The sequence below is a fragment of the Pinus tabuliformis genome, chromosome 3_1 (genome assembly GCF_031772625.1).
Source record: "Pinus tabuliformis cultivar Carrire ecotype Pingquan chromosome 3_1, CPIR1, whole genome shotgun sequence".
NCBI lineage: Eukaryota > Viridiplantae > Streptophyta > Pinopsida > Pinales > Pinaceae > Pinus > Pinus tabuliformis.
Genome location: NC_142301.1, coordinates 508,241,551 through 508,385,729, shown reverse-complemented (window position 1 = coordinate 508,385,729; position 144,179 = coordinate 508,241,551).

Sequence of the window (144,179 nt, the reverse complement as noted above, 5' to 3'; positions counted from 1 at the left end):
ATCAGATATTCAAAAGCTTGTGGCAGAATGTTTGGTGTGCCAACAAAATAAAGTTGAAACAATTAAGACACCAGGTCTGTTACAACCTTTATCCATTCCAAGCCAACGTTGGGAGGAGGTTTCAATGGATTTTATCACAGGTTTACCCAAGTCTGAGGGAAAGAGTGTCATCATGGTGGTAGTTGATAGACGTACCAAGTATGCACACTTTTGTGCATTATCACATCCATTTAGAGCCAGTACAGTTTCTACTGCGTTTATGGAAACAACTCAAAAACTACATGGAAACCCAAAGATTATTGTAAGTGACAGGGATCCCATTTTCACTGGAAATTTTTGGACAGAATTATTTTCTTATCCTGGTACTCAGTTAGCTCATAGCTCATCTTATCATCCTCAATCTGATGGGCAAACTGAGATAGTAAACAAATGTTTGGAAGGATATCTTTGTTGCTTTGTATCTGACAAACAGACACAATGGGTCAAATGGTTGCCTCTTGTTGAATGGTGGTATAACACTTCCTTCCATACAGCAACAAAAATGACCCCATTTATGGCACTTTATGGGTATCAACCACCATCCATCACATCATATTTAAGAGAAAATTCTAAGGTTCAGGCAGTGGAATATCACATCGAACATCAACAACAATTCCTCCAACTCTTAAAGGATAACCTCATGTTGGCACATAATAGAATGAAACAACAGGCAGATCAACATCGCAGGGAAAGAAGTTTTGATGTAGGTGATTGGGTATTCGTACGGCTACAACCATATAAGCAAATGTCCCTCAAGCAAGATAAGAAGGATAATAAACTATCACCAAAGTATTATGGTCTGTACAAGGTGTTGCAAAAGATTGGTACTATGGCATACAAATTGGAGCTTCCTGTAGCTTCTCGATTGCACACAGTTTTCCATGTTTCATGTTTAAAAAAGGTTATAGGCGACAAGGTCCTAGTTCAAACAATATTGCCAGAACTTGACGAGGAAGGAAAAATTATATTGGAACCGGAAGTAATCACGGAAACAAGAACTTGACAGCTACGAAATCGATCAATTTCAGAGTATCTTATCAAATGGAAGAACTTATCCACTGAAGATTCCACATGGGAGGATGAGAATTTTATGTAGAAGTATCCAGAACTACAAAAGCATTGAGGAAAACACTTTTTTGAAGGACGGGGGCATGTTGGGTCCCTATAACACTAGTGATTACCCCATTACTATTGTAGTTATACCCCTTATTAATATTGTTGTGCCACTATTGCCCCCATATTGTTATTACTGTGCCCCATAGAACCCCTCTATTGTTATTTTTGTGGCTTTATATTATTATTGTTAGGTTGGCTAGATTATATTGTGACTCCTTAGACTCCTATATATAGAAATGAGGTTTTGTCATTTGAATCATCCAGGAATTGTTCATTTATGTAATGTAAAAGAGGTTTCCCCCTCGAAGAGGCTGAATTCTAAGGCATTGATCTATCTTTTCTATCCTTCCTTGAGCTGGTTTCATAACATTACTACTCCTAAGTCAAGTAGGGTATTTGGAGGAGTTCTTCATCCAATATGAAAAGCTATTGTTGGGTTCCCAATATCTTCATATTTAGTAGGTATGTTATCCCCTATCATTAGTTATGATAATTTTCCAATCACATGTACCTTAGGGGGATCCTAGGGTTTTGTACATAGATTTTTAGCACATAAATCCTTAACTATTTTAGCATAAATTGGAACATTTCGGATTGCTTGAAGTAATGGAATATGGAAACATAATTTTTTTAACTCCTTTAAGAAATTAGATTCAAGTAGAGAAGTATTCTTAACAATCATTTAATATTTCAAGGTAAGGAGGGTGTAAAGAAGTCTCATTACCATATGTTGTTATACACCTCATAGTCGGAGTGGCATCAACTATTAGAATGACATCAAAGGTGTTATTAGATGTTAGAGTGGTATTAAAGGTAGCACAAACTATTATAGTAGTGTGAGTATTACCAGTTGTCACAATGGTGTTGATAACAACACCAACTGGTACAACTTCATGAGTATTATCAACTATTTCAGCACTAGTGTTGTTGGGAAAAGTATCTACTCAGAACGCCCCTATCCCACTCTAAGGTGTGACAGTGCCTTAGCAACAAACAAGGAAAACTACTTTCATATTCTTCTTTATGAAATGTAAACGAAGAGGAATAGGATGAACTAACCTGTGTCTTGCGCTAGTTCGTTGATCCAATCACTCTCCTTTTCGACAGCTTCCAGCTACCTGCTCCCTTAATTTCCCAGCTTCACCAAGTTCCTGCAAGATCACAGAAGAGGATAACTACAAGAAGACATAGATTTACATTCATAACTAGCTTAGGATCAGATTTAAGCTAAACATGCAAATATAACAAAACATCATTGATACACAAGCATGTAGGAGAAACTCAAATAGTTTTATTGATATAACAAGAAGATCCAGGAGGAGATACAACCAAGTGAGTCCCGATCCAGCATCAACCTCCCAGCAAAGGAATCCCTTCCTCACCTCCAACAAAGCATAAATCACCCAATGCACTAATCTCAATCTCAAAACCAACAACAATTCTCTGCAAAGTACAAAATTCCAGCCTATGGATCTCTGGGATGAGGGATCCGTATATAGATGTAAGCAGAGAGGATGAGTTAGCTTATGTTTTGACTTGTGGCTTCTCTCTGTCAGTTCTTGCTTCCACTTGGAGGCTGAGAGCCTCTTACTCATCCTTGGTCGAACTCAGTGAGGCAAGTGTCATTGAGGAAGATTCTGGAAGCTTCCATTGTCTGTCCACCTCGCGGAATGACACTGCCATTTGGCATTTCCCGCTCAGCGCACCCTGGTAGTGCATTTAGGTGTGTTGAAACGCACCTAGCTAGTGTACTTGGGTGCTATGCAACGCAGTTAGCTAGTGGAGCAGCTGAAATGATCCTGATTTGACTGATTCTAAGCAGTTTTTGGTGGAGAACTTCTGGAAGAAGCTGTAATTGGTTGACCTTGTTCCTCTAGGGGTAGGAACAACACTTTTAGGGACTTTGGATCCCTTGGATTATGGACATTTCATGCTTAGAGCTGTAAGGCACAAAAATGTCTATAACAGTTGCCCCCTAAAGTATGAGGCCGTTTATCGGGTGAAATGCTTTATTAGGAGGATCCAAAGTTCTTTCAATGCTGGGAGGAGACCTGTAATAAGATACAATACAATACATTATTTTTCATACTGTTTTCATGATCTAGCTGAGGCGGGCATTCCCATGCTCAGCTTTATAAATTCATTTTTATGTACACAGGACAGACAATCGTCTGATGGTAGACTGATGATTTTGATGAAGTCATCATCCTTTTGGTAGGATGATTATCTGTGCTGCAATGTTGTACATGTCAATGTCTTTATTTTTCCTGAATATATATCGCAGCTCGGATGGATGAAACTAGATCCGGGGTCTTCAATCTCGTCTGATCTTCACTCGAAGTACAAGTCGATCCATGTGAAAAATGTTTTGAAGTCGAACATGGAAAGACATCGCTTGATTACCAGTCAATGATGTAAACTGTTAACAAGCGCGAGAGGAATCACCGATAAGGATGATGACCCTCAAGGTACTGCAGTACAATTCACGTGGTGTGAATAAAGGACTTGTCGTCGAACACCACGCAAAATCTTTCGGTCGAATGTCATTGATGTATACCTGTCGCCGGAAGCGAGAAACTTGCCATTGAGGCATGCAAGCTTCAAAGTACCGAATGGGGTGTTCCTAGATCAACTTCTTGGATAATGAGCTGATGTCGACAAGAAGCGATCTGTCGAAGGAGGGCCTTGATGAATCCCACATCAATGACACGGAACGGAGCAAATGATTTTGATGGAGGTGAAAACAATCTGATGATATATGGTTCAGGGTGGTGGTCATGAAAGAATGAAGTATAATGTATGGTAGTGGATGGGACACGGGTGACTTTTCTGGATGACTTCTCTTGAACATGTCGGCGACACTTATGTGATGGATTGGTAGCATTTTCCCCAAATGTGGATGGTATGGCGAGGCCATGGTGATGTGACCGGTGAATGAAACAACCCAACCCGACTCAGGCACGGAGTGGAAGTGTCATGTTCAAGAGCGACTTGCTACCAATAAAGATTCTTTGAGTTTTCCCCAATTTTTCCCCAGTCATTGCTGACCAGTACCTCTTTATTTTTGTCAAGCTTGAGGAGGATAACATATGCATTTTCTATAATTTTCCCTTCGGGCAAACCCATTGCTATGTTTTAACGAGCCTAGCGATAGTGAAACTCGTTCTCGTCTAAAGACATGTTTGTCGCTATTAATGTTTTTAACAAGTTTAACGACAAAGATAAATCGGTCCTTTTCATTTTTAGAGAGTCTGAAAAGGTACGTAAAGTTAACTCCGGAATTCCTTTTTCATCATCTAATCCCTTAAGTCCGAAAAAGTATAAAACAATACAGAAGGGATGAATTTTCGATAGTTTTAACGAGCCAAACAACACAAGCGCTCGATCTTTTTGTGCAATAATCCCTCAGGTCCAAAAAGATTAAAATCTAGAGGAGGGATAGCACTTCCGGTCGCTTTAACAAGCTGGAAGGCCAAAAATCGGCAATCTTTTCATGTTTTACGAGTCAGATGAAAAGAGCTTAAAGAAGACTCGTCTTTTGAGGAACGAGTGATAAAATGGGTAGCAGCTGATTCTAGGTAAGGGTTGGAATTTTCCAAGCACGGCAGGGTCACAAGGATGGCTAGTGAAATCACTCTTCGCAGCTGTTCCTCAAAATGGATAAACAATCAAATGGAGGTGAATGATCGGCCAATGGAAAAGTGGAGGTGACGGTGCAAACACGACCAAGGCTTTAATGGCTGATAATGTTACATTCACGGTGGTTATTTACCGGAGGATAGTTCATTTTTTAACGAGCTTAAACGCGGATTGAAACACTTGCTCGGTCTTATGTTTATTTTTTAACGAGCATGAACTATGTGCTAAAACTGCTCGATAATCCAGTCATATGATAAGAATGTCTCATATAAAACGACAACATTTAGATTTTGCCCCACATCCTTTCTTTATGCAAGTTAGGAAACGACTAATCCTACGAGTTTAAAGGGTTAGCCTACGAGTTTAAAGGGAGGACCTAAAAATTTTAAAAATAAATAGCCGCCCCTTGCTTACACTCCAAAAGGTTTGCATGCCCCCAGGTATAAAATACGATTTCAAGGTTACCCCTCAATTTGCAGACAAAACATTTGTTCTATCAGGAAAGGCCTACCTCTTTCAAGTTACCAAAGATTATCTCATTCGCGTTACAAATGAGACACTTCCTCGGCGATGTCTACCGAAATAAACAAAGGTGAGCAGAGACGAGTGCCACTCACATAACTTTGACAAGAGAATCTTATTCTAGAATAACCCCTCTTCCACTGATGGACGGGGTACAGACTAGTCATATTCTCCCGCGGAAAGCTACCCTATACCCGAAATTTTCCTGCCGAAGTAGACCAGGACGCATGCCCCCTGGGTTCCAGTCATATCCCTCCGAATTACTCGTGCTCATCGGGAGGACAGACCGTGGGTTGAGACTATTTGCGATGCATGATCCGGGAAATGAAAGTTGGTCCACGAGCTTGACCACTCTTCCTTCGTGTGGAAAACACATTACTCTAAAGAGTGAGGAGATGATGGCTCCCATGCAATAAATATAATCTCGTCCAAGGAGTAGGTTATAATCCAAGGGTCCTTGAACGACCATTACGTTCATTTGAACTGTCTTCCCTTTCAATGTTATGGGCACATTGGGGAGGATCCCTAAAGGTCGACTGGTTCCTTTATCAAAGCCTGTCAGATTTCTCATCTCAGTTAAAAGCGATGGCGAACCACGCGCTTTCCAAGCAATAGAGGAAAGGATACTCATAGAAGCCCCCTCATCTATGATGGCACCAGCCATGACCATTCTATATATTTGGACGATAATTCTGAATGGTATGCTTGCTGGTAAACGGGGTCTGCCTAGTTGATTCCAGTCGAAGGAGACAACTAGGTTGCTTGGAGGTGGGACCGAGTAGACGGCCAGGTACGGCTCTGACGAACTTCCTTCCTGCGGTAAAGGAATGGGTAGGTTGCCCCCATGTTCGTCGGAGTCTGTGTTGATGAAGAGAATTTGGAAGGTGCCATCCTTGTTCTCTCCAGTGACTGTGTCATTCGAAGATAAAACCTCTGAAGGCAAGACCGAGTCAACTGCCGCCTCGACCTTTTGACTTTCGTCGGGTATGGATTCAGCTGGTTCATTTTCAATGACAGGCGCTTCAGCTGACCACTTGAGCGGGCTAGCTGGATTCTCAACTAACGAAGGACTCGGCAAGAGTTTTTTATATCCAGGAGGAAGTCGTAATGGTGAAACCGGACGATCATCCAAAACTCTTTTAGCTTCGTCTAAGAAGGGACAACGGTGGATGGCGTGATCGCCTTCGCACAGTTTATAGGGAGATCTAGCTCTCCCTTTTTGTCCTGGGACTTCACTTTCGCTAGTTGACGGTGTGCTTTCAACATGGCCATCAGAGGTTGACAACACCGGATTGTGCAAACGGGGAGACCAGTCCCTTAGTATCTGAGGGATGCAAGGACAATATCTGTGAAAGTGGTCTCCCTTGCAAATGACACATGGCGATTTAGGCCTGGTCGGTGCAGTGTGTGGATTTTCGTTAGACGACACTCGTTTGCCCCCATTCACTTTTGGCTCCTTCTTCTTCTTCTCTTTCTTCTTCCTTTCCTTCTTCTCCTTAGGAACTTGACTTTTGGCTTTGCAAGCCCCATCAAGCGAAGAGGAAGGAGGAGAGGAATAATTAGAGGAAGTAGAAGGTTGGTGGGTAACTCTGGACTGGTCTAACTATTGATTTGATTGTTCAAGAATAGTGGTGTTCTGAACGACATTGGTTGAGAAGAGCCAGACTAGCAAGCCAATTGTCAATCCTGGAAGCAACAATGTGGCCATATGGGGTGCACCAACATCTCCCCAAGAGGAGAAGGGACTAGGGTTTCCACCAAGGGGAATTCCTTGGTTGGTAGACTCCATTTTCTCAACCTAAGACCAACGTAGGAAAAGGGTATGAATATTCCGTTTAAAATAATATTTATGACGCTTGGACACAACTTGTTTTTTCAATTTTAAAGAGTCGAGAAAAAACAAAAGATGACTCTAGTCTCCTTCGATTTTTAATGAGCTTGAAGTGACAAGTGCTCAGATGGACCTTTTCCGTTAAGGAGTCTGAAAAGGAACGAAAGGGACTGCTCTGGAGATCTAGGTAGAGGGTGTGCCAAACCAATCACAAAACTGTAGAATACGTTTTACGGTACGGCAGTCAATCTTCCCGAATGTTGTGTTCGGTGCATTGCGATCAGTAGGGCGGCCGACACGGCTTCCTATGGATAAAAGGTTTTAAGCCTATAGGGGTCTCCCAATATATACTTGACGGTACGTGGGAGCACAATCCGTGCTGGCACTTATCGTCTCACAGTGGAGGAATCACCCAACCATCAGTGAGGACAACAGTTACCAGGCTTTACGACGCCGGAACACGTCTCTAGCCTAGACCTCTATGTTGTGCGTTAAGTTCCAATGCGTTGTTAGATTCATTCAATTTATTTTAATTTGATATTTCTTAGAAGTTTGCCTTTTTGGATCACCACGAGATGTAGATATAATTCCTAAATGCAATCTAAAGATGATAAGCAAGCTTTTATCTCTTTTCAACAATGAAAATCCTAGCTACAAGGGGAAAAGAAAGACACAATGTTTTCTCAAAGAGCAAAGAGCACACTGTAGATGCACTTTTCCTAAATCAAGCCATACAAACTATCAATATGCAAATGCACATATGCATGTATTTGTTTTCACTTTCTTAATATTGATGCCTAAAAAGAAAGTTGATGTACAAATCTGAATTTGCTTTCAAGTGAAAGGCACAAACAAGCTTCTTTTCGAAATCAAAAAGGTAGAGAAGATTACGACACTTTATGATTTTGAAATAAATACTCGTTTCAACACTAGAAAGAGACAAATTCAAACCAAAGGCAAAAGTAAAAAGTATAATCAACTGTCAACAACAAACAAACTTTCTCCTAAGATCAAAATCGACACTTACGACAGATCTAAATCTAAGGACGACAGTATGACTATTCTACTTTTCAATGGAAAACCGTAAATGATGTAACAAACACACAAAGAACATCTACAGTCTTTTTGTACAAAGGAGGCGGAATTAAGGCAAAGAAAAGGGGTTTTCAGACAGGTACACACTCTGATAACATGCTGCAAAAATCAGAGACAAAACTGGACAAAATGAAGCAAAGAACCTCAGCTACATAGGGCAAAGGCTGATCAGTGCACCTGTTGCACAGAGAAACTGAATTGCAGCACAGGTAGCCTTCTCGGGACCTGCATTGAAATGCAGAACCTCTTCACAGAGCCTGCACTGGGGCAGAAACGAGACTTCTATCCGGGTTCTGGGTCACGGTTTGCAGTTTAATCTATGGATTTTGGCCGAGTAAAAGCAATCAGTAAGGTACAATCAGAGGGATGATTTAAAGGAGGACTAAGAGCTATCACAAAGGGTAATTAGAGCATTTGTGGATCAGCTGTTCAAATCATAAACAAATCCAGTGAGTGGATTGAAGTAGCAGCTACTTTGCATTTGATAATGGAAAATGCAGTTCGATTGCTACTTCTGTGTTTATGAAACAAACAACAAGAGAAACACAAATAAACTAACTAGACACGATCCCCAGCGGAGTCGCCATTTTGTTGTTGGGAAAAGTATCTACTCAGAATGCCCCTATCCCACTCTAAGGTGTGACAGTGCCTTAGCAACAAACAAGGAAAACTACTTTCGTATTCTTCTTTATGAAATGTAAACGAAGAGGGATAGGATGAACTAACCTATGTCTTGCGCTAGTTCGTTGATCCAATCGCTCTCCTCTACCTGCTCCCTTACTTGCCCAGCTTCACCAAGTTCCTGCAAGATCACAGAAGAGGAAAACTACAAGAAGACATAGATTTACATTCATAACTAGCTTAGGATCAGATTTAAGCTAAACATGCAAATATAACAAAACATCATTGATACACAAGCATGTAGGAGAAACTCAAATAGTTTTATTGATATAACAAGAAGATCCAGGAGGAGATACAACGAAGTGAGTCCCGATCTAGCATCAACCTCCCAGCAAAGGAATCCCTTCCTCACCTCCAACAAAGCATAAATCACCCAATGCACTAATCTCAATCTCAAAACCAACAGCAATTCTCTGCAAAGTACAAAATTCCAGCCTCTAGATCTATGGGATGAGGGATCCGTATATAGATGTAAGTAGAGAGGATGAGTCAGCTTATGTTTTGACTTGTGGCTTCTCTCTGTCAGTTCTTGCTTCCACTTGGAGGCTGAGAGCCTCTTACTCATCCTTGGTCGAACTCAGTGAGGCAAGTGTCATTGAGGAAGATTCTGGAAGCTTCCATTGTCTGTCCACCTCGCGGAATGACACTGCCATTTGGCATTTCCCGCTCAGCGCACCCTGGTAGTGCATTTAGGTGCGTTGCAACGCACCTAGCTAGTGTACTTGGGTGCTATGCAACGCAGGTAGCTAGTGGAGCAGCTGAAATGATCCTGATTTGACTGATTCTGAGCAGTTTCTGGTGGAGAACTTCTGGGAGAAGCTGTAATTGGTTGACCTTGTTCCTCTATGGGTAGGAACAAAACTTTTAGGGACTTTGGATCCCTTGGATTATGGACATTTCATGCTTAGAGCTGTAAGGCACAAAAATGTCTATAACAACTAGTGGTAACATTAGTTGTACCTACTGACGGTGTAGCCACTTCATGAAGTCAGGACCCCATGACATTGGCTAGCCGCCGCCTCCTCGTAGAATCACATGGGCCCACTGAATTATTTGGGTCTCCCATGGTCCGAGCCACCCCACTCGTATGTCCTATGACTAAAGTATGGTTACCCGCTCCAACATGAACGGTATCAGAATCGAACCGTACCAAACTGCTTCATCTCGCCTCTCTAGCATTTGGTCAACTACCTCTTCATGTTTAGAGAAAGCCTCTGCCCAATCAAACATATTAGGATTGAGGCAATCTAAAGCCAACCGTAGTTGTGTTCTAGTTGCCTCATGTTGTGCCTAAGAGGCAACTGCTCTCATGATCATGAACAACAACACATGCAGTGATAGATTATTCACTGTTGGAATCTGTAACTTACTGCTAGTGGATTATTTTCGTGCCCCTGGGCATGCTCGTGCAATTAGCATATCTAAGGACTCTCTGGTGATTCATACACTACCCATGTGGGGTCTCTCCCCTCGTCGTGGCAAACCAGTCGAAAAATATATACTTGTGGTGTCAAACTAAACCTCCTGCCCTCGAATGATGAATTTGCCCTCTATTGGGTTCCATGATCAAATTAATAATTCTAGGAGGTCTAATTGCACTCTCAATAGTGGCGTTAGGAAGAATTTTAGCAATCCGTAGTTCCAGAGGACATGCAAGCATTGAGGATCAGTTGCCCCTCTCTCGTCATCATCATCATGTGTGTATTCTTTCCAGGAGAATGCCATTTTTCACCTTGCACACACAAACATTCTCTTATTAGAAGTTGTTTGATCCATTTTCATATGCCACAATGGTGTAAAAATTAATTTTTTTGTGTTTTCCATGCTCGTCACAGCTGTTTCTAAAACAGTTATGGCAATTTGATTTGAATAGTTCACAATTTTTCGAATCGTCGCAAGGGTACATCACTTTTCTTCAATGATGTTGATTTTGGCCCGTTTGGAATTTGCGGTCGTCGCAACCTCGAGGGGAAAATCTGCGATGACCGAGGAAAACTTTTGAAACAAAAATTCTTCCCAAACTCAAGCAAAACATTGAAATTACAGTTAAAATGCACTCAAAGCACAAAGGAAAAGGCAGAATACTTACTTGGAGAAGGTTTGGAATGCAATGAACAACCATAACTCTGGAAATCGACAACCCAATTTCGCAAGGTACGTGTTGTTTGGAGTTTTACCACTGTTAAAACTAAAACAAAGTGAATTATGTTTTACCATATGCCTTGTTATAGCCCTTTTTTTGAAATTTAGGGATTAGACTATAATTTTTGGGTTTTTTACTATGGTTTTTAACGGTTTGACTATGGTTTTTAGGGTTTTGATTTAGGTTTTAACATTAATCGTGTATTCTTGTCGAATGGGTCTTATGCTTGGGTTTCTCTGCACAGGAATAGGTGTGTCGGATGTGGGTACTAATAGATACATGGTTGATAAATACCAGAAAAGTTTCTCACGAGTCCCCTTTAATCTCTTTTTTGACTCGTAAGAGATGAAATGATTGCCGAGTATTTTTCCCTTTTTGACTTGTTAAAGAGAATAAAAATGGGGGTCTGATTTCAGCTCTTTTTCCACCGTTTAAAAGCAAAAACATATCTAAGCCCTTGTCATTTCGAGCTCGTTCATGGTTGCGAAACTTCGTGTCTCCAGTAAGTTTTCTACTTTTTCGGACTGGAAACACTATTTACGAAAAGTACTCCTTGACCAAAATGGTCAAGTGGTTCTCTCGAGTATTGTTTTCTACCTTTTCGGGCTTGAGATACACAAACTTACGAAAAGGGCCCACCTAGAGTTTTCTTTTATTTGTCTTTTTCAAACTCTCTAAACATGAAAAAGAATCCGAGTTTTACCTATGCTGGACTCGTTAAACCCTGATGACAATGGACTCATCACCATGATGAGACCCGAGCTTCTCCTCCCTTAGGCTCGTTAAAATTTCACTATGTTGGATTTTTCTGAAGGATGAACTTATATTGCAATCATATGCTATCCCCTTCAAGCTTTTTTTTCAAAAATAATTGGGGTACTCCCAGCAATTGTGGGGGAAAATTTTGGGAATCTTCGATTGGTTACCTACGGCAGCTAGTTGCTATTGAACATCGACACTTTCACTTCTCGCCGGGTTTGGGATATCCTCATATCATCATTGGACTTCTGGGGTTTAGGTTTTTCATTTTGCCTCATTCCATTTGATCCTTGTCATCTCCACCAGACCTTCGATCTCTTGGTACCAATATGTCACATTCCAGAGTCGTGTCTTCGATATGTTCAAGAGTTTAATCCTTCTGCAGTTTGCATCCCTACATCCTCCTCTGAATCTCTACGAAACCAGAGATTCTGGGCTCGATCCCCAGTCAAGTCACCAACTTGTAATGTAGGTAATATTCCCTCTATGAACAGAGGCAACCCTTCTAGCCCTAGAGTGGGCCTAGTCACAGCAAGACAAAAAAAACTAATTTCCTTAAATAGTCATTGTTGAAAGAGCCTACCTCAAACCAGTGTTTGATCGAGCTTTCGTTGCACTGCTTCAGTTATCGTTTCCTTTTCCTCGATGAGCGATTCACCTGAAACAACACAAGAGAATAACAGAACACATAATAGAGTACAACAATGAACTATTCACTTACAGTGTCAAGGAACCATAAGCTATCAAATATATTTTATACATGACATAGGAAATCACCATTGATTGTATTAATATGAGCAAAAGCAAAGCTTACAACCAAGCCTTGACGTCACAAGCTTCCTTGAAGGGTCCAGTCAGCATGTCTCTTCACTCACAAAAGGGTCTCCAGAAAGGCTGATAACTCTCTCTCTCACTCAAAAGAATTAGTACAAGGCTAAGGCAATCCATAACCAATTGCCAGACTACCAATAATTAACACTGCAAACTATCAATCTCACACCAACACTAGCTAATTTGCTCAATACCAAAAGCTAGCTGATCATAGAAATGGGGAATACTTTTATAAGAGGAGGAACCTCCATAATGAGGGAAAGAGAGCTTATCCCCAAGGGAGGTTTCTCAAAAGGTGGAACCACCATCCCATAGGAGTAAAGGCGAACTTCTTTGACCCAAGAACCAGTTCTAGAACCACCCAAAAGCATTATGTTTGAACTAATATGCCATATCTGGGTCATCGCGAGTCAAACACTAGGACTTAGAGATGACGTCATGGGGCATTAGTGTGTTCAGAGCTATCATTGCAAGAAGGATATTGAGGACTTGCAACGATCCCTAAAATCCGACCATCCCAGAGAACAAATGTACCCCTACGATGATGTCGCAACGTTCTAGTTCATTACAGGAAACCGTCATAGGTAGAATGAGGTTTACTTGCGACGATCTTGAAACATGGTTAAAAAGGGTCAATCTTCAAGATTAAAGAGAATTTGTTAATCTTCTTGAATGATTGGGAAGATGTGGACACATTTTTTTGAGGTACACAAGGAAGATGTCGCTCAAGGACTGACATTATCCGAGATTAAGGGATATGGGGTCAGTGACAAATTACTGTGTAACATGGGGATCCTAGGGTTTTGTACCTAGATTTTTAACACATCAATCCTTAACTTTAGCATAAATTGGAACATCTCAGATTGCTTGAAGTAATGGAACACGGAAATACAATTTTTTTAACTCCTTTAAGAAATTACATTCAGGTTGAGAAGTATGCCTGACAATCATTTAATATTTCAAGGTAAGGAGGGTGCAAATAAGTCTCATTACCATATATTGTTATACATCTCACAGCCAGAGTGACATCATCTATTACAATGACATCAAAGGTGTTATTAGATGTTAGAGTGGTATTAGAGGTAGCACCAACTATTATAGCAGTGTGAGTATTACCAGTTGTCACAATGGTGTTGATAATAGCACCACTGGTACAACTTCATGAGTATTATCAACTACTTTAGCACTAGTGGTAACATTGGTTGTTTCAACTTGTTGTTTTCTAAATAACCTTGAATTAAGTTTTCTTCTCCTGGTGAATTTTCTTCCTCATTTTGATAACAAGAGAAACTGTGGGGTTTACTATCCTTCCTCAGAATAATTTTATTTCATTCCATTCCATAGGTGAGATACAATAAGTAGGGATAATTGTCATTTCAACTTGCTACTGCCTTATTATTGGGATTAGGGTTAGTTTGTATAGGTACTTAGGGGTGGAATGGAGGTCCATTCATAGGTATATTGGAGGGAAACTATAAATGATGTTGTTGCATTGGGATATAAAAAGGAATTTGGCTAGGAAACATAGTCCCTCACCATGGCTAATTCCATGAAGGAGAAGTCTAGTTAGGTCAGGGCATTGGATATTGGACCAAAGGGGGATTAGGAGGTTGCGAAGGGGTTACTAGATATTGCATTTACTAGGGAATTGTTTGAGGATCATACATACAAGAACAATAATTGAAAGAAGATAAGGGTTCTTGCATCATACCCGATGGACCAGATTATTAAGGTTCTTAGTGCCAATGAAATATGTTGCTTCAATATCCTCCCTTGTCTCCTTATAGATAGCTTTTAATTCAGGTAATGAGGGTCACTATTCTGTGGAATGGTCATTCTCACACACATTGTAGTTGTTAAGTGGGTATTCCCTAAGAGGATGGTTCTTCATGAACTAAGAGTAGAATATAGGTAGATCTTCCTCTAGTTCCATCAATTTTTTTTTTGTCTGCAACATCTCAAACTGAGAGGAAATCGAAATCATAATATTAGTTTTAAAATTCTCTAGAAGATTTTAAATTTCTACTCATGTTGCCCCATTATTGGTTGACTTTATAATACCATTAGAAGTATCATATGTCATTGTCATGTTTATTGTTGTTCCTTTGAAATTCCTTTGACATAGTTGATGGTTTTGGGCATGATGGTTTTTTCCCATGATGTTTTGTAGATCCAGTCAAGGGATTGTTATGTTCTAATCTTAGGCTAATGGATTGCGGTTTATGAATGCTTCGACATGTATATAATGTATTGTAACATTGAAAGGAATATAATGAAAAATCAATCTGGTTTCCCTGTTTGGGTTCGAGGGAAAATATTTGTTCATATTTTATGTTCTCACCATTATATATTTTTATGTCTTTTAAGAATCTATTTGCAGGTAATTTTTTTTAGGGTTTAAACCTACATCTGGTATCAGAGTTGTTTTAGCTTCAATAGATGCCTTTGTGATTGAGGGGTTTATTTATTAGTCCTATGGTTGACCCCGTTATAGTGGCATATCTGGGGGATCAATTATTATAGTGAAAAGAGATTGTGAACAGTGGAAAGATAAAGATTGAGAAATTTAATGGACAATTTTTTGAGTTGTGGAAGCTCAAGATGGAGGATCATTTGGTGGGCAGATATCAGTGGATTTCTATAGATCGTGATAAGGCACCAACATGAATGTCAACAAAATACTGGGAAAAGTTAGATTGAAATGCAAAGAGAACAATACAATTATGTCTCTTAGATTCAATATTGTTGAATCTATCAAGGGAAGCTATGGCAAAAGCTTTATGCAAAAATTTAGGAACTTTGTATCAATCTAAGTCCTTGGTGAACAATTTTTTCCTACGGAAAAAACTATATAACTTAAGGATGAAGGATGGAGACTAGGTGACAGAGCATCTAAACACCTTGAATATTATGGTAAGTCATTTGTTATCTATTGAAATAAAAATTTTAGACAGAGATAAGTGCATCAAGTTTTTTTGTTCTCTACCAGACTCATGGGATAGTCTGGTTGTTGCTATAGGTAGCAATACAATTACCTTGAAGTTTGATGAAATAATGATCCGGATTTAAGTAGGAACGCAATAGATTACAGAGATAACCATAAATACAGAGATGCGATAACCATAAAAACATAGATGCAACGGAAATAATACTTCATTTCATTAATGGAGAATATTGAAATATGTTTACAAATAGAAATAAACCAGCTAGGGCGATGGTAGCTTATCTCTGAGAAGAGATGTGTCGGCTACATGCCTCTGAACTGTTTCGAACTGTCTTTACAATGAGGCTCGAAGGCCTATTTATTATTGAGAAACAATGGAAAACCCTTCACATTCCAAAACCTAACCCTAGAAGATGAAACGCCAAATTGTGGGCCCCGTTTTGGGGTGAGTTGGACAGCCAACTTCCCAGGGTCGCGAATTGGTCATCCTATCTCCGTTTGACGCGCATGATAGCCCGTTGGAAAGATCTCTCCAAGGAATACGACAAAAAAGACGATTTTTGTCAGAAAAATCGCGGTGGATTTCCCAAAAAACGTCGTTTAGGGCCTCAAACCGGCTCCGGAAGTTTAGGACCCGAAAAACTACTAAAAATAGTAAACTGCACTATAATTAAGGAAAGTGAAAAACTGAAAGAGACAGTTGTGGGGGTCCAAATGGGATAGGTGGGTGGCCACCAACATCCACCTGGATCATTCCTCCCCCCTTAGGAAGCAATGGTCCCCATTGCGTTGAGTTCCTCCCTGAGATGAGGAAGCTTCTGCTGAGCTGGGTCTCTGGTGAGCTGTTCTGTAATCCCTAATGTGTCCAGAAATGGTGGGAAGCATGGTCGACGACGGTCAACATTGAACACTCAGTGCAAGCGAAGGAATGGAGGAATGCTTTGCTTGAAAGCATTGTTGCCCGTAGCCTTGGTACTAGTGTAAGGACCATGTCGGAGGGGCCTGAGCTTCTGATGGGTTCTGGTATGGCGTTCTTTCTATCGATGCAACCAAACTCTGTTCCCCACCTGAAACCTGTGTGGTACCCCCGTGGGTGAGAAGAAGTTGTTCCTGTGTTCTATTCTGACTGTATCCCTCTGTTGCTGCTGCTGCGTGGAGGAACCCTTCGTGGGGGTCATGGATGTAGCAACGATCTTCCCCTTACTTTGGGAGCGAACCAGACAGAAAATAAATTTCCTAGTCTCTGAGATGAGCTTGCAGCCTTTCTTAGCAGTGGTCAAAGAGGTGGCAGTAGGTGGGGCTACGTCTTGTATCCTGTATAATGAATTATCCAAAGAAATAATGACAGCGCGAGGCCTTGACTCATACACAGCATGTCGCCTCCACAAGTATCGCTGGCCTAATAGTACATCACAAACATCCAGAGGTGTAACATCACATAATACCTCATCTGTGAAGGGCTTGATGCTGTAGGGAAGGCGGCACTGCTGGCGAACTTTGAGATCTCGTCCTTCGTGAAGCCACCCGATACTGTACGGCTGCGGGTGTGGTGTAGTCGGTAGACCCAACCGCTTGACGACCTCTGCTGAAATGAGGTTCTTTTGGCTGCCACTGTCGACAATGAATTGCAGTGGCAAACCCTTCACCCACATTTGTGAGTGGAAAAGACGTTCCCCCTCCTCTGGCTCTTCGGGCTCATTCTTCAGGATCTTGGTAGTGGCAACAATGGCACTAGGATCCGCATCAATGATCTGCTTCCCTTTGCCATTCCCCTTGTCTGGTTCTGGCTCAGAGTCGGAACATGCATCTGATTCAGAATCCTTCAACTTGGCCACCAGCGACTGCTTGGTTCGACACTCACTTGTGTTATGAGTGGGACTCTTGTGGAACTCACACCACTTTCCTGTGTCCTTCTTCGGCTTCGTGGTGGTGTTCTTTTCTTGCGGCTTCGAGGGGTTGTCTTGGGTCACCCCGCCTTGGCTTTGTCCTTTAGGCTTCGGATTTGTAGATCCAAAGTCTCGCTTCTTCTGTTTGAACTTTTGCTCGATTTTGACAGCGTATCGGTATGCTGTGCCGAGTGAGGAGATGTTCAAGAACTCCATCTCTTCCTGGATGTATCTGTGTAGGCAGCCACGGTATTTGAGTACTAGATGCAGCTCAGAATCTTTGATACCCAACTGTGTTCGAAGGGTATGAAAAATATTTGTGAACTCTGGCACATCTTGGTCTCGTCCATGCCGCAGTGTGGTCCATTTGATGTATTTTTCCTCATAGCTTTTGACAGGGTAGTACTGCTCCTTGATGGCATCCCGGAAGTCATTCCAAGTGGGGGCGGCTGAAAACAGTGAGCCTGTACTTTCATCCTTCTGCTCGCAGTATGTTTCCCACCAGTCCTTGACGTGGGGGGCTACTTTGAGAAGAGCAAAAATAATCTTTTCCCGACTTGAAAATTCATGAACAGAAAAATACCCATCTAGCAGATTTAACCATTTATCTACGACATCTGCGTCTATTTGACCCTCAAAGATGGGGATTTCAAAATTAACTTGTACCTTAAACGGTGTGGTGTTTCCAGAGTAGCTATTGGAAGCCGATGCGTCGCCTCTGGGTAGCCGTTGAAGGATCTACGCAAAGCTATCCATCATCGCGTTCCTTTGCCGCTCGAGGGCTTCTTCAAGCAAGATTCTGATAGGATCTCCTGCCCCCTCGTCTTTCTTCTCATCCGCCATGGGAGGTCGTCAAGATTTGCGAGACTGGTCTTGCAAATGTTCGACCAATTGAAGCCCTAACTCCTTATATCCTGACCTCGTTGGGGACATGCAAAGAAAAACAGAGAAAAAGCAGACCGCTCTGATACCACTGATCCGGATTTAAATAGGAACGCAATAGATTACAGAGATAACCATAAATACAGAGATGCGATAACCATAAAAACATAGATGTAGCGGAAATAATACTTCATTTCATTAATGGAGAATATTGAAATATGTTTACAAATAGAAATAAACCAGCTAGGGCGATGGTAGCTTATCTCTGAGAAGAGATGTGTCGGCTACATGCCTCTGAACTATTTCGAACTGTCTTTACAATGAGGCTCGAAGGCCTATTTATTATTGAGAAACAATGGAAAACCCTTCACATTCCAAAACCTAACCCTAGAAGATGAAATGCCAAATTGTGGGCCCCGTTTTGGGGTGAGTTGGACAGCCAACTTCCCAGGGTCGCGAATTGGTCGTCCTATCTCCGTTTGATGCGCATGATAGCCCGTTGGAAAGATCTCTCCAAGGACTACGACAGAAAAGACGATTTTTGTCAGAAAGATCGTGTGGTGGATTTCCCAAAAAACGTCGTTTAGGGCCTCAAACCGGCTCCGGAAGTTTAGGACCCGAAAAACTGCTAAAAATAGTAAACTGCACTATAATTAAGGAAAGTGAAAAACTGACAGAGACAGTTGTGGGGGTCCAAATGGGATAGGTGGGTGGCCACCAACATCCACCTGGATCATTCCTCCCCCCTTAGGAAGCAATGGTCCCCATTGCGTTGAGTTCCTCCCTGAGATGAGGAAGCTTCTGGTGAGTTGTTCTGTAATCCCTAATGTGTCCAGAAATGGTGGGAAGCATGGTCGACGACGGTCCACATTGAACACTCGGTGCCAGCGAAGGAATGGAGGAATTCTTTGCTTGAAAGCATTGTTGCCCGTAGCCTTGGTACTAGTGTAAGGACCATGTCGGAGGGGCCTGAGCTTCTGATGGGTTCTGGTACGGCGTTCTTTCTGTCGATGCAACCAAACTCTGTTCCCCACCTGAAACTTGTGTGGTACCCCCGTGGGTGAGAAGAAGTTGTTCCTGTGTTCTATTTCTGACTGTATCCCTCTGTTGCTGCTGCTGCGTGGAGGAACCCTTCGTGGGGGTCATGGATGTAGCAACGATCTTCCCCTTACTTTGGGAGCGAACCAGACAGAAAATAAATTTCCTAGTCTGTGAGATGAGCTTGCAGCCTTTCTTAGCAGTGATCAAAGAGGTGGCAGTAGGTGGGGCTACGTCTGGTATCCTGTATAATGAATTATCCAATGAAATAATGACAGCGCGAGGCCTTGACTCATACACAGCATGTCGCCTCCACAAGTATGGCTAGCCTAATAGTACATCACAAACATACAGAGGTGTAACATGACATAATACCTCATCTGTGAAGGGCTTGATGCTGTAGGGAAGGCGGCACTGCTGGTGAACTTTGAGATCTCGTCCTTCATGAAGCCACCCGATACTGTACAGCTGCGGGTGTGGTGTAGTCGGTAGACCCAACTGCTTCACGACCTCTGCTGAAATGAGGTTCTTTTGGCTGCGACTGTCGACAATGAATTGCAGTGGCGAACCCTTCACCTGCATTTGTGAGTGGAAAAGACGTTCCCCCTCCTCTGGCTCTTCGGGCTCATTCTTCTGGATCTTGGTAGTGGCAACAGTGGCACTAGGATCCGCATCAATGATCTGCTTCCCTTTTCCATTCCCCTTGTCTGGCTCTGGCTCAGAGTCAGAACATGCATCTGATTCAGAAGCCTTCAAATTGGCCACCAGCGACTGCTTGGTCCGACACTCACTTGTGTTATGAGTGGGACTCTTGTGGAACTCACACCACTTTCCTGTGTCCTTCTTCGGCTTCGTGGTGGTGTTCTTTTCTTGCGGCTTCGAGGGGTTGTCTTGGGTCACCCCGCCTTGGCTTTGTCCTTTAGGCTTCGGATTTGTAGATCCATAATCTCGCTTCTTCTGTTTGAACTTTTGCTCGATTTTGACAGCGTATCGGTATGCTGTGCCGAGTGAGGAGATGTTCAAGAACTCCATCTCTTCCTGGATGTATCTGTGTAGGCAGCCATGGTATTTGAGTACCAGATGCAGCTCAGAATCTTTGATACCCAACTGTTTTCGAAGGGTATGAAAAATATTTGTGAACTCTGGCACATCTTGGTCTCGTCCCTGCCGCAGTGTGGTCCATTTGATGTATTTGTCCTCATAGCTTTTGACAGGGTAGTACTGCTCCTTGATGGCATCCCGGAAGTCATTCCAAGTGGGGGCGGCTGAAAACAGTGAGCCTGTACTTTCATCCTTCTGCTCGCAGTATGTTTCCCACCAGTCCTTGACGTGGGGGGCTGCTTTGAGAAGAGCGAAAATAATCTTTTCCCGACTTGAAAATTCATGAACAGAAAAATACCCATCTAGCAGATTTAACCATTTATCTACGGCATCTGCGTCTATTTGACCCTCGAAGATGGGGATTTCAAAATTAACTTGTACCTTAAACGGTGTGGTGTTTCCAGAGTAGCTATTGGAAGCCGATGCGTCACCTCTGGGTAGCCGCTGAAGGATCTACGCAAAGCTATCCATCATCGCGTTCCTTTGCCGCTCGAGGGCTTCTTCAAGCAAGATTCTGATAGGATCTCCTGCCCCCTCGTCTTTCTTCTCATCCGCCATGGGAGGTCGTCAAGATTTGCGAGACTGGTCTGGCAAAGGTTCGACCAATTGAAGCCCTAACTCCTTATATCCTGACCTCGTTGGGGACATGCAAAGAAAAACAGAGAAAAAGCAGACCGCTCTGATACCACTGATCCGGATTTAAATAGGAACGCAATAGATTACAGAGATAACCATAAATACAGAGATGCCATAACCATAAAAACATAGATGCAGCGGAAATAATACTTCATTTCATTAATGGAGAATATTGAAATATGTTTACAAATAGAAATAAACCAGCTAGGGCGATGGTAGCTTATCTCTGAGAAGAGATGTGTCGGCTACATGCCTCTGAACTGTTTCGAACTGTCTTTACAATGAGGCTCGAAGGCCTATTTATTATTGAGAAACAATGGAAAACCCTTCACATTCCAAAACCTAACCCTAGAAGATGAAACGCCAAAATGTGGGCCCCGTTTTGGGGTGAGTTGGACAGCCAACTTCCCAGGGTCGCCAATTGGTCATCCTATCTCCGTTTGACGCGCATGATAGCTCGTTGGAAAGATCTCTCCAAGGACTACGACAGAAAAGATGATTTTTGTCAGAAAGTTCGCGCGGTGGATTTCCCAAAAAACGTCGTTTAGGGCCTCAAACCGACTCCGGAAGTTTAGGACCCGAAAAACTGCTAAAAATAGTAAACTGCACTATAATTAAGGAAAGTGAAAAACTGAAAGAGACAGTTGTGGGGGTCCAAATGGGATAGGTGGGTGGCCACCAACATCCACCTGGATCATTCCTCCCCCCTTAGGAACCAATGGTCCCCATTGCGTTGAGTTCCTCCCTGAGATGAGGAAGCTTCTGGTGAGCTGTTCTGTAATCCCTAATGTGTCCAGAAATGGTGGGAAGCATGGTCGACGACGGTCCACATTGAACACTCGGTGCAAGCGAAGGAATGGAGGAATGCTTTGCTTGAAAGCATTGTTGCCCGTAGCCTTGGTACTAGTGTAAGGACCATGTCAGAGTGGCCTGAGCTTCTGATGGGTTCTGGTATGGCGTTGTTTCTGTCGATGAAACCAAACTCTCTTCCCCACCTGAAACTTGTGTGGTACCCCCGTGGGTGAGAAGAAGTTGTTCCTGTGTTCTATTCTGACTGTATCCCTCTGTTGCTGCTGCTGCGTGGAGGAACCCATCTAGCAGATTTAACCATTTATCTACGGCATCTGCGTCTATTTGACCCTCGAAGATGGGGATTTCAAAATTAACTTGTACCTTAAACGGTGTGGTGTTTCCAGAGTAGCTATTGGAAGCCGATGCGTCGCCTCTGGGTAGCCGTTGAAGGATTTACGCAAAGCTATCCATCATCGCGTTCCTTTGCCGCTCGAGGGCTTCTTCAAGCAAGATTCTGATAGGATCTCCTGCCCCCTCGTCTTTCTTCTCATCCGCCATGGGAGGTCGTCAAGATTTGCGAGACTGGTCTGGCAAAGGTTCGACCAGTTGAAGCCCTAACTCCTTATATCCTGACCTCGTTGGGGACATGCAAAGAAAAACAGAGAAAAAGCAGACCGCTCTGATACCACTGATCCGGATTTAAATAGGAACGCAATAGATTACAGAGATAACCATAAATACATAGATGCCATAACCATAAAAACATAGATGCAGCGGAAATAATACTTCATTTCATTAATGGAGAATATTGAAATATGTTTACAAATAGAAATAAACCAGCTAGGGCGATGGTAGCTTATCTCTGAGAAGAGATGTGTCGGCTACATGCCTCTGAACTGTTTCGAACTGTCTTTACAATGAGGCTCGAAGGCCTATTTATTATTGAGAAACAATGGAAAACCCTTCACATTCCAAAACCTAACCCTAGAAGATGAAACGCCAAATTGTGGGCCCCGTTTTGGGGTGAGTTGGACAGCCAACTTCCCAGGGTCGCGAATTGGTCGTCCTATTTCCGTTTGACGCGCATGATAGTCCGTTGGAAAGATCTCTCCAAGGACTACGACAAAAAAGATGATTTTTGTCAGAAAAATCGCGGTGGATTTCCCAAAAAACGTCGTTTAGGGCCTCAAACCGGCTCCAGAAGTTTAGGACCCGAAAAACTGCTAAAAATAGTAAATTGCACTATAATTAAGGAAAGTGAAAAACTGAAAGAGACAGTTGTGGGGGTCCAAATGGGATAGGTGGGTGGCCACCAACATCCACCTAGATCATTCCTCCCCCCTTAGGAAGCAATGGTCCCCATTGCGTTGAGTTCCTCCCTGAGATGAGGAAGCTTCTGCTGAGCTGGGTCTCTGGTGAGCTGTTCTGTAATCCCTAATGTGTCCAGAAATGGTGGGAAGCATGGTCGACGACGATCCACATTGAACACTCGGTGCAAGCGAAGGAATGGAGGAATGCTTAGCTTGAAAGCATTGTTGCCCGTAGCCTTGGTACTAGTGTAAGGACCATGTCGGAGTGGCCTGAGCTTTTGATGGGTTCTGGTATGGCGTTCTTTCTGTCGATGCAACCAAACTCTGTTCCCCACCTGAAACTTGTGTTGTACCCCCGTGGATGAGAACTGTGTTCTATTCTGATTGTATTCCTCTGTTGCTGCTGCTGCGTGGAGGAACCCTTCGTGGGGGTCATGGATGTAGCAACGATCTTCCCCTTACTTTGGGAGCGAACCAGACAGAAAATAAATTTCCTAGTCTGTGAGATGAGCTTGCTGCCTTTCTTAGCAGTGGCCAAAGAGGTGGCAGTAGGTGGGGCAACGTCTGGTATCCTGTATAATGAATTATCCAAAGAAATAATGACAGCGCGAGGCCTTGACTCATACACAGCATGTCGCCTCCACAAGTATGGCTGGCCTAATAGTACATCACAAACATCCAGAGGTGTAACATCACATAATACCTCATCTGTGAAGGGCTTGATGCTGTAGGGAAGGCGGCACTGCTGGCGAACTTTGAGATCTCGTCCTTCGTGAAGCCACCTGATACTGTACGGCTGCGGGTGTGGTGTAGTCGGTAGACCCAACCGCTTCACGACCTCTGTTGAAATGAGGTTCTTTTGGCTGCCACTGTCGACAATGAATTGCAGTGGTGAACCCTTCACCCACATTTGTGAGCGGAAAAGACGTTCCCCCTCCTCTGGCTCTTCGGGCTCATTCTTCTGGATCTTGGTAGTGGCAACAGTGGCACTAGGATCCGCATCAATGATCTGCTTCCCTTTGCCATTCCCCTTATCTGGTTCTGGCTCAGAGTCGGAACATGCATCTGATTCAGAAGCCTTCAACTTGGCCACCAGCGACTGCTTGGTCCGACACTCACTTGTGTTAAGAGTGGGACTCTTGTGGAACTCACAGCACTTTCCTGTTTCCTTCTTCGGCTTCGTGGTGGTGTTCTTTTCTTGCGGTTTCGAGGGGTTGTCTTGGGTCACCCCACCTTGGCTTTTTCCTTTAGGCTTCAGATTTGTAGATCCAAAGTCTCGCTTCTTCTTTTTGAACTTTTGCTCGATTTTGACAGCGTATCGGTATGCTGTGCCGAGTGAGGAGATGTTCAAGAACTCCATCTCTTCCTGGATGTATCTATGTAGGTAGCCACGGTATTTGAGTACCAGATGCAGGTCAGAATCTTTGATACCCAACTGTGTTCGAAGGGTATGAAAAATATTTGTGAACTCTGGCACATCTTGGTCTCGTCCCTGCCGCAGTGTGGTCCATTTGATGTATTTGTCCTCATAGCTTTTGACAAGGTAGTACTGCTCCTTGATGGCATCCCGGAAGTCATTCCAAGTGGGGGCGGCTGAAAACAGTGAGCATGTACTTTCATCCTTCTGCTTGCAGTATGTTTCCCACCAGTCCTTGACGTGGGGGGCTGCTTTGAGAAGAGCGAAAATAATCTTTTCCCGACTTGAAAATTCATGAACAGAAAATACCCATCTAGCAGATTTAACCATTTATCTACGGCATCTGCGTCTATTTGACCCTCGAAGATGGGGATTTCAAAATTAACTTGTACCTTAAACGGTGTGGTGTTTCCAGAGTAGCTATTGGAAGCCGATGCGTCACCTCTGGGTAGCCGCTGAAGGATCTACGCAAAGCTATCCATCATCGCGTTCCTTTGCCGCTCGAGGGCTTCTTCAAGCAAGATTCTGATAGGATCTCCTGCCCCCTCGTCTTTCTTCTCATCCGCCATGGGAGGTCGTCAAGATTTGTGAGACTGGTCTTGCAAAGGTTCGACCAATTGAAGCCCTAACTCCTTATATCCTGACCTCGTTGGGGACATGCAAAGAAAAACAGAGAAAAAGCAAACCGCTCTGATACCACTGATCCGGATTTAAATAGGAACGCAATAGATTACAGAGATAACCATAAATACAGAGATGCGATAACCATAAAAACATAGATGCAGCGGAAATAATACTTCATTTCATTAATGGAGAATATTGAAATATGTTTACAAATAGAAATAAACTAGCTAGGGCGATGGTAGCTTATCTCTGAGAAGAGATGTGTCGGCTACATGCCTCTGAACTGTTTCGAACTGTCTTTACAATGAGGCTCGAAGGCCTATTTATTATTGAGAAACAATGGAAAACCCTTCACATTCCAAAACCTAACCCTAGAAGATGAAACGCCAAATTGTGGGCCCCGTTTTGGGGTGAGTTGGACAGCCAACTTCCCAGGGTCGCGAATTGGTCGTCCTATCTCCGTTTGACGCGCATGATAGCCCGTTGGAAAGATCTCTCCAAGGACTACGACAGAAAAGACGATTTTTGTCAAAAAATTCGCGCGGTGGATTTCCCAAAAAACGTCGTTTAGGGCCTCAAACCGACTCCGGAAGTTTAGGACCCGAAAAACTGCTAAAAATAGTAAACTGCACTATAATTAAGGAAAGTGAAAAACTGAAAGAGACAGTTGGGGGGGTCCAAATGGGATAGGTGGGTGGCCACCAAAATCCACCTGGATCATTCCTCCCCCCTTAGGAACCAATGGTCCCCATTGCGTTGGGTTCCTCCCTGAGATGAGGAAGCTTCTGCTGAGCTGGGTCTCTGGTGAGCTGTTCTGTAATCCCTAATGTGTCCAGAAATGGTGGGAAGCATGGTCGACGACGGTCCACATTGAACACTCGATGCAAGCGAAGGAATGGAGGAATGCTTTGCTTGAAAGCATTGTTGCCCGTAGCCTTGGTACTGGTGTAAGGACCATGTCGGAGTGGCCCGAGCTTCTGATGGGTTCTGGTATGGCGTTCTTTCTGTCGATGCAACCAAACTCTATTCCCCACCTGAAACTTGTGTGGTACCCCCGTGGGTGAGAAGAAGTTGTTCCTATGTTCTATTCTGACTGTATCCCTCTGTTGCTGCTGCTGCGTGGAGGAACCCATCTAGCAGATTTAACCATTTATCTATGGCATCTGCGTCTATTTGACCCTCGAAGATGGGGATTTCAAAATTAACTTGTACCTTAAACGGTGTGGTGTTTCCAGAGTAGCTATTGGAAGCCGATGCGTCACCTCTGGGTAGCCGCTGAAGGATCTACGCAAAGCTATCCATCATCGCGTTCCTTTGCCGCTCGAGGGCTTCTTCAAGCAAGATTCTGATAGGATCTCCTGCCCCCTCGTCTTTCTTCTCATCCGCCATGGGAGGTCGTCAAGATTTGCGAGACTGGTCTTGCAAAGGTTCGACCAATTGAAGCCCTAACTCCTTATATCCTGACCTCGTTGGGGACATGCAAAGAAAAACAGAGAAAAAGCAGACCGCTCTGATACCACTGATCCGGATTTAAATAGGAACGCAATAGATTACAGAGATAACCATAAATACAGAGATGCGATAACCATAAAAACATAGATGCAGCGGAAATAATACTTCATTTCATTAATGGAGAATATTGAAATATGTTTACAAATAGAAATAAACCAGCTAGGGCGATGGTAGCTTATCTCTGAGAAGAGATGTGTCGGCTACATGCCTCTGAACTATTTTGAACTGTCTTTACAATGAGGCTCGAAGGCCTATTTATTATTGAGAAACAATGGAAAACCCTTCACATTCCAAAACCTAACCCTAGAAGATGAAACGCCAAATTGTGGGCCCCGTTTTGGGGTGAGTTGGACAGCCAACTTCCCAGGGTCACGAATTGGTCGTCCTATCTCCGTTTGACGCGCATGATAGCCCGTTGGAAAGATCTCTCCAAGGACTACGATAGAAAAGAAGATTTTTGTCAGAAACATCGCTGGCGGTGGATTTCCCAAAAAACGTCGTTTAGGGCCTCAAACCGGCTCTGGAAGTTTAGGACCCGAAAAACTGCTAAAAATAGTAAACTGCACTATAATTAAGGAAAGTGAAAAACTGAAAGAGACAGTTGTGGGGGTCCAAATGGGATAGGTGGGTGGCCACCAACATCCACCTGGATCAAATAACCTCATCCTTTTCAGAAGGGATGAGGAAAAAAAATATGGAGAGATAGAATGGAGATGCCTTTTCTATAAGAAGATGGTCCTAGAATAGAAATATAAATAATTCCTTGAGTAGGAGATATAAATCTCCAGGAAAACCTGTAAAGGTATGCTTGAAATCTGGAAAAGAAGGGTACTACAAAAAGGATTGTAAATTTAAAAATTCTAAGAAAAGAAAGGGATTTGATAATGCTCCTTCCACAAAGGTGAAAACCACCTCATATGAAGGTGGTTATGTGTTTTTGGCTTCTTCTTCAAGTACACATGTACATCATTAGGCATGGTTGATTGACTTAGGTACATCCTTTCATATAACCCCCCATAAGGGGTGGTTCAGTAAGTATGAGAAATATGATGGTGGTAATGTATTGCTAGGAGATGACATGAAGAGTAGAATCATAGGTTGTAGAAAAGTCAAGTTGGAGTTGCAAGGTGAAAGGATTAGAACACTTCCTGTCCTTTTTCATACTCCTGCATTGGCCGAAAATCTAATTTTTGTAAGCACATTGGATGATGTAGGTTTAAAAATAGTGTTCGAGAAAGGTACCTACAACATGGTTTAGAGAGAACTAGTATTGATGTGGGGTGTCTAAATTGAAACTTTGTACAAGATTATGGGTAACACTTTTATTGATGGGTGCAACAAATCTATGGTTCCTAAAAGTTCCTCTGGAGAAAAAGACTATGCTTTGGCATCAAAGACTTGGACATATTAGAGAGAAGGGCCTCCAAATACTGTATGGTAATGGTATGGTAGAAGGTATGTTTAATTTCTCTCTGGATTTCAATTTCTATGAAAATTGTGTATATGGAAAGAAAAATCGGGTGAGTTTCCCCTCTGGTTCTAAAAGGGTGAAAGGGATATTTGAGCTTGTGCATAGTGATGTGTTTGGACCTGTGTCGGTTCCATCGCTAGGTAAGTTTTTGTACTATGTATCATTTTTAGATTAATTCTCAAGGAATACATGGACATATTTACTCATGAAGAAATATGAAATCTTTGATAGGTTTACAGAATTTAAGGCTCTGGTGGAAAATTAAATAGAGAAGAAGATTAAGGTGTTAAGGATAGATAATGGTGGAGAGTTTTGCAAGAAGGAATTTGAAGGGTTATGTAATAAGTGTGGTATAGCATGGAAGAATATTACTCCATACACACCTCAACAAAATGGAGTTGTAGAAAGAATGAATATCATGTTGATGGAAAAGGAAAGAAGCATGCTCAGTGGTGCTAGTTTAGGACAATAATTTTGGGCGGAGGCAATGGATACTCCATGTTACCTATTTAATAGATCACCTCCATCAACATTCGAGGATAAGAATCAACATGAGATACGGACTAGTAAGAAACCCTCTCTCTCACATCTCAAGGTATTTTCTTGTGATTCATATGTACATGTTCCAAAGGAGAAAATAACCAAGTTAGATAGTAAATCTAAAAGGTGTACCTTTATTAGTTATAACGATGGTTTAAAAGGTTATAATATTTAGAACCTAGAAACAACAAAGGTTGTGTACAACCAATATGTGGTGTTTATATAGGTGAAATATATTATTAAACATGAATTCCTACAAAAGGAACCTGAAAATATAGAGTTTGAACTGAAGGAGGAAGAATCAAACTATACAACAGAATAGGAATGAGAAGAGGAAGATCCACACACTCTAGTTTTGAAGAGATCAGTTCAAGAGACAAGGAAACCATAGAGGTATAGTTTATCTACCTTTTGTTCAAATTTTTCTTTATCTATTGCTGAAAATGATCCCAAAACCGTCAGGGAGCCAGGGGATTCAGAGGATGGAAAACTCTGGAAATGGGCCATGGTTGAAGAAATGGTATCCTTGGATAAAAATGAGGCTTGGGATCTAGTGGAGTTTCTAGTTGGGAGGAAACCAGGCTTGGGATCTAGTGGAGTTTCTAGTTGGGAGGAAACCCATTGGAAGAAAATGGGTGTTTAAGAAGAAGATGAATGAAAAAGGAAAGGTGGAGAAATATAAAGCTTGATTGGTAGAAAAAGGTTATTCCCAGGTGTTAAGAATTGATGTTGGAGATATATTTTTTCCTGCTACTAGGTTAGCTTCTATTAGATTAATTTTATTTTTTGTTGTTATGCTTTATTTTGAGGTAGAACAAATGGATATGAAGATAAAATTTCTTCATGGAGATCTGGAAGAAGAGATGTACATGAAGCAGCCTAAAGGCTTTGCAATGAACTGTAACAAAGAACTGGTATGCAAGTTATAACAGTCTTTGTATGGGTTAAAATAGTTACCAAGGATGTGGTATCAAAAATGTGATCATATATATGGGGACTTTGCTTCACAAGGAGCAAAGAATATCATTATGTGTATTTTAAATTAATTAGTGATTGTGTTATTTATTTGGTCTTATATGTGGATGATATATTGTTGATTGAAAATGAAAAAGAAATTATCCAAGCTTTGAAGACCCAATTGTCCTCTGAATTTGAGATGAAGGATCTTGGTGTTTCAAACTATATTTTGGGCATGGAAATGAAATGAGATCAAGCAAAAGGAAGCTTCGATTAAACTAGAGGAAATATGCTGAGACAATATTAAAAAGGTTTAATATGGAGGATAGTAAACCAATGAAGGTGATTGTTCCTATGGGTGCAAATTTATTTACTAAACAATGTCCCAAGGCATAAGAAGAGGAAGAGGACATGTCTCATGCTCCATATGCAATGTAATTGGTAGCCTAATATATGCAATATTTTGTACCAAACTAGACATTGCACATGCACTGGAGCATTGAGCAGGTTTATGTCAAAACCAGGGAAGAAACATTGGACAATGGTGAAGCATGTTTTCAGTGTTTGTGTGGCACTAGTAATTATGGTTAGTGCTACGAAGGAAGACTGGGATTGGACAAAGTGTTGGAAATATGTGGCATTTTTTATGTAGACTAGGTTGGATATTTAGATCAGAGAAGATATACAAGTGAGTATGTGTTTAACATATTTAGAGGAATGTTGAATTGGATGAGCAAGAGATAGTTTGTAGTGGAACTTTTAACTACAGAGGTTGAATACATGGCATCCACTCATGTAGGAAAGGAAGCAATTTGGTTGCATAGATTGTGTTCAAGTAGGGGCTTGGTACATTGAGCTATAAGGATAAAGTGTGATAGCCAAAGTGCAATTTTGATGCAGGAGCATCGGCAAAATTTTATAAACTTTATAAGATATTATTATTTTTTTGAGTAAGTTGGATTCCACATGTAATGATTTTAATTTGTAATAATTAGTTGGACTCTAGAAGCATTATCATAAAATATTATGGATTAGGCTAGAGAAAAAAGTAAAAAAATAAAAGGGTAGCCTTAGTTTTGATTTTTCCAAATTAGTTTCTAAAAATAATGGGTTTTATCCACTTATTATGCATACGTATCCTATTTTAGATTTAGAATGTTTTTTATAAATTAGTAAGTATGTGGAGAACTAGTGAAGGATTGGAAGTATGAGTGTAAGAGGAGGATAAATCTAATTCTTTCCATTATGAATCCTCTCTTCATTCGTGGAAGGAAAAAATTATCTTGTTATAATATATTTTTCGAGATATGATATTATTTTGGATTTTGTGGAGTATTGCAAATGAATGTACACTCAACTTATTTGTTGATTTGATGCATATTCGAAGCAACCATTTTGATGCTCTATAAAATTTGTGTGAAAGTGTGGGAGAGGTGTAAATGATAATGAGGCCAATATTATATTGTAAATATTTTGATCTTTAATGAATTATATCTGAGTTTTGAGTGCAATTGTTGTGTGGGTTTTTAAATTTGTGGATTAGAATTTGTAGGAAATTGCAGTTTGCATCATTTTTGGTATCATAGCAGCAACAGTAGTTATGGTAGATCAAAGAGGAGTAGCAAGAAGATTAGATCAGGGAGCATGAGTGGGAATGCCTCCAACAAATGTGGCTTTTCAGGTAGAATTGTGGAGACTTCATGAGAGGATGGAAGCCATGGAAAATGCATAAAAAAGAGGAACTGACCTAGTATATGTCAGTGATGTTGAAGACGAGTCTTATAGTGAAGAAGAAGCAGAGGAGGCACCAAAGGAGAAAATGTTGAAGATGTTTGCAAGATGTCTTCCAGGCCAAAAATGGAAGTACAATTATGTGAAGGTAACTTGAATGTTGATGAGTTAATGGATTGGATACATGCATTAGATAAATAATTTGATTATGAGGATTATGGAAAGGATAAGCAAGTCAAATATGTAGCGATTAGACTTAAAGGACATGCATCCCTATGGTGGGATGAGGTACAAGATGAACAAAGGAGGAGAGGAAAATCAAAAATTAAATATTGGGACAAGATGGTGGAAAAACTTAAACGTAAATGTTTACCTAGATATTATTGTATTAACATTTTTAAGAAATTGAAAAACCTTAAACAAAGGAATATGACTGTTAAAGAATACACTAAGGAATTTTACAAATTAAATATTAGGGATGGACATGTATAAGAGAATGATGAAAATGTTGCAAGGTACATTAATGGTTTAAGGTTTGAGATTTGGGATGAAATTAGCTTCTTGTCTTTGAAAATTGTTGAAGATGCATATCAGGTATCTTTGACAACGGAAGAGAAGATTGCCCAGAACCAGAAACCAAGAAGTACAGGAAGAAGTCATGTAAAGGATAAAGGACAACCTAGAAAACAAATATTTCAATCTCCAAAGAAAGAAGTAGGAAGTTCGAGTAATCAAACACCAAGATAAAGTGATTTTAGAGGGGAGAGATCATTTTCGAGAGGCAGAGGTTGAGGAAGAGATTATCAACCTAGATGTTTCAATTGTGGATAATTAGGACACATGTCTTGGGAATGTCCTGAACATATATAAACAATCCAAATTTGGTGCTCATGTGGGAGAAGTAAAGGGGGAGGATGAAGATCTAGTTGCAGTTGTAAATGCTCCCAAGGAAGGTGAATCTTTGCTATTAAAAGGAGTTTTGATCCAAGCTGAAAAAGAGACCAAAGAACCATCTTAAAGGAGGATTTTGTTCAGAACAATGTGTAAGTCCAAACGTAAGTGTTGCAAAATTTTGATTGATAGTGGTAACACAGATAATCTAGTTTCTATTGAAATGGTAGAAAAGTTAAACTTAAAGAAGACACCACACCGTACACCTTTGAAGGTATCTTGGTTACAAAATGGTCATCAAGTTTTCATTGCTGAGCAATGCAAGGTATAATTTCAAATTGGAAGTTATAAAGATAGAATTGTGTGTGATGTCTTACCAATAGATGTCTTCCATATTCTTCTAGGAAGACCTTGGAAATACAACAAGGACATAACACATAATGGGAACCAAAACACTTACGGTTTTTAAAAAAATTGGAAATTACATATACTTCTACCATTAAAGGATGCAAGCACTAATAAAGTGTAAATGTTGGGTAGCAAATAATTTTTGAAAGATGAAGTAGAATGCAAGGAATGTGAACTAGTAATTGAGGTAAATCACTTGTTTCCAAAAAAGAAATATTTGTTCGATGAATATGAGAATATGATAATCAATGAAATGTTTATGGTAGAAAATAGAGATCAACATAGAATATCCATGGAAGAAATGGTTATGAATAAGGATATTTTAATAAATGAACAATAGAAGAATGTCAAGGAGAAGGTTGCTTTGGAAACCAGTGAGAGGTTAATGTGTGAAAATCCCCAAATTCTAGATGAAGAAAACCATAATGCAAAATATTTTGGGCATGAAATGGAAGCGGTTAAAAAAATAAAGTACCTTGAGAACCATAAAGAAAAAAATTCAAATTCATGTTTGTTTCATGCATAGGAAAGGTGGTTTTAATTGTACACGTTTGAGCCCTTCCAAAGAAGTTCCTAGAGGAATTACCCAAAAGAATTGAGAGAGTTAATTTTCCAAGAGTATACCAAAATAAACTTCATTTGTTTAATGGAGAATCCTCGGATGCCAGAGGAAATTTAAGTCATCATGAAAAATTTCAGCCAAAGACAAGTTACAGCAAAGGGTTAAAGATTTCCTAAACATGAGTTCAAGAATATTTTGTTCTTCTGGAGTCTCATGCAGGAGCATCATAAAACTTTTATAAACGTTATTAGAAATTATTAATTTTTTGAGGAAGTTGGATTACTGATGTAATTATTTTAATTTTATAATAATTAGTTGTACTCTAGAAACATTATCATCGATTATTATGGGATAGGCTCAAGAAAAAAAGAAAAGGAAAAAAAAGTAGTCTTAGTTTTGATTTTTCCAAATTAGTTTCTAAAATAATGGGTCTTATCCACTTATTATAGATCTTGATTATATTTTAGATTTAGAATGCTTTTTATAAATTAATAAGTATGTGGAGAACTAGAGAAGGATTGGAAGTATGAGTGTAAGAGGAGGAGAGAGCTAATTCTTTCCATTATGAATCCCCTCTTCATTCATGGAAGGAAAAAACTATCTTTTTGTAATATATTTTTGAAGATATGATATTATTTTGGTTTTTGTGGAGTATTTCAAATGAATGTACACGAAACATACTTGCTGATTTGATGCATATTCTAAGCAACCATTCTGATTCTCTGTAAAATTTGTGTGTGAGTATGGGAGAGGTGTAAATGATAATGAGGCCAGTATTATTTGTAAATATTTCGATCTTTAATGAATTATATCTAATTTTTGAGTGAAATTGTTCTGTGGGTTTTTAATTTTGTGTATTAGATTTTGTAGGCAGTTACAGCTTGCATCAAATTTTCTTGGCAAAGAACCCTACTTATCATTCGAAGAAAAAGCACATTGATGTTCAGTTTCACTTTATGAGGGATATGGTTGAAGAAAAAGAGGTGTTTTTGTAAAGGTCGACACTTTGAAGAATGTTGTAGATGCATTGACAAATTTTGTGAGCACAAAGAAGTTTTCTTGGTGTGGGGAAACAATCAACATTACATCATGGGCCCAATGACTTTGCACTCTTGCGCCCCCCTGTGTGGAAATAAAACAAGTGGTAGAATTTTGATTATGTGTTATATTGTTTCCACAACTATCCCCTAAAGTTGTTATGTTGTGTCGGGTACAACTGGGGGGGGGGGGGTTGTAGGGGTGACGACAACCCCCCTTGCCAAGGGGTTTGGAGGGGGCTAGTAGCCCCGCTACACAGGGTCTGGCACAATGGCCCAAGAAATTTTCTTTCTATGTGGACCCAAGGATGGGGGATGAACCCAAGGATGTTGGGTGGACCTACCCATGGTCTTTGCGCATGGTTTTGGGCATGATTTTTTTCCCTATGGTATTTTGTAGATCTAGTTAAGGAAACTACAATTATGTTTTAATCTACAGCTAATGGATTGGGGTTTATGAATGCTTCAACATGTATATTATTTATTATGACATTGAAAGGAATATAATGAAAAATCAATATAGTTTTCCCGGTTTGGGTTCCAAGAGAAAATATCTGTGCATATTTTATGTTCTCGCCATCGTATGTTTTTTTGTTTTTCCAAGGATATGCTTGTAAGTAATTTTTGTATAGGGTTAAAACCTACAGTCAATGTAGACACTCTGCATTCCTTTGATCAAAATTATTTTAACTATCTCCTTGTCTAGATTACTATCTTGAGGTCTCTATAGATTATACTAAAGGTGCTCAACATACTCATCCAGGTTTTCATCTAGTGTTTGAGTGATCCTAAATAACTCATCTCTCTAATATCTGGTATGACAATAGTCTCGATACTTCTCTAGAAAGGCCTTATTCATCACATCTTATGGGCCCCAAAATTGGACATTTTATAAGGCCCATTTGGTTTTTCCTAGACATCTAAAACATTTATGTAACCCCTTTTCTTGCACATTATAGAGTTAATTCAAAGTATTAATGGGTCCCTAGGAATTCGATTTCCCTTTCCTTATTTTGGGCCTCATATTATTATTATTTTTTTAGAATTTTGAGAGAAAATTGAGTAAATTATGAATGATAGAATATAGGGATTTGTTCCCTACAAATAAATCAAAGGAATAAATTGGACATTTTATAAGGCCCATTTGGTCTTTCCTAGACACCTAAAACATTTATTTAACCCCTTTACTTAGACATTATAGAGTTAATTCATAGCATTAATGGGTCCCTATGAATTTGACTTCTCCTTGCTTATTATGTGCCTAATATTATTTATTTTTATAGAATTTTGAGAGAATATTGATTAAATTCTAAATGAGAGAATCTAGAGAGTTTTTTCCTACCAATAAATGGATGGAACATTGTGAGTTTATTGAGCATATTTTGGATCTCTGCTGATTGAGAAATTGTAGGGATGTTTTCCCTGCCAAAAGAGGATCGTGAGCTTGGTTGGCTTACAGAGGATCTATCCTCCTTGGAATTCAAAATCAATCAGGGAACTAGATCCACAATTTTAGGGAATTGGAGGGAAACAATCCTCCTCTTTACGGACGATGCCCCACAAGTCTTTTTTATAAATAAGAAGGTCTAGCAGCCCACAAGGGATTAAAATATGATATTAGAGTTCTGAATCTAGGAGCAAGTCCTTTGTATTGTTCATTTTTACTGTTGATGTATCGCAATTTCTAGATAATGAAATCTAGCTTCTTTTTAGTTTGATTTGTCTTCATAAGGACTTGAGCTCCCTAGAGTTAGGGCCCAACCTTAGGTACTCAAGTTCCTTTTTATTTTGTTCTTTTCTTTATGCATTCAATCTAGACTAGTTCATTGGTTATTACTTCATTGAAAATAAGTCTTAATAACAAAGTTTTTACCATATTTATAGTTCTAATATTCACAAGGTTCCTTTTTTATAGGCTAGCCAAAAATATTTATGATTATGCATATGTTGTTTAGAGATCAATTTCCATTCATTGTTCTTTTGCATTCCCAATTATAAGTTCTATTTAAATAACTATCTTGCACTCAGTTATGGGTTTTGATTAGACAATGTTAGCATATGCATGCATATCTATTATATATAATTGTCACTTTTTTAACAACATGTTTGAATTATTTATGTGCTCAGAATTACACCTTCTCAACTTTATTTCGATTTTCTACAATATGTCTATAATTACAATTTTTCTACAAGAAGAGGATATCTTGTCTTTTCTTCTATAATATAGAATAGTTGACGCCTATAATGATTGAAGTAGGATCTTTCATACCTTTTTGACCTACCCCAACCTCCAACACTCCTATTTCCACCTTTTTCTATGCTTAAATAACTCTCGGCCTTATCTTGTAGTACTTTCTCTTGATCCTGTAGCACTATGAAAAAACCTCCAAAATGATTTATGATTTGCTCCATAACACTCTTGACGACCCCTAGGAACTTTATAATTTTCATAAGACCATAAAAATGAATAAAATGGATTCATAGAACTGGTAAGAACTTTGCCTTAGTTATAAAGTAGATAGGGAGTCATTCCAAGCAATCATGTAGCAAATCAGTAGTAATTTTATGCTATTTTTTAGCACATGTTAAAGAGGCCCTTTTGAATTTATTGCACTTGTATTGAGTCCTAAAATAATTCTATTTAATAGTAAAATTTACCCCATATCATTTTAACTTTATCAAGTTAGGCATTTGGTAGGTTAATTAACTCACTAGTTTTAGAATTTATGGGTTTTAGAGTAGTAATTTCTGTTATTTTTTAACACATGTCAACAAGGGTATTTTTGAATGATTCCACTTGGATTGGAGTCCTTGGAAATCATACTTAATAAAAAAAATAAATCACCCCATCTCATTTTCATTTGATTTTCTTTGGCATTTGTCAAGTTTACTCAAGCAACATACATCTTGTAGCAATCTTGTAGCAGTTTGTTTTCGAGATTTTCCTTTCCTAGATTCACTCCAAATTCATGGTAGAAGTCAATGTATCCCATATGAATGCTTTGAGACCTTTTTTTTGAGATGAGGCTTGGTTATGTCATCATTTAGCTCTTTCATTGTGTGTTTCTTGAATTTTGATTGCTGCAATTAGTCTATATTTCTTTTCCCTAATTTATTTTATGAAAATTGTGATTTCCTTCTTACAAAAGTAATATAGGAATGTTCTTTTCCTGCAAAATAGAATAGATTTCCTTTAATGTCATTTCCTTTCGAGCAATATAGATTAGATTTTCTCTGTTTTAATTATCCTTTACATTTTTGGAAATAAAATAGATTTCCTTTCCAGCAAAAGTAGAATAGGTGTGCTTATTGTTATTGGCAGCTTACCTATATCTTTTCTCATTTGAAGTTGTTTCATTGCCTTCTTTCATTGGTATCAAAGGGAGTTAGTCTAGGAAGAGGAAGGTGTCTATTGCACATATGGTTTCAACCCCTATTAAGTTTGTACAAACCCTGAGTTGAAAATTTGAGTTGATAACCTCAAGAGTTGTGACATTCTTGTTGCAATACTGCGGTTCATCACCATCCTAGGAGGTGATGGATGCTCCACCAAGTCCCATAAACCATCTAAGTGTATCTCCCTTTCATGTAGCTAGAAAAAAATTTAGTTTGTGTTCATTAGAGGTGTATTAATCATAACTCCTGCAGAGGATGTCAAATTCGAAGAGAAATGTATCCGAATCTTTTTTTATTGTTCCCTGAAAAGTGGGAAGTACAGACAAAGGTATCGTTTTCATTGGGTTCTATCCCTAGAGATTTGAAATTGAGAACTCAAAGGTAGTAACTAAGATTCATTTCATTTTGTTATGTCTAGAAGCTTGAGGATTTTGTAGGGTTGTTATGGGTGGTCGTCCTATTGAAGCAGATTTCTCTCTCTTTGATGGTGGGGATTGCTCAGGTCATTTAGGCTATTCAGGTTTCTCAAAATGTTCAAATTGTCTAAGTGGGCCCCAATGATTTCACAACACCTTCTATAAAAATATGCTCCACAAGTTGTTTCACAACACTACCTAAATCTAAGATGCACTGGTCAAGTGGTCATTCTTTTGGAATTGGTTCGAAATCACATTTTTCTATATCTCCTTTTCCTTCCGTCAAGCTTTGAGATACTTCCCCTACAGATTTAGATGAGCTAGAAACTCTATGGATTGTATGTGATATCGAAGGTTCATATATTTCCACCTCCTTAATATGTGCACCCAAAATAGATGAACCAGGGGGCGTCAGCCTCTATTGAGCAACGTTTCCTAATATTTTCTTCTTAGCTGTTACTCCTTGAGTGGATGATTATGCTTCAAATTTTAAGATGATCTCTTGTATATATGTTACTCTTCTCAAATCTCGATTCTTCGTCTTTGTCCCTTTTCCTCTTCCACATACATGGTTAGTTTCTTTTGGGGCACCAGATTTTTCTGCTTCACTACTCATGGAATGCAATCCTATGTGCCCTGACTCCTCATGAGGCCAAGCACTCTTTTGTTAGGTGTGTGTTATATGTTTTCCACAAAAATCCCCACGTGTTGTACATTATGTTTGCCGTAGCGGGGGTGGAATCCCACCCTGTCAGAGTCTTTTGAGGGGAGTGGTATCCGCTTGCATGAGGTATAGGGTAGCGCCCCCCAAAAAAAAATATGCAGAACCAAGGACGGAGGGAAGACCCAAAGATGGTGGGAGGACCTACCCATGGTTTTTTGCATTGGTTTTGTACATGTTTTTTAGCATGATGGTTTTATGCCCATGGTATTTTGTAGATCCAATCAAGGGAACTATAATTATGTTCTAATATAGGGCTAGTGGATTGGGGTTTATGAATGTGTCGACATGTACATGTATGTATTTCAACATTGAAAGGAATATAATGAAAAAATAATCTCGTAGTTCCATTTTTGGGATCCAGGGGAAAATATTTGTGTATATATTTTTTTTATGTTCTCACCATTGTATATTTTTATGTTTTAAGAATTTGTTTGCAAGTAATTTTGTACAGGGTTAAAAACCTACATCTTCAGTATGTCGAAGCAATGTGTAGTTGTTTACCTCTTCTCTTACCACATGGAAACCTAAGAGTCAGGAACACATCTACCACACTCTCAATCAGTGAATGTAATCAAGCTAGTCACACATATGCACCTCTAATACCCTCCTCAACAATGACGCGAGACTGTTGGGTGGATCAATTGTCCTTTTAACCAGAATAGTGAGTACAACTCTCCTAGATTGTCAAGCTAGGTAGGATTTTTGTTTACATTCTATCATGCCATGTTTATGCAGGAATATATGGTAACTATCACTAATGAAATCAACATTAATAATTGTAATATCACCCTCAACAGTCAAAGCACTCTTTCTATCACATAGTTGTAGAATAAATCTTTCTTTGTCACATGATCACTCTTATTCAAAAGAAACAACACTCTTGGCTATGATGTTACACATTGATAGAGGTTATAATTTTTCAACTAAACAATGCATGAACAAGATCTATAATAGTGATAGTAAATCAAATATAAATCACATCTGAGAGAAAGTAAATACGCAACTACAATACCTCTCTAACTAGTGATCCCTACTAAGAAGGATGAGCCTTCCTCCTTATCAATGATGGTAATTTACACAACATGCAAGCTAATTAAGACAAAGATATGGAGCCACGATGATCCAAATTTATGAAGGAATGAAATAAAATATAGGTTTAAACAAAAACACAAATATATAGTTAAACATAACTTCAATTAATAAATCACAACTTCTAAAGCTATTTACATGTGGAAAAGAAACAAACTAGTTTGGGCAATGATATATTATCGCTAAGAAGAAATGTGATGGATACATGCATTTTGAACTATGTTATAATGAGGCTTAGAGGCCTTTTTATACTAAAGAAACCATGGAAAACCCTAAAAATATAAAAAGCTAACCCTAGGAGTTGAAGTGCCAAAAGCTTGTGGGCCTCGTTGTGGTTAGATGGAATGTTAGCTTACCAATGTCGTATCTTTGGCATATGATCTTTGTTTGGCATGAACAATACCTTGTTAGAAATATCTATCCAAGGACAACAAATTTCGACTACAAACAATAGGTCTTATGGCCTCTCATTTTCCTGTTTCTCAAAAAAGCATTGTTTAGGGCTTCACAATGGCTCTAGAAGTTTTGGACCTGAAAAATTGCCAAAAATAGAAAATTTTCGAAATAGGAAACTATGCTAGAATTAGGAAAATGAAAGGAAACATTGTTGGGGCTCCATGTTAAAAATAAAAGCAATAAAGGTTAAAAATGACATCAAGAAAATACTAATTTAATTTTTTCTTGAATTAAATTAGGAATTAAATCAAAATTCTGTTCTCATAGCAGCGTGTAGTAGTTAACTAATTTAAGTTGAGTTGGTTGGCTCAGTAAATTCGAGTTGGAAGTCTATCTAGAGTCATGTAGAGTGATTCCTAAATTTTTGGGATCCAGGTTGAGTTCTTTTGAGATATAATTAATTCACTCAGTATAACTGAGTTATAGTCAGTTAAACTAGTTCAAACACATGGAGGAACTAGTAGGAGGTCTAATAGTGGGGAGCAGATTCAGTGTAGGTTCATTGTTCCACTAGTTAACTGAAGATTCACTCATAAATAAATCATGCATGTGAGTTCAGAAGAAGAACCAATTGAGATTAGACTTCAGGGATAGTGTATTATCATTTGTATAATTTTCCGAGTTGTACAGATGGTGCATGCAATCAGTAGAACGCCTATGATGGATTTCACAATTATTAGTGGGGAATTTCCCAATTAAATATGGGCTAATTCCCTCAGGAATAGCGCAAGGAAGTAGGGGCTTAGAAGGAAGCATAACTTTCTGAGTGTTAGCTTGAGCTAGTTTTTGAATAGGAGAGAAAGATTGTACCAATGCAGAGATTGTTTGGTTTGAACAAGAATTTTAATTTCTTCTCAAATATTTTGGTTAATGCAATATAGATAGTCGAGGCTTTAAGCAGTTTCTTTCCCTATAAAAAATATTTTGTTATGTGCGATTGAAATTCTTCCTTTTCTGCTTAGTTTTTTCATTGGTGATTTTTTGTTTCCGTTGATGAGTAGAGTATATTCAAGTATTTTTTTTTAGCATATTACATAAGAAGTTTGAATCTACAAGTAAAAATCTACATTGTATTAGAGCTGAAGACATTATAGAAGAGGATAATTTGAGTTTGTTGTGCAGGTGAAACTGAATTTGTAGGTTCATACTTCAGAGTCAATAGTATGTAATTCTACAATTTGATACTTGAGTATGCTCTGGAGGGTAGCTCGAATTACATAGCTAGGAAGGATAGGATGGAGACAGTGTTGGAAGAAAACAGGCAAAAGGAATTCATAGATCATGATATTCTCAAACCTCCAGCATCTAATGCTAAATATCTATCTGAATGGAGAAAGTGTGTGGAAAAGGTGAGAAGGATTATTCTAGAAGGAGTTTAAGATCATATTTTGTCAAATATTCACAATAAGGAAACTCCATTTGCAATTTGGAAGGAATTGATAGACCTATTTCAAAATAAAAGTGACCATAGGAAGCTAGAACTAAAGGAAAAACTCAAAAAGATCAAGACGGAGAAGGGCGACTCTATTCCAAAGTGCTTGACCAAGTTCACCCAATTTCTAGATGAGCTTGGAAATGTCAGGATTGCTCATGTTTCTAAAGATGATCTGGTGAACTAAGCAGTTTTAGGACTTCCCAAGAGCTAGCGCAGTTATGAGGACTCATTTAATGGGAGCGAGAAGCTACAAAAGTGGTACCGATTGTGGTCCGACTTGTTATAGTAAGATATTCAGTGGAACCTGAGAGATAGGACCTCATCCAAAGAAGTGTAAGAGGACTTCACATTGTTGGGTTGTGTTATATTCTTTCTACGACTAACCCTATATTAGGTTGGGTGAATCTACCTATGGTTTTTGGGCCATGGTTTTGGATGCAATAGTTTTCGGTCCATGGTATTGGATGCTTCGGCATGCATAAATATGTATTGTAACATTGAAAGGAATATAATGAAAAATCAATCCGGTAGTCCTGGTTTTGGGATCTAGGGGAAAATCTTTGTGTATATGTGTTTTATGTGTTATGCTCTCGCACTGTCTATTTTTTGTTTTTTAGAATTCGTATGCAGGTAATTTCTGTACGGGGTTAAAACCTACATTTGGTATCAGAGCTATCTGTGGCTTCAAGGGGATGCCCTTGTTGCTAAGGGGTTTTGCTTGGGCTTGTGGTAGACCCTGTTCAGTGGGAGATATGTGAGATCAATTCTGGTGGTGAAAGAATATGGCAAGCAGTGGAAAGATAGAGATCGAGAAATTTAATGGTCAGAGTTTTGAGTTGTTGAAACTCAAGATGGAGGATCTGTTGGTGGATAAAGATCTGTGGATCATGGTAGATCTAGGTACTAAACCAACGGAAGTGTCCAATGAAGAATGGAAGAAATTGGATCGGAAGGAAAAGAGCACAATATGATTGTGTGCCTCAGATTCAATATTGGTAAATGTATCAGGGCAGGCTACGGTGAAGGCTTTGTGGCACAAGTTAGGGACTTTATACCAATCTAAGTCTCTCGTGAATAAATTGTTCTTGTGGAAAAATATGTATAACCTGAGGATGAAAGATGGAGACTCAATGACAGAGCATCTGAACGCATTTAATACTGTGGTAAGTCAGTTAGCATCTGTTGATATTAAAATTTCAGATGAAGATAAGTGCATCAGTTTGTTGTGTTCTCTACCAGATTCATGGGATAGTCTTGTTATTGCAATAGGTAGCAATGCAACTGCCTTGAATTTTGATGAAATAGTCTCATCCTTGCTGATGGAGGAGATGAGACAGAAAAATATGGTGAGCGAGAATGGTGATGCCTTGTCTGTACGAGGACGGTCCAAGAACAGAAACAAAAATAAGTCATCGAGTGGGAGATCTAAATCTTCAGGAAAACTTGTAAAGGTGGTGTGCTGGAAATGTGGAATGGAAGCAGACTACAAAAGGGACTATAAATCTAAATCTCCTGATAAAGGAAAGGGATCTAATGATGCTCCTTCTATAGAGGCAAAAACCACCTCAGATGAAGGTGGGGATGTGTACTTAGCTTCTTCAAGTAGACATGTAGATCATGAGGCATGGTTGATTGACTCAGGTGCATCCTTTCATTTCACTCCCCATAGAGAGTGGTTTTGCGAGTATGAGAAATACGATGGTGGTGATGTCTTCTTATGGGATGATAGGAAGGCTAGAATCATTGGTTTTGGAAAAGTAAAGTTGAAGTTGCAAGGTGGAAGGGTTATAACACTTCCTCATGTTATGCATATTCCTGCATTGGCTAGAAATCTGATTTCTGTAAGCAAGTTCGATGATGCATGTGTAAAAATAGTGTTCGAGAAGGATACCTGCAATATGGTTTGGGGAGCATTGGTATTGATGCGGGGAGTTTGGATTGGAACTCTTTACAAGTTTCAAGGTAGCACTGTTGTTGATGGGTACAATAGTTCTATGGTTCCTAAAAGTGGAGCACAAAATCTAGTGGTCCTTGGAGAGAAGAGCATGTTGTGGCATCAAAGGATTGGACATACTGGAGAGAAGGACCTTTGAATACTTCATGGTAAAGGCATGGTAGAAGGTATGAGTAATAGCTCTCTAGATTTTGATTTCTATGAAAATTATGTATATGGGAAGCAGAATCAGGTGAGTTTCCCCTCTAGTGGCAAGACGGTGAAAAAAATATTAGAGCTTGTGCAGAGTGATGTGTTTGGACCTGTGAACGTTCCATCACTGGGTAAGTCTATGTACCATGTATCATTTATAGATGACTTCTCAAGGAATACATGGATATATTTCCTTAAGAAGAAATCTGAAGTCTTTGACAGGTTTAAAGAATTTAAGGCTCTCGCGGAAAACCAGACAGAGAAGAAGATAAAGGTGTTGAGGTCAGATAATAGTGGATAGTTTTGCAGCAAGGAATTTGGACAATTCTGTAAGAAGTGGGGTATAGCACAACAAAAGACTATTCCATATACACCTCAGCAAGATGGAGTCACATAAAGAATGAAAAAGACGTTGATGGAAAGGGAAAGAAGCATGCTCATTGGTACCGGGTTAGGACAGGAATTCTTGGCAGAGGTGGTGGAGACAACATGTTATCTAGTCAAAAGATCACCTTCATCGGCGCTAGAGGATAAGACTCCACAAGAGGTATGGACTGGTAGGAAACCCTCTCTTTCACATTTGATGGTATTCAGATGTGATGCATATGTACATGTTCCAAAGGAGAAATGAACCAAGTTAGATAGTAAATCTGAAAAGTGCATCTTTATTGGGTATAAAGATGTTTTAAAGGGTTATAAGCTTTGGAAACCAGTAACATGGAAATTTGTGTACAGTCGAGATGTGGTGTTTAGAGAGGTGAAAGATGTTATTAAACATGAAATCCAACTAGATGAACTTGAGAAGATAGATTTTGAGCTAAAGGAGGAAGAATCAGACTCTACAGCATGGGAGGAATCAGAAGATGAAGAGCCACAAACTACAGGTGTGAGAAGATCAGTTCAAGAAAGAAGGCAGCCAGAAAGGTATAGTCCGTTTGCTTTCTGTTTAAATTTTGCTTTATCTATTACTGATGATGATCCCATAACTGTGAAGGAAGCAGTATATTCAGAGGATGGAAAACTCTAGAAAGAGGCCATGGTTGATGAAATGGAATCTTTGTACAAAAGTGAGGCTTGGGATCTAGTGGAGTTTCCGGCTGGAAGGAAGCCCATTGGCAGCAAATGGTTGTTCAAGAAGAAGACAAATGAAAAAGGAAAGGTGGAGAAATACTAAGCTCGGTTGGTAGCAAAAGATTATTTCTAGGTATCAGGAATTAATTTTGGAGGTATTTTTTTCTCTTGTTGCCAAGGTAACTTCTATTAGATTACTTTTATCTGTTGTTGCTACATTTGATTTCAAGGTAGAATAGATGGATGTGAAGACAACATTTCTTCACGAAGAGGAGATCCACATGAAGCAACCTGAAGGCTTTACGGTGAAGGGTAAGAAAGAACTGGTATGCAAGTTAAATAAGTCTTTGTATGGGTTAAAACAGTCACCAAGGATGTGGTATCAGAAATTTGATACATTTATACGGGGGCTTGGCTTCACTAGAAGCAAAGCAGATCATTGTGTGTATTTTAAATTAATTGGTGACCATGTTATTAATCTGGTCTTGTATGTGGATGATATATTGCTTGTTGGAAATGACAAAGAAATTATCTGAAGACCCAATTGTCCTCCAAATTTGACATGAAAGATCTTGGTGCTGCAAACTATATTTTGAGCATGGAAATTAAAAGAGATTAGGAAAAGAGGAATCTCTGGTTAAACCAAAGTAAGTATGTCGAGACAATATTGTAGAGGTTTAATATGCAGGATAGTAAACGAGTGAAGGTTCCTATTCCTGTAGGTGTAAAGTTATATGCTGAACAGTGTCCCAAGACACAAGAAGAGGAAGAGGATATGTCTCATTTTCCATATGAAAGTGCAGTTGGTAGCCTGATGTATGCAATGGTTTGTACTAGACCAGAGATTGCACATGTAGTGGGAGTATTGAGCAATTTTATGTCAAAACCAGGGAAGGAGCATTAGATAGTAGTGAAGCGGGTTTTTGGGTGTTTTTGTGGCACTAGTTGGTTTGTGCTACCAAGGAAGACTAGAATTGGACAAAGTTTTGGATATCCATGGCTTTGTTAATGCAGGCTAGGCTAGAGATTTGGATCAAAGAAGATCTACAAGTGGGTATGTGTTTAAACTATTTGGAGGAGCAATCAGTTGGATGAGTAAGAAACAATATGTAGTGTCACTATCAACTAAAGAGGTAGAATACATGGCAACCACTCATGTAAGCATGGAAGCAGTTTGGTTGCAGAGATTGTGTTCATGTATGGGGTTAGTATAGGGAGGTATAAGAATAGAATGTGACAGCCAAAGTGCAATTTTCTTGGTAAAGAACCATGCTTACCATTCAAAGACAAAGCACATTGATGATTAGTATCACTTTGTGAGGGATATGATAGAAGACAAAAAGGTGTTTCTGGTAATGGTGGACACTTTGAAGAATACTGCAGATGCACTGACAAAATCTGTGAGCTCTGAGAAGTTCTCCTGGTGTAGGGAAACAATGGGTGTTTTAGGGATGAAAAAATGACTAAGCTCTCCTATGGCCCCCTATGGAAAGAAAACAACAAGTGGGAGAATGTTGGGTTGTGTTATATTCTTTCCACGACTAACCCTATATTAGGATGGGTGAACCTACCTATGGTTTTCGGTCCATGGCTTTGGATGTGATGGTTTTCGGTTCATGGTATTAGATGCTTCGGCATGTATAAATATGTATTGTAACATTGAAAGGAATATAATGAAAAATCAAGCTAGTAGTCCCAATTTTGGGATCCAGGGGAAAATATCTGTGTATATGTGTTTTATGTGTTATGCTCTCGCATTTTTTATTTTCTGTGTTTTAGAATTCGTATGCAGGTAATTTCTATACGGGGTTAAAACCTACACATATTAGTCATAAAATAAAGAAAGTCAAGGGAAAGAAGTCCCAAGGCGAGGAGGGCAGCAAGAAGAAGCACTTGTTGAACCTCAATTGTTTTCACTATCACGAGTATGGACACTATGCCATGAATTTCCAACAGAAGAAAGCAAGCAAGAAGGAGCCTGCAGTAGTAGAAACATGTGAAGCTACAACTTCACAATTTGAAATTGATTTCACTCTCATTGCATGCATGGCCAACACTATAATGGGAATCATGTGGTATCTCAACAATGGTGCCTTGTTGCATATGACAGTGAATAGAGATCTCTTCAGTGACTTGCAGGAGAAAGACCTCAAGCAGAATATGGAGTTTGGAGATGATAGGAGCTAAATCGTGATTGATATTGGTATAGTTACCTTTCAGAGCGAGTCTGGATACCCTCTCAAAATAACATATGTATTGTATGTTCCAAGACTAAAGACGAATCTTGTTTTCGTCATGGTATTGGAAAACCATGGCTACGATGTGATTTTTAGCAAAGGAAAGGTTTTCCTTAGTCACATCGCCACGGGACAGATGAAATAGATCGATGTGTGAGTCAATAACTTGTATTCTCTTGAGGTCAAATATGCATGTAAATCTTTGAGGAGAAAGGAAAATTTTAGAGACTTGGTGGTTGAGAGGGAGAATGAATCACCTCTCAACAAGCAACTTTTGAAAGTTGTGGAGATGCCACAATTAGAGAAGCAGAGAGGAGACCAAGTGGAGGAATCCACTTAAGAAGAGACCTCTAGTAGGGGAAAATTTTGAGCCACTTGGGCATAGGGAGCACATGTATCCATACCTCCAGGTGAGAGGTGGGGCGATGTGAAGTGATAGTCCCAAGGGTGCATAAATTTTGGGCAGGTTCCATTCAGATGTTTTGTCTCATGGATTATTACCTTGCTACGGGAGACTACGGTACACAGTAGCAAGATGGATCAGTGGTGGCTGATGCAGTCAGTTGTCAAAGAGATAGAGGTAGAGACTAGTAGCATTCAGATACTAGGGAGCGTAGAGCAAAGTTGGCGGCAGTGGAGATGGAATAGTGCATAGTTTTCGGTAGACAGTGCATTAGCTAGTAGAAGTTAGAGACTCTGGTGATATATGCATCATATTGATTCAATTTGGATGCTTTTTTAGTTTCAAAACTTGCAGCAGTAATAAAACTAGAGAGAAGTGTTGCATGCAGAACATTGCAAAGGTACTTGATCAACATGGAGTTGAATTTATTTCTTGTTAAGAGGGAGTGTTGAAAATATCAACAAGTAAGGTTAAAAATAACATCAACAAAATATTAATTTAATTTTTCCTTGAATTAAATTAGGAATTAAATCGTAATTCTATTCTCATGGCAGCTTGTAGCAGTTAACTAAGTTAATTTGACTTAGTTGGGTCAGTAAATTCGAGTTGGAAGTCTATCTAGAGTCATGTACAGTGATTCCTAAATTAACTCTTTCTAACTGATTTATAGTCAGTTAAACTAGTTCAAACAGTTTGAAGAACTAGTAGGAGGTCTAGTAGTGGGGAGCAGCTTCAGTGCAACTTCACTACTACACCAATTAAAGGAAGATTCACTCATAAATAACTCATGCATATCAGTTCAGACAAAGACCTAGTTGAGATTAGAGTTTAGGGACAATGTACTATCAGTTGTATAAGTTCTTAGTTGTACATATGGTGCATGCCATCGGTAGAATACCTATGATGTATTGCACAGTTATGAGTGGGTAATTTCCCAATTAAATATGCATTAATTCCCTAAGGAATTATGCAAGAAAGTAGGTGCTTGGCAGGCATCATAATTGGCTAAGTGTTGGCTTGAGCTGGTTTGTGAAGTAGAGAGATAGATTGTACTTTTGCAGAGATTGTTTGGGTTCAACAATCATTGTATTTTCTTCTTAGATCTTCTAGTTAATGCAATATATATAGTCAAAGTTTTGAGTAGTTGTTTTCCCTAGAAAAAATATTGTGTTATGTGCAATTGAAATTCTTTCTTTTCTGCTTATTTTTTTCATTGATCAATTTTTGTTTTCGCTAATGAGTATAGTATATTCAAGTCTTTTGTTTTAGCATATTACATAAGCAGTTTCAATCTACAAGTAAACATCTACAGTCCAAGTGGAATAGGTAGGTGGCCACCAATATCCACCTAGATTAGTCCTCCCCCCTTAGGAAGGAGTGGTCCCCATTGCGTTGAGTGCCTCTATGAGATGGGAAAACTTCTATGGACTTTGGTCCCTAGTGAGCCACTTTCCTTAGAATAGGAGCTAACCAACTTTGACAACCTGATATAGTTGGATTCTCTATTGGAAAATATTCTTAATTTGTTTGTCCATGATCTAATTAGCCCTGGCCTGTTCAATGTAATCTGGGTTGATATATGTTAGTGTCAGCTACTCAACAATGTCTGATGTGTCCAACAATGGTGGAAAGTATGGTCAAAGGCAGTCCATATTAAATATTGGGTGCAAGCCAAGGAATGGAGGAATACTTAGCTTGAAAGCATTATCATCCACAACCTTGGTGATGGTGTAAGGCCCATATCGGAGTGCTTGAAGCTTCCGATGGGCTTGAGTAAGGAATTCCTTATACAAATGAAACCAAACTTTTTCACCCACTTGAAACTTATGTGGCACTTGATGTTGATCATGACATTGTTTTTACTTGGAATTGGCTTTATCTAGGATACCATGAACCTTCTTGTGGATGTGTTGGATGTGTTCATTAAACCTGGTAGATTTATCAACTTTAGACTAAATATGTTCATATTTTGACTATGTAGTCACAAGATCCATGACAACAGCAATGGGACGCAATGATTGAAATCTCGGGCCCATTTGAATTGGGTTGTGGTGAATCAAGCTATGGAGAGATTTGATAGTTTTGTTGCACATTGGAAATTCTCCCATCCCATGTTCATGGATGCTTGGTGTTGTACATGTGTATCATGTGCACTATCATCCTATTGACAACCTCTATCTAGTCATCAGTCTGAGGATGGAATGCATTTGACTTGGTGAGCTTACTGTCCAGTAATGATTAGAGGCTCAATCAAAATTCACTTAGGAACTTGATATGATAATCTGATGTAATGGTCTATGTGATCCAAAAATTTACCCACACTCATTTGAAGAAACATTTGGTAGATTCTTTCATCATGATACACTTCTTGTAAGCAATCCATAGCCATCTTGGAAAATCTATCAATAACCACAAATACACAATTGTTACCATGCTTGGTAGAAGTAATTCGATACATATACTTCAAGGATCTTGCTATATATAGTGCTCTCTCCAAACATAATAATTTTCCAAACAAATATGCTCAGACTCACAATAATGTACAATCAAATCAACTAAGTCAACTTATCAAATTTTAGATGCCAGATCAAAACCAATAGCAAGATCATCGCAGTATCAGAGTATCAAATTCTTTAGACTAGGTGACAAGTAGAGCTCTCATCAATTCATGACTTCATCTATTATCATTCCAACAAGTTGTCATAAGAAATATAAATCCAAATTTCATCAATTAATCCTCATGATCACAATATAAGTCACTAGATGCAAATGCATACATCAAGGATAAGTTGTACAAGTTCCAATCATTCAAGGATATGGCTTCATACAGAATCAAAACCATTATAGAATACCAATATTAGTCCTTGGAAGTTCATATATCATTCTCATCAAGGAAAATCACCTCCATCAAATGAAATCATTATTCATCCGATCAAATCCCAAATTTGTTATCATAGAGAGATCTATAGTCTAGAACATATCTCAACATCAAGTCAAAGTTCCAAGTCATTATTGATGAGCCTCATCATTGGGTAATTATATGGGCCTTAATTCACCTCCTAGCTTATTCAAACCAACTATTCTCATAACTTATTACATACTTTTGATTATATTTTATTTATGAGGTGAGTTAGAGTTGGAGATTATGCTTTGTGGTCTAATGTGCATTTAATGTAGGATCAAAGGAGAAAATCAAGGAATTTTGGCAAAGACCAAGGTAAAAACTCAAATGGGACAAGGGAGAGGGATTATAGGAGGTAAAGTCTCCTCATTTACTACCCCTCCATTTGAATATTCCTCCATCAGCTCAGAGTGCAAATAGCCAGATCATGAGGACTAGAAGGTAGCCTAGAAAGTGAGAGACAAAGCACCAGTCTATCTCAAGTTTGGGAGCCAAGCCTCCTTAATTTATAGGAATTCATTGGGGAATTTAGATGTATAATTAGGGAGGCCTAAAACCTCAGTAGGATTCAAATTTTTTATTGTAAAAATCCACTCTATTTTCGAGCTACAAGACTTGTCACAATTCTTTCGATGTAATTTGCTATTTTGGTAATAAGAGTGAGTTTTGTTTTGAGCGAGCACTGAGTTAACTCAGAGGGATGAAGCTCTTGGGTTAGGGCCCAACCCTAGCAGCCAAGGCTCCTCTTGATTATACATGTAAGTTTAGTGTAGACTCATAGGTTAAATTGTTTGTTTTCTTATTAGATGCATTCCCATTACAAGTAGTGTAGATTAGATTGGTTGTGTGATAGTTCGCTTCCATTTGTGCCTTTATTTCAAGTAGCAGGTTAGTAAGGAGAAAAATGTTCACCACAAGGTTGTTAGCAGGTGTCTCGACCTCACTTCCTCCCTTTGGGACCATGACTTGAGGAAGGGACCCTTAAGTAGCCCCGAAAACACAAATTTATAGTTCTTTTATGAGGTTTGGAGTTTGTGGTCTTTAATTTAGTATTTGGTTAGTGTTGCAAGGTAGATTTCATTGCCATCTTTTCCATCTCCATTTCTTCAATTGATTCATTAGTTCTGCTTTTCTAGTTTATGAAAATGTATCTTGTTGCATAACCTTTTGGAAGACACACATGTTTTATGCATAACAGGTGCTTTAGGAGGAGACCAAGACTTCATAGCCAGCATCCACCTTCCACTTCATCTACCTTAGCCATCCCTTGTTTTCACCATCACCGTCACTAGTTTTTCATCATTTTTCATTGAAATTCTCCCAAACACATTGGGCGAATCTAGCCATCTCTTATCTTGGATATTGACTCCTGAGTGATCCTAGACCTTCTAACACTCCATTCCAACCATCACACACCTTTCCTAAGCTTCCCAACACCTCCAACACCTCACATTTAGCTCTTAGTTGTATCCTATAGGTTTCTTGTAATTCCTATAGGATCATCATGTAGGTTTCTAGTACATCCTATAGGCTTTCCTGAAAAGGCCTATTTTGAGGCCGAATTGATGGAAAAACTCCAGGAAGTCACAAAACGCCTGCTAGGGACCCTAAACACCATCCAACCACTTCATAAACCTTCTAGCCATCCTCAAAAACTCTTAATCTACCTGTCACATCCATAAGAACAATTAGTTTGCATACTTGATTTTGCATAAAAAGACCAAGAAAGTGAAAACAGATTCAGTTTAGTTTCTTTAATTGGACATTAGTCTTGTCTGATGCTTCTTACTTCTGCAACTTATATAGCAGCATTTTTTTATTGTTGATTTAGCATTTCTTCTTGGCATAGCTTCTTAAATGTTTAATTAGGGTATGGTGTGGTTTAGCATTGCATGTTGGTCTTCTCCATTACTGCAGTAGAGTAACTCTCTTAGAGTAGATTTATCTTTCTTCCATCAGAGAATCAAGCTTCTTCTGACTCCATAATAGTTTGGCTTGGAACCTGAGTGGTCTCTCGCCAACTAAACAGTGACGACATGCAGAATCATCACTTTTACTTGTGCATACAACACTGTCACCTACAAGTTTGTATGAACCCTGAGTTGATCAGTAAAGCTGGTATCCCAAGAGTTGCAACATCCTTGCTGTAATACTGGTGCTCATCACTTTTTGGCACCATTGCTAAGGAGGTGTCTGAGTAGAATGTGATTACTGCTTTCTTTTCTTCTATTTCTTTTTCTTTAATATTCTTCCATTAGTTTATTTCTGCAAAAGTAATCTAGTTGTTTCCTTTCTTTCATTTTGCATTGTCTGCTTTCTTTTCCATTGTGCAAGTAAAATTTCAATTCAGTAAGTAGCTTTCTCATTCTGTCAGTAATCTTCATTCAACTAGTAATTTCAATTCTACAAGTACTTTCCAAGTTTAAAAAAATACAAAACCAAACCAAAAATATTTCCTTTCATGCCTCGTAGGAATAGGGACAACTTAGGGAAAATTTTGCCAAATACCCCCACTGCATCCAACAACCAACCTTCTCTTTTCTTCGATGGTTGTGAACTAGAGGAACCCTTAGGTGAGCAACCTGACATATTTGAAGAACCTACAATGGAAGAAGAAGAAGAGGAACCCATTCCTACTGAACCAATGGCTGAAAACCAAAATGATAGAGGGAATAGAGAGAGAGTTAAGGGTGCATTCCCCATCAAAAAAACCAATGGGGACACTAAGATGAAAAATATAAGCCCCTCTGCCCTACCTCATTTCCATGGCATGACCACAGAGGATCTCGACACTTTCCTATTTGAGTTTTTTGTTATATGTCGAACCTATGACTATACAGATGATGAGAAAATGTTCAAACTATTTCCATCTACCCTCAAGGATGCAACATTACGCTAGTTCATGGGCTTACCTGGAGGTAGCATCACAACTTGGGCTCAGATGCAGCAGGCCTTTAACAACAAACATTGGGACTACTATCGGTCAAAGGATACTAAAGAAGAAATTTTGAGGATGACCATTGGAAATGATGAATCCTTAGACGATTACGAAGAAAGATTCCAACTTAGTTACAAAAGGGCCACGTGCACACTTGACCCTGAGTCACTAAAGCTAGTCCTGCTTAGGGGAGTAAGAGAAGATCTTATGGATACCTTACATTTGTTAGCATGAAGATATATCTACCAATTACCCTATGAGGATACAAAGACTGTCTTTAGAAATCATTCTAGGGAAGCCAGGAAAAGGGCTAGGGGTAGTCAACCTATGGCTAGTACATCAGCTTCCAACTCATCCATCAAGGGTTAAATTGGAAACACGCTGGAAGATTTCAAAAGTGAGATGTTACAAACCCTTGCCTTGCAAATGGACACCGTGAACACTAAGAGGAAGCAAGAGGAAGCAAAGAAAGCCTTGGCCATCTTTTGTTCTAGATGCACTAGGAGGCATCCTAGGAATTAATGTCCATTGAACTCTATTGAAATTTGCTCAGTTTGTGAAGAAAACCACTCCACAGACAAGTGCCCTTATTTACCCAGACTCAAATTTATATATCAAGGAGCTGAAGGGGTCACTGAGCAGCTTTCCCACATTAACCAAACAAGACCTCCTAGGCATAGACTATACCAGCAGGGCATGCAAGGGTCGTCCCATGCATATTACAACCCCAACCAAAACACAACCATACCTTCCTGGGGACCCCTTGCTTATCCTTTCTAGTCTACGTCCCCTCCTTGGTCCTCTGCATCTCAATATCACTCCCAGCCAGCCAGCCAGTCATTTCAACCTTATGCTCCACCACAACCTCAGTGGAATACACCACTCTAGTGGTGGAGGCCCCAATACAACAATGCTCCAACTCTATTTCCTCCACCACCTGCCCAACCACAGCTCCTACACTCTGCTCCACCCAAGCAACCCCAGATGCCTGCCTAGCCAAATCTGAACACGAACAATAGGCAAGCTCAATAAATATATAGTGGAGAGACATCATATCCAACTTATGTTGTGGAAATCCAAGATATTAACTCAAGATCTGGGAGAGTTCTCCTGGATAACCAATCTCCACCTCCACGTCCACCGAGGGAGGTTGAGGAAGAAATAGAGGAAAGCAACCTTAAAGTAAATCCACCCTTTCTTGAGACATTAGCCCAATCACTCCACCCTACCCTAGAAGAGGCTAAACTTTTGGGAAAATTGAAAAATCTATGTGTAAAGATCCCACTTCTCCAAGAAATAAAAGATGTTCCCATTTACATTAGTTTGATTAAGGAGGAGTGCTTCAAGCATCTAGGGAGGCAAAAAAAGGATGCCCCTACCATTAATGTCATTGGGCAACTGCCGGACTTAATGTTGGGGTAGGTAATCTGTCCAAAATATTTGGACCCTCGGAGCCCTGTAATAGATGTGCACATCAATGGAACCATTGTCCCACACACTCTGATCAATATTGGGGCTGCCATTAATGTGATTACCAAGGAAACCATGCTCAAGCTCAACCTCCAAGGTTCATTTGGAAAGACCACAATAGTTCTGCAAAGTGTAAACTGTTCCACAGTAACCCTTGAGGGAATTGTGGAGGATGTGATGGTCTCCATTGACTCCTGGGAGTACCCTGTAGATTTCCCAGTTCTCCAGCCTAAGGCGAAGCTTACTGGTTACCCTCTCATCCTTGGGAGGCCATGGTTGGCCATTGCCGATGCTTACATTAGTTGCAGAGATGGGAATATGATCATCAAGAATGGGCATATGTCCAAGTAGTTAGTCCTATACCTTCCTGATCAAGCTTCTCTGAAGCATGACTTAATTTTATGGTTGGAGTTAGAGGAAGAAGTTGAAGTTTGTTCCACCCAACTTTATGCTTTAGAAGCAACCATGGGAGGAGGACAACAAGATAACAATGACTTGATTGAACACCTACTCCAAAGTCCAACTCCCAGTTCATTACCCTTAGAAGAAGCAGTAAAGAAAATCCAAAACAATCTTCCAATTGAATTATGCTTGGCCGATTCCAACCCACTCTGTGTCAAAACCATAAAATTTGGCCTAGGGAGAACCTTGAAAATAAATCCATCTCTTTCTACTCTCGAAGCAGAGAAGCTATGCAACATGTTAAAGGAAAATTTAGAAGCCTTCACTTGGAGTTACAAGGAAATGAAGGGAGTACACCCCTCAGTGTGTAATCACCACATATACATCAAAGAAGGTTGCAAGTCGGTTTGGCAACCACAAATGAAGATGAATCCAACTCTTAAAGATATAGTCAAAGAAGAACTGCAAAAACTGCTAGATGCAAGATTCATTTACCCTATCTCTGATAGTGAGTTGGTCTCTCCTTTGGTGTTAGTTCCCAAGAAAATTGGTAAGTGGAGAATTTGTGTCGATTACAGAGAGTTGAAAAAATCCACAAACAAGGATCATTTTCCTCTACTCTTCATTGAACAAGTGCTAGATGGCCTAGAATGGAAAAGGTTTTTCTCTTTCCTAGATGGATTTAGTGGGTACAACCAAATCCAAATCTGCCTAGAAGACCAGGATAAGACCACATTCACCTGTCCATGGGGTAATTTGGCCTATAGGGTCCTTCCTTTTGGCCAACACAATGATCCTGCCACTTTTCAGAGAGAAGCCTTGAGTATTTTCATTGAATTAGTCCATGATGCGGTGGAGATTTATATGGATGATTTTACACCTTATGGCTGTGATTTTGAAAAAGCCTTGTCTAAGCTAGGAAAAATACTGCAAAAATGCATTGAAATGAACCTATCTCTCAGTCCTAAAAAATGTGAATTCTTAATGACTACAGTGACCATGCTAGGTCATTCAATATTTTAGCAAGGACTGCAGGTGGACCCAAACAAAATAGCTATCATCCAAAGGGTCCCACCTCCTCAAAAATAGAAATATGTCAGAAGTTTCCTAGGGTTAGCTGGATACTACCAAAGGTTCATAAATGACTTCATCAAGTTGGCCTCTCCTTTATTTGGTTTTTGGGCCAAAGATTTTGAGTTTATATGGTCAAAAAGCTGTCAAGAGGCCTTAGACATCCTAAAGGATAAGCTAAATAGTGCACCAATTCTCCAAGGCCCATATTGGGTCCTCCCCTTTGATATTCATGCTGATGCATCACACAAAGCCATAGGAGAAACCCTAGGTTAGATAGATGAAAAATTGCCTTATGCTATCTATTTTATTAGTAAGAACTTATCAAAGGTTGAACTAAATTATACAGTGACCGAAAAGGAACTCCTGGTTGTTGTGCATTCATTAAACAAATTCAGGCATTATATTAGAGGCTATTAAACATTTGTGCATACTAAACATGCTACAATCAAATATTTAATCAGCAAAGCAGACGTGAATGCTCGAATTATAAGATGGTTACTTTTATTACAGCAATTTGATATAACCATTATTGATAAGCCTAGTAAGGAAAATGTTGTTTCAGAACTTTTGTCTATGGTAAATTTGTCTGTAGGTGAAGAAGGATTGGTGGATGACCAGTTACTGGACGAGCACTTATTTGTTATTTCATTTCTCTCTCCATGCTTTGTTGATATAGCAAACTATTTTGTATCAGCGCAGTTCCCACAAAACTTGTCCTCCAAAGAAAAAATAAAGATAGCCAGCAGGGAAAATTTTAAGAACCCCCCCTAAATTTATAAATATAATAAATGGGCGAATCTCCATGGTATATAGGAAAAATGGAAGGTGATTTTATCAATAATATAATATGTATATATAATTTTTTGGCGAATCTCTCACCAGGCATGGCGAATATTTTACTCAATTATAAAATCTTGTAAGATCTTGGCGAGTCTTTCACTAAATAATAAAACTTTGTAAAGTCCTAGTGAATCTTAGCATAGGCTACATGCTGGTTTAATTCCCCCATTTAAATAGGCTACATTCTAGGTGAATACCATGGGTCAATACCATGTGCCATTTTTATTTTTATTAATTCTAATATTAGGGTTAATAATGGTTTTTTGCATGGTATTAATAACAATCTAGTCCATGGTATTTGTCCCATAGTATTTTGGCCATAGGTTTCACCTAAATATAACCCATTTTTTGAGTGTTCGTAAATATAAGGTGACTTATGGAGTAAATATAAAAACATGTTTTATTTGTTTACCATACCTCTCCTTTATTTATATTTTTATTAATTTACCATACCCCTTTTACAAATATGGTATTTGGCCCATAGGATTCACTTAAATAAAACCTCTTTCTTGAGCCTTCATAAATAGAATGAGGGTTATGGACTAAATATAAAAAGAGGTTTTATTTATTTACGATACGTCTAGTTTATTTATATTTTTATTTATTTACCATACCTTTTGTGTAAGTATAAAAAGACGTTTTATTTATTTACCATACCTCCACTTTACTTATATTTTTATTTGTTTACACCCTTACATGTACATAAGGTGACTTATGGAGTAAATATAAAAAATGTTTTATTTATTTACCATACCTCTCATTTATTTATATTTTTATTAATTTACCATACCTCTTTTATAAATATGGTATTTGGCCCATAGGATTCCCTTAAATAAAACCTATTCTTGAAAATGGGCGAATGGATTCACTTAAATAAAACCTATTCTTGAAAATGGGTGAATGGAATGTTGTAAGTCCTAATTTCAAGGGCTAAATTTACCTTTTTTACCCTCTCCCTTAAAATAAGGTGGGCTATTTGAGGTGATTTGTAAAAATGTACTATGATACAAAATATTCGCCCACTAAAAATTTAAAACCCCTTAATTTTGCCAAAGGGCGAACATTCGCCCCTAAAATTATCCTTGATAGCCAGGAAAAGTGTCCCCTTCACTTGGATTGGGGGCAATCTTTTCAAACATGGCCCAGATCAAATCTTGACAAGGTGTGTCAGGGAGGAGGAAGTCTTTAGCATCCTTCTGACCTATCATGATGGGCCTTGTGGAGGTCACTTTGCAGCAAAGAGGACAACATTCAAAGTGTTACAAGTAGGGTATTATTGGCCCACTCTTCATCAGGATGTGAAAAGATACACTAGTTAGTGTGATCGCTACCAGAGGATGGGAAGGCCTACTCCAAGAGATGAAATGCATCTGGAGCCTCAAGTGACTTTCGAGCCATTTGAAAAGTGGAGCATGGACTTCATTGGGCCTATTGACCCTCCTTCAAAGCAAAAATAGTACATTATTTTGTGCACTGATTATTTAACTAAGTGGACTAAAGCCAAGGCAATTAAGGCAACAACAAAAGAGAAGATGGTTGAGTTCCTAAGGGACAATGTATTCTACAAATTTGGGCACCCTACAGAGCTACTCAGAGACCAAGGCAGCCAATTTACCTCCAACGTCATTGAAGACTTGATCAACCATCACAAGACCAAGCATAGAACCTCCACTCCCTATCATCCACAAGCTAATGGGCAAGTGGAGGTGACCAATAGAGCACTGGAGGGCATCTTGAACAAACTGTTGAGTAGCAATAGGAAGGATTGGGAAGAAAGACTAGTTGAGGCCATCTGGGCCTATAATACCAAATGGAAGACCACCACTGGATTCAAACCCTATGAGCTGGTCTATGGAAAAGAGGCCTTGTTGTTCATTGAATTTCAATATAACACATTAGGGATGGCAACTCAACTAGATATGGCTCTCAATAGTGCATAGAAAGATATATTGTTCCAATTGAATGGTTTGGATGAATTCAGAATGCAAGCCCTCCTACATACAAAGGTAGTTCAACTTCAGAGGAAGATATGGCATGATAAAAACATCAAGGAGAAGCACTTTCAAGAAGGCGATTGGGAATTTTTATATGATTCTAGGTATAAAGACTTCAAGTGCAGGTTAAGGACAAGATGGCTCAGACCTTATGTTGTGGAAAGATGCCATGATAATGGTTTAGTGCAAATCAGAACCATAGATGAAGAAGCTATTCCTTTGCTTGTTAATGGACACCGATTGAAAATTTACAAGAGACCTTTATCAAAACAAGTTCATTGATGATATCAATAAAATAGTGATGATAGTGGAGCAAGTTCCAGCTCGTCCCTCATCAAATCACTGAGAAAAAATAAAAAAGAATAAGGACTCAGGTGAAAACCTCCATGAGGCAACTGATTCCTATCATTGGGTTGGAAACCTCTTAAGGAATCTCAGTGATGACAAAAAAAAAAGAAAAAACAAAAACAAAAGAGAATAAGAATATCCCTGGGTGAAAACCTCTCAGAGGCAGCCTAGTTACTTTTCAAACATATATATATATATATATATATATTAATCATGAAATTTCCATTTGCAGGTGGGCAAGAAGGATGGTCAAGGAGAAAAACAGGATCCCAAGGAGACCCCTGCCACTCACATATTTATTTTTTTACTCATTACCATGCATCCCTCCATCATTTTTGTCATTTTTCCACTCCATTGCTTTAGTTTATAAAAAGATTGTGTTTTCTACAAGATCCCTTGTATTCCTACAGGATCCCTTAAAAACCTACAGGATGATCCTGTAGGAATTACAGTGACCCAAAAATCCTACAGGAAGCAATCCTAAGGAAAATGATGGACTTGTTAGGTCCCTAAAATTCACTCTCTTCATGATCTTTCGCGAAACCTTGTCCACCATAATCATCCCTGCAGTCACCATTCAAAAAAATTAGTTTCAAGACTTTTTCTCTAGTCTTCAAAAAACAAAACAAAAAAGGAAATAGAGAGGAATAAAGAGCATCACCTGAGTATTCTTTGTTGTCCACACTCCCACTCCTTTCCATCCATTTCGCCATCCTCATAGCCCCAACAAGAAAAATGATTAAAGAGTTCTGAGGGAGAAGCAGCTACAGGACATCCTGTAGGAGCCTATCCCACAGAATACCAATCACACCAGCAACAAGTCTTCACCATGATGATCCAGGAGATCCAAAGCAGCAGCATCATATCTTCAACCACAAGTACCTGCAAAAATAAAGAAGCCATTAACAAATAGCAAGAGGAGGAAGAAGAATGTCATGCAACAAATATACATTGTAGCACATCTAGTCTTCGACAACTGCAGCATAACATTGGAACCACGGGTAAGTATCCCACTCTCTCTCTCTCATATGTATCATGTATTCAAACAAAAATGTAAGGGTTACAAGATAGATGGTTTATAAGTGAAAAGGTGGCTAGTTAACTTGGCTACCTTTTTTCAGTCACACATGCACAATCGAGTGTCCTCTCACACGTGGCAGCAGTCCACTCAAAGACAGAGAAGGACTAGGATGAAAAGCAGTTAAACTATGGATCCATAAGATGGGAGCTGATTACAAGGAGTGGGAAATGATGAGGTGGTAGTGGGGACCAATGGTCCGAAAATGGCAATGTAACTTTGTTGTTAGCACACCACCTCACCCTGAATCACCATAAGAGGAAATAAAACATCGTTTCCATGCATTCATGCACCTCACCTCCTTGAAACTCCCTCACTCAAGTCATTCCCATACCCAAGAAATCCACTGGAAGAAAAACTCCATGATTTCACTGCACAAAAATTCCTAGAGGACTACACAGGATACACAAAGACCATCTACAGGATACACAGAGATTGTCTATAGGATTGGTAGAGAATAGTTCAGAAGGGATATCATGGGATTTGGCCACTGCAAATAATATAAAGAGGTAGGCTCTGTAATTACATCCCTCTTTGCAAGTAAATGAACCAAGAATCCTCTAAATTTGAGTGAATTTAGCAACTGTGTGAAGGTAATTACATACACAATCATCTCTGTTTTGGTTCTGCATTTGAAAAATTGTTTCAACCCTCTCATTTTCTCCTCAAGATTCACTAGCAAGATGACAAGAGGGTTTAATATGAGAGAGTCCACCAACATTGTGAGAATCCAACAACACCGCCAAGTTCTTGAAATCTTCACAAGACATAATTGGATGGGGTCTTTCGAAAAGTTCAGAGGGTATGATGATGAGGTGGCTAAAGAATTTGCTCTCTCCCTCACTCCACTCACCAAAATCCATGTCACTATTGTAATAAGGGGCCTCACTATAGATCTCACCCCTGATCTCATCAGTAGAGTCACCACACTCCCCCTAGGAATACCATGGAGAAAATAAGACAAAGGAGATAGCCAAGTTGCCCAAAAAAAAAAAAACTTTTTAGAAGGTGAGGAACCCACTGAGGACAAAAATGGAGTAAGGAGGGAAAGTATGCCATATCCATGGAATGAGGTAGCCTACCAACTAATTAAATACATCTCGTGTGAGGGTAGGTATAGTGTTTTCTATGGCTATCATTCCAGGATCCTTGAATAATTAAGATTTGGAGTAGAAACACCTCCTCACCAAAGGCTCAGCATACCATACTTCTTGCTTCAATCACTCATAGGCTCAAGCATCAAAGTGAAGGAGGAAAATTCCTAATAGTTAGCTCACCATGGGTTGATTAGGATCCTCATAGAAGATTCCCTCCACAAGCTTAGAACTCCTATAACATGGACAGTTTTTAGAGACATCCCAGCAGAGGATGGCATCAAAGCTCTCACTTATGATGTTAGTCCTACTACGAGTGAAGAAGAAGTAGAGAAAGAACAGGAATATACAAAAGGAGATAAGTATGATATGGATGAAGGAGCTGACACAGAGGAACATGATGAAGATGAAGAAGAAGTGGGGGAAGAGAAGGAGGATGATGAAGAAACAGACGAGGATATTAAGGAAGAAACTGATAGAGATGATGAAGATCTACAAGAAGGAGAATACAGGAAGGACATATAAGAAGAAGGCAATGGAATAGAGGGGATAAAAAACAAGGAGGAGTCACCTAGGGTGTCTCTAGAAGCCACTGGGAGAGAGGAAAATATTGCCCTCATTGCTCTCAACACCACAATCAAGCAAAAAGGAAAAAGGCAGAGGTAGACCCCATTATATTTCAGGACAAGAAAGAGCACAAGAATAAGACTGGGGAAGCCACAAACATCAACCGAAATTCCTATTGTGAATGAATATTCCCCTACACAAAAAGACAAAATGTCTTCCCCTAAGCCCCCTATCACCTATGTGAGAAGGCCTACTACTAGATCAACTTCCTCCAAGGGAAAAGAAATCCTACAGGACGCACAACAAAATCTACAGGAAGAAAAAACAATCCTACAGGACACTCTGTTGAATCTATAGGAGGCACAGAAATTGGAAAGGAAGGTAGGGGAGCAGAAAGAAACTAAAGACGAGGACCCAGAGACAAAAGAACTTATCCCCCAACCTAACCTGGACTCCTATTATGGGTTTATTAAAGGAGGCAGGGTCATACCTAAAAATATTTGCCATCTTACTCTTCTTCAAGCTTGAGAATGAGAGGACCAGAACTCACCAATGGATGTATATTTCCAAATCAAAGGGGGTGGAAGACATTGGGCACATGGAAGTAAACTAAAAGAAATGGGTAGAGAGCTAAGTGGCTTGAGGGACAAAGAAGCTATAATGAGAAATCAACTAGAGACAGAAAATGCATGACTAAGGGGACAATTGCAAGAAAGAGAGAATCAATTGGCTTGTATGGCCAGTCTCTCCTTGGAAGCAATCTAGTGTAGGATGCCAACTAAATCCTATGCTCTCTACCTCAAAGAAAAATGGTTGCAGTTTTAGATTAAGACCCTAGCACAGAGAGGAACCATGCCATTTCAAGACTACAGGTAGTTTATTGATATTTGTGATCAAAGTACACTATAGGATAGGGCCAAAATGGCTGATTTTTATTTGCACAAAATGGCACTCACAGACATGAATGTATGGGACCCTAATGCCAAGCTAGGAGATCTACAATTAATGGTTTTGGCATCCTGGATGAACCATGAGGAGTCAAGAGCTGCAGAGATGAAAAGGATATTGGCAAGAGAGAAAACTAAACCTCTTTTAACCAGAGCTGAACAATCAAATCCCATGGCCCTTATCAGTACTCATAATTTGATTACAAATGATCCTCAGCTAGCACCTAAATATCTTGCTGCCCAAGAGCAAGCAATTTCACATTTTGACGACATGTTCAAGTTGCTAGGAGATGACAGTATACATGCTTGCCTGAGGAGATGGAACACCCTCCCATACATCTTCAAGATAAGAGAATATCACTCCCCTCAAAGGTTGAGACAGTCACTCAACAAGACACATATGTATGAGCAATCTATACAAAGGTTGAAGATCAATTGGATAGGCCTAAAACTCAGTCCACCACTACGCTTAGGGATGCTAGAAGGGAGAAAAGAAGAAGAAGAAAAGAGGTAGTGGGAAGAAGTAGAAAAGAAGGTAGGCTTCTATAAACAAGAAGAGGAGACCACAGTAGAGACATGGGATGTCAGAGAGGCTACCAGAGCCATGAAGGATATGGATATTGATTAAGTTGCTTAGAGGATGAGCAATAATTTCATTAGGGGGTGATGATGAGCCTCATCATTGGGTAATTATATGGGCCTTAATTCACCTCCTAGCTTAGTCAAACCAACTATTCTCATAACTTATTGCATGCTTTTGATTATATTTTGTTTATTAGGTGAGTTAGAGTTGGATATTATGCTTTGTGGTCTAATGTGCATTTAATGCACAATTAAAGGAGAAAATCAAGGAATTTTGGCAAAGACCGAGGTCAAAACTCAAATGCGACAAGGGAGAGGGATTATAGGAGGTAAATCCTCCTCATTTACTACCCCTCCATTTGAATATTACTCCATTAGATCGGAGTGCAAACAGCCAAATCATGAGGACTAGAAGGCAGTCGAGAAAGTGAGAGACAAAGCACCAGTTTATCTCGAGTTTGGGTGTCGAGCCTCCCTAATTTTAAGGAATTAGTTGGGGACATCAAATGTATAACTAGAGAGGCCTAGGACCTTAGTAAGTTTCAGATTTATAATTATAAAACTTTACTCTATTTTCGAGCTGCAAGATTTGTGATAGTTTTTTGATGTAATTTGTTGTTTTGGTAATAAGAATGAGTTTTGTTTTGAGCAAGCACTAAGATAACTCAGAGGGATGAATCTCTTGGGTTAGGGCCCAACCCTAGTAGCCAAGGCTCCTCTTGATTATACATGTATGTTTAGTGTAGACTCATAGCTTAAATTGTTCATTTTATTATTAGATGCATTCCCATTACAAGTAGTGTAGATAAGATTGGTTGTGTGAAAGTTTGCTTCCATTTGTTCCTTTATTTCAAGTAGTAGGTTAGCAAGGAGCAAAAGGATCACCACAAGGTTGTAATCAGGTGTCTCGGCCATGTAGGTTTTAACCCCGTACATAAATTACCTACATATGAATTCTTAAAACACATAAAATAAACAATGTGAGAGCATAACACGTAAAACACATATACATAGAGAATTTCCCTTGGATCCCAAAACTGGGACTACTAGCTTGATTTTTCATTATATTCCTTTCAATGTTACAATACATATTTATACATGCTGAAGCATCCAATACAATGGACCAAAAACCATTGTGTCCAAAACCATGTGCAAAAACCATACACAGAACCATAGGTAGGTTCACCCCCGGCTAACTACGTAGGCTTTTCATGGAAAGAATATAACACAACCCAACATTCTCCAACTTTTTTTTTTCTTTCCACAAGGGGACATAGGAGAGCTTAGTTATTTATCCAACCATAAAATGCCCATTATTTATTTACACCAAGAGAACTTCTCAGAGCTGACGGAATTTTTCAAAGCATCTACAGTATTCGTCAAAGTGTCCACCTTTACTAACAACATCTTTTTGTCTTCTATCATATCCCTCACAAAGTGATACTAAACATCAATGTGCTTTGTCTTTGAATGATAAATATGGTTCTTTGCTAGGAAAATTGCACTTTGGTTGTCACGGTTTATCCTTATAGCTCCCTATACTAACCCCATACTTAAACACAATCTCTTTAATCAAACTGCTTCCTTGCTTGCATGAGTGGCTGTCATGTATTCTGCCTCTATAGTTGATAGTGCCAATGCAAATTGTTTCTTACTCATACAACTGACTGCACCTCCAAATAGGTTAAACACATACCCACTTGTAGATCTTCTATGATCCAGATCTCCAACCCATTCTGCATCAACAAAGCCATGAATATCCAACACTCCGTCAAATCCTAGTCTTCCTTGGTAGCACAAGCCATAATCACTAGTGCCACGCAAATACCTGAAAACCTACTTCACTGCTGTCCAGTGCTCCTTCCCTGGTTTTGACATAAACCTGCTCAATACTCCCACTACATGTGCAATGTTTGGTCTAGTACAGACCATTGCATACATCAGGCTACCAACTGCACTAGCATATGGAACATGGGACAAGTCCACTTCCTCTTATTATGTCTTGGGACATTATTTAGCAGATAAATTTACACCTACAAGAATAGGAACCTTCACTGGTTTATTATCCTGCATATTAAGCCTTTGCAGTAGTGTATCAACATACTTCCTTTGGTTTAACCATAGCTTCCTCTTTGCTTGATCTCTTTTAATCTCCATGCCCAAAATATAGTTTGTAGCACCAAGATATTTCATGTCAAATTTGGAGGGCAATTGGGTCTTCAAATTGTGGATAATTTCTTTATCGTTTCCAATTAGCAACATATCATCCACATACAAGACCAGATAAATAACACAATCACCAATTAATATAAAATACACACAATGATTGGCTTATCTTCTAATGAAGCCAAGTCCCCGTATAAATGTATCAAATTTCTAATACCACATCCTTGGTGACCGTTTTAACCCATACAGGGACTTTTTTAACTTGCATACTAGTTCTTTCTTACCCTTCATCAGAAATCCTTTAGGTTGCTTCATGTAGATCTCTTCTTCCAGATCCTCATGAAGAAATGTTCTCTTCACATCCATCTATTCTACCTCAAAATCAAAAGTAGAAGCAATAGATAAAAGTTATCTAATAGAAGCTACCTTGACAACAGGAGAAAAAATATCACCAAAATCAATTCTCAGCACTTGGGAATAACCTTTTGCTACCAATCGCGATTTGTATTTCTCCACCCTTCCTTCTACATTTGTATTCTTATTGAACACCCATTTGCTACCAATGGGCTTCCTTCTAGCCAGCAACTCCACCAGATCCCAAGCCTCATTTTTGTGAAAAGATGCCATTTCATCAACCATGGCCTCTTTTTAGAGTTTTCCATCCTCTGAATCTACTACTTCCTTCACAGTTCTGGGATCATCATCAATAATAGATAAAGAAAAATTTGAATAGAAAGCAGATGGACTATACCTTTCCAGCTGCCTTCTTTCTCGAACTGATCTTCTCACAATTGGAGTTTGTGGCTCTTCATCTTCTGATTCCTCTTCTGTTGTAGATTCTGATTCTTCCTCTAGCTCGAACTCTATCTTCTCAAGTTCCTTTGATCGGACTCCATGTTTAATAACATATTTCACCTCTATTAACACCACATCTCGGCTATACACAACATTCCTTGTTACTAGGTTCCAAAGCTTATAACTCTTTAAACCATCCTTATACCCAATAAAGATGCACTTTTCATATTTACTATCCAACTTGGTTCTTTTCTCCTTTGCAACATGTACATATGCATCACATCCAAATACCTTCATATGTGAAAGAGAGGGTTTCTTACCAGTCCATACTTCTTGTGGAGTCTTATCCTCCAATGCTGATGAAGGTGATATATTGACCAGGTAACATGTTGTCTCCACTGCCTCTGCCAAGAATTCCTGTCCTTACCCGGCACCATTGAGCATGCTTCTTTCCATTTCCATCAATGTCTTGTTCATTCTTTCTACAACTCCATTTTTCTCAGGTGGATATGCAGTAGTTTTCTGCCATGCTATACCACACTTCTTACAGAATTCTTCAAATTCCTTACTGCAAAACTCTCCACTATTATCTGTCCTCAGCACCTTCATCTTCTTCTCTGTCTGGTTTTCCACCAGAGCCTTAAATTTTAAACTTATCAAAGACTTCATATTTCTTCTTAAGGAAACATATCCATGTTTTGCTTGAGAAGTCATCTATAAATGATACATAGTACATAGACTTACCCAGTGATGGAACCTTCACAAGTCTAAACACATCATTGTGCACAAGCTCTAATATCTATTTTGCTCCCTTACCACCAGAGGGGAAACTCACCCGATTCTGCTTCCCATATACATAATTTTCACAAAAATCAAAATCTAGAGATCTATTACTCATACCTTCTACCATACCTTTACCATGAACTATTCAAAGGCCCTTCTCGCCAATATGTCCAAGCCTTTGATGCCATGACATGGTATTCTCTCCAGAGACCACTATATTTTTTGCTCCACTTTCAAGAACCACATAACTGTTTCACCCATCAACAATAGTGCTACCTTGTAGCTTGTACAGAGTTCCAATCCGAACTCCCTGCATCAATACCAGTGCTCCCCGAACCATCTTGTAGGTATCCTTCACAAACACTGTTTTTACACCTGCATCATCTTGCTTGCTTACAGAAATCTGATTTCTGGCCAATGCAGGAATATGCAGAACAACCGAAAGTGTTCCAATCCTTCCACCTTGCAACTTCAATGTTACATTTCCACAACCAATGATTCTAGCCTTCCTGTCATCCCCCAAGAAGACATCACCACCATCATATTTATCATACTCATACAACCACTCTCTATGGGCAGTGAAGTGAAAGGATGCACCTAAGTCAATCAACCATGCCTCATGATCTACATGTGTACTTGAAGAAGCCAAGTACACATCCTCATCTTCATCTGAGGTGGTTTTCGCCTCTGCAGAAGGAGCATCATCAGATCCCTTTCCTTTGTTAGGAGATTTAGATTTATAGTCCCTTTTGTAGTGCCCTTCCATTTTGCATTTCCAGAACACCACCTTTAGAGGTTTTCTTGGAGATTTAGATCTCCCACTTGATGACTTATTTTTGTTTTTAATCTGGGAATATCCTCGTACAGACAAGGAATCACCATTCTGGCTCTCCATATTTCTCTGTCTTATCTCCTTCATTACAAAGGATGAGAATATTTCATCAAATTGCAAGGCAGTTGCATTGCTACCTATTGCAATAACCAAACTATCCCATGAATCTGGTAGAGAACACAAAAAGCTAATGCACTTATCTTCATGTCAAATTTTAATATCAATAGACAATAACTGACTTATCATAATATTAAATGCATTCAGATGCTCTGTCACCGAGTCTCCATATTTCATCCTCAAGTTTTACAACTTTTTCCACAAGAACGGTTTATTCACCAAAGACTTAGATTGGTACAAAGTCCCTGACTTGTCCCACAAAGCCTTAGCTATAGCTTCCCCTGATACTTTTAGGAATACTAAATCTGAGACACACAATTGTATTGTGTTCTTTGCCTTCCAATCCAAATTCTTCCATTCTTCATCAAACACTCTCTTTGGTTTAGTACCCGGATCTACCGCAATCCACTGTTCTTTATCTACCAACAGATCCTCCATCTTGAGTTTCTATAACTCAAAAGTATGACCATTAAATTTCTTGATCTCTATCTTTCAACTACTCATCATCTTCTTTCAGCACCAGAATTGATCCTATAGATCTCCCATTGAACATGTTCTACCACAAGCCCAAGCGAAACCCCTCTTCAACAAAGGCGTCCCCTTGAAGCCAAAATAGCTCCAACACCAAATGTAGGTTTTAACCCCATACAAAAATTACCTGCATACGAATTCTTAAAATATAGAAATAAAAAATGTGAGAGAATAACACATATACACAGAGATTTTCCCCTACATCCCAAAACTGGGACTACTAGCTTGATTTTTCATTATATTCCTTTCAATGTTACAATACATATTTATGCATGTTGAAGCATCCAATACCATGGACCGAAAACCATCGCGTCCAAAACCATTTGCAAAAACCATACACAAAACCATAGATAGGCTTGCCCAACCTAACATAGGGTCCAAAAAAAAAAATTCCCCGGGGCACTACCTCGAACCCCGTAGAGAGGTGCTAACCACCCCCCTCAAACATCCCCACTGCACAGTCAGTGCAACAAAGGGGGGGCTCCGCACCCCCTCTAACCCCCCAATTAACTACGTAGGCTAGTCGTGGAAAGAATATAGTACAACCCAACAGGGCTCACTTCCTCTCTCTGAGACCATGACTTGAGGAAGGGACCCTTAAGCAGCCCCAAAAACACCGGTTTCTAGTTCTTTTATGGGCTTTGGAGTTTGTTGTCTTTAATTTAGTATTTGGTTAATGTCACAAGGTAGATTTCATTGTCATATTTTCCATCTCCATTTCTGTAGTAGATCTCACTCATGCTTTCATCCCCTTCAGCACTTTCTTCATGCACAATATAGGCAGTTGATTCATTAGTTCTGCTTTTCTAGTTTATTAAAATTGATCTTGTTGCATAAATTTTTGGAAGACACACATGTTTTATGTAGAGCAGGTGCTTCAGGAGGAGACCAAGACTTCATAGCCAACATCCACCTTCCACTTCATCCACCTTAGCCATCCCTTATTTTCACCATCACCCTCACTAATTTTTCATCATTGAAATTCTCCCAAACACATTGGGTGAATCTAGCCATCCCTTATCTTGGATATTGACTCCTAAATGCTCCTAGACCTTCTAACACTCCATTCCACCCATCACACACCTTTCCTAAGCCTCCCAACACCTCCAACACCTCATATTTAGCTCTCGGCTGTATCTTGTAGGTTTCCTGTAATTCCTACGGGATCATCCTATAGGTTTCTAGTACATCCTGTAGATTTTTCTGAAACGACCGATTTTGAGACCAAATTGATGGAATACCTATAGGAAGTCACAAAAAACCTCTTAGGGACCCTCCACACCATCCAACCACTTCATACACCTTCTATCCATCCTCAAATACTCTTAATCCACTTGTCACATCCACAAGAACAATTAGTTTGCATACTCGATTTTGCATAAAAAGACCAAAAAAGTGAAAACACATTTAGTTTAGTCTCTCTAATTGCACATTAGTCTTGTTTGATGCTTCTTACATCTGCAACTTAGATAGTAGCATTTGTTTATTGTTGATTTAGCATTTCTGCTTAACATAGCTTCTTAAATGGTTAATTAGGGTATGGTGTGGTTTAGCATTGCATGTTGGCCTTCTCCATTATTGCAGTAGGGTAACTCTCTTAGAGTAGATTTATCTTTCTTCCATCAGAGAATCAAGCTTCTTCTAACTCCATAGAAGTCTGGCTTGGAACCCCAGTGGTCTCTCGCCAGCTGAATAGTGACAACAGGCATAACCATCACTTTTACTTGTGCATACAACACTATCACCTCCAAGTTTGTACAAACCCGGGTTGATAAGTAAAGCTGGTAGCCCAGGAGATGCAACATCCTCGCTGCAATACTGGCGCTCATAAATTATCAAGAATCATATCAAAACTCCAAACACTTCTAATCTATATCAGTCAACCAAATCATGTCAAATTCTTGTAGCACAAACTTTAAACATACATACATACATACATACATATATACATATACATATACATATACATATACATCTACATATACATATACATATGTATATATATATATATATATATATATATCTATATATATATATATATATATATATATATATGTATGTATATGCATGTCTCAGTCACCTATAAACACGAGTAAAATCTATATATTAATTATAGCAAACATTAAAACTTTCTTGCTCGTAGATCTTTATATTTTCTATTCCACATCTATAGGAATGACATCCTTCAGGTGAACATCTAATTTCATGCACAAAACTTCATTTTTGTGTCTTGTAGGCATAGTCACACTCACGGGCCTTCCTTTGTGTAGTTGGGGGATCACAATCACATCGTTCAATATGTTATGTAAGAGATTGTGGCCATATTTTCCTAGAACGATCTCAGTGCCTCGGTTGCACCCTTGAGCTTGCTTTCATGCAGCTGAGAGGCTATAGTCACACCTGTAGGTTTTCTTCCATGCGACAGAGGCTTAGAGTAAGAGAAAATTCTCTCATCTCATATTAGAACTTTGTTGCAGTTAAACAATGTCAGATATTTGTCTATTCATGCTCATAAATCATACTTCAACAATAAGAAGTATATAATGCAAATGAAAATAGGATAAGGGACCTTATGGAAAGGTTCTCCTTCTAAATGTATAGCCACTTGAGTCATCTTCATTGACGCCATTAACCTTTCTAGACTGCTATCATGCATCAGTAGATATGTTAGATCATAAAGTCAAACAAATTCATCATGGTTATATATGTGAGCATTAGCTAGTTCACCATTACATCATGACATCAATATTTCATCAAGCGTTAGTGTCAAGTAGATAATAGGAGTATACTTTAAAAATCATGGTCACATGCATTACTTATTTGTCACATAGCTCAATCCAATAAGTTCGGGAATTTAATTTTACCATATGCCACAATCACTAAGAACATCAAAACATAACCATGGTCAACAAAAGATCATGAATATCAATCTCATAGTTATTCTTCTATCATCATGGTTGCCATGCGTATCATTATCAACTCATTTAGAGTTGACAGTTTTCGATCTATGAACTCTTCTTCTTTTGTTAATTTGAGGAGTATTTAACGTGAAAATGTCATTAATGTTAGGCTCTTTTGTGGTAGGTGCTAAAAGTTCCTGTACTAGTAGTTCTTGTACCAGTTGTTCCTGTACCAATAGTGTTCCAAATCCATTTGGGCATACCACTCCCAACATTCAGATGAAAACTATTAGGGCTCATCAAACCCTAATCCAATTGCTACAAGCCCTAGACAATTCATCACTTTGAATGCCTCCTTCCCTAAGAGTTTCTTGGCCTGAATCCCTCCAGAAATGCCTCCTTGAGGGACCAGTGTAGCCTTGGTCAGGGGTAAGTGTGCTTCAGTGCAGGTAGGCCCATTTTAGGGTGCATTTCAGAGCACCTAGGCCCACTTTGACCTGTACTGGGAGAGATTGAGAAAAATCTTCATAGGGTTCTGGGAATATTCTTTCATTTTAGACCATTCTAGAAGATTCCCACCTCTTATCCTCTCCTTGAGCTTGAAATTGGATAGGGAATGAATCAAATAAGCTCCTACCCTCTCATCCCTTTCTCCATGGAAACTAACTCCCAAATTAGAAAGCCATTCAATGCCCAATTTATGACAAAACCACATCCATTTCCCGATAAATTGAGCACTCATCATAGTGATCAGGGGCTAGACTTTGAGAATTTGTAAGGAGATACTATTGGTGTGAGTTTTGAGATTATAAGCAAGTATTGTTATGCTGCCAGAGTGTTGTGCCTTTGATGTGATGTTGGTTGGAACCCAAGCTGGAGGAGTGACATTAAATTAGACTTCATTGTTGTAACTCTTCCTTCTACTTAATAAAGTTGTTGGACACCTTTTCCCATATTCTTGTCTTTATGTATGATGATTATATGTGTAAATGCTTCCGATTCCATTTGCTTATAGTAGATAGATCTCTTGCTTTGATTGGTTTTTGTCCTCTATTTATGATTGCAAGTACTTGTTTAGTAGATTAAATTCGAGAAGGAGCAATGGGAACCATACAAAGGAGAAAAAGGGAAAGCGAAAGATAACAAGTAGGTCCCTTGTCTATTTATCTTCTATAGAAAAAGGTTAAGCACTTTAAATCTATTGTTCTAGGTGTACCTACCCACCTTGATACTAATGTTGTTGGATTTGATATCTTGGCATGGACCTTGACATTCCCCAGGATAATTCATGCTTACCATCTACCTGCTCATGGATGTAACAAGAAATTGCCACATCCATTGCAGTACAAGATTCTTCTCAAACTACTGTTTAAAACTGAATTGATCATGCTTTTATGCATATGCAAAAAAGCCTTGGTCCTGCATTCACCTTCCTATATCATACAAAATTCTTGCACCACGCATCAAATTCCTGCACCAATTCATTTTTTACAACATTTCTACACCAATTCAGTGCTACAGCAACACTCTTGCACCAGTTTGGGGCTTCCATACATTGACACGTTTCTGGGAAAACATGAAAGAGGTTTTTGTTCCAAATGTTGTTTGAACACTTCCACATGAGTCAAAATACACCCAGGTCATACGGACTTATATTTAGGGAATAATTAATACTTTAGCCCCGAATTCACAATAGTTTCCAGACTGTCGATTTCCTCCTTGATTTCCACAACAATTGTGGCAAAAAACCAATTTTTCCAGAATTCCAGAAAACGCCCAGATTTGGAAAATTCATATCAAATATTCATTCTTCCAATAGGGAAAGGCTGTTAAATTTGTATTCTTCCTACGACTGTATTGGCGAATAATTCATGACTCAAAATCAGTTGTTGCAAACCACAAATCAATTCGAATCTCTTTATTTTGGCTCAAAATTGTTGCATAATTCTAAATTTATATGGGCCGATAACTTTCGATCCAAATAGTTGGGAGGCATTTTTGTTTGGTAAAACATAGATCAATTTGAATTCACTTAGTAATCGAGTCTCCTTATTTTTGGTTCGAGATTAGTTTGTGATTCTAAAAATTATTTGCACTATGTAACTGTTGATCCGAATCAATAGGGGGCAACATTGTTATAAATGTGAAGGCTATATACTGTAGGGGATATCGGGCATTGTATTTAGTAAATTTCATTTTTTACATAAGAGGAGGATTGGTTTCATTGTGCAAGGAAACGAGGAGGGTGTGCACCTAGTGGGAAGATCCTTGGAGGGGACCACTGGAGCCTAGCGACGCTTGTTCAGTCATGATGTAACAGGATTCAACAATAATCTAAACTGGCATTCGATTATATGTTTGTATCTCTCTTGAATGATTCTGATATTGTGATTTAATTGCTACAAGGGCAACGAGTTGGGTGGTTGGGCCCACCAGCCAGTCCGTTGCCCCAAACTTCTTAGGATTTATTTTGCTACATTTTATTTTATGCATAGTGTGTGAGTGTGATTTCATATAGATTTGCAATTTCATTTCATAGTTTTGCTTCATGCTTTGATCATCTGATTTTCAATTTCATCCATAATTTCTTTTTCATTGCTCTGGTCATTTAAGTGTAATGATATCATTGTTTCCTAGGATGTATTTTTATGAAGGTTGAGCTGAAGTAGTAGAGGATAGATAGTGAATGTTTTATTATTGCATCTCTCATTTTTTTATTATGAATTTATTGTGATACTTGCCTTGATCTCATGTTGCATAATAAGGTTTACTTTCAGGATACTATGGTGAAGGAAACAATTTTTGAGTAAGAGTTTTGGTTAATTCAACTTAAGATGTATCATTGAGCATTCATGACTGCCTTAAAACCATTATTTTAGATGTGAAATTGATTCCTACACTTTGAAGAAATAACATTCATTCCTGAAATCTTAATGAACAAATGCTAGGATCAACATAAGGAGAAGTTTTGAATCTTGTTTTATTGACAAGAGTAAAGTGCTCGCAGAATTCTTGAAATTTTTTGAGGTTAAAAGTTGTGATTGATATTCCTTTCATATTAATTAAATGTTGTACACATCATATAGAATATTTGTGTATTGCAAAGGAAGCAATTAATTATTTTATAATATTAGGGTGAACAATAGAAATGTCTTTATCTTATTTTCTTCTATTGCACACTTTCCTTATAGCTAAAATACTGATTTTTCTTTAGAGAATAAGTTCACATACAATCTATATTATTTTAAAATCATTCAAATTAGTTGGAATGAAGTTGCTAGTTTAATTTCATTGTTTTCATCTTTGCAACATAGTAGTAATTTTTAAGAGGTTTTGCATTATTTATTTCTTGAATCGCTTTCTTTTGAATGGGGCCTACATTCCCTTGTCTCATGGAGAACTGAGGAAGACTTACTCTAGGAGTCAACTCAACCCAGAAGAGGAGCCAGAAGTAGGTTCTCAGAATATGTTTACTTTTCTTTGAAGAGTCTTGTTCCTTTTTCCTGAATGATGCCTTTTTGAAATTCTTGCAAGAGATTGGTTTTTATTTGACAGATTGTTGAGGTCGTATTCTAGCATATATTGTGCTACACCTCTAAGTTTACTTAACTAGATTGACAAATTAAATTTTGGTGTAAATATTACATTTAGAATGCCTGACATTTTTGCGTTGTTGCCAAGGATTCGTTGTAGGATAAGGCCTCAATGATTTTTCATGCTTTTCCCATTCCTTTGCAATTGAATTTCTAGATTAACAAGATTCCCCTTGCCTATTGAAGCATACTGGAAAACATTCCCAAAGAGCTCATAAGATAGGTTTTCCTTTCTGCAAATGAGTGACTTCCTTTACTGCAAAATGTGATGCCTAATTTGTTTCTTTTACTACAATTTAGTTTTTATGAGTAATTTATCTTTCTGCAAAGTGTGATGCTTGATTTACTGCAATTGAGTTTTTTATGATAAATTTCTTTCACTGCAAAGTGTCTTTCTTTTTTTCTGCAATAGAGGTTATTTAATTTCCGCAAGTGTGATTTCCATAGTTTACAGTATTGGTTTGTTCTTTTTACTGCAATGATCTTTGAGTTTTCCATGTGCTAAAAAAACCCCCCGCTCTCAATCTAGGTGCTGACAAGACTTTCCAACTAGCAGGAAAATGCTAAGAAGTATGATGTTATTCAAAGAACTATCAAATTCTAACAAAATATGGGGTCTCTGCTTCATAGAAAGAACACATCTTAGCATCAATTAGAAATCTGTCTACTCCTCTGGAAGAAAAGAATCATGAAGAACCAGAAGATCTTCCTAGGGAGACCGAGAAGCTATGGATCATTCTTGATGAGGAGAAGCCATGAGAAGTAGAGATTGAAGAACACCAACTTGATCTAGCCTGCACTTTAGAGGATGAACAAAGAAAATTAGATGAATTGCATGATGCAGTAGATGTTCCCATGAATCAAATGAGCGAGAGTATATGGATCCCATAGAATCTTGGTTTCATATGGCTGTCAGTATTCAACCCTCCCTTATCATTCAACAATTTGTACCATCACATCAGTTAATGTAGTTGGTTCCTCATGTTCTGGTATTTTCTCAAATATGCTTTTCAAATTTGAACATGAGTAGGATTATATTCCTGTTGCACACATGGATGCATTGGAAGTACTCCTATACTTAAAAGGGAGTCTTCTAATTCTTAGGGTAGAGAATGGTAGAAGAGTAAATTAATGCCGTGAATAAAGCTATTACAACAATTCTATTAGGGTTTTGACTGCTAAAGCATAGCCACCAAAACTACTTTTGATCCACATTGGTTTTTACACACACATTTGTGACAAATCTTGTTGAGTATGATTTCCCCTAATACCTCATGATTTTGCAAAAGTAACCATGATTAATCACTCTAATGAGTTGTCATCTGAGATATGTATTATTAGTTTCTCTTAGAATGTACTATTGGATAGCCCCCTATGGTGGACGACTCTTGTAAATATCATAATAAGTTGTTCATGAGAACACTAGCATTATAAACTCAAAGAATCTTTTAGTCATTAGCTAGGATATTTTATTTAAAATAAGTTTTTAAGGTAGAGGAACTAGCCAGTAATAATTAGTCATTAAAAACTTTTCACGCCATCCCATACTCTTAAGGAGTAGATTTTCCTCCCCACTTATTAAGCAACCTTTGAAGTTAATTACAATCATAATTTTCAAAATATTTAGGGGAGGACAGGAGGTCTTGTGATGAGACGACCTACCATGATCATGGGACCTAAAATGCATGACGTTACTATGCTGGTCTCCAAGCCAGAGTAATGGCATTCATACAAAAAGCTAGAAGACAGGAGGTCTCATCACAAGCTGGCCTATTCATCCATGTTACTTCTTGTCAAAGGCACTGCCATCAACTAGTTACCAAGCCACGACAATGGCTTCATCTTCTTTTTAAAATTAAATAAGATAACTCTGAATCTATATCTATTAAGTGAGACATAGGAATTTCGCTGGTTTAAAAGACATCCCTGCTGAGGCTATATATGCCTGCAAGTAGTAGGGCCATGGTTGTGGTATTAAAGTTAATTTCATACTAAGGCTTACTTGGTTATCTTTCTCTTTCCCTAAAACTCATCATTTTGTTTCTTGGACAATGGTTTTAAGATGATTTGAGAATGATGCTTTGAGTTCTATCTTTCAAAAATTAGGAATATTTATTGATGTAGTACCCTTAGTGGAGGTAATTCTTTGTACTCGATTTACAAGAAATTCAGTTTTGCATCTAGGTGACAAAAAAATTTAGAGTGTTTAATGAAGAGGTTGTTGATTGGTCCAGGAAGGTATCATACTGTTCTATTTTTATTTCCCTTTTCTAGTATCATAGCTCACCTCATTTCTTTATGGTATTTAGAGTGATGAATTGCTAAACAATGATTACTCACTAGGTGTTCATGGACAAGAATGTGTGTTGATTGTGGCTGCCTCTAAATAAGCACTACATGACCTAGGTACAGGATTGTTATAGTAGGTGCAAGAATCTTATGGTAGTATTCCTGAAATTGCACCTTTTCAACAAACATTTTTTTTTCTTCTCATGAATGTTAATAAGACTCTAGGCAGAAATAAGAGCACTAAAATCTATGACAAGTAGGGAGTTCATTTGAGACAGGACAACACGTATATGAGTTCTATTATAAAGGTGCAATACTCTTTTTCCATCATGTCTGGTACAAAGCATTTGTTTCCTATACCCAATCTTTCTACATTGCAAATTTATCATTCTTGCACTTGATACCTTCATAAGGACTATAACATGGTTTTAGTTGGCACTATAATAATGATGTTGCAAACTTAATGAATGCTTAAAAAATGATGACATACCTAGTATCTTAATATTTCCTTGCTTAGATTTTTGCTGACAATTTTATCGGGAAGCATAATATGATCTTTAAACATTCCCCCTACCTTCTTCCATGGTTTTATAATCTTATGGTTTGGCTTGCATGAGGACATGCAAGAAGGTCAGCATGGGGGAGTGTTGAGCCTCCATTTTGTCCAGATTTTCATGATTTTACTGAATAATTTTATGCATGTACTAAGTGTCTGTAATCATTATTATTATTTTGAGGCATTATTAAGTAATTATTTAAAGGAATTTAGAGCTGAAATTTGTTGATCTATGAACTCTTCTTGTTTTGTTAATTTGAAGAGTATTTAATGTGAAAATTTCATTAATGTTAGGCTCTTTTGTGGCCAGTGCCAATAGTTCATGGACTAGCAGTTCTTGTACTAGCTGTTCCTCTACCAGCAATACAAGAGATACTAATGTTTGATGTCTTTGATATCTTAGCATAGTCCTTGACATTCCTTGGGAGAATTCATGCTTACCATTTACTTGCTCGTAGATGTAACAAGAAATTGCCACATCCATTGCAGTACAAGATTCTTCTCAAACTACTGTTTAAAACTTAGATGATCATATTTTTATGCATATGCAAACAAGCCTTGGTACTACATTCACCTTCCTTTATCATACAATGTTCCTGCACCATGTATCAAATTCCTACACCAATTCATATTTTATAGCATTCCTACACCAATTCAGTTCTACAACAACATTCTTGCACCAATTTGGGGCTTTCATACATTGACACATTTCTTAGAAAATATAAAAGAGGTTTTTGTTCAAAATCTTTTTTGAACACCTCCACATGAGTCAAGATACACCCAGGTCATACGGACTTATATTTAGGGAATAATTAATGGTTTAGCCCTGAATTCGTAGCAATTTCCAAGCTACCGAGTTCCTCCTCAATTTCCACTCCGATCGTAGAAAATCACAAATTTTGAAACATGGGTTTTTTCCTAGCATAGGAATTAAGTAAGATGCAGGCCGTTTTCCAAAATTCATAATGGTTAAGGAGATATGAAGAATTATTTGGAGGCAGTTTGTTAAAAATAGCAATTTTTCTAGAATTCTAGAAAACACCCAGATTTGGAATATTTGTATCAAACCTTCATTCTTTCAATAGGGAAAAGGTTGTTAACAACGTATTCTACAACGTATTCTTCCTATGACTATTATGGTGAATGCTTCATGACTAAGCGTCAGTTGTTGCAAACCACAGATTAATTCGAATCTCTTTATTTTGGCTGAGAGTTTTTGCATAATTCTAAATATATGTGGGTTGATTACTTTCGATCCAAATAGCTGGGAGGCATTGTTGTTTGGTAAACCGTAGATCAATTCGAAACTACTCAGCAATTGAGTCTCCTTATTTTTTGTTCAAGATTAGTTTGTGATTCTAAAAATTATATGTGCTATGTAACTGTGGATCAAAATCACTGGGAGGTAATATTTTTATAATTGAGAAGATTGTATACTGTAGAGGAGATCCGACATTGTATTTGGTAAATAACATTTTTTTTAAGAGGAGGATCGATTTCATTGTGCAGGGAAGGGAGGAGCCTGCACGCCTAGTTGGAGGAGACCACGGTAGCCCAACGCTTCTTGTTCAGTCATGATGTAACATGATTTGGAAATAATCTAAACTGGCATTTGATTATGTGTTTGTATCTCTCCTAAATGATTCTCATATTATGGTTTAATTGCTGCAAGGGCAACATGTTGGGTGGTTGTGCACACCAACCACTCCATTGGTCCAAATTTCATAGGATTTCTTTTGCTGCATTTTATTTCTTGCATAGTGTATGAGTGTGATTTCATATAGCTTTGCAATTTCATTTCATAGTTATGCTTCATGCTTTCATCATCTGATTTTTGATTTCATTTATAATTTCTTTTTAATTGCTTTGGTCATTTAAGTGTAATGATATAGTTGTTTGCTGGGATGTATTTTTATGAAGGCTAAGCTGAAGTAGCAGAGGATAGATAGTGAATGTGTTATTACTGCATCTCTCATTTTTTATTATGAATTTAGTGTGATACTTGCCCTGATCTCATTGTTGCATAATAAGGTTTACTTTTAGGATACTATGGTGAAGGAAACAATTGTTGAGTAAGAGTTTTGGTTAATTCAACTTAACATGTATCATTGAGCATTCATGACTACCTTAAAATCATTATTTTAGATGTAAAACTTATTCTTGAACTTTTAAGAAATAACATTCATTCCTAAAATCTTAATGAATAAATGCCAAGATCAGCGTAAGGAGAAGTTGTGAATCTTGTTTTATTGACAAAAGTAAAGTGCTCGTAGAATTCTTAAAATGTCTTGAGGCTAAAAGTTGTGATTGATGTTACTTTCATCTTAATTAAATGTTGTACATGTCATATAGAATATTTATGTATTGTAGAGGAATTATTTCATGATTTTATAAGATTAGGGTGAACAACGGAAATGTCTTTATATTATTCGCTTCTATTGTATACTTTCCTTGCAGCTGAAATATTAATTTGTATTTAGAGAAGCAATGCACATACAGTCTATATTATTTTAAAAGGATTCAAATTTTTAAGAGGTTTTGCATTCTTTATTTCTTGAATCTCTTTCTTTTTAATGGGGCCTTGTTATTGGGAAAAATAATGTCCATTCAGAGCTGCTAGTCCCACTAAGTCGAGTAGCTATTTTAGAAACAAACAAACTAAAGTCACTTGTTTTTTCCTTTATGAGAGATAGATGAGAGAGAAGCAGAGAGTACCAACCTCAGTCTTTCGCTTGGCTCCTTGCTTGTTTCCTCCCTCCTTTGATAGAGTTTTGCCACTCCTTCCTCACTTTTCCCGCTTCAAAGAAACACCTATAGAGTCAAAGCAGCATAATACCATCAAAGCATAGAGATCTATAACCATAAACAATATAGGATTAGATGTACATTAAACATACAAATGCATACACCAGTACAAGATTTAGAAATATAGAAGTATATGGAGGAAAACTCAAATAGCTTTATTGATAGAAGTAGTAGAAGAGAGGATTACAACCCAACTATCTGATCCAGTGCCATCCTCCTAGCATGAAAGCCCTCTTCATCTCATGAAAAGCTAGATCACCCAACAATACAATGTTTCACAGAGAAACCAACAACACTTCCTTACAAAATACAAAATTCTAGCCTCTGGATCTCTAGGATGAGGGATCCATATATAGATATTTGTAGGTGGGTGAGTCAGCTTCTAGGATTTTGAATAGTGTCATTTCGCTGATAGTTCTTGGTTCCACTTGGAGATTTCATGATATCTTACTCATCCCTGGGCGAATTCGGAAAGGCAAGTGTCATATGAGCAGTTTCTAAAAGATTCTATGAGTTTCCACCTAGCAAACTACCTCTGCCATTTGTCTTCTCTTGCTCATCGTACCCTACAGAATGGATTCTAAGTATGCATCGCACCCACCATGTGCAATAAGTGAGATGCATCGCACCCTAACCATGGAGTAGGTGGGATGGTCCAGTTTTGACCAGTTCTGAGTAGTTTTTTAGGGAGAACTTCTGGGAAATGATGTAATCAGTTGACCTTGTTCCTTTACGGTATGAAACAACGCTTTTAGGGGTTTATATGCCCTTGGTTTATGGACATATGTGATTGGGGTTGCAATGCCCAAATATGTCTATAACACTTGCCCCCTAAAGCATGAGGTCGTAAATCTTCTGATGTCAGGTGAAATGCTTTATCATGAGGATCCGAGGTTTTTAAAACTAGAAGGTGACCTATAATAAGATACAATACAATACATTATCTTCATAATATTTTCATGATCTATCTGAGGTGGGCATTCCCATGTTCAGCTTTATAAATTCATTTTCATGTACATAGTACAGACAACCGTCTGTGTCGCAGACTGATGATTCTAGTAGAGCCATCATCACTTGGCTTGGATGATTATCTGTGCAGCAATGATGTACATTTGATGTCTTTATTTTCCTAAATATATCACAGTCTGAATAGATGAAACTAGATCCGGGGTCTTCAAACTCGTTCAATATTTGCCCGGAGTACAAGTTGACCCATGTGAAAAGATGTTCTAGTGTCGAACATGGAAATACATCGCCTGATTACCTGCCATTGATGTAAGATGTTAACAAGCGCGAGAGGAATCACCAATAATGATAATTACCCTCAAGGTACTGCAGTACAATTTACATGGTGTGAATACATGAGTTGATGTCGAACACCACGCAAAATCTTTCGGTCGAAGGCCATTGATGTAAACCTGTCGCTGGAAGTGAGAAACTTTCCATTGAGGCATGCAAGCTTCAAAGTATTGAAAGGGTTATTCCTAAGTCAACTTCTTGGATAATGAGCTGATGTCGACAAGAAGTGACCCATCGTAGGAGGGCCTTAATGAATCCCACATATACAACACAGAACCGAGCAAATGATTTTGTGGACGTGAAAACGATCTGATGATACAAGGTTGAGGGTGGCGGTCATGAAAGAATGAAGCGTGAAGGTATTGAAGTGGATGAGGCATTAGCTGGGTTGGTGAATTCTCTGAGCGACTTCTCTTGAACATATCGGTGACATTGAAATGGACTAGTAGCGTTAACCCCAAAAATGGATGGTACAGAGGACCAATGATGATATGACTGGTGAATGGAATAACCCAACCCGACTCAATCATGGTGATGGAGTGAAAGTGTCATGTTCAAGAGCGACCTGCTACCAATGAAGTTCTTCAAGTTTTCTTCCCAATTTTCCCCAGTCATTGCTGACCAGTACCTCTTTATTTTTTTCAAGCTTGAGGAGGATAACATATGCTTGTTCTATAATTTTCCCTTTGGACAAACCTATCACTATGTTTTAGCGAGCCTAGCGATAGTGAAACTCGCTCTTGTCTGTAATGGACAAGTTTGTCGCTATTGTTTTAACGAGTTTAACAACAAAGATAACTTGGTCCTTTTCAGTTTTAGAGAGTCTGAATAGAGACGAAAAGGAAACTCTAGTAATCCTTTTTCATAGTATAATCCTTTAAGTTCGAAAAAGTATAAAATAATACGAAAGGGATGACTTTTCTGATCACTTTAATGAGCCGAAAAAGACAAGCGCTTAATCTTTTTGTGTAATGATCCTTAAAGCCTGAAAAGATTAAAATATAGAGGAGGGATGGCACTTCCAATCACTTTAACGAGCTTGAGAGGCCAATTTCTCAGCAATCTTTTTATATTTTATAAGTCTAAAAAGAGCTTAAAAGAGACTCGTCTTTGAGGAATGAGTGATATTTTTGGGTAGCAGCTGGTTCCAAGTAAGGTATGGAACTTTTCAATCATGACAGTGTAAAGAAGGTGGCCAACAAAATCACTCATCGCAGTTGTTCTTCAAAAGGGTAAACAATCAAGTGGAGGCGTATGATCGGCTAAAAAGTGGAGGTGATGGTAAGAACACGACTAAGGCTCAAAAGCTAATAGTAATGCGATCACAAAGGTTATTTACCGGAAATGGGTTCAATTTTTAATGATCTTAAACTCTGGGGAAACATATGCTCATAGCTAGGTTTATTTTTTAGCGGGCTTGAACTTTGCGGAAACATTTCTCATTCCACTCGTATAATAAGGATGTCTCTCATTAGTAGGTTCATTTTTTGGGGAGCTTGCCCCATGCGCAACTTTGCTCCAGAACCTTTTGTATGCAAGCTAGGAATGACCAACTACTATCTTAGGGGTTAAAAAACTACTAAGGTTAGGTAGGATAGTTTCACGATGGGAAACCTTTCTGTTACTTTTCCATTTCCATCAGTCCCGGCAAAGGTGAATGGTTGATCAGACCAATCACCTAACTTAAGCAGTTGAAGTTAGTAAAAACTACAGGGTTAGAGTTACGCTGGTCTCTTTTCACTTGTGTACAAAAGGTTTTCATGCCCCCAGATATAAAGAAAAAAGGAGTTTCCAGGTTACCATATGGAAGTTCTTGCATTAAAGCAAGGTTGTTCCATCCGCATCTGCGGACAAAACACTTCGTTGGCTCTGTCCATCGAAATAGACAAAGGTGAATGGTGGGAGCTTCCACTGACATAATGTTTGACGGGGGAATCCTTTTCCAGTCTAATCCCACTTTCCTAAATGGATGGGTGTGTCAGACTAGTCATATATATTACGCAAAAACCTACCTTATTCCTGGGGTTTTCCTGCCGAAGCAGACCAAGGCACATGCCCCCTAGGTTTAGTCACATTCATCGAATCACTCATCCTCATTAGGTGGACAGACTGGAGGTTGATGAGACATTCCTTGTGCAAAATGACCAGTTAGGGATGGTATTTGACTAGTAGTCATGTTTGAACTAGGGAATGAAAGCTGGTCTATGAGCTGGACCATTCTGCCTTCATATGGGAAAGACATCACTTGAAAGAGTGAGGAAACAATAGCTCCCATGCTATAAATGTAGTCACGTCCAAGGAGTAGATTGTAATCTAGAGGCCCTTGGACTACCATCACGTTTAGATAAACGGTTTTTCTTCTCAAAGTTATAGGCAAATTTGGAAGGATCCCTAAAGGTCGACTGGTTCCTTTGTTGAACCCTGACAGATTTCAAATCTCAGGTAGAAGCGAAGGCAAACCAAGCACTTTCCAAGCAGTTGAGGAAAGGATACTCACGGAAGCCCCTTCATCTATGATAGTACTAGCCATGATCATTCTATAAGCTTGTACTATGATTTAGAGTGGTACATTAGATGGTAGGTGGGGTCTCCCTAGTAGATTGCAATCGAAGGAAATGACTAGATTGCTTGGAGGAGGGACCGAATAAACGACCAGATGAATCTCTAACGAACTTCCTTCCTGTGGTAAAGGAATGGGTAGATTGCCCCGATGTTCATTAGATTCTGTGTTAACAAAAAGAATTTGAACGGTGTCATTCTCATTCTCTTTGGTGATTGTATCATCTGAAGGTGGACCTTCTGAAGACAAGACTGGATTGACTGTCATCTCGATCTATTGACTTTGGTCCAGTGTGGACTCAAAGGGTTGATCTTCAATGATATATGCTTCGACCGACAACAGAGGTGTGTCAGCCAGATTTTCAACTAGCGATCGACTCGGCGAGAGTTTCTTGTATCCAGGAGGAAATCGTTGTGGTGTAGCAGGACAGTTATCCAAGACTCCTTTAGCTTCATCTAGGAAAGGACAATGGTGGAGGGCATGAGCGCCTTCACACAGTCTACAAGGAAACTTAGATCTTCCTTTCTGTCCATTGACTTCGTTTTCACTAGTTGATGGTGTACTCTCAACATGATCGTCAGAGGTTGAAGACACTAGATTGTGCAAGCGGGGAGACCAGTCCCTTAAGATTCATGGGATGCAGGGACAATCTCGATGATAGTGGTCTCCTTTGCAAATGACACATGGAGATTTAGGTTTGGATGGTGCAGTGTGTGGATTTTCGCCAGACGATGCATGGTTGCCCCCTTTTTCCATTGGCTTCTTCTTCTTCTTCTCCTTCCCTTTCTTCTTCTTCTCAGTTACTTGGTTTTTAGTGTTACTAGTTTCACCAAGCGAAGAGGAAGAAGGAGAGGGAGAAACAAACAAAGTAGAAGGTGGGGGAGAAACTCTAGTATCATCTGGTTGCTGATTTGAATGTTTAGGAATTATGGTGTTTTGAATGACAGAAGTCGAGAAAATCCATACTGGCAGGTCGATTGTGAGTCCTGGAAGGGACAATGTAGCCATGTGTGGAGCACCAACATCTCCCCAAGAAGAGAAAGGACTAGGATTTCCCCCAAGGGGAAATCCTTGATTGATGGACTCAATTTTGTCAACCTAAGACCAATAAGGGAATAGTGATGTTATTCCAATTAAAATGAATTTTATGATGCTTTGACACAACTTTCTTTTTCAATTTTTAAGAGTCGAGAAAAAGCTAAAAATGACTCTAGTCACCTTCAATTTTTAATGAGCCTGAAGTGACAAGTGCTCAGATGGAACTTTCATTTTAAGGAGTCTGAAAAGGAACAAAAGTGACTACTCTAGAAATCTAGACAGAGGGATTACCAAACCAATCATAAAACTGTAGAATACGTTTTACGTACGGCAGTCAGTCTTCCCGAATGTTGTGTTCAGTGCATTGTGATTGATAGGGCAGCAGACACGGCTTCCTAAGGATAAAGGATATAGCCTATTGTGGTCTCCCAATATATACTCGATGGTACGTGGGAGCACAAGTCCATACTGGAACTTTTCGTATCAAAGAGGAGGAATCACCCAACCTACAATGAAAATGATAGTTACCAAGCTTTATGACACCGGAATATGTCTCTAGCCTAGGTTCCAAAGTGTTTTTATGTTCATTGAGATTTATTTTGCAGTTGATCTTTCTTAAGAAGTTTTCCTTTTAGGTTCACCACGTGATGCAAATATATAATTCCTAAATATGTAATCTAAGATGATAAATAGTCGTTTACTTTCTTTTAGCAATGAAAATCCTAGCTAGTAAGGAAAGAGAAATAAAATTCTTTCAACATAGAGCAGAGAGCACACACTAAGATGCAATGTCCTTAATCAATTTCTGCATGCAGTCTAAATGTAAATGCACATGCATGTATTTTTTTTCCAGTTTCGTTAATGTAAGAATGACAAAAAGAAAACTAAGTACAGATCTAAACTATCTTTCCTCAAAGAGACACTTTAGCAATTTCTTTTAAAAAACGAAAGGAATATTTAGACGACACTTTCAATTTCAAACTGAAAACTAATTTTGACACTTCAAAGAATTAATGATTCAAATCAAATACAATGGTGAAAGTGTAATCGACTATCTAAAAGAGGAAGACTTTACGACACTCTTTTCTTTGACTGAAAACAACACTTGCAACACTTTCAAATCAAAAGACAACAGTTCGATTAAGCTACATTTTACAAAGGAGAACTGTAAATGATGAAAAATACATAAAAACATTGACAATTCTTTATCAATGGAGGCTGAATAATGCAAAGGAAGGAGGTTTCAATAGTGATATACAGATCATAGACAGCAAAACTACTGAATAGAGCTGAAAACAATGAAGGAAAAACCAAAATCTGGAGGCAAAAATAGTCTCATTCAATCATCGCACCTGTAACACAGGGAAATAGGGATGCATCTCACCTGCAACACACGAGATGTGTGATGCATCCAAGTTGCCAATGAGAGATAGTGCGATGGTCTAGGGACGAGACTGAGCTTGGTTTTCACTCACAGTTTGCAGCTAAGTTCGGGGATTTAGGTTGAGCTAATGATAGACAGTAAACACAAAGTATAGGGGCTGATCTAATGAGGTTGTTTGACCTACCACCACGACACTTAGGATGTTTTCAAGTCAGATGTTTAGTTCATAAACTAACCCGGAGATTGATTGAAGCAGCATTGATCTACTTTGCAGTTGCATAGCAAAAGCAGTTTGAAGGCTAGCTGGCTTAACTTCAGGCTCCGTCTGTAGTTTATAAGGAAAACAGCAGTAACTAACAATCAAACTATTCATTCCCCAATGGAGTCGCCATTTTGTTATCAGGAAAACTAGTGTCCATTCAGAGCTACTAGTCCCACTAAGACGGGTAGTTATCCTAGAAACAAACAAACTAAAGTCACTTGTGTTTTCCATTATGAGAGATAGATGAGAGAGAAGCAAAGAGTACCAACCTTAGTCTTTCACTTGGCTCCTTGCTTGTTTCCTCCCTCCTTTGATAGAGTTTCGCCACTCCTTCATCACTTGTCCCACTTCAAAGAAACACCTATAGAGTTAAAGTAGCATAATACCATCAAATCATAGAGATCTATAACCATAAACAATATAGGATCAGATGTACATTAACCATACAAATCCATACACCAGTACAAGATTCAGAAATATACAAGTATATGGAGGAAAACTCAAATAACTTTATTGATAGAAGTAGTAGAAGAGAGGATTACAACCCAGCTGTGTGATCTAGCGCCATCCTCCTAGCATGAAAGCCCTCTTCACCTCATGAAAAGATAGATCACCCAACAATACAATGTTTCACAAAGAAACCAACAACACTTCTTACAAAATACGAAATTCCAGCCTCTAGATCTCTGGGATGAGGGATCCATATGTAGATATTTGCAAGTGGGTGAGTCAGCTTTTGGGATTTTGATTAGTGTGATTTCACTGATAGTTCTTGGTTCCACTTGGATATTTCATGATCTCTTACTCATCCTTGGGCAAATTCAGAGAGGCAAGTGTCATATGAGCAGTTTCTAGAAGATTCTCTGAGTTTCCACCTAGCAAACTGCCTCTGCCATTTGTCTACTCTCACTCATCACACCCTACAGAAGGGATTTTCAGTATGCATTGTACCCACGGTGTGCAATAGGTGAGATGCATCGCACCCTGACCATGGAGCAGGTGAGATGGTCCAGTTTTGACCAGTTTTGACCAGTTTTTCAGGGAGAACTTCTGAGAAATGATGTAATCAACTTGCCTTGTTCTTTTAGGGTATGAAACAACACTTTTAGGGGTTTAGAATCCCTTGTTTTATGGACATATGTGATTGGGGTTGAAGTGCCCAAATATGTCTATAACAGGTCTACATTCCCTTGTCTCCTGGACAGCTGAGGAAGACTTACTACAGGGGCCAACTCAACCCAGAAGAGGAGCCAAAAGTAGATTCCTGGAATGTGTTTACTTTGCTTTGAAGAGTCTCATTACTTTTTCCTGAATGATGCCTCTTTGAATTTCTTGCAAGAACTTGGTTTTTATTTGATACATCCTTGAGGTCGTATGCTGACATATATTGTGCTACGCCTCTAAGTTTGCTTACCCTAATTGACAAATTAAATGTTGGTATAAATATTGCATTGATACCACCTGAAAAAGAGCATCATCAACTAGAGTCAAGATGTTAGTCAAACATCAAGTATATGAATATATCAAAGATCAACATTAAGTCGCCTTACAGAATCAAGAAGCTCATCATGATCAAGAATTAAGATACTTGTTCAATACCAAGTTCACCATTTCATCAGAAGAATCATGAATTCAAATCATTTTCATATTCATGCATGAGCCATTTTATAAGGAGATATTCTCATCATACCTTAGGACTTACCTTGCCATAATATTGAATCAATATGCCATGCATACCTTGTAGTATTCAAATAATTGTGCATAATTTTATTTGACATAGGCAGCATGTAGCACTTAGTCATCCATTCATCAGGTGCCTCCTTACCTTTTCCAACTCTAGATTTTCTTTCTTGCATCTCAAATGATCCTCAAGAAGGATCCTCTTATTACATTTCATCAAGGAGGTTATAAACATACAAATACTCAAATATACATGTAGGAAGTATAAGTAATGATCAAATCAATAATCAGATATATAAGTCTAAACAAACATAAGGATATAGAGAAGCATCATAAATTGGAAAGAACTTATCTTCAATGAGAGGTGATCCTCTCCCTCTTGAACTAACCTTCAAGAGCCATCATTGTCCATTTTATCAACAACCAAACCTACTAGAGACTATCCCATCTAGGGCTTCATCAAATTTATCACGAGTGCTTGAGCATTTTCACGTTGACCATGTTAGATCTCATATCTCATATCTTTTCCATAAACCAATGTTTCTCTCAAACCCTAACCTCATAATATCGATCAACCCTGATCTCCGTGACTTTTCTTCATCCCAAATCTGATACCATGTTAATTTTTCATAGGGCTATATTGTTATTTGCTTTGATAATTTCATTTCTTCATTAACACATTAAGTTCACCCCAAAACATCATAGCATTATTCATATTTACATCATTATTCATCCTCATATGCAACTATGTAGAAGGAACAATATCATCATCATCATCAATGTAGTGGAACATAGAGAAACAATAGAAGTAAAGCATTCACACATAGAAACACCAAGATTGGTCAGAGACCATGGAAAAACCCACTATAGGGAAAATCCTTGCAAATTCTTCTTCTTATATTGTCATAAAATAATTCAGCAAAAGAGAGTATAATAATCCAAATATTCATTTATGCAACTAACCAGAAAAACGACTACACCATCCATGAAATGAACCCAAAATGTATCTGCTCAAATCTCTGATTCTGAAAATTGTAATGAACTGTCACTATTTGCAGTCATTGTCGAACTCTGCGGTCAATGAGCAAAATATTCAAAAGACTAAGATTTCATCTTTTAGATCTTGGTCACACGGAGAAGGTGTCAAGCAATAAACTATAGCTTCCCAGTCACTCCCTTAGGCCTAGCATGCAAGTGACTGGGGTCAGATATGGATTGGAGAAACTCTAAACCCTCAGTCACATGGATGGAGAGTGTTGGGTTGTGTTATATTCTTTCCATGACTAACCTATGTTGGGTGAACCTACCTATGGTTTTCGGTCCATGTTTTTGGACACGATGGTTTTCAGTCCATGGTATTGGATGCTTCGACATGTATAAATGTGTATTGTAACATTGATAGGAATATAATGAAAAATCAAGCTGGTAGTTCCGATTTTGGGATCCAGGGGAAAATCTCTATGTATATGTGTTTTATGTGTTATGGTCTCGCATTATCTATTTTCTGTGTTTAAGAATTCGTATGCAGGTAATTTTCGTATGGGGTTAAAACCTAGAGAGAGTTGTCTATGTGACTAGAAGGTTCTAGTTGCACATATGAGTTTATGTGCAAGTGACTTCTATCTCTGTTGTGTTTGCGATTAAGACCCAAAACCCTAAATTAGAGATGCAAGCCTCATACCATGCAAATTCACCTAAGACCGAACCTATTCCTCCGCGGACGAGCCTCTGACCTATGTGAGCTAAGAAAACAAGATAGAAGAGTGTCTCATCGTTGTGTATAAATGAGGTAGAGGGCACTTGTATTTATAGCCTTTCAAGGTGGTCCACTTTTCTTCAGGGTCGACCTTATCAAATGTGCACATGTGGGATTTTATTCATAATTACACTTTCTTTTATCTGATTTGAGTGATCTTTAGGTGAATTCTGGTGCTCTCAAAAAGAGGAATTCAATGCAATCATTATCTCCATTAGGTGAGTTGTCCAAAGTGTAATTTTGATTGCAGTTGCATATTTTTAACAAATGGTACCGGGGGATAAAGTGCTTGCTCTAGGACTTGGCTTTGTGTGTCTTATGTGACTGGGGGTGCGGACCTATCATGAACAAGTCAACAACATTGATATTTGGTGCTTTATACCATATTTGGAGGTTAGCCACAAAAATAGAATTGTGCTAAAATTGGAATAACAACGCATGAATGAGTTGGTGGCTATTTGGTGGCATGGCAATATTTAGTGGCTTATTTGGTAGTTCATCCAAATTTAGCACTTAGCAATTTAACTCAATTTTCCATGTCAAGATAACAGAGTAGAGATTGAGGACAACTTGAACACATTAAGAAGACTTAACAATATTGGAACATAAGTAGAAAATATGAATTCATGCAAGTCAAAGAGTTGATTTTAACTAAAATTAGAAATCTAAAAATATCAGCTCTAATTGTTTATAAGCATAATTGAATTAGCGAGAAGGTTGTTGTTTCTATTGTTATTGTTGGTGTGAGTGTTGAATTGATTAGTGATCAAATATTGTTGAAGGTCATTTTGTATTGATTAAGTTGTGTGATTGAGGATAGATTTATTTGTTTTATGAAAGAGAGTGGGCTTCACGATTTGAGTTTAGAAATGGAATGAAAGATGAATCATGGAGGCCGAGCAAGTGGTAGCTTGCAAAACATGGATTGTAACTCCTTCCAGTATGGTAAAAATAAGGGGTTGGAGCTTCTTTGAGTAGCAACTGATAAATCAATGGTAGTAGTTCCTTTTAGTAACAACTAATAAATTAGGGGTAGTAGTTACTTTCAGTGACAAAACTCAAGGGTAGTAGCTCCTTTCGATGGTAGTTGATAAATTAGGGAGTAGTGGCTTCCTTCTAATTGGAGCCAAAGAACTTTGTAAAAACAAGTTGAAGCTTGCATTTGTGAAACCAATTGAAGAAAATATTTGAAGAATTTATGCTTAATATATGCCTCTTGTGTTGATTCTTATGATGCTTATATGCCTAGTTCCATGATTTTTCCAAAAAAAAAGAATTGAAAATTCTCATTTCTTCTAAAAATGATTTGCTCAAATTTTACAGTATAAAATTATTTTACCTTAAAAAATGCCAAAATTATATGGACTCTACCTATAAAAAAATTAAAATTTTGGATATTTTATAAACATATCAACAAATGTTATACAGTTTTCATATTAGACACTAATGAGATTTGCCAAGATTTATAAACTTTAAAATAATTTACCATAAAAAATTCTTTGCTTATATAAATGATTTGTTGGTGTTATAGTATTCCTTACTTTGTGACGCCTCTTAGTATTGTCCTTGTTTCTAATAATTCCATAGGCAGAAGCATCAACTACCATGAATCCCCTAAATGAGAAAATTCCTAGCTTTATATCTTCTACTTTATCTCTCAAGAAATGATTAAATTCCCCAATTGGTGCTTGTGAGTTTTGATTTACTTTTTTCTAATATCCATTTCTGAAAATTTCATTTTATTTTATTTTAGTTAAATTCCTTTTTTGCCTAAAATTATGAACTCAAACATAGACTGTAAACGTTCTCAAAAATTTCATATTTTATATTTAAATGTTGTATTCAAAATAACATATTCTGTATCTAAATATTATGTTCTCATAATCCAAAATTTTGTATGTAATTCATGTGTACTTAAAATTCTGGTATGCGTGAATCATTTTATCCAGAAGGCCTTTACTGACAAATGTATTTAACAAAATGTGTAGACATGTAGATAAAAATATTACATTTTTTTCAAGATCTAATTATATATAGGTAATCAAAGCATTTTCCATTTCAAAAATTAACAAATAAAAAAAATATAATTGCAAATAGGAAAATGAACCCAATTTGACATTTGACATTCGAATAACTAACTGTAAGAAGCCCTACGCTTCTCCAAAACTAAGGACTATCCACTAGTCATCCCTATTGATTGCTTTGCAACGGATTCTGCAACCTTGGCTACAGTGCACTCGGCAATCTTCGGCTTTACATAGTTAGCAGATATTTAGGTCACCTTGGATTTAGTGTTTATAATTGTATTTTGTTCATATTTATTTAATTATATATAATATAGAAATTATATTAGAATATGTGACATTAATTATACCTTATAGTTAAATTTTAATTCATGTTATTTAATATTTGTATAGTAGTATTTTTTTAAAACTATTGTTTTAAAATTTATAAAATTCATATATAATATAAAACATATATTAGAATTTATAGGGACTTGCTTAATGTATTAATAGGTTCCAAATTTGAAATTAAATTGAATGGATTAGGAATATATTCCATTCATGCAAGATTATGTTATTTTATAGGAAAATAGTTTGGGTTTTGGTTTTGGTTTGTTGAATGTGTTTTAATAACTTGGATCAAAAACAAATGGAAGTGAAAGAGTCAAATCAATTTGGAGCTATGAGTAAAGGGATTTTTCACGTTCATATTTGCTAGCCCAAAGGATTGTACATGAATCTTTGAAAATGACTCTTATTTTTTCAACTCAGTTGACCCATACCTCCAGTTATGGGTTGAAAGATTAAGCCCAAACAAGGAAGATTTCAAGGTTGCTCTAGTTTAGATTTGACTCTTTTCCCTCCCCAATGAATTATGGGAATAAGAAACCCTTGAGAGCATTGGAAACAGACTAGGGGACTTTCTCAATGTTTTGGAAGTCATTAAATAGAGTCGTCACACCTCTTATGCTTAGGTCCATGTCTACATGGAAATCTCCTAGCCCCTCTCAACCTCCATCTACATATATTATCACGATGAGTTATGGAAGCAATTGCTAAATTGTGATCACATCATATTCAATTGTCGTATATGTCATGAATATGGCTACCTGTTCAAGGATTCCCCCCTACTACAACAAGAAGAACCTAAGAAACAAGAATCCCCAACAGAAAAAGATGGATTCATCTAGTGAACTCAAAATAGAAGGCATCCCCATTATCCCCAATCTTTGGGCTCGAATACAAAGTCCCCAACAAAAATAGTTTGACTCATGTTGACAAGCAAAAAAATTCCACATGGAAAATATGGAGATATCAATTGACTAGGGCCCCAATTAGAGCCATGTTCATTTGATGTGGTGATACTCACTAGAATATAAGCTTAGTTTTCTAAACTAGTATAAGCTAAAAAATGATAAACAACTAATTTAAACTAGGGACAATATATGACCTAAAAATATTTACAAAAAATATTACTTAATTTATACAAATTGTTGGTGTTTTGGATGGGTGCATGTTATCTAATTAGCAAGGGAAACGGAAAAATTACCCAATGTAGGCCTTTAAGAGTTCTACAATTGTTTGGGACAATAATATTTCTGACTAATATGTTGGCTCAGTGAGCCACTTGAGAAATGTGTGCTTTCATGAGAGAGATTTAACAAACTATATTTTTTTAGAGGTTTATTTGCATGCCATATTTAATCTGTTATATATATATATATATATATATAGATATATATATATATATATATATATATATATATATATATATATATATATATAGATATAATGAGAGCAAGACTCAAAACATATTAGATAATGAAAATTGATATAGTCAAAGGTTCAAAACTAATCTAAAATACTTTGAATAGCTCAATAAAACATTTTCATATTCCATTTCAAAAGAAAATAGAAAAACACTCTAAACCTTGGTCTTATAATATAATTCAATGAATGAAAGTTTGTAAAAATGGAAAATGGATATGCATATAACAAAGTTATAAAATATAGTACTTTATGCACAGATAAATTTCCCAAATTGACTCGGTTTTTAAAAATTTAACTATAAATTCTAATCAAAATATCAGTATTGATTGCAGTACAATAATTTCCAACCCCTTCCTCATTGAAAATAGTTCTATAAATAATAGAGACTAGGAAAAATAACAAAAAATATATTCTTCTTATTTTTCTCAAACTGATTTCTAAATATAAAATTGTGTTAACTTATGAGAAGATTTTCTTACAAATAACGATCAACATCCAATCATCTCCTTTATTCACTTCTTTCTCTTTCTTATTATCCTCCTCAATTGTTGGGATTTGATTTATTTTCTTTTCCATTGAAAATTATTTTGGTATCATTTTATCTATCTTTTCATTTTTCTTGCTTCATTTCTCTTTCCAAATTATTACCTATACATTAACAAAACCAAAAAGAAAATTAAAAATAAATAAAACTAATAATAAAATATGAAAAATAAAATACAAAAGAATTACTAATTTCTTTCAATTTTTTCAAAAATTTCCACTGTCAGTTTAACAAAAAAAAAAATCTTCCGACATATTCTTTAGACTCTTAACTTTCTAATGAGATATTTCAAGCACAATTTGGCCTTTTGAAACACACAATATGGCCAACATAAGGGAGCGCTCAATAGTCATCGATTTAATTTGTGGGTTAATCTTGACCATTGATATACAAATTTAATTCATTGTCTTGCATGCATTGTGGTAAGGGATTTCATGTTGTTTATATTTATATTGTCTCCCATCATAAATTGTATAAGAAGTTATGAAAGTGTTGACAGGTTGGAATTTACCACCAACAAATAGGGGATCTCCCTGGTGCGGAATCCGAATTAGACTCTACGTCGTTTGTTTTAGGGATCCTGTTGGGTATGTAGGCTTGGATGACATATATTTGGTTGAAGTTTTCTTCAGATGAGAAAGGCAATATCGACTAAATAAAATGTATAAAACTAAATAAACACAAGTGAGTAATTGATGAATGCCTCATAAAAAAAAACCATAAATAGCAATATTGTAACTTCAAATCATGAATCTTAAGCAAATCATCATTAGAAAAACTTCAAATAGGACCATACATATCTAAAGGATAAAATTAGCAAGCAAAAATGAGTTCAATATGGTTAAGAATTTACAAACACAAGTGAGTGCACAAACTAAAATAGTATCATGCCAATATCAATAAAGTTGTTTACCATCATAAGCATAGGGCTAACATATCATATACCATCCATGTGTTGCAAGGGAAACACATAGCACAGAAAGATAGATGAGGAGACCCTACACCAAATCTCATAGGAACTTCCAATTCATCAAACTAATAATATTCATGGCATCACAATACAAAGTGTTCATCCAATCCAATAGTGGAAATCAACTATTACTCCTTGCATTTATTAGAAGAGCATAAGTTCTCAAACAATATGTACCAAAATAATGCCAAAGATAAAAGTCCCTTACAATATGCCATGAGGGTGTATTTATATAAATGAGGGTGACTTTCGGTCTACCCTTGACTCTAGACTTCCTCATGACCTTTTGACTTTCTTATGAACTTAATACTTCCTCATTACTCTTCGAAATCCTATTTTTCTCTATTATATCTTATCTTGCTATTCTCAAGAAAATAAGAAAATTATATTCTATCAATTTGACAATAGATAATTCTAGAACATATAAGTGTAGCTTATCACAAGGTAAGTATGCCAAAGCTTGTATTCAATAGCTATTGGAGCTATCTTTGGTTGATCCTTGTAATTCCTATGCAAACATTCAAGTTCGTCTGGAATGAGGATGCTTATTTTGACATTAATCTTATTGACAAGAGTCATCAACTTCGTGTACGTCCTCACTGGCTCCACTATGTACCACGTGATGTTTTCCTTTGTAACCTGAAAATCATATGATTTCGAATCTTTCATGTAAGTGTCAATAAATGCTTGAACCTCCTGTAAGAAGTCGTCCTCCTTCCTCATTTGTACAATTTCCCCAATAGAAGGAACCCCATGGTTTTCAATCACTTACTCTAAACCACTCGGAAGATGCCTCTAAGAAGCAAGAACTTTATCCACATCTCTGGCTATCTTGTCTCATGATTGGATATTAATGTGAAGCTCGACTTTATTATTCTGGGTAGTGATCCAATCATTTCTTGGGAGAACCATTAGTTCCTCTGGATATTTTGTTGTCTATTCATGAATATTATCCAGATATGTAATGAACTCTTTTAGCATGGAGGATTTTTCTTTTGTATTGGCTTGTATGAATAGGATTGGGGCCATAGTATGGTGCAGTTTTGACATCTCTTCATAAATTATTTCCATGGCTCCTCTCAAGGTTTCATCTTCTTCCTTGATGGTAGCTTGTAATTCCTTCGTGCTGGAGTGAATCAAGCGAAGTGTTGCATTCTCTTCTTCCATATTACTTCTATCTTCTTCTTCTCTCATGACCCTTTGCTCATATGCGTAGAGATTTTTGGGAGTTGTACAATTTGATTTCTCATTCTTCCAACATTTAGCTCAGTCATGGTCACAAAATCTATCCTGGCCAAAGCAATCATCTTAGGATTAACCATAGTATCCAAGACAATCTCCTTCTCCATGGTCACGAACAGAGGCTTTCTACGGTTCCTAGCATGATACATCCTCCTTTCCTACATGATTGTGTAATTGACCTGAACAAAAATGAGCTTGGTAAGGTACAACACTTCATCTTAAACCTCGTCAGGAATGCCTAACTCTTTGAGAGAAAGATGCCCTTCGGTGATGGGAGTGGATGGGGGAACATCTAGCGGAGGTAGTTCAACCTACTCACTAAATTTTTGTTGTTATTTGGATTCCTATTGAGCTTTCTTGTTGGTTTCTTCTTGTAATTTTTTTAATTCCTACTGTTCCTCTCTTTTCTTTTCTTTCCTCCTTCTGCCTTCCTCCTTTTTTTCTCTTCCAGGCTCTTATTTTCTTATTCTTCATGTTCTTATTTCTTCCTAAGCTCTTTTTTTTTGTCTACGTTTCTCCTCTTTCTCTTTCTTTTTCTATTCGAATCTCTTCTTTCCTTCTTCTTCTTGGGCCTTCTACTCCTCTTTCCTTCTCAGATGTTCCTCCTCTAGTTGTTTCTTTATACTTTCCTACTCTAGTCACCTATTCTCAAGCTAGTGTTCAGGTTACTATTCACCCAACTCCTGTGACCGCCTGAGTTCTTCTTCTCTATTTCTTTCAATCTATTTCTTTTTCATTTCCAAGGTCACATTTACCTGATCCATTATTTCGTCTTCTTCCCCCTCATCTTGCTCGCTCAGGGGATCTTCTGTCTCTTTACCCTTCTATTTCTTGAGTTTCCCCATTTCCTTTTGCTATTATTTCTTCATATTTAGTGAAGTGACCTCTCTTGTAATCTCATATTTTCTTTGGAATTTCTTTGATTTTCATCATCTCTTTCCTGTTCTTCACAGGGGCTAGACTCTCTGGTTTCATTTTACCAATTTATAATTTTATCTTCTTGAATGTGCTTGGTGTGCGGGTATGACCAGTTGAAATTGGCCTCGTTACAATGAGTTTCCACTACTCTTTTGGGATCATAGGTGTTGTGGTTCAAAGTCACAAAATTGCACCCCTTTACATCCTCGGCTTCCACCTCCACTTCATTGAAATCTTTCAACCATGTAAGCCCTGATAGTAAGAGGGAAGGCAAGTCAGATTTCTTCTTTCCTTTGCTCAACATTTTTGAGAAGCCTTAGGTCATTTGATAACACACTTCCTGCATGAGCACTTTATCTATGGCAAATCAAGGAAATGCGTGAGAGGTATTATATGAGCCAAAGACCCTGATAAATGTGCTCTCCTGAATGGGGAACCAATGTGCCACTTTAGTTAGAGTCTCCATGGGCCTTTTCGACATCGAACGGGGCTCTTCCTCGAAAATTAATTGGTATAACAAGTCAATGAATGATTCAGAGGCAGAATCAAGTATATTCTTGTAGCTTGGATTCCAAAAGATCTTATAGTGCTAGTGTATAGGGTCCATCATAGTTGAGGTCCATTTGTAACTCTAGTAATCGAAATAACATCTCGTGCAAATCACATCGAGTAGCTATGAGGCCATTTAAAACTCTAACAGCTAATCTGCGTCAGGATGATTAGCTGCAACTATATTCATTCTCAATGCATAAGCTAGGATACTGGCCAGTTGAAAATTATACCTCTAGTGGCGACGACGTACATTATATGGACCCATGTCCCATGGAAAGTGTCAATGTCAGCCCTGTCTTGATAAACCTTTTTTAGACCATTTTTCCTATATATTTGGTCACTCCTTAGTTAGAACTTGGATATGTCTTACCATGTGTCCCTTAGAATGTTTTTGGTTAGGACTACAAAACTTGAGATCCATTTGGTGTTCGATTACTCCTTTTCCGGCAATCTGTAGTAACCAACGATGTCTGTTGAAGAGATAGTCGTGAACGCTACACCTTTGTGATCCCTCACTACCCACCGATTTGTATCTATATTCTGTATAATCCAGTCGATGGTTTCAATGCACAAAAAGGTAGGAGGATGTGAGGCCACCTTGTGGAGCCTAGACCTCTCGACATTAATATACACCTTTAAATATTCCTAGTCTTCAGGGATGTTTTGTTTGAAAAACTCTCGATAAATATCAAACCAGGAGAGATTAGTTCTCTTGTTGAGGTTGCACATGGTGTCCGTAGAGATGGGAGGTCATGGGAACTTGTAAAATTTATGTACACTTCTTTCAGAGCTTTTGAGTAAATCGAGATGAACTTAAGATTAATGTCACCTAGCATGTCAAACAAATAGTCCCACAATGAGAGAGACAAAATGCATAATTAACCCTAGAGAAAACACAAATCACAGCTTCAGAGTTCCTAGAAAATCATCAAGAAATAAATATGGTTAATAGGTCACATGGTTGCAAGGGTCAGGGGGTCGTAGGGGTCATGGAGATAAACTATGTGACTTGGTGATAGGTAGGCTAGGCCGCAGGTCAAGCTAGGTCACAAAGGTCGCAAGTTAAAAATAGGCAAGGTGGCATAAGTCCCAATCAAGGATAGGTCACAAGGGTCTCACAGTCACATGGTTGCAAAGTCGCATTGAAGGCAGATCACACAATTACGAGGTCGCATCGTTTTTGCTATTGTGGCTTTTAGTCGTGCGAAATAATACTTAGGGCAGCTTGATGAAGGGAATGGGTCTCAAAATGAGTCCTTGGGGACCTCCTGGACTAGATAACATGATCCCTAAGGGGGGTAAGAATGCTTGGCAAGGATATGGGACTGAGTGATCAGGCAAAAATGCAGTTGGGAGGAAAAATAAAATGGCCAAGGGTTTATGGGAAAAATGAGCCATTAAGCTTGGATAAAATCCCCTCGAGATCAGGAATATGTAGGGTCAAGGCAAAACAATGAACCAAATGTAAAAAAGTAATGATAATTAGGAAGTGGAAGGGTCACTTACTTAGCAGGTTCGTGAGATTCCTCAAAGTTGTGTAGCCTCTTTGTCATGCAAGCGACCAGAATAAGCTGTTCAAATGACCATGATGTCATATTATTTATACAAATGCTCACATGTGCAGGGTCGTAGAGGTTGAAAGGTTGCATGAGGCTATGTTTTATTCATTTGAAACCACGTGACCTGTGCGACCTAGTGACTTGGGAGGTCATGAAGTCACAAGATCATAGTCGTCACAAGGTGTCGATTTTGAGAGAATTGAGACCTTGTGACATTGTGACCTTGTTAGGTCGCAAAGTCACAAAGTCACATGAGGGTAAAAGGTTGCAAAATTTCCTTATGACATAGCGACTTAACCTAGCCAAAAATTAAGGTAGGTCACATGATCGCAAATTTTAGGCTCATGAGAGTTGACTTGGTGCAACCTCCGACTTGGGCATAAGAATAAGCCTTTGAGTCTCTGAGATTTAGGCTTGTGATGGGATTAGAAGGGTTTTGGTTGACCAATGAGGTTTGAAAAGTAAGAAATAGACATGAACATAGTACAAGGGCTCCAAAATTTTGAAAAGTCAGGAATTTTGGAGGGTTGTTGTAGTGGCTACAACAATTGGTGAATCATTGGTAGAACCTCAATATATCTGCTTGTACTTGGTCTTGGGTAAAGCATACTTCTATGAGTGCCTGGTTTCAATATTGTGGGTCCCACTAATGTCTCCAGGTTTTCCCTTGGTATTGATCAATAGTTCCTATCTACTAAGACTTAGCCTGTTATCACATAGAGTAAAGACCTTCTCGTTGGCTCGATATAGGGGTCCAAAAAATGATATGAGTTGTAAATGTTTTTGGAATAGTAGTTATATATATTTAGTGTTTCTACACTTCCATCGAGCTTGAACAGTACCCCAATGAAGTCACTCCCTAGAAATTGCAAACATTTCTCTACTACCAGCGAGCTTGGACAACCCTCGCGGAGCCATTGCATCACCTCTCTACGTAGGAAGCCTTTCTCAATCCTCTTATGTTATTTGATTCAATTCATGTGCTCATTGCAACTTATTCACATGGAATTTATTAGCCTTGGTGGATGAGGGATCCCAACTTATTTTACTTGCAAGAGAGGTTGTTTCTGGTTTTTGAAATAATTTATTATTTTTGCGAAAAATATATGCTCATTAAAGTTTTTCCTTTCCCCTTCTCAGGATAGATGGATAAACTGATTCATTCAAAAATTACAACCAAGTTCATAGCAAGGACTAATTTTTGAAGGATAGGGTACCATGGATGACTAGAGTTCCCCACTACAACATATTTCAACACTCTACCCTGGTCGCGACTTTAGGTCTGATCAAGTGCAGGCACAGAAAGAAATAGAACTTAGTCATCGGTGTAGATGTTATCTCAACTCTACGGTGTAAAACAAGAGTAATGTTATATAAATATCATTCAAGGAAGAAACATTATTAAAAGACACGAAATAAAAGGCATAAATAAGGTGAAAGGGTAAAGGAAACAGGAAAGGTTAAAATAATAAAACATGGAAAACAATAAGAAGGAATATATAGTGCAGGGGTGGACAAGTAGCTGTGCGAGCTACTAGGTGAAATAAAATTTGAGGTCCTGACCATTGATAAAAACGCGTTCGACCCTCCCTTTCAAAGTATGCAATTCGTAGGTATGCTAGCCAATATTTTCCTTATCCTGTAAGGGATCAATCCACAAGGCCTGGAATTTGGTGTGTTTATCTTTGTCCTCATGGTGATCCGGATTTAAACAGGAATGAAAAAAATTACAAATAGAACCATAAACACAGAGATGCAGTGGAAATAATACTTCACTTCGTTAATGTAAAATACTGAAATATGCTTACGAACAGAATGGAAATAAACCAGCTAGGGTGATGGTAGCTTATCTCTGAGAAGAGATGTGATGGCTACATGCCTCTAAACTGTGTTACAATGAGGCTCGAAGGCCTATTTATTATTGAGAAATAATGGAAAACCCTAAACATCCAAAAACCTAACTCTAGAAGATGTAACGCCAAACTGTTGGCCCTGTTTGGGTAAATTGGTACATCAACTTCCCGAGTTGTAACTTTAGTATATGATCTCCATTTGACACAAAAAATATCTCGTTAGAAAGATCTATCCAAGAACTAAAACTTTGGGAAGAGAAACATCGGTCTGTCGACCCATGTTTCTCCCAAATTTCCCAAAAAATGTCATTTAGGGCCTCAAAACGGCTCCGGAAGTTCAGTTGCTAAAAATAGTAAATTGTGCTACAATTAAAGAAATTGAAAAGCTCAGAGAAACAACGGTGGGGGTCTAAGTGGACTTGGCAGGTGGCCACCAATATCCTCTTGGATGACATGATCCTTGTCCCATTTGAGGACTAGATCACACACATTTAACTCATCACTCCCTGTGAATTTCTTATCAAAGCATCTCTTGATTCGGATTTTGTGAACAACAAACTTTTCCCTATCTTTTCTTCTTTCTTCTTCTAGTTTGAGGAGGGTATCGATTCGATTTTTCATGGTAGGAAAAAGGGTGCTTCATGACTCCTGAGACAACTAGAGATTGGAAATGTACAAGTTGGGTGGTAAGATGTCTTCTTTCCCATAGACAAGAAAATGGGGGGATGTTCCAAGAGATGGTTTTTGGGTGACCCAGTTGGCCCAAAAGGCATTGCTCAGGGCATTGTGCCAGTTCCTTTGGTGTGACAGCAAGGTATATTTGATAATGTAGATTAGGTTCTTGTTGGTGGATTCTGCTAGGCCATTTCCCTGGGGGTAATAGTTAGCTGAATATTTCAAAGCAATGTTATTTTCCAAAGAAAAATCATATAGTCTTAAAGACAAGAAATAAGTAGCATTATCAAAAATAAGGGAGGTTGGAACACTAAACCTAGTCACAATGTACTCATTAACAAAAGATATTACCTCTTCATTGTTGATTTTCCTTAATGGAATGGATTCCACCCACATTGTGAAATAGCCTATAGCCATGAGTATATACCTATGTTATTTTGATTAGTGTGGCATGATCTCCCCACTGAAATCTAACACTCACTATTGAAAAGGTTTCTCTACTGCTATAGATTAGAGAGGAGTGGCCGACTAAGGTTGTCTTCCAGCATACTTAAGACAAATGGGGCATTTCTGAGCATACAAGTGTGCGTCTTTGAAAAGGGTAGGCAAGTAAAATCCTACCCTTATGATCTTATGTGTAGTAGTGTCACCGACATAATTTCCTCCTTCTAACCTATCATGTATCTCATTTAGCACCCGTTAGGCTTCGTCAAATTCCAAACATCTATGTAACAGACTGTGGTGGTGCTTAAAAATGAAATTTCCTTGCATTAATTAGTAGGACACAGCTTTGAGTCTCACTTCCCTTTTTTGCTTCATGGAAAAGGTAGGAGGTAAGGTCCCTTTCCCCAAATACTACTTCATATCGTTGTACCATGATGAAGAGTCATGTGCATTGGTGAGTTCATTTTGGTACATCTCGATCTTGTTTACATAGCCCATGCCCTTTAACTTTGTGAGTGGTCTTGAACTCCAAGTCATATTCTTGGAGGAAGTTCATCGAGTTGGCCCTCCTCTTATTGAATTTATAGTGACCTAACAGCAGGGTGAGGGACAAATACCATCACACGGTTCTTGAGAATGTAGGGTCTGAAATAGTTCACTTCTTTGTAGATCACATACACTTGGTTATCTATGTCTGGGTAGTTTAGTTTTCCACCCTGTAGTCCCTTGCTCATAAATGATATGGGTTACTCATCATTTTTACTATCCTTCTATGTAAGTGTTGGGTTGTTAATATCCCATTATTATTGTCACTTTTGAACGCTTATTCCACCCATTTCTACCATTCTTCATCACATCATTTATCATAATTTATCATATAATTCTATTTTACAATGATTTATGAGCTCTTATGTAAAAATATTATTTATTCTCCTTTATTTCTAATAAATTGATGATTATGCATGCTTTTATCAATGAAAGTTTAATAATTTGGTTATAACATTATTCACCATTTTTAGCCTTCAAGATAATTTCCAGATTGAAGATTTGATCAGTAAAAGTGCCAACTCAGAAATGCGCTGGAATAAGAAGTGACAGTTTTGCGGTTGAGATTCTAAGCAAATCAAGCAGACTATGGAAAATCCGAAACATGGGTTTTGTCCATAACAGACCCAATTAAGTTTCGCCAAGAATGGCTTGCCCAAATTCAGCTTGTACTAAGAGAAACGTAGGGTTCTTTGAGCACGATTTTATGAGATTTGTTGTTGCGGTCGTCCTCCAAATCTTAGCTGCAAAGCTAAATTCGTCTTTCTCTTGTTGAAAAATGGATGGAAATATATCTTCTTGTTGATCAATTGGTTGGAAACAATCTAATTTTGTAATAGAAATTATGTTGTACTTATCTTTATTGTAACTTCTCTCTGATCTCTCTCTATTTAAATGAAAACAGAGATCAGAGATGGGGATGATTTGGGGATGGAAAAATGATGGAAAAATGATGAAGAATGATGATGGATTATTCATGATAGGATAGGGATTGTTGCATGCTTTAATTCTCAAGCTTTTGCTGTTCTAATGATTTTACCATTTAATGATTAATACCTGATTCAGGAGTTGTTGTTCATTCTCTTCATCTGAAGTAGCCCAACAGCGTCCGCTGGTGGCTAAGGGCCCAGCCTCTAGTGGAGTACGCTGTTGCTGCCGTGTATCATATCTTTACAATTGCTTTCGTGTGATGGTTTGATTTCCTTTTAATTTCTTTAAATTGTTTTCTTTAGTAATCTTTTGTTTATGAACATTTCGTTGAAATCATAATTGGATTGCGTCAGTGATAGAATTATTAATTATAACTTGAAATGTCCTGCTGATAATTCTGATCTAATGCTGCGCTATCTAATTAAGACTATGGTTCATTTAATTGCTGCTCATTTATAATTGCAATGGTTGTTCAATTAAGTTACTATTCAATTATAACTACGATTGTTGTTGCTTCAATAACTCTGATTAATGTTCATGCTGATAGGTTGTTGATTCAATTACATTTATAGTTGCTGTGTCTTTCTAATTACTTAGTTTTGTTGTTCGGTTCCATTTAAGATTGCTGTTTAATTCTAGTATTTTAGCATTGCTATTCCTTTCCATTAATAAATCATTTTTGTTAGATGAAGCTTTGCTGTTCATTTCTGTTGATTAATTGCAATAGTTTGCTTTTAAAGAGCTTTCCTAGTTTACTTTCGATGGCAGCTTTAGTTCAATTTCGATTTCCTTTTAATTGCTTTAAAGCAGGACTCTCAAATGTAGAGAACATTGGTTATTGCTTCCTCGTTCCCAGATTGATTGTCTTGTTCCGATTTGATTTCAATTGCATCAATCTCTAGAGGAATGAGTTATTGCTATTGTATCCTCAATTGATGTTTGCTGAGTGAATAGTTGGATTTCAGAGCATTTGAGTTTGTGTTATTGTTGGATTTCTTTTTCAAGCTTTCATTTACTTTTGGATTTTAAGAACTACACTGCAAAACATTACTCTTGAGTAAATAGCTGCCTCAGACTGAGTACACTCTTGAAATAAAAAGTCGTCCCTGGGTTGATAATTAATGTGAAGGTAATTAGGAGTTAAAAAGACACCTTTTTATCGCTCCACATTTTGGCGCCGTTGCTAGGGAGAGTGTAGCCATTTTTAAAGAGTAGTGTGCATCCGATGAGTGTTTGTTAGGAAAGAATTGGGTATTAAAAACGGAAGGTAAGAACCTACGTACAGAGCATGTAAAAGCCCTACTCCCCCGCCCGCTTTTCAACAAAACTGTTAAAGAACTTAGAGTAGAAATAGATGTTTGAATTTTTGTGTGAATGACTAGAAAAAAGATAGAAATTTTTAAAAAACAAATCACATGATTTCACTCAAGTGGTGATGTAAGCACCACCCATTTCACTAACTAATTGACAGGAACATTTGAAGAAGGAGCCTCAAAGAAACACATGAAGAACATCTTCTGTTATGGTAAGAAATGGCTCACATTTTTACTTTTGAATTTCCTATAAAAGATCTAGGAGGAGTGACAAAAATGCACATAATTCCCCCATCTTTACCAAATTTTCATGGTTTAGCAAATGAAGATCCAGATACATTCTTATTTGAGTTCGAAATACTTTGTAGAGGATATGATTATTGTACTAATGATCAAAGATTGAAAGTGTTTCCTCTTACTCTAAAAGGAGCAGCTCTCCGATGGTTCATGAGCCTAGGTGGGAATTGCATCCAATCATGGGAGGACATGAAGAATATATTCTTGAAGAAGTACCAAGACTATTGCGAATCTAATGAAGATATTTTCGGTATGATACAAGGGGAAGATGAATGTTTGGAGGACTATGTAGATCGATTTCAATACAACCTTCAAAAATCAAAATATAAGCATTTGGAAAAAGAGATCTTAAAAACACTCCTTAAAGGAATCAAAGATAAATTTTTAGAACTCTTAAATCTGATAGGAAAAGGTGATGTTTTTCAGTTGTCATATGATGATGCTTGTGAATTGTGCATATTCAAAAGGAATCTCCAAGGCTGGTAAGAATTCTAGAGATGTTTGTTCTTTCTTTTTCAAATCTGCTACAAGAATAGGAGACATAAGAGCTGAAATCAATGATTTACTTGAACATTTTAAAGTTGATTTTATTACCTCTCTAAGTTCAAAATTGGATGATTTTCAGGTTCATAAAAATCAAGGATTTGATGAAGTGTTTTTCACTCATGACCGAAAGGGGCATACAATAGATGGTTACTCTTCCTTATCTAGGATGGAAGTATCATATCAAAGAGGTGAGGAAGCTGCAACAAGGTCAAAACCATGGAAATCATGGCCTACAGGTATGGTTCAAAACACTTCTTCTCCATTCTCTTACTTGCATAATCCATTATGGAATACTCATGTTCTAGGGCAGCCATGTCAATTTCAATATAACCACCAATCTTATCTACAAGTTTGGCATGGTTCACCTTATGATTGCATGACTACTCTCCCTCATCTTGTAGCACAAGCACATTCTCCATATTCTCTACCAGCTCTTCCACAACACCTTGCTTGCCCATCAAAACCATTCACACAACCCAATCAACCACATCATCAAAATGCTCCATTCCTTACACACTTTAATGCTCAACTAATTCCACACCCTCACCATAATAAACCAGTACAACATGCTTACAATGTTGAACTGCCAAATTTACCCGCCCTTCTCACCCATTCTATCTCACATGTGTCATTAGAGAAAACTTACAATGAGATTCAGAATGTTTCAAATTCAAAAATTGTAGAAGCTATGGAAGAAAATGAGGTCTCTTTTAGTTTGCATCAACAAGCCATTTTAAAAGCTCAAGAACTTCATGATCTGATGGATATGAGAAATCAAGAAAGTAACGGATACATTGAAGATTGGTTTCACTCCATCATTTGTTTGCAACATCACTCTATGCTTCAACAATTTTTGATACCATTTTTTCAAGGGAAGTTGGCTTCTCATACTCTAATTTTCACTAATATGCATTTTTCAAATTTGGGTATGTGTATACATGAAGCCATATTTCGAAAATGGCTCCTTTTTTAAGTACTCATATACGTAGTCATATTCATTTTTCAAATCAAAATAGGTTAGTGTAGAAAATAAAATAAATAATGGAATAAATAAATGCATTTTGTTTTTTATGTAAAACTAGTTGTCTTTTGTTGCAACATCCTATGCAAATCAACATTGGTGATAATTTTTTAATTCATTTTGTGTATGTAGATGACTTATAATGGAAATAATAGCTCTACAAACACTCATATTCACTTGTATCACCAATTTGAAAAAATGCTTGAATATCATATTTTTTTTGGCTTGTGGGCTTGATGGAATTTCTGCAAAAACAGTCGGGACATTCATGTTTTGAGGGAAAAAAAGGGAATATTTTAAAAATCTGTTTCTATCCTAAGTAGCCCTTGATGTTTAATTTCCAACCCAATTTGAATCACTCAATTTGGATTTGAAACGAGAAAATTAGAACCAAAACATTGGTCGGATGTCTAGCGGGCAGCTTAGGAACAGAGTTGGGACAGTGAGTTTTTGGAGGCCTAAATGAATGAATTTTTAAAACCATTTTCTATGGTAGATTCCCCTATGAATCTAATTTACAATTCAATTTGAATCACTCATTTTCGATATCGTATGGGGAAGTTATGATCAAAATACTGACTGTCTATCGTAAATCAGCACTCTTAAAACTCTGCATTTCCGGTTGTTCCTTACAATATTTGACCTATCAATTCTTCTTTTCTTCAAAACCTGTTTCTATTGGAGATAAATAAATGAATTTATTTTCATTTCCAATTTGGATCATTCGAATCTGACATCAAACGAAAACGTTACGCTTGAAATATCAATTGTTGGTCTAAGCCGGGTAATCGACAATGACTCTATTATGCAGGTTGTTCTAACTGAAATTGACATATCATATCATTGAATCTTTAAAACCTATTTCTACTGGAGATAAACCTTTGAATTAGCTCTCATTTGGCTTTGGAATCACTCAATTTCGACGAAAAACAACGAAGTTGTGATTAAAACACTGCAGATTAGCATGATTGGCCACTGCTCTCCCGCAGGTAACAAAAAATTTTACTTTGTTATTTTCTTCGTGGATTTGTTCTACAGAGTAACTACTTGTTAGTTTTTTTGCATAATTCTTGGATTAGGGGAGCCCGCGCACCTCTCTTTCTCCATGATTTAATGTTTTATTGCAGGTAGATACTCATTTTTTGCATGTCTTGGGAAAACAAAGAAGGTCAATTTATGGATGAGTGATTTTTGAAAGAAATTTTAAATGAAACAAAGGAATTTCATCCAACTCATTACCCAATGGATTCATAATAGAAGAAATGAAGAATTGATTTCCATTTGAAGATTCATGTCTTGTCACTGTTGCCAAAACATTTTTCAAAGAGATCATTTTTTTTTACATAACATCATAGCTGTTGTAACTTAATTTACTTATTTACATACAGTTTTTTTAAATAAAATGTTGTTTCCTTTCTGATTTCTCTTATATTTTGTGTTTCAGGTGTTGCTTCATTCAAATTGTAACATATCTTCAGCATCAATGCCGTGAACAGCTAATTTGTTTTTTTGCATGTTTGCATTTTATGATTGTCCATTTTGTTGTTCCTTTTTCACGTTTTGCTGTTCATTTTCGAAATAGAGCAGCACGTTTTGTTGTTCCTTTTCGAATGGAACAACACTTCTGCACTTTTCATTTTTGCTGTTCCTTTTCCAAAGGAACGACACTTTTCGTTTTTGTTGTTCCTTTTCCAAAGGAACGACACTTTTTCATTTTTGTTGTTCCTTTTCCAAAGGAATGACACTTGCATTTTTGTTGTTCCTTTTCTAAAGGAATGACACTTTTCATTTTTGTTGTTCCTTTTCCAAAGGAACGACACTTGCGTTTTTGCTGTTCCTTTTCCAAAGGAACAACACTTTTCATTTTTGTTGTTCATTTTCCAAAGGAATGACACTTGCGTTTTTGCTGTTCCTTTTCCAAAGGAACGACACTTTTCATTTTCGCTGTTCCTTTTCCAAAGGAACGACACTTGCATTTTTGTTGTTCCCTTTCCAAAGGAACGACACTTTTCATTTTTGCTGTTCCTTTTCCAAAGGAACGACACTTGCGTTTTTTTCTATTCCTTTCCCAAAGGAACGACACTTTTGATTTTTGCTGTTCCTTTTCCAAAGGAACGGCACTTGCGTTTTTGCTGTTCATTTTCCAAAGGAACGACACTTTTCATTTTTGTTGTTCCTTTTCCAAAGGAATGACACTTGTGTTTTTTCTGTTCCTTTTCTAAAGGAACAACACTTTTAGTTTTTGCTATTCCTTTTTCCAAAGGAACAACATTTTCATTTTCACACTTTTTTATGTGTATTTTTGCTTTTTGGTGTGCATTTCCTTTGCTGTTCCCTACACGGAACACCACTTTTTGAGTGTTTTTGTTGTTCCTTCAAAAGAGCAACCCTTTGGGAGTATTTTTGAGAGCAACCTTTTCTTCCTCTTGTGGGATTATTCCGAGTTCATCTCAACCACATTTTACTGATTCCCCTTCATGGCATGAAGTACACTATTTTTATGAGGACAAGAATTATGGATTCTATTGAAGCGAGTTAATATCATTCACATTATGATCTTTAACAGGACAGCTCCTTGATGATAAATTATTTTCAAAAGGGACACAATTATTTATATACTACTTTACTGCATTGTATTATGTTGAATATGATATTGATTGATCATCTTAATACCATGCTGGTTCCACCCTTCTAGATTATAATCTTCTCTATCTGTAATAAATGATATTATGGGTATACTTTTCTATTGACATGTTCAACTTCTTCCACCATCCCTGCTCTTAAGGAGTACTGAGCCTCCCTCTTTTTATCATAAAAATGTGTAATAACAACAAAATTTTGTTCGCAGATGGAGGATAGGGGGTCTCATTACGATCCAGCCTACCATGTTCATAAGGTTGTAACAAAGTGACATTCCCATTATGGCCACCACACCAGGGTTATGATCCATTGGATAGCCAAATATCCTTGGAACAGGAGGTCTCATCACGAGCCGGCCTGATCACTTTTGCTACATCCCAGTGAATGGCAGTGTGGTTATCTGGTTACCATGCCAGCACATTGATCTCTTCTGTAGAACAACACTGTAACTCTCCATTTATAAATTGAGGATCCTGGCTCATATGGGTTAAAAAGAAACCCTTTCGAGGCTATGGACGCCTGCTGGCAGCAAAGGCTTTGCTTATGGTATTTAAGTTATATATTATCATCAATTATTACTATAATACCATTTTCTTATTTTTTCTTTTTATCAGAGAAGTTATTTCCTTAATTTTCCCTGTTTTGAACCTTTATGCATGAGAAATTGTTTTCAGATCAATCCATAATTTTCATCTAGAATGCTATAAGTCAAGCATATTTTTGGCATATTGCTGTCTTTTTTCTCTTTTTCATAACTTATCATCAATCCAAAGCGTCCTATCTCTTATTCATAACTATCTTTACACACTCTGCTCTCACTATAACCATAACTCCCGTTGTCCTATCACTGATGTGTGTACTCTACTTCATTTACTGTTGTATTGTTCATTCCCTTGCCTTGTCATCAACACAACACCTTTCATATGCTTTATGGTCATGGGATCCCTTTTTCAATTGGAGGGGGGAATGTATGCATTACGGGATTGCATGCGATATGATTACTGCACTCCGCGATAACTTGTTGATTTGACAAAATATCAGTATTGCATGTATACAAAAGTTTTTCTGATTGAAATTTTTGCATGCATCTTATCTGTCGCTATTCAAAACTAACACTATGGATTCAATAACATTGTATGCCAAATAGTGCTTTGTTTATAGGAAAACAACAAGTATGGAAAGAATTATATTCGTAGCATGACCACACTATTGCACTTAACAGAAGAGGCTCGCAAACGTGAACAATTATTTAGACATGATGTGCTTACCTGGATTCCACCTTTTGCATCACTTTCAGCACCAACTCTGCCTACATCAGCTTCAACAAATGCTAGTCCATATATGTCATTCCACATTTTTGGAGGTAAAACTTGAGGTAAAATCGCATAATTTTCTGATTTATTATGAATTTAGGAGAATTTCATAAAAATCCATTTTGAGCATTATTTATCATCCTTCAGTCCACATCTGTACCACTTCCCATTTTTCAGCGACATATCATCTTTCAGTTTGGGGGAGTGTTGCTTTCATTCATTTCTTCCTTATAACCATGTTATTCATATTCTTTATCATCCATTGCTATTCTTATTCCTTCTCAACACCTCCCTTATTCCATGTTGTTTTAAACCAAGCATAGAATTCAACAACTAGTACCAACCACCTCTATTTGTCTTCTAGCATTGCATGAGGACATGCTAATTCTTCAGAGAGGGGGAGGAATTGCTACGCATGATGGATGTTTTCTACTTTCTTCCTCATTTACGGCATACAATTTCATTTTTACATAGTGCAGAAATTGATTTCCATAATATGAACTCAATTCTTGTGATTTTTGGAAAACACAGGCGTATCATTAATACAAATCCAGACAATTTCAAGATAAATTAGTTCATAAAATTTCGGAAATCATGCACTCTCACCTATAACCATTTTGTTTATATCTCATGATCCGTGCATTAAAACGATCTGATTTTTGGATCATAGAGGCATTCATATATTGTAAATTTACTTGCAACATTTCAACAAAATCTAGTTTGTAGTTTTTGAGAAAATGGTTAATGAAGTTTGTTGTTATCTATATCATATTTTGCTGCAACTTCATACATATAGTTGAATGTCAATGTAAAAATTTTTATGCCTTCATCAAGATTGCTAAAATTGAATATTCATTAATTAAGGAAGCATTCATTTGTTCTCAAATTTTTATTGCTTGGTTAACACATGGGTTTTGTCTTTGGGTTGCATGAGGACATGCAACATATTGAGTGTGGGGGTATGTTGGGTCGTTAATATACCATTATTATTGTCACTTTTGAACGCTTATTCCACCCATTTCTACCATTCTTCATCATGTCATTTACCATAATTTATCATATAATTCTATTTTACAATGATTTATGCTCTTATGTAAAAATATTATTTATTCTCCTTTATTTCTAATAAATTGATGATTATGCATGATTTTATCAATGAAAGTTTAATAAATTGGTTATAACATTATTCACCATTTTTAGCCTTCAAGATAATTTCCAGATTGAAGATTTGATCATTAAAAGTGCCAACTCAGAAATGTACTGGAATAAGAAGTGACAGTTTTGCGGTTGAGATTCTGAGCAAATGACGCAGACTATGGAAAATCCGAAACATGGGTTTTGTCCAGAACAGACCCAATTAACTTTATCGAAGAACGGCTTGCCAAAATTTGGCTTGTACTGAGAGAAACGTAGGGTTCTTTGAGCACGATTTTCTCAAATTTGTTGTTGCGGTCGTCCTCCAAATCTTAGCTGCAAAGCCAAATTCATCTTTCTCTTGTTGAAAGATGGATGGAAATATATCTTCTTGTTAATTAATTGGTTGGAAACAATCTAATTTTGTAATAGAAATTATGTTGTACTTATCTTTATTGTAACTTCTCTTTGATCTCTCTCTATTTAAATGAAAACAGAGATCAGAGATGGGGATGATTTGGGGATGGAAAAATGATGGAAAAATGATGAAGAATGATGGTGGATTATTCATGATAGGATAGGGATTGTTGCATTCTGTAATTCTCAAGCTTTTGTTGTTGTAATGATTTTACCATTTAATGATTAATACCTGATTTGGAAGTTGTTTTTCATTCTCTTCATCTGAAGTAGCCTAGCAGTGTCCGCTGGCGGCTAAGGGCCTAGCCTCTGGTGGAGTCCGCTGCTGCTGCTGTGTATCATATCTTTACAATTGCTTTTGTGTGATGGTTTGATTTCCTTTTAATTTCTTTAAATTGTTTTGTTCAGTAATCTTTTATTTATGAACATTTTGTTGAAATCATAATTGGATTGCGTCAGTGATAGAATTATTAATTATAACTTGAAATGTCCTACTGATAATTCTGATCTAATGTTGCCCTATCTAATTAAGACTATGGTTCATTTAATTGCTGCTCATTTATAATTGCAATGGCTGTTCAATTAATTTACTATTCAATTATAACTACGATTGTTGTTGCTTCAATAACTGCGATTAATGTTCATGCTAATAGGTTGCTGATTCAATTACATTTATAGTTGTTGTGTCTTTCTAATTACTTAGTTTTGCTGTTCGGTTCCATTTAAGATTGCTGTTTAATACTAGTATTTTAGGATTTCTATTCCTTTCCATTAATAAATCATTTTTGTTAGATGAAGCTTTGTTGTTCATTTCTGTTGATTAATTGCAATAGTTTGCTTTTAAAGGGTTTTCCTAGTTTACTTTCGATGGCAGATTTAGTTCAATTTCAATTTCCTTTTAATTTCTTTAAAGCATGACTCTCAACTGTAGAGAACATTGGTTATTGCTTCCTCGTTCCCAGATTGATTGTCTTGTTCCGGTTTGATTTCAATTGCATCAATCTCTAGAGGAATGAGTTATTGCTACTGTATCCTCAATTGATGTTTGATGAGTGAATAGTTGGATTTTAGAGAATTTGAGTTTGTGTTATTGTTGGATTTATTTTTCAAGCTTTCATTTATTTTTTGATTTTAAGCACTATACTGCAAAACATTACTCTTGAGTAAATAGCCGCCTCAGACTAAGTACACTCTTGAAATAAAAAGTCGTCCCTGGGTTGATAATTAATGTGAAGGTAATTAGGAGTTAAAAAGACACCTTTTTATCGTTCCACAGTAATCGCGATAGCTAAGGACGAATCTGAGGAAAAAATGTAAATAAATAAATCCTTGCTGAAATTGGGGTTGTACAGAGAAGGGGCTTCTATGATAGCTTTTTTGATATGATCAAATGATTCCTTCTCCTATTAATTCCACTTGAAAACTAAGTCCTTCTTTATCATATTCTGCAAAGGCTTAATGATATGGGAAAAATATGAGATAAATTTGCAAACAAAGTTGGTTGTACCTAGGAAATATTGCATACCTTTTTTGCCACTAGGAAGACAGATTTGTGTGACATATTTTACGTGATCAAGATAGAAAGTGATTCCATCCTTTGTTATTATATGTCCAAGGAGATTTCATTCTAATACCATGAATATACTCTTTTTAGGGTTGAGCAAAATCCCATATTTTCGACACCGCTCAAAGATATGCTTGAGATTATGAAGCTGCTCGAATCTCTTCTTTGAAAACATTATGACATAGTCTAGATAAATGACCATGATTTGACCCATTAATCCTCTAAAAGCGATGTTCATCGCCCTTTGGAATATTGCTACTACTTTTCTAAGGCCAAAGGGGATGCATCGAAATGCAAGAGTTCCCCACTTCTTTCTGAAGGTCATCTTTAACCGATCAGGTTTGACAACCAACACCTGGTTGTATCCAAAGAAACCATTGAGCAAGGAAAACATTTATGAACCAGATATTGTTTGAAGAATATATTCCATGGAAGGAACTAGATAGTTGTCTTTGTCTGAAGCTCAGTTGATATTTTGGAAGTCGACGCACAACTGAATTTCACAGGACTTATTTTATACAGAAACCAGGTTTGAGACCCAAGCAGAGGGCTTGAATTTGAAAATAATACGTGTATCTAGCAAATTCTTCATCTCATTTTCAATCATGGGCTCTAATGTAGGATTTACTTCCCTTTGTTTTTATTGGAATAGTTTGACCCCTTATTTTGTAGGAATAACATGTTGAATGATCCAAGTGTCATATGTCTTCAAGTCTTCATACATCTATGCAAATACATCCCAACACCTCTTGAATAAGTTGATGAAGGAATTATTTTCATCAGGATAACACCTGACACCCAGGTTGATGAAGTTGGGGTCAGTCTCAGTCCCAAGATTAATTTTCTCGTGTGAGAGTGTGGAACTTTGTGTCTTGGTATTCGGCGGGCCCCAAAAATGTTTCTGTAACTCAAATAATATTTCCAACATAACCATACCTTTGGGCATAGGGTTTCCTTTGCACTCGTTTTCTTCCTCTTGCAAGGCTCTTTTGTGCTCTTCCTCTTCTGTCGCTGCATCTTTAAATACCTCAACGTTTTCCATAAAATCTAGTATTTGTTGATCATCATTGAAAATGCATAAATTGGTTGTGTTATCTGGGAAGACAGGTTTATAGACAATCTCAATTTAAAAATACACCCCTTAAAGGTGTAAACATAGCTGCCAAATTATCTAAAGTATCAGCGGCAACATTATTAATCCTAGGAATAGAATTAATACTAAAAGCTTTAAAAGAACAGATCAATCTCCATACTTCTTGCTGATAATTTTTTAGGTGTGGTGATAGACAAAGAATTGTGTTTCGTACCTACCTTGTAATGATTTTAGAATCAGTAATCACCTTCAAACATTCAATCCTTAGGTTAATAGCTTTCTTTACCTCAGGGATCAATGCCTCATCATTTGCAATGTTGTTAGTCCATTGGAATTCTAACCTACAAAAAATTAAAAATTTGTTTTTTTTTGGGGTCTACGAGGATACAACCTACACCATCTCCATCATAAATCTTGGACCCATCATAATATAAACTCCATATTTAATTTCTATTTACATCTATGCTTAACTTATTTACATCTATAGTACAAGTTTCATTAGAATCAGTTGGATGGCAAGGAAGTAGTTACAACTGCGTATCAGGTGGGATGGGTGATGGCAAGGCTTGACAACACCCAATATTGTTTCTAAAAAGACATTCCAAACTCTTCTTGAGAAAAACTAATGGGTTCATTCGAGCCCTCAATATCCATTACTATATGCTTCATGTAGGGTTCATTGTTAACTCTTATCTAGTTTTTCTTAGCTGTGTAAGGTAGCCATGAGTGGGACCAATCTATGACAAAATACCCCTCGAGTTTACTTGACATGTCCCTACTGAGAAATAGGCCATATGCTTCCGGAATGTCAAAAAAAACTATGTTGATGGATTGATGCACCCTAGAGTTGGAGGATAGCCTGATTATCACATTGTTTAGCTCACCTATGGCGGGGACTTGAGAGATATCCAATTGGATGATCTTGGCATCTGTCTTCTCAAGTTGAATGTTTAACTTTTGGAACATCGACAAAGGCATGACATTAGTTGATGGACTAGAGGCGACAAGGAAATTATGTACATTGTAGTTGAATATTTTTAAAGTCAAAAGGAACGAGGGAGTCAAACCTCTTGAATTTTCATTTTCAATGTTAACAATAGATTGGAGGTCGAGTGAGGTCCGAGACTGAATGAGAGATCCTATCTTTGTAGAAGAGGAAACTTTTCTAGTTGAGGATGAGGTAGCGAAATCTTTGAAAATTAGTTCACGTTGGTTGGCAACCTTGGTGAGTTCATACAGTGAAATGTTTGTCCATGTATTCTTCATATCTTTGATGATGTTATACCCCAAGTCCAAAGATGCAGTGCCCTCTAAGTATTTCAGAGGGAGTGAAGGGGATATAGCAGACTTGGCCAAGGTTTTGGGAGTAGATGAGTTTCCCTTTCCACTTGCTAAAGCATCCTTTAGGCTTTGGCTAGACAAACTCTTAGGAGTAGGGGTCAATGACTGACTTGAGTTGTTAGGAGGAAGGATCCTCCTCAGTAATGCCCTTTTTTTCTCTTCCATAGTATAATCTAGTATTGGCCCCTTTCTCTTGAGATTATAATTCTTTGCAGGCTTGGGGGGGGAGTGTTGCCTATGTTAGCTTCTTGGAGGGATCAGACATCTCCGCCATAGATGACTTTGAAAGCTAGAATAGTGGAACTGACCTTTTCATCTAGAGGTGTGGTTTCCTCCTCAAGATCATTAGACTATTCCTCATCCTATCCCATAGCCTAATCCTCCAAGACTTTTGTCACTACTATAGTCATGTTGTGTATCGATTATGGATAGTTTTTCTTGTAATGAGAGACTTGGTGAAAAGTGAAAAAATTCTCCTTACACATCTCTTCCACATTCAAATTTTTATTAAAGCCCTAAGATGACTTCATGGGTGGGTTATTTTTATTTTGGAAGAAATGTTTTTCTGGTTTATTTCTCGAAGAGGTCTTGCTAGTCTTCCTTCTCAATTCAAAGACTTAATTCATTAATTTCTTCAATGATTTGGCTAAGCCCTCTAACTCGCGAGAATCCTTGTCCTTATCACTAGATTTTCTAGTTGAAGATTGGGCTTTCTTGTGTTTTGGCTTAGACTCTCCCCGGGTGTTGTGCTCAAGGGATCCTATAGACATCAATTCTTTCTCCACAACAAGATATTTCGCAATTTTCTCCACTAAGGTGGATTTGGCTTCACGCTTGACGAACACAGTGATATCCCGCAGGAGGTCGCTAGTATAATAGTCAACAGTGATAGAATCATTAAGAGCCACATTCATTGGAAACTTATTCAACATGGTAGTAAATCATTGATTAAATTATTTGACCTTTTCCTTCTTATCACACTTCAATGTGCTCAATTCAATCAGCAGCATGGATGGTGTCTTGTCTTCGAAGAAATTATCGAGAAATGTTTTATAGAACTCCTGCCAATTTCGTATTAATACCATAGGCAGTGAGCAATTCTAGGTCGTTGCCTTATTTTCGAAGGTATGAGGAAAAATCCTACAAGCCACATTGTCATATTGCAATATAATCATTTGCAAGTCTAGGTAAAAATTGTTGACATGTTCCTTAGTCATTGTTCCCTTTTCTGGGTCAAGCTTCAGAAGGTGTTTCTTGGGTTAACGGGGAATATCGTGAAGGGGACCTTAGATGCATAAACGGGATTGAGCCATCCAGACTAAAGGTTGCTGATGGTTGGCTCTTGGTGGTAGAGGAAATATGACATGGTTGGAATTTCCCTCATAATCACTTTCAGTTCCTAACCTAGACCTTTCACTGGTGTGGGGTGGTTGTCCACCATTACACTGGGGAACTCTCAAATGTCCTAAGTCCTAGAAGTTCCTAACATTTCTAAAGTTTCCCACATTCCTGGGGAACATGAAAGGATGCTTGTTACGTTGAGGATCTACATTATAAATATTAATGTGGTTTATGATATTATCATCATTTCCTTGCCCCAGGGTCACGTCAATGATTCTCCTTAACAATTGATTGCTAACTGAAGTATTCTCTGGTGGTGATTGATTATTTTCCCGTGTATCCTCCTGTCACAGTTGATTATTACTTCCCATGAATGTTCTTCTTGGGCATTCTCTCTCAGATTTTGGGGGGCTCTCTAATCCTTCAATCGATAATCTTTCTAATCTATCCCCATAATCATCCAAAATCATCCCAATCAGATGCGGTACTAAATTAACTAGGATGCCTTGACAGTTGTGGTGAGTCTTGGAGGTGTATGGATTAGGCAGGGAGCTATTGATAGGGATGCACTTCATACCTCTATTGAACTGATGAGTAATAGGTCTTAAATCTTTCGACTAATCATATGTGACTTCATAGAGAGGAGCTTCCTCTCCTACTGGGGTGTCATCTAGTGGTAGAGGTGGGAGTCCCTGAGATGGAGATCTCTAAAAGGTGGGCCAAAGGTAGGATGGAGAGGCATTTTAGGGGAAGTAGGATGCGGTTGATTATCTTGATGGGAATTTTTTTTGCGAGGGCGTGTGTTGGTGCCAACCATAACTCCCTCCTTCTAGTGCCAAATTTGTAAAAGGGCTGGAATTTACTACCAATAGCTAGAGGATATCCCCAGTACAGAATCCTAATTAGACTCTACATTGTTTGGTTTAGGGATCACGTCCGATATGTAGGCATAGCTTCCATAAGTTGGTTTAAGGTTGCCTCATACGCGAAATGGAATATAGACTAAATAGAACATATAAACATCAACAAACACAAGTGAGTAACTAATGAATGCTTCATAAAATAGATACCATAAATAATAATATTAGAACTTCAAAGAATGAATCTTAAGTAAATCATCGTTAGCAAAACTTCAAATAAGACCACACATGTTAGGTCCCTATAATACTAGTCATTCCCCCAATACTATTGTCATTGTTTCCCTTATTGTTATTTTTGTGCCCCTATGTCCCCATATTGTTATTATTGTGGCCCATAGAAGCTTACTATTATTATTGTTGTGCCCTTATATTATCATTGTTATGTCGGCTTTTATTATATTGTGACCCCTTAGACTCCTATATATAGAAAGGAGGTTTTGTCATTTGTATGACCCAATAATTGTTCATTTGTGTAATGTAAAGGAGGTTTCCCCCTCGAAGAGGTTGATTTATAAGGCATTGATCTTTCTTTTTTAGGTTTTTCTGAGCTGGTTTCATAACATTTGATACTAGAGCTTTGGATTCTAGGGTTTCGCTGCTCCAAACAAGTTATCGTGGCATTTTCGCTATAACTTTGTTTCTATGATGTTTCAAAAGCTAAAAAAACCCCATTTGAGCCAAAATCGTTCTAAACCTTGGATCCAAATTTCTGATCTTGTCTCGCCATATTTTCGGAGATATGGTCTGAGGAAGTTAGGGTTTTTGTAGACTCTCGAATTACGTTCCAAATAGGTGACCTTCGGAAAATCTTCATAACTGTCTCGTTGAGCATCAAAGTGAAATTTTGTAAGAAGTTACAAAAATATGATGAACTATAGTTTTCTATGTATCTTTTTCAAATCTAAAGGTTGAAACTGTGGCACATGGCATGTCGTACAAGTTTGCTCTATGGACAAATTATATAATTAGGTCATATTGGGAGATTGGGTATAACTTTTTCTTAGAGAATCTAATTTTGATCAGACTTGTGGCATTGGAAAGAGGACTCAGAGGGGTACAGTAGGAAGCAATTTCAGACCTTGAAGATCCACAACTACAAAGATACAATAGATTCAATATCGACATTCTACAAAGAGAAAAAACATGTGTACTCTTTTTAAAAAAAATTATAAGTTTGGGTTGAAAAAAATAGTTTAAAGTTCAAAGGGCATAGTGAAGCATAATTATCATTAATGTATGCCCCAAAGAAAGAAAATGGAAACATCTAGTAAGAAACCTGAAATATCTAGCATGACTCATGAAGAAGAGGAAGAAATTCAACATGATATATCAAAATTACGAGACCAAGTGCAACAAATTTCACTCTCGCAAAAGGTAACAAAAGCTAAAATTGATGGTTTAAAGAAAGGCGTGGAAGCTAAGATGAGTGGCATGGAAGCTAGTATGAATGGCGTGCAAGTTAAGATGGATGGCGTGGAAGCTTAGATGGATGGCATGGAAGCTAATATGGATGGCATGGAATCTAAGATGGATGGCATGGATGCTAAGATGGATGGTATAGAATAAAAAATGAAAGGCGACATGGAAGATTTGAAGATATATTTGACTAAGTTGCTACAATAAATGCTTACCAATGGTGAAAGGGTAGTAAAGGAAACCCATGGTGAGAACAAAAGAAATGTTAGTCATGACTTCATAGACACTAACGTTGGATTGATGACCCACCATGTTCAAAAGATCGGTATGAGGAATTTTGATGGAAATGATCCCATAACATGGATACTACTGATGGAGAAATATTTCAGTCTCCATAATGTGCAAAACACACAAAAGTTACGCATTGCAACTTTATATTTGGAACCAAATCAGTTTGTATGGTATTGATGGCTTTTCTCTCGTAAACAAATTGTCACTTGAGCAATTTTTATGGAAGAGCTGATAGCACATTATGAGGATACAAAAAGAAACACTTTTTTTAGCCGATTGATAAACCTCAAACAAAAGGGTTCAATGATGGAGCACATTGATGACTTCCAAAAATTGAATATAAGGGTAAAAGATATTCGATAGGAGCATAGGATTGATGTTTTCATAGGGACTTTAAAGGATAACATCCAACATGAGGTTTGGCTTTAGGAACTTGACTCATTGGAGAAGACATTCAGGTTGGCAAGAAAAATGGAAAGCAAAATTATGGAAACAAGGAAGCCTACCACTCACAACTATAAGGATGGAAGTGTTGTTTCCCGTGCCTTCCATAACCTACAAGGTTGACAACCCAACAATTGTAAGAAAAAGGAGAAAAAGGGCTTTGTTACAGTTGTGATAGCAAATACACTAAAGGTCATAAGTGTATTGAGAAGAAATTATTTTACATAGATTGTGAAGAAGAGGAAGAAAAGGAACAAGAAATGTCAAAAGAAAAGGATATACACTAGGAACAAATGCTAGAGAAAGAAGAAATGAATATGACGATATCTTGTAATGCATTGGCCAGAATTACCAGTCCTCAAACTATCAATATAGAAGGACAGATCAAGAAGAAAAAGGTAATAGTGTTGATTGATTCGGGTAGTAGCCACAATTTTATTCATTGTAAGATAGCCAAGGAATTTAATTGCTTCCTATATCTAGAACCAAAGTTTCAAGTGATGGTTTCAAGTGGAGGAACCATAAATTTCTTTGGAAAGTGACATAATATCAAGCTATCCATGGGAGAATATGTATTTAATAGCGCAATGCTTTCCATTCCAATGGGTGGTGCTGATGTTGTAATAGGGGTCCAATGGCTACAATCCTTGGGTACAATAGCTTTTAATTTTCAAGAAGTTTTCATGAAAAAGGATAGGAAGTTGAATTAAGAGGTATTGCAGGGAAACCAGGAAAGATAATCAGCTCTAATGGAATGAAAAATCTTCTAAAGAAAGAACAACGAGGCATAATTGCACAATTATGTTCGCTAGAGGTTCCCACATCGAAATCATCTATTTATCCATATATCCAAAAAGCCTCAGACAATAATTCCAACATATTCGAGATTCCCAAAGGTCTCCCGCCTATTCATGATCATGATCATGCTATTAATTTGATACTAGTAAGAGTTCCTCCAAACATCAGGTTTACAGATATCCCTATGCCAAAAAGAGTGAAATTGAACGTATGGTTAAAAAATGCTAGAGGCCGGTATAATTCAACCTAGTCAAAGTTCTGTCTCTTCTCCAGTAGTATTGGTGCACAAGAAGGATGGATCATGGTGCATGTGTCTAGATTATAGGGATCTCAACAAGCTCATTATTAAGATAAATTTCCCAATCTTGTTGCTGATGAACTATTGGATGAATTGCATGGATCAATTTACTTCACCAAGTTGGATCTTTGTTCAGGATATCATCAAATCATAATTAAGACAGAAGAGATTTCAAAAATAGCATTTAGAACTCATGAGGGTCATTATGAATTTTTGGTCATGCCTTTTGGCCTTACCAATGCACCTTCTACATTTCAAGGTTTGATGAATTCCATTTCCAAACCCTTCCTTAGAAAATTTGTGTTAGTATTTTTTGATGATATACTAATCTATAGAAAGTATTGGAAGGATCATGTTCAACATGTTGACAGGGTGTTCAAACTATTGTAGGAGAAACAATTATATGCAAAAATCTCCAAACGTTTCTTTGGAGTACAATAGGTGGAATATCTGGGTCATATTGTATCTCATGAAGGTGTTAAGGTAGACCCTAGCAAAATTAAATCTGTTAAGTAATGGAAAACCCCACATCCATAAAGCACCTATGAGGATTTCTCAGGTTGACAAGGTATTATCGCAAGTTTATTAAGAATTATGGGAGAATAGCAGCACCTCGAACAACATTATTGAAGAAAGAGGAAATGTGCCAAGCACCAGTCTTAGCTACACCGGACTTCACAAAAACCTTTATTGTGGAATGTGATGCCTCAGGAAATGGAATTGGTGTTGTTTTAATGTAAGAATAAAGATCCATTGCTTTCAAAAGTCATCCAATCAAAGGAAAGTATTTACACAAAGCTATTTATGAGAATGAAATGTTAGCAATACTACATGCACTTAAGAAATGGTGAATCTACTTAATGGGAATACACATCAAGATAAAAATAGATCATGATAGTCTTAAATACTTTTTAGAACAAAGATTATCTTCAAAAGAGCATCAAAAATGGGTCACAAAGATGTTGGGTTATGACTTTGAATCATATGCAAAAAAGGGAAGAAAAATGTTGTAGCAGATGCAGTCTCAAGAAAGGATGAAGATGTGGAAGTAATTCTTTGTGCCATTTCTATTATCCAACTAGATTGGATAAACAAAGAAAGGGATGAATGGAATAATGACGAAGAAGTGTGGGCAATCCTTCAAAAGTTACAACAAGATCCCAGTACATCTGATGCATTTAGCTAGAAAAATGATTTGTTATGGTTCAAAGATCACTTATACCTATGTCATAATTCCCAACTCAAACAAAAGATTCTTATGGAATTTCCCACCTCTCCCTTAGGAGGGAACTCGGGATTTTTAAGAACTTGCCATAGGGTTAAGAAGGAATTTTTTTGGGATGGCCTTAAATCTGATACAAAAGTTTGTGGTGCAGTGTTTGGCTTGATAAAAAATAAAGTTGAAACAATTAAGAACCCGGGTCTATTACAACCTTTATCCATTCCAAGTTAATGTTGGGAGCAGGTTTCAATAGATTTTATCACAGGATTACCCAAGTCTGAAGGAAAGAGTGTCATAATGGTGGTAGTTGACAGACTTACCAAGTATGCACACTTTTGTGCATTATCTCATCAATTTAAAGCCAGTATAGTTTCTACTGCAGTTATGGAAACTATTCAAAATCTACATGGAAACCCAAAGATTATTGTAAGCGACAAAGATCCCATTTTCACTGGAAGTTTTTGGACAAAATTATTTTCTTTCCTTGGTACTCAGTTAGCTCATAGCTCATCTTATCATCCTCAATCTGGTGGGAAAACTGGGATAGCAATCAAATGTTTGGAAGGATACCTTCGTTGCTTTTTATCTGATAAATAGACATAATGAGTCAAATGGTTGCCCTTGGTTGAATGGTAATATAACACTTCCTTCCATACTGCAGTAAAAATGACCCCATTTATAACACTTTATGGATATCATGCACCATCCATCACATCATATTTAAGAGAAAATTCTAAGTTTCAAGCAGTGGAAGATCATGTCGATAATCAACAACAAGTTCTCCAACTCTTAAAGGATAACATAACTTTAGCACAGAATAGAATGAAACAAAAGACAAATCAACATCGTAGTGAAATAAGTTTTGATATAGGTGACTGGGTATTTCTACAGCTACATCCATATAAACAAATATCCCTCAAGAAAGCTAAGAAGGATAATAAATTATCACCAAAGTATTATGGTCCGTACAAGATGTTGCAAAATATTGTTACTATGGCATACAAATTGGAGCTTCTTGTAGCTTCCCGAGTGCACCCAGTTTTCCATGCTTCATGCTTAAGGAAGGTTATTAGTGACAAGCTCCCAGTTCAAACAATATTTCCAAAACTTGACGAGGAAGTAAAAATCATATTGGAACCTGAAGCAGTCACAGAAACAAGAACTCGACAATTGCGAAATCGATCAATTTCGGAGTATCTTGTCAGGTGGAAGAACTTACTCGCTGAAGATTCCACATGGGAGGATGAGAATTTTGTACAAAAGCATTCAGAAATACCCAAGCATTGAGGACAACACTTTTTTGAAGGAGAGGGGCATGTTAGGTCCCTATAATACTAGTGATTCCTCCATTACTATTGTCATTGTAGCCCTTATTGTTATTTTTGTGCCCCTATTGTCCCCATATTATTATTATTGTGCCCCATAGAAGCCCACTGTTGTTATTGTAACTCAGGGAAAATTCTAAGGATGGAAGTTTATCTTAAATTTTAGCAACCTTTGCGAATTTTATTAGTCATTAGTATCCAAATTTTAAAATGTTTGATGATAATTTTGTAAAAATGTTTGGGTTTCTAATTATTTTATATTAGACAATATATAATATTGGCTATTTTTAAGGTAAAATAATTTTATACTATAAAATTTGGGCGAATTAATTTTTAGAAAAATGGAAATTAGTGAAAAGTTTTTTTTTGGAAAAGGCATGGAATATTAACCTACTTGTGAATATTAGCCCCTAAATTTTACTTGTTATTGTTACGCCCTTATATTATTATTGTTATGTCGTCTTTGATTATATTGTGACCCCTTAGACTCCTATATATAGAAAGAAGGTTTTGTTATTTGTATGATCCAAGAATTGTTCATTTGTGTAATGTAAAGGAGGTTGCACCCTTGAAGAGGTTGATTTCTAAAGCGTTGATCTTTATTTTCTATCTTTTTGTGAGTTAGTTTCATAACAATGCATATCTAAAGGATAAAATTAAAAAGCAAGAATGAGTTGAAGATGGTTAAGAATTTACAAAAACAAGTGAGTGCATAGTCTAAAATAGTATCATGCCAATATCAATAAAGCAGTGTATCAACATAAGCATAGGGTTAGTATACCATATACCATCCATGTGTTACAAAGAAAACTCATAGCACAGGAAGATACAAGAGGAGACCGTACACCAAAGCTCATAGGAAACTCCAATTCATGAAGATAATAATATTCATGGCATCACAATACAAATTGTTCATCCAATCCAGTAGTGAAAATCAACTATTACTCCTTGAATTTATTAGAAGAGCACAAGCTCTCAAGCAATATGTACAAAAATATGTCCAAAGCTAAAATTCTCTTACAATATGCTATGAGGGTGTATTTATAGAAAAGAGGGCGACTATTTGTTTAACCTTGACTCTTAGACTTCCACATGACCTTTTGACTTCCTTATGACCTTTAGACTTCCTCATGACTCTTCAAAATCTCCTATTTTACTCTATTCTATCCTATCTTTCTATTCTCAACAAAATAAGAAAACTATATCTTATCAATTTGACAATAAAAAATTCTAGAACATCTCAGTATAGTTCCTCCACGAGGTAGGTGTGCTAGAGCTTGTATTTGGAAGCTATTGGAGCTATCTTTGGTTGATCCTAATCATGCCTATGCAGACATTCCAAGGCATTCAAGATGAGGGTGCTTCTTTTGACATTGATATGATTGGAAAGAGTAATCAGATTTGTGTACATCCTCACCCATTCCACTACGTATTGCATGATGTTTTCCTTTATAGTCTGAAATCATTTGAGTTGGAAGCTTTCCTATAAGTTTCAATAAATTCTTGAACCTCCTGTAAGATGCCTTCCATCTCCCTCCCTTCTCCAAGTGCTCCAATAGAAGGAACCCCACGATTTTCAATCACTGACTCCAAACCACTCAAAAGATGCCTATAACAAGAAAGAACTTTATCCACATCTCTGGATAGCTTATGTTGTGATTGGATCTTAATGTGAATCTAGACTTTATCGTTATGGGTAGTGATCCAATATTTTCTTGGCAGAACCACTAGCGCCTCTCGATACTTGGTTATCCACTCATGAATAATATCAAGAGTTGTAACGACCTCTTTTAGCATGAAGGATTATCTTTTGTGTTGGCTTGTATCGTTAGGATTGGGGCCATAAGATGGTGCAATTTTTACATTTCTTCAAAAACCTTTACCATGGCTCCTCTCACAGTTTCAGCTTCTTCCTTGATTGTGTCCTGTAATTCCTTCGTGTTGGATTGAATTTTGTGAATTGTTTCATTATGTTCTTCCATATTCTTTCTATATTCTTCTACTCTAGCAACCCTTTGCTCAGATGCATAGAGCATGTTTTGGAGTTCTACAATTTTCTTTCTCATTCTGCCAACTTTTAGCTCAGTTGCAATCACAAAATCGGTCCCGTCCAAGGCGATCATCTCAAAATTAACTGTCATATCTAGGAAAATCTCCTTCTCGGTGGTGATAGACAAAGGCTCTATAGGGTTCCTGGCATAATACATCCTCCTTTCCTACATGGTATTGTAATTGACCTGATCAAAAGTGAGCATGGTAAGTTCCAACACTTCATCTTCATTCTTGTCAGGAATGCCTAGATATTTGAGAGGATGATGCCCTCCAGTGATGGGAGTGGATGTGGGAACATCTAGTGGAGTAGTTTAACCTTCTGATTGAATTGTTGTTTCTATTCATATTCCTATTCAGATTTCTTTTTGGCTGTTGTGGGGGAAAGTATCCAACTCGGAATGACCCTAACCCACTCTAAGGGTGACAGTTCCTTAGCAACAGCTGAAAGCAAAGCTATCTAAAGTTTCTTCTTTATGACATGCAAGAGATAGAAGGAAGAGATCCACTTACCGATGTCTTGCGCAAATGGTCGATCCAATCTCCTTCGTTTTCCGCTTGCTCCCAAATCCAAGTCTTTTCACGGGCCCAGCTACACGAGATCCTGCAAATAAGACAAGAAAAGGAAACTACAAGAGGCATGCATTCATAATCGATTCAAGGATTAGCATAAATCAAAGACGCAAGTAAGACAATACACCATTGAAACACATGCGAATAGAAGAACCTCAAATGATTTATTAATATATGGAAGTAAGGTTCAGGCGGTGATACAACCATGAGAGGTCCAATCCAGCATCACCTTCCCGACGGAGAGAAATCTCTTCTTCACCTCCCTCAAGCAATCACCCAATACTCACAACTGTAAACCAACAGCAATTCTTTGCACAAAATTCCGGCCTCCAGATCCCATGGGATGAGATCCTTATATAGAGTTTTGGAGTGAAGATAAGTCAGCTTGATGTGTGACTTGTTGTCCTCTTCAACTCCAGTTGTTCTTCAGTTCTTCACTTGGAGTTCCTGCCTTCCACTCAGAGTTTTAGAAGCTCTTAACTCATCATCAGGCGAATCTTATGATCAAGTGTCTTTCTGGAACCTTCCTGGGCACTGGCACATTGAGAAAAAGATTCCTCCACATGTCAAAGTACGCCCAGCGCAAGTAGCCTTTGTTGCACTTGCAATGCAGTGCAGGTAGCCTTTGTTGCACTTGCTATGCAACGTAGGTAGCCTTTGGAGCAGCTGATTTGATCAAAAATTGACCTGTCTTTGAGTGTTTTTCAGTGGAGAACTGATTTGCAGAGCTGTGGTTTGCTGATCTTGTTCCTCTAAGGGTAAGAACAAAATGTTTAGGGACTTTGGATCCCTTAGATTATTGACATTTCATGCTCCATGCTGTAAGGCACAAAAATGTCTATAACAGTTGCCCCCTAAAGTATGAGGTCGTTTATCGGGTGAAATGCTTTATTAGGAGGATCCGAAGTTCATTCAATCGTCGGGAGGTGACCTGTAACAAAATACAATACAATACATTATCTTTTCATACTTTCTTTTCATGATCTAGCTGAGGCGGGCATTTCCCATGCTCAGCTTTATAAATACATTTGCTGTACATAAACAGACGATCATCTGATAATAGACTGATAATTCTCTGCTTTCAATTATCATCCTTTCAGTAGGATGATCATCTGCTGCACATGTCTATGTTTTTATCTCCTGAATATATATCGCAGCCCGGATGGATGAAACTAGATCCGGGGTCTTCAAACTTGTCCGATCTTCTCTCTAGTACAAGTCGATCCATGTGAGAATTTCTTGAAGTCGAACATGGAAAGACATCGCTTGATTACCAGTCAATAATGTAAACTGTTAACAAGCGCGAGAGGAATCACCGATAATGATGATGACCCTCAAGGTACTGCAGCACAATTCACGTGGTGTGAATATAGGATCTGACGTCGAACACCACGCAAAGTCTCCTGGTCGAAGGTCATTAATGTATACCTATCGCCGGGAGTGAGAAACTTGCCATTGAGGCATGCAAGCTTCAAAGTACTGAGGGGGGTGTTCCTAGATCAACTTCTTGGATAATGAGCTGATGTCGACAAGAAGTGATCCGTCAAAGGAGGGCCTTAATGAATCCCACATCAGTGACACGGAACGGAGCTAGTGATGATGGTGAAAACGATCTATGAAATATGATTCAGGGTGGCGGTCATGGAAGGATGAAAGATGATGTACGGTAGTGGATGGGACCCGGTTGACACTTTCTGAATGACATCTCTTGAACATATAACGACACTGATGTGATGGATCGGTAGCATTACCCCATGTATGGATGGTATGGCGAGACCATGGTGAAGGGACCGGTGAATGATAATAACCCAACCCGATATTTACGAAGGCAAAAGTGTCATGTTCAAGAGCGACTTGCTACCATTAAGCTTTGAGGTTCTCCCCAATTTTTCCCCAGTCATTTCTGACCAGTACCTCTTTATTTTTGTCAAGCTTGAGGAGGATAACATATGCTTGTTCTATAACCTGCCCTTCGGGCAAGCCCATCGCTATGTTTTAACGAGCCTAGCGATAGGGAAACTCGTTCTCGTCTAAAGACAAGTTTGTCGCTATCTAATATTTTTAACGAGCCCAACGACAAAGACAACTCGGTCCTTTTCATTTTTAGAGAGTCTGAAAAGGGTACATAAAGCGGACTCCAGGGGTCCTTTTTCGTCATTTAATCCCTTAAGTCCGAAAAAGTATAAAACAATACAGAAGGGATGAATGTTCGATATCTTTATCGAGCCAAACTAGACAAGTGCTCGATCTTTTTGTGCAATAATCCCTCAGGTCCAAAAAGATTAAAATCTAGAGGAGGGATAGCTCTTCTAGTCCTTTTAACGAGTTGGAAGGCCAAAACTCGGCAAACTTTTCATTTTTTACGAGTCAGTGAAAAGAGCTCAAAGAAGACTCGTCTTTTGAGGAACGAGTGATAAACAGGGATAGCAGCAGATTCCAGGTACAGGTTGGAATTTCCCAATTACGGCAGTATTACAAGGATGGCTAGGTGGGATCACTCTTCGCAGCTGTTCCTCAAAATGGGTAAACAATCAAGTGGATGTGAATGATCGGCCAAATGACAAGTGGAGGTGACGGTACACAAACACGACCAAGGCTTTTATGGCTGATGAATTTACGGTCTCAAATGGTTATTTACCGGTTCATTTTTTCTAAATGAGCTTGAACTCTGGGGAAAGCCTGCTCACAAGCTTATGTTTATTTTTTAACGAGCATGAATTTCCGCATTAAAACTGCTCGGATCTTGCGTTTATTTTTTAACGAGCATGAACTTTGCCAAAACTGCTCGTTTGATAAGGTCAGATTCATATTTTACCATGACTAGTTTTTCTTTTCCAGAGATAGTACTGTTTCATCAATTGCTGCAACAAACTTGTTAGAAACAGATAACATGAAGTAAAAAATACTAATATTTCACTTTGAACTACGCAAAAAGCAATTAAAAGATGTTTTTACCTCTCATTTTACCATTTCATGTGCATTTGGTTTGTTGGAGCTTTGGAGGTGCCTCTTCCTCTCGATTTTTCACCAGCTGATTTCGGGAGATTCTGTGGACGATTTTCAGCGCCGTTTCCACCAGGTAGGAGCTAAACCCTAGCTCTATCTTTTCATGGTCTTATTTCTCAGTTTTATGCTTGTTTTCCTGCCCCCATGAGCCCCTGGGGTTTCCCTAGGGCGCTCTGCCATCAGTGCAGGTGCCCTATATCGAAACCTGCGTTGGGGTGCTCATTTCCAAAGGTAGTTTGTCTCCCAACGCAGGTGAGAGCCTTCCCCACCTGCGTTGGGCGCAGAAAACTTCTTGGTTGCATATTTTTTCATGAGAATTTTGCCATTTTCTTTATTGAGTCAGGGATCTTACTCCTCCTCTTGTTTGTTTTGCAGAGTTTATTGGAGCAGAATGACTCTTACGTGGCGAGAACGAGAGCATGAAGAGGAGGACATGATTGCCCTCCATGATCCTGTTACCATGAGCGCGTTGCGGAACTGTGGCTTGCTAAAATTCTTCCGCATATCTAGCATGAGGGCACAGATACGTTTACTGCAGTACCTGCTTGATGCTTGGGATCCTGTTAACCAAGTGTTCTAGATTAGGGGCAAGTCCATCCCTTTGACCATAGTGGACATTTACTTCTTGACTGGGTTGTCAAGGCGGGGTGCCCCCATTTCCTTGTCCGGTTCAGCCCAAGGGAGTGATTCCGTGAAAGATTATATCCGTCAGTATTGCAGGGAGGGATCCCAACCGAGCAGAGACGGCAAGATTTCTATCTGTGATGTTACTGACAGGTCTCTCAGGTCTATTCTGTACAAGATTTGTAGGATGGCCGGTAGTGCATCCCCTCATGTTGCCAACAAGTCATATGTGCAGCATGCCCTGGAGTGTCTTCAGCCGAAAGTTTTTAACTGGTGTGATGCAGTACTGGTTCAGATGAAAAACCAGTTGACCAAAGTAAAGGACAGGAGACTGAATAATTTTGGCTTTGGTTCAGTTTTGACTGCCTTCGCTTTGGAGAAGATACCCTTGATGCAACCTTAGTACATTGTCCTCGACTTGCCATCTCCTACTGAGCCACGCATGCAGAGGTGGGTTGACCACATGGCTAGACATGCAGGCCAATCTCGGATTACTTTTACTGATGCCTTCTTTAGGTGGTTCGAGCGGCAGGATATGGCTTTTTCCGAGTATCCATATATTGGCATGGATTTCCGAGGTGATTCGGATTTGGTGCTACCGGATGGCGAGCAGTGGGGTGATCTTGGTAAAATCTTGACCTTATCACTGTTTTACTGTTTCTATTTGTAATGTTTTTGTGCTTTACTCTATCAAGACTCTAATCAAACTCAAGTGTGCATTCAGATGTTGGTCCCATCCGTCCAGCAGTCCGTCCGAGAGCTCCGGCCGCTGCCCCCGCAGGGGAGGCTCCTGGGAGAGCTATTCTCCGTGACCTTGACTTGGCCGAGACTCTTACAACTGTGCAGGAACAGGTCGAGGGTCTTACCCTTGGGATTCCGGATGTACGGATCGACGAGTTGCCTCTACGATTGCAGCGACATACTGCTGGTGTTCCTAGACGATGGTCTCGTCTTCTGCGCATGATTGCACATGCCGAGGCATGCTATCATGAGCATCACTAGGTTAGGGTGCCCCCCAGCCATTTTTGAGTTTTGGGGTCATATGACCGATTTTGTCTTGGTTACAGGACATTACATGTAAACCGTAAACAGTTATATATTTTTTATTTTTGGGGTTTATTCCATTTTTATGTGATCCATGTATGAAACATTGATGATGCTTCTCTTTTTATCAATTTTGCAAATGTCTATCTAACACATAGTTTGCTAATGAGTCGGTTAATGTGTTTAAGTTTCTTGAAATGTGTTGATATTGGATAAAATCAAACTGTCTTTCCAAGATTTTAACTCTTAGGAACTTGCGATAAATAGCTGGATTTCAGACAGAGTAGGTACCATTGAGCTGTAGTACCACGAGCTGTGAGTCTAGCGTGACGACTAGCCGGCGTATGCCATGGGCGATGGCATCAGAGAGGAGTTCTATCAACGCGCTATACTCAGCGATATTATTTGTTGATTGACCAATACATACCCCCCTGAAACTCACTAACTCGCCGCTTGGGTTAAAAATGGCCCATGCTGCAGAGGATAGATTCCTCGAACTACGACTCGCTCCGTCAGCATATCCAACCCATGGTTCCAATGGATTTGACATCTGCAATAAGTGTAAAAAGCGGATTACTTAAACTGGAACAAACGCTTTAGCGAAAACAAAAATGTAACAAAAGCATACAGGTCACTATTAAGCATAGTAACGCTTAAGGTACAACCCGTTACGGGGTTTCGCCAGTGGAATTCCATCATAATCTACCAGCTCATAGGCACCTTTTGCTAACACACTTTTAACAATATAAGGGCCCATCCATAAGGACTTGAATTTCCCAGCTCCCAATTTATCGGATTCTTGGTCATAAAGCAAGACCAAATCACCTTCCGAGAAGACACGTGGTTTGACATTTTTGTCGAACTGCACTTTGACTCGTTTCTTGTGGGATTCATTGGCCAAGGCGGCATCACGACGGGTTTCATCCAACTGGATTAATTCCAAGAAATGAGCTTCTTCTTCTGAGGTTCCGGGGAGGAGATCAATTGTGAGTTTAAGGGACGAAATTTCACACTGGATTGGTAGGATCGCCTCTAGGCCATACACCAGTTGAAACGGTGTGAACCCAGTGGCATTCCTTACCGATGTTCGGTAGGCCCACAAAGCCGAGTACAGGATCAAATGCCATCTTCTTTTGTGAACCCCAACCATCCTTTGCAGCATGCGCTTCAGGACCTTGTTGATCGCTTCAACTTGTCTGTTAGCTTGCGGATAGTACGGGGTAGAGCTGTCGTGAGACAATCCTAGTTTGGCAGTTAATTCAACCATCATGTGATTGCGAAAATGCGATCCATGATCTGTTACTATGGCCTGTGGCACGCCGAATCTGGTGACTACATGATTAAAAAAGAATAGGGCTGCTGTTTCACCAGTGTTATCTAATGTAGGCATCGCCTCGGCCCATTTGGTAAAATAGTCAACTGCGACTATAATATACCAATGCCCCCCGGTCGAGGTGGGGTTACATTGCATGAAATCGATGCCCCACTTGGCGAAAGGCCCCACAGCTATTATTGGTTGTAAAGGAGCGGGGGGTCTTCTGGTTTTGCTATCAAAAATCTGACATGCATGGCAACTTCTAACTGCAGTTATGCAATCTTTGAACATGGTTGGCCAGAAGTATCCTGCTCGTAAGATTCTTTGTGCTGTAGCATATCCAGATTGATGCCCCCCACAGGTGCCTGAATGACATTCATTCAGGGCTTTTTCGGCCTCCTCATGGGTTAGACACCTTCTCAGGACCATATCGACACCACGACGGTAAAGCGTATCACCGACGATCATGTAGTCTTTTGCTTGGTATCGAATGCGTTTTTGTTCTGAGTGAGAGGTGTCTGGCCGAAACTTTTTGGTTTGGAGATAAACTATTATATCTCCATACCACTCATCACTTGCTGATATCAGAAACAAACTTTCGTCCACGATCAATTCTTTGGACGTTTCATCGTTGGATGATGATGGGAGATCGCATAATAATTCTACGAAAACTAAAGCTTTCTTTGATTTGGATTTCACAAATTCCAGATCAGACTCTTGAAGGATAGCTATCCACTTTGAATATTTGCCCCCAAGCAACTGTCGCGACAGTATATAAGTCATGGGGTTGCAATTTGACAATACGGTGGTCTTCCTAAAGAGGACATAGTGCCGAAATCTTTGTATCGCTTGAACAGCTGCCAATGCTAGCTTTTCAACATGAGAATATTTACTTTCCGTATCATTTAAGTTTTTACTTAAATAATATATAGGGTGTTCAATTCCGTCGACTTCTTGAACTAAAACCATCGCAATGGTCGTATCTGCTGCAGCCAGATACAGGTTAAAATCCCTTAGATAGTCTGGGGCGTACATTAATGATGCTTTGACTACCGCTTCTTTCAAAGCATCAAAGGAAGCTTGTGCAACCTGGTCCCAGACGAAAGGTACATCCTTTTTCAGGAGACGGGTATAACCTTTAGCAAGTTCTGCGTAATTTGGAATGAACCTCCTCAGAAAGTTTGCTTTCCCTTCGAGTTTCTGAATCTGAAGCAAGTTCGAAGGTGGAGGCAAATTAATGATTGCCTGCACCTTGCAAGGGTCGAGACGAATCCCATCCTTGGAGACTATAAAGCCAAGTAAACGACCAGAACCGATGCAAAACACACATTTGTGCGGATTGAGTCTTATCTTGTAGTGTCGGCAATGTAGAAATATCGCTCTTAAATGGTGCGGATGATCAGTCCGCTTTTGCGAATGAGCCGGAAGATCATCGAGATAAGGTTGAACGATGTTCTTGATGTCGTGGAAAGCATAATTCATTGCTCTCTGAAACGTCGCCCCTACGTTCTTTAAACCAAAGGGTAATTTTCGATAAGCGAATGTGCCCCACGGACAAATAAATGCAGTCTTTGACTAGTCCTGTGGGTGGATATTAATTTGATTATACCCGGAAAATCCGTCCATAAACGAAAAGATTTCACATCCGGCGCATTCATCAATTATCTGGTCGATGAAGGGTGTAGGGTAGTTGTCCTTTGGACAGGCTTGATTTACATCCCTATAATCGACGCACACTCGTATTGTTCCTTTTTTTTTCATAAAAGGGACAATATTCGATACCCAATCGGTTAGAGGAACTGGGTAGATGAAACCAGCATGGAGAAGCTTCTCAACTTCCGCTTTAATGGCAGTGGCTTTCTTGGGGTGTACCTGCCGAAGCCGTTGTCTTACCGGTTTGACATCAGGATACATCTTAATTTCATGTTCAACGATACTTGAGTCAATGCCTGGCATTTCATCATATGACCAAGCAAAGACATCTCTAAATTCGCGGAAAAGAGCTTTATATATTTCTTGTTCTGAAGGGGAACAACCTTTCCCGACATAAATATTCTCTACAATGTCTGTTTTTGTCGAGATATCTATGGCTATAGTCTCTTCTATATTGGATAGGTTTCTCTCGGAGTCCACCGTATTTACAGTATTCGTTAGGAACTCAAATACTGAAGGGTGATACAGGTCGCCTTGAGTATCTTCCTTTGGAAGGGAACGATGGTGGTTATCATCCCATGGTGACCCCTCAATCCACATTGATTGTAGGATTCCTTCGTCACTTGCATGCACTCGTGACCAAGGATCCAAAGGGGTACCACATTCTCTTGACCTATCTACCCACATGCTCGACGAGCATTGGTTTGGGCTCGCCTCCCATGCCTGAAACATTGATTGCTATAATATTTCGATTGGGCTTGGGTGTAACACCATTGCCCGATCCATGACGACTTTGTCTTTTGCGACCTTCGTGGAAGATATCATGTTGCAGGTAGCCACCAATGGTACATTTCCTATGTACATATGATTTGGCAGCGAGAAAGTCCCCATCATTGTGGGGTCTTTCAACAGGCCTACTCCTATATCTTTAATTGAATGGTCGCTTTCATGGATCATGGGAATGCTTCCCATAACTTGTGAACCATTAAGGAGGAAGTTCTGTTGGTCGACGACCGTAATCCCTCCTTCAAACGGGAATGCGATCTTCCTAAAATAAGTCAACACGACAGCAGCCATGGCATAAATCCATGGTCTTCCCAGTAGGATGTTGTAATCCAGATTTCCATCTATGACCTCAACATCAATCTCTACTGTTTTTCCACCTAGTTCAACTTTTAAGTTACTTAGGATACCGTAAGGGGTATATGTCCTACCGTCGAAAGCCTTTAGTGTTGTCGAAGATCTCGACAAGGTTGGTGACCCTAGCATTTTCCAGCAGCTCATTGACATAATACAGGTCGATGCCCCCTCGTCAATAATTGTTCTGTGAACAGTTTTGTTGAGGGCCTTCACTTGAATAAGGAAGGCTAGTTGAGCTGGTAACTGGGGGTCATACCCTTTGTGATCAAAGGACACAAGATTGGAATCCTTAGGATCAACCCCCCCTATTGCCGATAACAATGCCTGCCTTTGGGATGGACAATTTTGTAGTACTTCTAGAGTCGACATAGCGGATGGCGATTGAGCCAAATCTTCTACTATGTTATAATGCTGCGCCGCTCTGGCACGAGGATTAAACGTCGACTTGTGTACTACACCCTTAGGTGGTTTTATTGTTAATTCTGGCATTATGGGTGGGACAACTTCTGTCGAAGTTGTTGTCGAACTACTAGGTTGATCTTTACCTTTTTCGTTTGACAGTTGTGGATTCCCATAATCTTTGTTCCTTGTCGAAATCAAAGCATCATTTTGCTGCTTAGAGATCGACAACATCAGCACTTGCGACGGGGAAGCATTTCCACCATCAACCATATTTTGACCTGGATTGGGAAATGGATCAGTCAACACAGCTGGGTTCTTTGGACTTTTAAAGAATCTCTTGAGCTCAGCTTTGTATGGACAATCTGATGTCTTGTGATCTTCATCATCACATATTTGACATGGCCATTTCGGTTTCCCTTTCCTAGGAGAGCTTGAAGAAGCTTTTTCAGGTGACGGATCATCCTGCTGCTTCTTCTTCCCTTTGTTTTGTTTCTTCTTGCTTCCTGGTTGAGTGGTTTCTTTGCCTTTATCCGCAGATATGGCATTTACTTCCGAAGCAAGAATTTCTTCATGGGCATTTCGATCTGAAGTCTTACGGGCTTTCTGAGGTGAAGCCTTTCTCGACTTTGCGCTTGCAGTGCCAATCACGCCATCTCCGGCATGAGAGTCAATATTCGATTTAGGAGGGGGAGGAATTGAAAATTCATGTCTAGGGGCATCAGGTATTTTGTCGTAGAGCGTGCCAGACTGAGTATATACCAAGTCTAAATATTGAGCACGAGCGATTACTTGCTCCTCTGTTACGACCCCCCCTTTGGCCACATCTTCCGTTATAGCTGGAAGTAATGACTTTATAAACCATTCGGCTAATAGCTGATCAGGAACGTATGTTTTCACCATCCTTCGTCGACGACGCCACTCATGTATATGATCTGATATGTGAGTAGCTGTCGTCTGTTTGAAGTTGGTCAGTATTTCGGTTCCTGTTTCATACCTAATTGGTAATTGAAAATGGGTTAAGAAAGTCGTGGCTAAGGAGCTGAAATTGTCGAAAGAGGCTCTTGGCAATTCTATATACCATTTAGCCGCCGGACCTGTCAATGTCCTCTGGAAGAGGCGAAGTCTTATCGAATCATCGTTCAGAGTGTTCGATGAACACCATAGATGAAAGGTCATGACGAGATTCGACGGGTCTTCACCTGGATTTCCATTGAATTTAGGAATGTCCGATGGAAGTTTGTGAGGAATCATGGGCCACCAAGGGGCGTAGGCGATAGGATCGTTTGTCAACCGATGTAGATCGGGTAACTCCAGAGTTGCCACGAATGGCAGCTGCTGACTCAACTTAGGTGAAGCGTACCCAGGATACGATGGAATCGCCTGAGCAGTTGGTCTTTGTATACCAGCATAATGTAATTGATGCTGATATGATTGATACGGTTGATAGACTACTCCACTATAGAGTGGTTGGTTTTGACCGTACTGTAAGTATGGTTGTCCATTGTTCGCAAAAATTTGCTGCTCGGTACCTTGGTACACTTGCTGGAACTGCGGTTGTTGATACTGCACCAACCATGGTTGTGACGCCATTGGTTGTTGTGCTATGCTTACCACTGGGCCAAGATGAGGGGTGAGGTTACCCATTTGTGCTTGTGTCGCCCCGCCAGTTGGCGATTGTGGTTGAGTTGCAGGGTCAAAGGGTTGTTGCATTACAACCTGAGAAAACTGAGGTTGACATGCAACAGGTATTGTTTGAACTTGCGACACAGTCACAATAGCTGGTGTCGTCGGGATGTTCGTCACAGGCATCTGTTGTTGCATAGAATACACAACTCTTGGTTGCTGGGGTAGCATAGGTATCCAACCACTGGTAGTTATTCCAGTATAACTTGGGTATGGTTGTGAACTCCCGTATGGGTACCCTCCCGGAGGGGGTAATGAAAAAACATATTGCCCCCCATACGGTGGTGGTCCGGAACCGAGAGGATTTATTACACCTCGAGGACCGGATTGCCCAAGTTGATTCCCGAAAGGATCAATATGTTGAGTTCCAACATAGGAGTTACCGGGTATTATCCCGGGAGAACAAACAGGAACAGACCATACTGTCGTCATGGCCCTCGAAGGGACTCTCTCCAACTGTTGAGAGCTAGGGACAGATGGTATGCCGGCGAACATTGTCGGAATGACTGCAGGGAGTTCTGCTGTCGCTGTGTCACTTGGCACAGTCCTAGATGTCGATGGTTGTTCAGACATTTTTAGTCTATCCAGTAGATTGCCTAGTGATTCTTCAGGAACTTCTCTGGGTGATAGGCTAGCTTCTGATGCAGTAGGAAGTAGAGTAAACCCTGCTCCAAAATGTGTTGGAGTAGTTGCTTGCGGGTCTTCTACAATTTCTTCTATTGCGATCAGACCGGGTGGAAGAGGAAGACCGTCAGGTCCATAGAATATTTCCGGTGCCGAAGAAGGGGTTGTTTCGACAACGACAGTTGTTTGAGGAGCAAGACTCTCTGAACCAATCACTGATGGAACTGATTCAGTAACACAAGTATTTGCTTTCAGACTAGGATCAGTGTTACTGTCCTTCTGGGGCTGTCGAACTTCTTCAATAGGGGCAGGGTTTCCAGAAATGTTTGGAGTAACCGGAACCTCAGATGTCGTCGGAACACTTGTTCTAACTTTGACAGGAGATTTGGAACCAGTTGAACGAGGTCGCTTTGCCCGGGTTGTTTTCGATTCCGGGGACAAAGACGTTTGTCTCGTGTTCCTCCGTGAACGATGGTTCATCGATTGACTTTCTTCCACGATTGCGGATTACTTGATCAACCAACAATGCACAGGGTAAAATGTGTTTTCGAATTGAATTAATTTTAGACGCTTTTAAGACACAGCTTGCTTTTTCATGTTTTAAGAGTCGAGAAAAAGCTAAAGATGACTCTACTCTCCTTCGATGTATTAATGAGCCCGAAGTGACAAATGCTCGGATGGACTTTTTCAGTTATAGAGTTTGAAAAAGGCCAAAAGAAACTACTCTGGAGTTCCAGGCAAGGGTGTGCCAAACTTTTCGCGAAACCACAGAATACGTTTTACGGTACGAGTGGTCGATCTTAGTGAATGCTGTGTTCACTGCATCGCGATCAGTAGGGCGGCCGACACGGCTTCCTATGGATAAAGGCTTTGTTCCTATAGGGGTCCCCCAATATACACGACGGTACGCGGGGGCACAAATCCGTATTAGCGCTCTCGTCCCTCAGGAGGAATCACCCACCTTCGTAGAGATCGATAGTCACTATGTTTAACGACACCGGTTCACGTCTCTACCTAGACCTCTACTGTGTTTCGTTATGTTTCAAAGCGTTGTTAGATAAATTCAGTTCTTTTTAGGTTGATCTTGCTTAGCAGTTTGCCTTTATGGATCACCACGTGATGTATGATACAACTCCTAAATGCAGTCTAAGAATGATAAGCAAGCTTTTTCAATTCTTTCAACTTATGAAAACCTTAACTACTGAAGGAAAAGAAAGACATCATCTTTTCAAACAGATCATAGAACACACACTGATGCACTTTTCCTAAATCGACATGCAAACTGTCAAAATGCACATGCACAATGCAAGTATTTCTTTTCTTCTTCCTTAATGTTGATGTATTACAAAAAGAAAGCTGTTGTATAATTTCGAATTCAATTTCAAGCGAAAGCAACAAGTGTTTGTCCAATAATCAAAAGAACACCTTAAGATTCACTCGTTTCAACACAAGAAATACTGAAATTCGAACCATATAATGAAAGCAAATGCTCAAGCAGCTATGAACAACAACAAACTAACTCTTAGAATCACAGTGACACTTTCTCATAGGTCTAGATCCAAGAGGTCATAGCAAGACTAGTTCACTTTCGCTATGGGAAACTGTGAATGACAGCAAGAAATACAATAAGAACAATCACGGTTTCTTTATACAACTGAGGTGGAATGAAGGCAAAGAGAAGTGGTTTCAGCTGGGTATACAGGTTGACAATAGGCTGCAAAACAATACTGAAAACTGGGCAACAGACAGTGGGGAACCCCAGTTGCACAAGGCAAAACTGGATCAGCGCAAGTGCTGCACTTTCAATCTGAGATGCAGCGCAGGTAGCCCCTTCGGGACCTGCGTTGCAGTGCAGGTAGCCTTTGTTGCAGCTGCACTGATGAGACAACTCTCGTCTCTCTCAGATTCCGGGTCACAGTTTGCTCAAAAATCAATGGTTTTTGGCCAAATCAGAGGCTATCAGTCAAGTATACACTAGAGGGTGATTAAAGGAAGATGAACACTATCACAAAGAGCTACAAAGAGTCCTTGTGGATCAGCTCTTAAGATCATAAACATGCCCAGCACTGGGCTAGAGTAGCTGCCCTCTACTTTGCATTCGAGGGACTCGAATGCAGTTCGATTCGGTACTCCCTTTGTTTAAGAAATGAATAGCAAGAAACACAAGCTACCAACAAGACACGATCCCCAGTGGAGTCGCCAGTCTGTTGTGGGGGAAAGTATCCAACTCGGAATGACCCTAACCCACTCTAAGGGTGACAGTTCCTTAGCAACAGCTGAAAGCAAAGCTATCTAAAGTTTCTTCTTTATGACATGCAAGAGATAGAAGGAAGAGATCCACTTACCGATGTCTTGCGCAAATGGTCGATCCAATCTCCTTCGTTTGCCGCTTGCTCCCAGATCCAAGTCTTTTCACGGGCCCAGCTACACGAGATCTTGCAAATAAGACAAGAAAAGGAAACTACAAGAGGCATGCATTCATAATCGATTCAAGGATTAGCATAAATCAAAGACACAAGTAAGACAATACACCATTGAAACACATGCGAATAGAAGAACCTCAAATGCTTTATTAATATATGGAAGTAAGGTTCAGGCGGTGATACAACCATGAGAGGTCCAATCCAGCATCACCTTCCCGACGGAGAGAAATCTCTTCTTCACCTCCCTCAAGCAATCACCCAATACTCACAACTATAAACCAATAGCAATTCTTTGCACAAAATTCCGGCCTCTAGATCCCATGGGATGAGATCCTTATATAGAGTTTTGGAGTGAAGATAAGTCAGCTTGATGTGTGACTTGTTGTCCTCTTCAACTCCAGTTGTTCTTCAGTTCTTCACTTGGAGTTCCTGCCTTCCACTCGGAGTTTTAGAAGCTCTTAACTCATCATCAGGCGAATCTTATGATCAAGTGTCTTTCTGGAAGCTTCCTGGGCACTGGCACATTGAGAAAAAGATTCCTCCACATGTCAAAGTACGCCCAGCGCAAGTAGCCTTTGTTGCACTTGCAATGCAGTGCAGGTAGCCTTTGTTGCACTTGCTATGCAACGTAGGTAGCCTTTGGAGTAGCTGCTTTGATCCAAAATTGACCTGTCTTTGAGTTTTTTTCAGTGGAGAACTGATTTGCAGAGCTGTGGTTTGCTGATCTTGTTCCTCTAAGGGTAAGAACAACATGTTTAGGGACTTTGGATCCCTTAGATTATTGACATTTCATGCTCCATGCTGTAAGGCACAAAAATGTCTATAACATTGGCCTCTTCTTGTGAGGGGTCTTATATGATCCAAAGACCCTAATAAATGTGCCCTCCTAAATGGGGAACCAATCTGCTATTTTAGTGAGATTCTCCATGCCCTTTTTTGACATGCAAGGGGGTTGTTTGCAAAAAATGGGGTGATGAATGATTCAAAGACGCAGAATCAAGTATACTATTATATCCTATATTCTAGAAGATCTTGTAGTGTTGGTGTACAGGCTTTGTCATAGCTGAGGTCTAGTTGTAACTCCATTGATCAAAATGGAATCTCTCACAAATTGCATCCAGTAGGTATGAGGCCATGTAAAAATCTAATGGTTAGTCCACCTCAGGATGCTTAGATGCAACTATATTCGTTATCAATGTAGAAGCAAGGATACTGGCCCAGTTGAAAATTGTACCTCTACTGGAGACAACCTACATGATAGGGACCCATGTCCCATGGAAAGTGTCAATGTTGGCCCTGCCATACAATTGTGTCATCATGGTGGAAATAAGTTGATAAACCCTTTGTAGACCATATGTCCTATATATTTGGTCACTGCGTACCTGTAACTTGAACGGGTCTTACCACCAATCCCTCAGAGTGTCCTTGGTTGGGACTATAAAAATCGAGATCCATCTGGTTTAAATGACTCCTCATTTTTTGGTAATATGTAGTAAGCAACGATGTCCGCTGAAGAGATACACATTAACGGTGCACATGTGTGATCCCTCACT